Source organism: Solea senegalensis, linkage group LG15 (genome assembly GCF_019176455.1).
Source record: "Solea senegalensis isolate Sse05_10M linkage group LG15, IFAPA_SoseM_1, whole genome shotgun sequence".
Classification (NCBI taxonomy): Eukaryota; Metazoa; Chordata; class Actinopteri; order Pleuronectiformes; family Soleidae; genus Solea; species Solea senegalensis.
Genome location: NC_058035.1, coordinates 19,279,500 through 19,388,995, shown reverse-complemented (window position 1 = coordinate 19,388,995; position 109,496 = coordinate 19,279,500). Strand labels below are relative to the sequence as shown.

Genomic DNA, 109,496 nt, shown 5'->3' with positions numbered 1-109,496 from the left:
ATGAAATGTGGAGGACACATCAGCTGAATGACAAATGTTTTCTCCCCTGTCCTCACTGAGGTCAAGTGAAGGACCAGTTTAAGCCAAGCCAGATTTTCAGAGACACCTGTCAGAGGAGACAGCCAAGCTCCAGAGACTTTATGGTGGAGGCTTTCATCAGTTCACCTTCACCAGTCAGAGAGAGGGAGAGAGTGAAGAGAGAATAGAGTGATTCAGTCCCACTCATTGTTTCATATACCGCTGTATCAGTGGCAGGCCCTGGAAGTAAATATCCCCTTTACATGTCAGAAAACCCCTATATAATGTGTTTAATTCTTTTCAAGACTCAGTACCTCAGGACATTCTTGCTCTGAAGCAACGTTCAAAACACTGTTGTAAACAAAGTAAAGTGAAAAGTGAACATAATGACCACTGTCGTTCATCTCATGTAACTGTGGCATAATCTGGTGAGGATCATGACTTTCATGATTTAACCTGTCATGTTTGATTTATAGCAGGGAAAGCAACTTGCTCACCACAGGAACTCGCTTCTTACTTGCTCGTGCGTGATTTACACCGACTACTAATGGCTTTTGATGTTGTGGGGAAAATGGGTTTGTCTGTCATCGTCTCAGGCCAGTGTTTCAAGGCCCCAGTGAACACCAGGTGGAGCTGTCACATCTCGAGCTCTCTATTTGAATCAATTTGTCTTTGTCCACCTCTGTGCTATGCCTTCCTGCTCCCGCTCAGTGACACCTGCATTTGTATTCTGCATCTGTCTGTATCTCTTCATGGCCGCCGGATGAGTCGTGTGGTGACAGTGGCAGTCCTTGCCAAGTCAACCCCCTCAGTCACGACTCTGTAATAAATACAGAGTGAGTCACACAACCACAGATTGCACACATTGACAAACAAACTGAATGCAGCACTTTTTTTTTCAAAAACCTACAAAAATAACTTATTTTAGAACTGCATTTATGTTGTTAACGTATAGCAACATCTGAACAAAATACATGACATTATCTATGCAAACAACAATTCGGCTATGTTTAAAATCAGAAATATTACGACAGAGTCATAAATTAAAGAGTTATTTTCGTCCAGCTGTGTACATCAGAAGGACGCTCTTACCGAATTGGCCCCGTAGTTACGTCATCAAGTTTAGGTAGTCACGCAGGTTGCCTGTGCAGAATAGCGGCGTGGGAGCTTGTATGTTGTTGTTTTTTTTATTTGTCGAGTTGTTGCAGTTGCACGTGACCGCTCGGTTACATGGGCAACTTATACTACTATTTTCTGGGTCTGTGGTTTGTTAAATAAATACAACAACAGCTGTAAAACGATTTCTCGTGAATGTGTGTGTGTGTGTGTGTGTGTGTGTCGCCCCCATCGTCACGCCGCGCTCATCTGCAGCTACAACCGTCACAGTGGTCTCACACACACACACACACACACGCGTTCACGCAAGTGTATGGTTCATACACACTCACACCGCTATCCTGCTGGTGACAGACACAGCTGGTTAGCTAGCAAGCTAATGAACGTCGCCTGTTATTGACCAGCGTTGTGTTTGGATTTGTTTCTTTTCTCCCCCTCCGTACTGTGATGTTTAGACGTGATTATCGCTGAAATTACGGACTGTCTGCATCTCTCCTCGGCTGACCGGGAGCCGCCATGGAATGCCGTGTTCTGTCCATACAGAGCCATGTAGTCCGGGGATATGTGGGCAATAAGAGCGCCTCTTTCCCATTACAGGTAAATACAACCTCACATGCACCCATTATCGGACACCTGACCGCGAGACACCCGGACACGACCCAGCCTGACACGCTCGGTTCACCGTCACCCACGCTATCTGACCAACCGATTTAAATGCTGGGATTTCTAACGAGAATTTCGTCGTTTTAACTTAATACCATCTTTGCTTACGCTTCTTTTGGAAATAATGAATGTATTCCTTCTGCTGTGTTAAATGCTGAAGGCCAAATTATGATGTGTTCGTAAACGGGCTGTAAAAAGGACAAAAATAACCGTATTGTAACCTAAATGTCAAAGCAATAAATGCGAAGACAGGTGTCGTGAAACACCCTGTTCCCCCACATAGATAAATACCACTTATGCTGTTTTTCTTGTTTTACTTCTTAAGGGGATTAATTATCTGAAGGAAAAACACTGTAGTACGTTACCTGTCATTGAGGTTGTCCGATAATGGACCATATGCTCTTCAGTGCATGGTTTCAAATCCTTAATTTCCTCTGTTAACTAATTTCACAAGTGCTGGTTTGTTCATGAGAGGTAGAACATTTGTGTGTGTGATAATGGAGCTAATCAAATGACCCCTATTTGGTGAAATGGATAACTAGGTTTGTTACGCTCAGGTCAATGCAAGTCAGGGTTCAGGTTTGCCCCTGTTATCCTCTCAGTTAGTATTTACACTGGCCAACAGTATTTGCAAAAAAGTGAGCTAATTATTGTCTTAGAGGTCAGAGAAGTGAGTAACCACATCTCGGCTGTGGCTCCCTCAGGTTTCCATCATCTCACAGCAGCAAACAGCTGGAATGCTCATAGTTTGTGTATGGGAATATCTATTCATCTATTCTAGATGTCAAATCCAGCCTCATGCCTTTGATAAACTGTGAGTCCTTAGCATGGGGATAACCAGTCCAGCTATTTAATGCTTTAGGTTTATAATAAACTTTCACAGAATGGGAAGAAAAATCCCATAGGTTTTCCATCTTTATGTCAGAGTTGAGCTCTGAGTTAAGCATGTTGCCAGAATATGGTTTAAATTCAATACAAGATGTTGACACACTAACATTTTGTTGTGTGCTTTATATAAAGCTCATACATCACAACTTCCACCAGTTATCCATAAAGATGCATTGATTTATCAGATATACATTGGTTTAGGCTGTTTTGTTTTCCTTCCATTGTAATTGAATTTGAGGTTTTTGTGGAAGAGTGTGTTATAGTGTTAACCCTACAGGTCAAAAATGTAAATATATAACAACGTGGTTAGTATCTGTTTATTATCTATGAGTACAACTCTATAGCTGTGTTTCCACAATATATTTGCAAAGGAAGCTAATTTGTTGGCTAAGAAGATTATGACCTATGGTTAATGTTGGTCAGGCATATCTGCAATGGAGAGCTCTATGAGCCACACAAAGGAAAGCCTTCCTCCTCCTGAACTCCAAAACCTGTAGTGTATAGCCTTTAAATATATATAAAAATATATATATATATGTGTATATATATTTATATATATATGTACATATGTATATATATGTATATGTCTATATATATATATATATATATATACATATATATATATATATATATATATATATATATATATATATATATATATATATATATATATATATATATATATATATATATGTATGTATACATATTATATTCAAACCTTTGTCAAATGGGTTAGCTATGCTGATTAAATCCCATCAGTGCCATATGACTCTGTGTTTCTCAGTGTAATGTTGTTTGCAACTTGTATCACCGGTGCAACATTCCTGCACTGCACACAGGAAGTGAGTAGTTTGTTGTCAAGACAGATTGACACAAAAGCAACATTGTGCATTCTGCTTGTGTGCACCAAGAGCGACAGAGGACTGGTGTTCTGCTTTGTTCTTCTTGTATGAGGATGATGGTAAAGACTTAATGAATTGTCTGACAGTCTGCTCGGTCATCGATGCAGAATTCCCATTGATGGACCATCTGAGACTATTTGCACATTTCTAGACCTACTGTATCTTAATAGCACTGTCGGGATGGGAGAATGATGCTCCTTTGACCTCATCCATTCATCTCTGGGGCAATAGAGGACATTTTTAAACAGTGACAATAATCTTTGCCTGCTGCCTGTAAGCCAAAGATACAGTCACGGTTGCATATGTCAGTTGCAAAAAGTTTGATGGCTCAGTCTAAATATTTATCACCAAGCTGATGTGGTCATTAAGGCTGGGCGATGTGGCTTGTATGAATGTATTCTGGAAATTCTGAGGTTATATCCTGGTATATGAGATACATGGAGAAATATAAAGCTGCACACTCCTTCAGACTCATGAAAACTTTTCTTTTGTGATGTTTGTACTTCTGAAAAGAGAGTGACACCATGCTGTAAATACACTCAAAATATCTACTGTATTACATGCTTAAAATACAGTTATTATTACCTTTCATTTCTGATAATACCTGGTTTATGGCTTTGACTTTTCAATGTTTAGTGAAAGATATTTGCGTATCTTAGAAACAATGAAATAGCCTACAAATATGATCAGATTTAGCACAAATAATTAGGCTTAAAATTAATTAATGTGTTAATAAATGACATTTTTAAATGTAGTTTTATCCATTTGTTGTATTTTAATCAATATTACTATATATAGTTTGTGTATTTCACAGATGTATTCAATGTAATAAATATGATTATCAATGCAACAGCCTTTAAAATCAGGAAAAGTCATCACAGATACCTACATAAAAAAAAGTGGTATCAGGATATCCCCAATATTTATATCTCGTTTATGACAAAAGTAGCAGCTATATGTGGGTTTATCATACATTTGTGTACAGTTGACTCATTCTATATTGCCACTAGAGCAGGTTCACCTTTCGTTTTGTTTGAATTAAACCACCTATGTGAAAAACATGACAGAAAAAAATGCTTTTCCACTCCGCCTGTTAGCTGGTGCTTTTTTAGTACCTGCTCTGACGAGGTTCCAAGAGAGCTGAGCCGACATCAAAACGTGACGTCAACAGACTACCGACCACTGATTGGTCAGAGTGTCGTCACTGGTGTCATGAGCGTGACGTCAGACACAATTAGAAAGACTTAAACATGCGTTAATCTCCAACATTTAACAGAGGAGTCTGGTGTATATAGTGACAGTACTGCTGATCCCACCGTGTATGACTTAGATAGGAAGATAGAACAAACAGAAGTCGGAGAATTATATCATAGTTATAATGTTCAGCTCGAGCTGGAGCACGTAAAAAAGCTGCGTCTATTGCAGAGTCATTTGACGTGGGAGTGAATACTGATTTTTATTTAGTCCCACTACAGACAAAAAGGACATGTTGGTGGGTGTTCGTGGGTCGCTTTGATGGATCACATCTAAATTGTTATGTTAATGGTTGGCGAGTGTATGTTGCACATCACTACACTGGAAGGTGACCAAAGCAGGCATTGATTTGTATACTGTGTTAATGGTTAATGTCACAGCTAATTGTTTAACCGAGTGATCGGGACAGCCGGGAGCGTGATGAATGATGAACTTTTCCCTGTTCTGTTGTTTCTGTGTAATGAATACAGAGTATGAACCCCACCACCCCTGAAGAAGAGGGGAGGGGGGGCCAGGCATCAGTCGATTAACCTGGATTGTTAAGCACTTGCATCTTTTGAGTGGCTCTCAACATGCGTCTTGTTCTTCGGTCTATTAATAGAAAAACAAATGACTGTGGTGTTGAGTCATCACCTGTATTAACACTCTCTTTTAAGGTATGGTTTGAACAGAGTGCAGAGCTTTACACGCTGAAGAAGGGACTAAAAAGAGCAGGCGTATTGAAGACAAAGCATTGATTGGATATTATGTGAAAGGACACAGAGGTTATTGGCTTCTCTGTTGTCATTTCCCGTTATGGTCCCTAATGATGACAGCAGGATGATTGCTTTGGGGCTGTAATTGCCTAATGACGACGCTCGTGGTTTTTATATGATATTTTTTTCCACGAGCATCAGTGTGGCACCATGTATTGACAGTGAGGCTACAATACACGTCCCGTCGTCCTGAAAGACACAGTCACTTGTTGTAAGAAGTGCGTGGTCTATTTTTAGCCCGCAGCAGCCGCGATGTAGTTTGCGGTTATATCCTAATGGCTCCTGCGCTTTGATGCATTTCACTCAGGGTTCAGCCATTAACGTTTTTGCTGTTACGCCCGATTAAAGCCTGTTTATGCTAAAGGATAATGTTAATATAATAATGGTTACCAGTTCAGCACAATCAAGCTTTCTTGCTCTATAAATAAGTTCACAGACCATATTCATGTAGAAATGATGTGAGTATAAAAGTGTCATCTGGTATCCTGAACACTTGCATCATGTGTGGAGGAAATTAGAGAAACCAAACAAAGAACTTTTAAAATAAATATGTCTAGTCTGATGCAATTTGGCAGTGTTGTTAAGTATGTTTTGACACAAATAGGAGTTTTAAAACCTATTCATCTCCAGTTATTTTAATCAGAATTTGACAGTAGCAGAATTTCTCTCATCGTCTTTTACATATCCACACTAAGCCTTTGCTTTTTTAAACTTTTTTTTATGGAGAGCTTTATGATACATACATTTATGGAAGCTTTAATTTTAACTTGCATCAAAGGATATTATAGTCTTAAATCCAAAGAGACAGACCCCCTTCAGGCACCATGTTTTACGCTGAATATTATCAAATATTGTTTTCTGGACACCTAAGTTCTCATTACATATAAAACATCAGATCCAGTCACAGAGAATAACACTTATCTAGTATTTATTTTTCTGTTGAGTGTTGCAGTTTGTGAATGAGCTGCCACGGAGGCTTGTATACATGAAAAACAACCTTGTCAGGCTGTTAAATAAAGATCTATTTAACAGGAAGCCCAGGGGTCAGTGAAGAAGAGTTCTCTCAGTTGTCAGAGTAATAACCATGATTCATTTGGTGTTAGAAAGATAAGGGATAAAATGATGATCAGTGACATCGTCAGTGCGCGTGCAGGGTTCCCCTCTCTGTGCTGTCAGGACGGAGAATCTCATTCTTGTCACAAGGCAGTGGGATGAATAAGCAGGGCTCTGATTGGCTGCTACAGGGTTCCTCCTAGTGACGTCGCCTCAGATGGTGATAGGCTGCCTTAGAGCCAGACTGCATAGATTCTTTCAAACAGAGATTAAACTGAATTTTAAGTACCAGTGGTGCCTTCAGGTCTTTTATTTAATGGATACAGATTTCTTTCTGTGGCTACTCCTCACATGGTCCAAAGACATGCAGATTGGGATTAGGTTAATTGATTTTCGGTGTGGATGTGTGTGAATGGTTTTTGTGTCGGACCTGTGATGGGCCGGTGACCTTTCGAGCATGTTGTCTGCCTCTGTCTGATGGGTTTGGCTCCACCTTCCCCTTGACTTTCTAAGATGCACTGATGGATGGAACAGCCAATGTGAAGAAGTTATTATGTTCAGTCTTCCATGATCCCCCACTGCCTCCGTCATTTGGTCAAACGTTTGGTTTGTCCACCACCAGTATTCTCAAAACAAAGATTCAGCTGTTTGCCGTGTGGAATATTGTTTAGTTAATAATAGCACGCTAACAAATATTTACAGCTTTACATTAGCAGTACAACCACAGAGAAATTTCAAGTAAAAAGGTTGATACAGTGTCCAGCATTGTTGACTCACAGGGAGGAGGTCACCGGGTCTCAGATCCCCGTTCGACCTAGAGCCTTTCTGTGTGGAGTTTACATGTTCTCTCCTTTTTCTCCTGGTACTGCGGCTTCCTCCCGCAGTCCAAAAACATACATCTCTGTGTGTTTGCCCTGCGATGTCAGCTGGGTTTGTCTCCAGCTCCTCCCACGATCAGCCTGTGTCGTGACAAAAGTGATTAGCATTTAATGCTAATTAAAGCCAATACGTTGTACCCTTTTAAACTTGCAATTGAGTGTAAATACATTTACTATAACGATAACGATACAAATACTTCACTGAATATTTAGATTGACTGTAGAAAGACAGAGTTAGTGATAGGGCACACTTTCCAAGGATGTTTCACTTCGTCCTAGAGAACATGGCATTATATGAGAGGTAAATATGTATTTTTCCCTTGTATGAAAGGAGAAAACAGTCAAAACACAAAAGAACAGCAAATAGACAAAAACGATGCACATTCATGAAGTGGTCTTCTACAATACTGATGAAATGGGGTTGTGTCCTGTTTTCTTACACCACACACAGAGGCTGGCATGTTTCCTGTATGCCTCTTGCTGGTATTTCACCTTTTAGAGAACACATTATACCACATTTGACAAATCTTTTCAAGGTCAAAGGGAGATAGTCGCTGCCACTGTCAACTCTGAACGCAGCAGATTCTTGTTTCTCAAAGTTACAGTCAATTAAAGAAAACAAAGAACCCATTCACCCTGCCTCCTTCCCGCTTCAGTCCAATTAAATAAAGTAATTCAGATAACAATTGACTGCATGTGGATGAGTCATCATGTGATGTGTCTTTTCTCTCTGGAGTACATCACAAAATACGTTTTGTAACGGGTGCACATTTCAGTTATCCTTAAACTGAGTGGATGCTGTTTTTAGGTCCGCTCACGCAGAGTCCTAGATACATGTTTACAATTATGTCCCATGATGAGGCAGAAAAATGATTCACCAAATGTGTTTCTATTGGTGTGTGTCCTGGCCATGTCAGGATATTATAAAAGAGATGATTGCTGATTGGCATGAGAGGTTGGGTGTCCTGTGGGCCCAAGTGTCTACGTGAAGCACCTGTTCATATTTTTGTTCTGACTCATAGAGCTCAGATAATAACTAAAGCACGGAAAGATGCACAAAATGACCACATAGAGGAGCAAGGGGATGAAAGTCAGATCAGATGCTGGCAAGAGTTGGTGTTGATATTGAGACATGCAAAAGGTCATGGGAACAATACAATCTCTTTTTCTTCTTTCTTATATAATTGTGTTGTGTTTATGATTTGCGTATTCCTCATGGACCTGAGATATAAAAATGTCTACACCAGAAAAAAAGCAATAGTATGTAATGGTAAATTTCATACCGTTATTGGTATAGAGCAGTATTGTTAAAATGTGTTCCATATTGAAAAAACACTATTAAATTGAAGTATTTTCAACTAGATCCAAAACCTTAACAAAACACTTCAAAATAGACACAAATTTAGTGAAAAATATGTACGAAAAACTGCAAAATAAACATGAAATACAGTTTAAAAGACATCAAAACTGTGCAGTGTTAATAATAATCGCACTAATAATAATTCAAATGTTTAAATAAAAACATTTATTTTACCTTCAGATATTATATATTGCTAGTATAACTTCTACTCAATTTTTGAAGTTTTTTAAGTATTAGTTTGAATATTGATATTAAACCATCTTACATTAAAGCACTTCATATTAAATATTGTGAATCTCGGAATCTCAACATGAGGAACTTTACTGTAATTTACTGTTCTGTCAGATTTATGACAACTGCCTCCTCTCTGTCTCCTGTTTGCAGGTTTTAGGGTTTGAAGTGGACTCCATTAACTCTGTCCAGTTCTCCAACCACACAGGTAAGCTTGGTTTTAAAAGCATAGCTCTGTGCGTGTGTGTTTTTATTTAGAACGTGTGTGGGTGTGTATGAGTCACTGTGTTGTGTTGGTGAGCGTTAGAGAGACGGTTGTCATTGCAGCCGTGCTCGTGTTGAGGATGATGAGTTGACAGATGTGTGAGTCAGGTGTTTGGGAGGACACTAACTTCAGAGCCAGTGTCACCAGAGACACTTTCAAACGGTGACGCTGCCGGCCACTAACTCCATTCACAGTTTACACAAGCTTGGTGTCGCTGTGTGTCAGATGCTGCAGTGATGACAGGTCAGACTGGAAGTTAGCACCACCCCCTTCCTCTGGATTATCTTGCTTAAAGCGACTATTTTATCATTTTAAATGCGATAAATTTGCTATAGATTTAAATTTAACCACAGGAAATAAATGCCAATGTTAAGTTGTGTAAAATGAAGTCAACGCAGCCCGTGGCCAAGTGGAGAGGGAACTTCACTCAACTGGAGGGTTGCCGGTTTAAGTCCCGACCAGGTGAAAAGGGCTGAGGTACCCCTGAGTAAGATACCCAACCTCCATTGCTCTCCGGGGCGTTAATCAGTGTGGCAGCCCACTGCTCCTAATTCTAGGATGGGTCAAATGCAGAGAAATAATTTCCCTCAGGGGATTAATAAAGTATAAGATTTAGATTTAGATTTCATGCAGCCATGCAGTGATGACTTCGCCCACGTTGAGTCGGTACTTTTTTGTAGTGGATTTGCAACCTAAACCGTGCCGTGCCGCGCGGAGGCGACGTGAGCCAGGACCATAGTCGTAAAGGGCCACAACTCTGCACCGTCGTGCATTGACGGGTGGTCTCGTCTCATGTTATTGATTCAGACTGAGCTTGAGGAATGAATCAGCCGAGCGCTGTGAAAACAAACACATCGGCTCAGCTGTTGCTTGTTGCTTCTCCGTGAATAAAAGCTGATGTCCTCAGGTTCAGCCCATTAAAGTTCACTACTTTAATGTGTTGTTTAGACTTCCTTTTTTTCAAATGTTGTGGAACAGATGATTTCCTTGTGCGTCAGGATTTGCCAGTTCTCTGTGTAGAAACAGGTCTTCATTCTTCATTCTTTTGTCCCGCCTGCACAGGTTGTTTTTTTTTCCATTTTGTTCAGCTTGAGTATCCAAGTAATCATCATGTATTTCATATATAATTACCTCTACTCAGTCACATTCAGTTTAAAACCAGAAAAGGTCAAGCAAGCTGTTTACCATCTGAGTGAACATAATTGTTAGTGTTGGATAAGTTGTTGTGTGGGTGAGGGCCATCAGATGCAGAGACAAACGAAATGCTGTTGTTAAAATGTAGCTGATTGAAAGTGTTGGATTGTGTTAGATAAGAGTTTCCTGTGACCAAGTTCCTCTGCAGAAACACTCAACTGTGATTTCGTCTTTATTTACAGAAAAGTCTGGTTTCTGGTTCAACAGTTGAGTTCAACAATTGTTTTTCCTTATTTTATTCAAGAGAGATTTTTTGTTTTTAAGTGTATTACCTTTACCTTGCTGTCTTTGCTGCTTTGACACCATAGATGTGCACTAATACAGCTGAAACCATTACTCATCAACTATTTTGATAATCAATTCATCAGTTTGAAGCTTTTTTCAGTATTAAAACAAGATTTCTGATTGTTTTAGCTTCTTAAATGTGAATGTTTTCTTTATTTGTTTGCTCCATATGACAAAGAAATGATTAAAACTGAATCATTTTGGTTTGTGGACTAAACAAGACGTTCGAGAGCATCATCATTTCCAGGTTTGACAAACACTGATCAACGTTTTTTTTAACGTTTTCTGACATTTTATGGACCATACGATCACTCAATTAATCGAGAACATAATTGACAGATTAATCGATTATGAAAATAATCCTTAGGTGCAGCTCAAATAGTGAATTATCATATCTAATCCAATCTTATTTTATCTTAAATGTTGATGATCTTCTTAAAGTTTTTGAAATTAAACAAAACTGTAAAAAAAAAACAATCCAGGTCATGTTCTTAAACACTGTAAAATAGTACAACTCAACCCAAATTAGCCTAATAAAAGAAGCAGCAGACCAATTTGTCTCTGATTGCATTCATTAAACATGTAGGTGACGCTCTGAAGAGATTTCCCATCAATTCTTGTGGTTGTGCTTATCACAGGAATGACTTTTACCACAGTCAGGGACATCATGTTTCCTTTGGTTAAATCGATATTGTGATGTACTGCAACACGATTGTTTTGTAATGTACTGATTATTGTTGTCTTGTGACATTGTTATTGTGGGCCATGGATTGCTTATCACATCATGGTTGTACCATGATTCAAATATTTCAATACGGTATTGATATCAGTATCTAGACTTTGCTACCAAATCCTGAATGATACCACTTTTTATGAAATCCCTTATAGCAAATAATAACATGAGACATTACAGCAACATTCTTAAATATTAGCTAGCTAGACTTGCAGTCCAACATGGAGTAACTGTATGCTCTCATATTTATTCTGTGTGCATGAGTGACTCATCAAGATTTTCTCGACATATGCCTGACTGTAGCAATGACTTTCTTTGCAACAGTTTTATTTGAATTTATGTTGTAATGGGCATTTACAACATTTTACCAAGAAACCTAAAGGATGTTTTTGGAGAGACATTTTCTTTGTGTTGTATTATCTCTTAGTAAACTGTGAACACAGAGATGTCTGCCTGACTGTGGCCCGATGTCGTTAGATTGTGTCGTGGTAAAAGTTAAGCTATGTCCAACATTTAGTCACACGTCTGGTGTAAATCATGTTACTGTGAGTGACGTTAACCAAGAAATGCCTGCGACAGGCGCTACTTTAATCAGATCTTGTTGGAGTTGGAAATTAAAATGTTAAATCCCGCCTAGCAGAATGTGTAATTCGGTGTGACATGTCAGAGAAGACGGTTGCACGTGTGAGGGTGAATAGAGAGAGGGACACGGGGGAAAAAATGAATCATAATGGAGAGAAGGGCGGAAGGGGTGGAGAGAGAGAGAGAAAGAGATGGGACACAGCAGTAAACAGCAGCAGGCACTATGAATTGCGACAGCAGCGAATGATGACGTCAGAAGCAGCTCTTATCTGTAGGCCTGCTTCATTTTCTCCCTCACACATACACACATACACTACACATCTCTTTCTTAGCCCCTTTGGCTTTCTCCCTGCTTGTTGCTTAGCAACCAGAACCCCCCCACCACCACCACCACCACCATCACCATCAGCATCACGTGACCCGGCTGTGACTCACCTGGAGCTGCGACATCATCGGCCTGCAGCAAACATGTCATATGCAGACAGACGTGCACAAATGCAAACTGCTCTCACTGGCCTTTACGTCATATGCAGATCTGTGCATACAGCACACACTTATGTTATATACACACACACACACACACACACACACCCCTTCACACATGACATAGGTATGTTTGTCAGCAGAAGCTCCTCTGCCCAAAAACTATAGGGAGTGAGGACATTTTGGTTAAGGTTAGGATAAGGATCTCAGTAAGAGTGCTGTTTGAGAATGTGTGTGTGTGTGTGTTTTCTTGTATTTGTGACCCCTTTGGGACCTTTTCTGGCATACACACTGACCTTGTCAGGACAAGTAGTCCTCATGGAGTCCAAAACCTGGTCGTAATGAGGCAGGAACTAATTTCGAAAGGAACTGGTTTAAATTTAGGGCCAACATTTGAATAGTGGTTAGGTTAAGGTTAGTGTTAGGCATGAGCTGGTTATGGTTCAGGTTACGGATAACACCTTTGGTCAAGGCTGAATGCAGTGCAGTGTCCTAAGGAGATTATCTGTGCAAACTTGTGTGTGTGTGTTCTTATTTTGTTGCCTCTTATTGTTAAACAAAGCGAAACAGGTGAAACTGTTGTCAATATGTGCGTGATTGTCTGAATGCTGATTATGTGACTGCAGTCAGGCAAGATGCTGTATTTGTATGTTGGAATGAACTTGTTGAAGTTTTGCAGAAATGTGTTTTTGTACCAGTGACATTTACAAGTATCAGTTCAGACCAGTAATCCTTAATTTAGTAGAAATGTATATATTTATATAGTGATAAAAATATTGGCTTGTTGTTATTTTTAATAGTAGTATTGTTGTTTTATTATTAATGGTATTATTGATGAACTAGCTATAGATTGTAATGATAATGAAGAGTGTGAATCTGTGTGTGTGTGTGTGTGTGTCTCTCTGTGTGTGTGTGTGTGTGTGTGTGTGTGTGTGTGTGTGTAAATGTGCTAGACAACTACAAAACGCTTTGCACAACATGTGAGTCAGCAACTTGGCAAACACGATCCCTTCTCCTCTCTGCAGGTTATTCCCATTGGAAAGGCCAGGTGTTGACAGCAGACGAGCTCCATGTTCTTTATGAGGGAATCAAACTGAACAATGTTCACCACTATGATTACGTTTTAACAGGTAAATAATATGTTTGGATATTTTTAGTAAGATTAAATCTTTTCATTCATTTATTGTCAAAGTCATTTTTGGTCAGAAGTGAAAACATATTCAATGAATCTAGCTTTAATGTCCCCTCCAGTTTCTTTACATTAGTACTTCTCTAGCTGAATTCTCTTAATCAATCAAATCACCTTAGGATATAATGAAGTAATCAGAAATGATTATTTCTGTAACCTAAACAAATCTTTAAAGTTGCACCTTACTGGAATGTATTATAGGACTACAACATTTTAGGAAAACATGTAATTTGCAATTTTAGGATGATTATAGGACTTCTTTTAGGGTCACTGCTAACATAGAACCTGACAGTGATTAGCCTGCTCAATGTGAAAGAAAGATTAAGTGCATTACTTCCATTCCAACAACTAAAGGTCCCCAACATGTTCTTTATACCTAACACAAACATCTTTGTCTACCTGGATTCTTGAAATGAATAAATGAAAATATCAAGTTTAAAAAGTTAAAATCCAACTGCAGTTCTCTAAGCAAATTAAACTCAAATGTCTTTGACCACCAATTAGCAATATAAACATGTATGCACATGCTGATATACTGATGACACATTTTCAAAAATAGTGTGCAGGTCTAAAGTTTAAGCATTAGTAGTAAATACCACATTATCATCACAAAGTTACTGCAGCTTCTCTACCTTCTAGAGCTGTACCACTGATAGGACGACACAATCATTCTGTTTGTATATGTGTATGGTTTCATCTGTGTGTGTTGTGTGCAGGGTATACCAGAGACACATCCTTCTTAGAGATGGTGGTGGACATAGTTCAGGAGTTAAAGCGAGCCAATCCCAACCTGGTGTACGGTCAGTACTGTTGTGAATGTATGTTTTTTTTTTTTTTTAGTGTAGTCACAGTTTTGGAAGGACTTAAATGTACTGTATTTATACACTTGAGAAAGTAATTGCTGATTCTCATGGCCTGTAGCCAGCTTCAGGCACTTGTTCTTCCTAAAGGTTAATTAATGCAGTTTGGGTAATGTGCTGTTTCTGTTGCATCAGTGGAGATGTAATATGGGTTGTACTCAGAGTGCACACTTTGCAAAGTGTAAACGCTTTTCTGAAAAGTTTTTTAACACATTCAAGCTTGACTCTGACTTGCTGCATTAAACAGTAAAGTAGTTCCCAAAAATGTTTGCTTATCAAGACTACATGGTACTTTTGAACATCACATGACCTGGCCTCTGAGTTCACACAGTCATCTCTGGATGTTTTTGGAACGTCACCCTCGCAGATGTCCAGGCTTTAGCTGCTTAAATGAGAAAATAACTGCATTTGCTACCATTTATCCCATTTTTCATTTCCTCGTACACTTTGTATGTTAATAATCTAATAATCCCTTTTAAAAATAGCTTTCTCATCATGTGACTTACTACTGTCATAAGACCAATTTGAAATTGTATTACTGTAACAGACAAAGGGAATACATACCCTCTTTTTTTCTTTCATCTCAATATTTGCTATTAGTAAAGTAGTTGTAGTGGCAGTAGGTGATTATTAATACACCATGTATGTCGTGGCACCACCTCATAAAGTAGTTAGTAGTTGCCATTTTACACATCGTCATAGAACAGATGTCAAATAAAATAGTCAAATAAAAAATGTTCTAAAGCACATTCAAAAAAGCAGGGTTTACCAAAGTGCTTTACAAAATAAAAATGGTAAATGGTAAAAATCTCCAGATCTTTAAAAATTGATTTAAAATGTTTGATAGTTGGGGCAGATTTAATGTCGATGAGTCATTCCATAATATTTATTAGTTAAATAGTTTGTCATTACATCTCTGAACTGCCCTGTGGTGTTTACAGATTTATAGTGAGGCTGTAAACAGAAAGTGCAAAAGTGTTGTTGTTCTCTCTCAGATCATTTGATTTACATTATTCTGAAAGGTTATTAAGGAATTATGGATCAATACCACCAAACAGATCCCTGCCTTCTGTACCTTTTGATAAAGTTAGTGCCAAAAGTCAATTAAAATCTAAGCCAGGTTGATGCCTCCTGTCACCATGGTATTCATTTACTATGATGATTGTGTCCGTGTTTATTGTTTGACTTTGTTTGTATTTAATTTCAGTATGTGACCCCGTCCTCGGCGATCATGGATCTATGGTGAGGCTATTGTCAGTTTATGCTCCTTGTACTGTTTGTGCAGGTGTGTGTCTTTGTTAATGTCTTTTGTAATTTGATAGATTTTAATGTGTGGGGAAGGGTTTTAGTGTGGATATCTGTATATGTGCATGTTCCATGTGTTGTAGTGTGTTCGTGTTGTGGGGGTGTGATACGAGGATTTTCTCAGACTTGTGTTTACAGGGATTTAGATCATATTCTGTCGGTTTGCGCTCACGATTTAAAGCCGTGAAAACAAAAATCAAAGCAAATCTGTATTTAACTGGGTGTGCAGTTCTTCCTCAGGCTCTATTTCTGGCTTGCATTATGTATCGTGACTCTAACACTTGCATTTTGATCCACAGTACGTTCCGCAGAATCTTTATCCAGTCTATAAGAACAAGGTGGTTCCTGTTGCTGACATTATTACTCCAAACCAGTTTGAAGCTGAGTGAGTACAAGTCATTGACTTAATGATGTGTTAAATTGTTCATTCAGTCTATGTGACATTCACCTGTTTTAGCAGAAACTGTCTTTATGTAATGCCACACATTTTGTTATCGAATACCTCCATTTTGTGGTCCCAGAAACCTGGAAACTAATAAAACAAAAATGTGCGTTAGCTTATCTCCTCCACTATAACCTTGTCTACTTAAAACATGACACAATTGTAACTGTATCTAACCTGTCTCTCATAAAGAAACAGTTTGTTCCAAGTTGAGAAGCTTTATAATGCCTTTATATAAAGTCATGCCCAAAAGGGATGATGCCTTGTGTTCTATGGCTACATGTGTAGCATTATTTTTTTAAGTAACTACTATTTTCAGTACATGTCTGAGAGTTTCTGCAACAATTTAAATTACATTTTAATAATCTGTACAGAGAAACAAGCACATTATAAATCATGGATTTATAATCTATGAAAAACCGTAACATTGAACCTCAGTAAAAGAGAGATCTGTGTCTGCTCAATTCAAGTCCAGTTTGACTGTGGTGTTGCTCCACCTAGTGGTGTCTCACTCTGTCTTCAGTCTGCTCTGCAGATGTCCTTACACTCTTTCTGTGTTCCTGTGTTTCATCATTGAATTTGTTAGTGTCTCTGTTTCAGTGCCATTGACCTTGAGTCCATTTGTGTTTCAGATTACTGACGGGGAAAAACATTAGCACGGAGAAAGATGCTGTAGAGGTAATAAACTAAGTGTTAATCTCAGCCTTCATTTCATGTTTGCATAGCTTCTTTGTTTACAGGAGAAGAAATGTTGTCGTTATGTAGGTTATGGACCTTCTTCATGCTATGGGCCCAGACACAGTGGTCATCACCTCCTCTGATCTGCCCTCCAGACTGGGTGACCGCTTCCTGGTATCACTGGGCAGCCAGCGCCATGGTAGGTGATGTCTTAAAGACGACGCTAACTGTATGTGTTTGTCTGTGTGAGGTAGGTTTGATTCCGTTCTCACAAACATGTTGTGCCTCTGTTCCGCTCTTAAGTTCGTCCAGACGGCAGCAGGACAACACAGAGAGTTCGAATAGAAGTTCCCAAAGTGGACGCCGTCTTTGTAGGAACTGGAGACTTGTTTGCTGCTATGATGCTTGCGTGGACACACCACTACCCTAATGACCTAAAGGTACAAAGGCACAGCTACTCAAGCAGCTGGAAGACAAGCGCACACACATTCTAACACAGTCAAACACGTAACAGTTGCTCTGTTTTACTGTCTTACTCCCAGACGGCCTGTGAGAAGACGTTTTCAGTGATGCACCATGTTATTCAGAGGACCATATCTTATGCTCATGGTAAGAAAAGCCCAAAAGTCTGTTTTTATACTAGAGACAAAAAATATTTCAATTTTAACCACCTTTAAAAAAAACCTGAATTTTCAAATGTATGCATAGATTTATGCAATGGTTTCTGTTTTTAGTCATAGTGATTAAATGTTTGGAGTGACATGCAGATGCAGTATTATGAATGTGTGCATATATGAAATGTAAATCTGCAACATGTTGCTCTATCTTTGCATTTTTCATGATGTGCAATCTCCTCTTACAGCAGTTCAATATGTTTGTTGTAACCTTTTAAATGCCTGGTTAAGGAGCCCAGGACTTTTATTTCCTCTGCCAATGCTTGAAAATGTCAGACCTGCTGTAGTTTCAGCTGCTCTTTTGTTATGTTTTAGCCACACTTAGTAGTTGTACTGGAGTGGTCCCTTTTGTTCTCAAGTTGGTAACTAACAGTCTATGTTGGTAAATTGCAGAAAATGGCTTTAAAATGATCCTTATTTATTTATTCCTGTCTCCCCCTCTCTCTCCCTCCCTCCCTCAGAGTTAGCAGGTCCTGGTCGGAGGCCCAGTCCTCCACAGCTGGAGCTGAGGATGGTTCAGAGTAAAGCCGACATAGAAGACCCTGCTATAGTTGCGGAGGCTACAGTCATATCCTAACATTAGTGACCCATAAGACTCATACTAACCTTGTCCTCACCCATAAATCTCTCGACTCCTGTATCTCGGTAAAATCTCTCTCATTGCTGTGAACCTTAACGTAAACACCACATCATCCAGACTCTTCAAAAAGAAAACAAAAAAAAACATTAGTATTGTAACTACTTAAGCCCCTAAACTCCTCAGTGTCCTGATCCCTTAGACCAAACCCTTCACCTGCAACTCTTAGACCCTTGAACCCAAACCCTGTTTCAGAACCAGAGCCATGGATAGACAGAAGGTGTGTTCTGTGAGACTGTGGTGGCCACTTTTTGCCTCTTCTCTAACAGGGTATGTGAGTGGAATGCACGGCTTCTGTTTAATGGAAAACTGAGGGGCTGAAGTGTTGTTTCTCACTCTGACATTTATCTAATATGTAGTCAAACAATTAAAAAAATATCAATATTGTACGACCGTTAACAGTAAGATATAAGATGCTCAGATATTGTTACAATACAGTGTTTGTTAAATTCAGATTTAGACATAAGGTGCTGGCATATGTTATGGGAAAGATGGAGTGAGTCTTTGACTGTTAAGACCTATTCAGGTGATTACTTTTGTGAGGAGTGGAAAGTTGGGAGTGAGGAATTAATACGTTAACTGAGAGGAGGTGGTAAAAGTATTTTTTACCCTCATGGAATCACACTTGATGATATTTTAATACATGAATCAAAACACAATGGGAAAACTTAACAATACTATACACACACGTTATGTTATGGCTCTGTTTTTAAAGAATATTTTTAATGAGACACAACATATTTTTTAGTATTTATCCAAAATGGTAAATGGATTCCAGCTACTGACTGTTTCAGTGAGATAAAATTGCTCCCAAACTCTACCTCTAAATTATTAAAGCTGTAGTCCGTAATTTGTTTCTAAAACACTGTTTTAGTGTAGCCTGCTATTTCAACATTTTCCACACTGCTACTACACCAGATTGTTTGGGGTTTTTTCTCCAGTTTTATTTATTGACAGCTATCCGGACATGTAGACAATTAAAAAAAAAAACACAAAAGTGTTTTAGAAATAAACTACAGACTTGAGCTTTGCCTTTAAACTTTGCCTACTTTATTGCTCTATTACTGCCACTCCGCTCAGCTCACATACTCTGTATTATTTTTGACTGTGTTGCACGCTAGCGACGGTCCTCCACACCAGTTGCCAAGTAGCAGCATCGCACCGGTCGTACTGTCAACTTGTAAAGATCAATCACTGTTGATCTATGGCTCTGCCCCACCACTATTTCAACCCCCCCTCCCTGTCTTACAGCAGTGATGTAATGTGACCAAGTCTTAACCCCCAAACCCCCTTGACAATAATAACAAAGGAAAAAAAAACGCACAATGTATAGTTGATGTATAGATGTTGTACCATAACTGTATTGGACCATCTGTATGATATCTTCTATCTGATCTGTCTGTTGGACCATTGTGTTGATGCTACTGTACTATAGACCACACACACTACAATATCACCAAAACCAGAGACATAATCATGGGCTGGTTCTGGCTCTGTGGACAGCACCAGGGGCTCCAGGTGCTGTCACTTTTAGTAATAGGTAACTGTCTAATAATCATAGTTTATAGTTAGAACCTGTTTCATCTCAACTTAAAGAAAAATATGGACACCTGGAGCTGTCAGAGCTGCCCCCAGCTGAACATTCTTAGACCAGTCGAAAATCAGCTGCCTCAGCGCCAGAACTGATCCACAACATCATAGCTGGGTGGTTCCCAGCCCAGCTCTGGCCCAGAACCTTATATCTGAGAGTTGTGCCACTGAATTTAGTGGAGGCCTCGAGACTCTCCTCGACACAGCAGGAGACTTCCCCTTAACATCCAAATGTCTGTTGTGGAAAACGCAGTTTTGATTCACTTCACACTCCACTGATGACAGAAATGATGACAGCCACTCGAGTTTCAGGAAAAATGAAATACCTGATTAGAAAAGAGTTGAATATGTCATGTTTGTCTTCTCTTTAGCGTCTCTTTTTTTTACGTTATAATTTTTATTATAATTATAACGTTTATATGTATATCACTTTAGCTTAATACTCTTGCATCTGGGAGTATTGATCCAACCAATGTTTAATATTTTTACATAATGATTTTAAGATGCCATAGAAACTAGATTTTCTTGTTTCCTTCTGGCTGAGCAGTAGGTTTGATGTCCTACAGTAAACTAGCAAACTTTCCTCCATGAAACAGTTGCGTTGTCTTCCCCTGAGTTAATTTGACTCAGTACAATCTATCTGAAATGATCAGAGTCATCTTTAATAATAATTATTCCAAAATAGCTGTCACATTCTGTTTTTCACTGGAGTGTGGTGGGTGGTGATGAGAAAATGTCATGAGCCAGTTTCAACTCAATGATGTTGCAAGAACTCAGCATGTGCCTTAGCCCACTGAGCTACCAGGGCACCACAGCAGATGAGATTTTCACATTGTTTAGGTTTTTCTTTTCTAAATCCCTCTTTTCTTCCTGGTTTGAATGTTCAACAATCTTTCAACAACAGTAAACGGCAACAATGTGAGTGAACTCTGCTTGGCAACATCTCACACTTTTGGAAACCAAATAACTTGAGGCTTAAAAAACAAAACAAGTAAATCTAGATACTGTCAGTGTCCCAACTGAGCTGGATCTAAGGTTCTGGGCAGACCAGTGTATTTCTGTACTGCTGTTGTTTCTCTATGGACTGTACTGTGATACTGCCTTAGGAACTTGACATTATACAACATCATAATACTGCTCACTGAGGAAGAGGAGAGAGGAGGAGAGGGGGAAGGAAGGGAATGTGAGACTTTTTTTGACTGTACATTTGAAAGGGGCAAGGGATGAGACCATACATGCTGATTTAGGGTTGTAAGGCGTTACATTTTTTATTATTATTCGTTTTTTTATGCATTGACGCAAGCCATTCTCTTCAAATATCTTTCTATTTTCCAATTCAGAACTGACATGGATTCAGTTTGTAATTATACATAGAAGAACAGAGAAGCTGAAATCAGCAAGTTTCACTTGATAAATGACTTAAAACGATTTATCAGAATTGTTTTTGACGCTCTCTGATTTGAGGATGCGGCCTCATTCTTATTAACTGTTACATATAATGTTGGTTTTATTGCGTTTGCAGTGATATTTTACCACTGGGGCACTGATTGTCATATCAGTAACCAATCAGCTTTCAGCTCTGCTAAAATCAACATGTGCACTATCACTGTCCACTCCTCTTAACTGACCAGTTTTACTGTTAGGTCAAAATGTGTCTACCTGTTGTGTGTTGTTTGTGAGAGTGTGTATGTATACATTTATATATACATACGTGTGTGTGTGTACTTTTTGTGTGTATGTGGGTTAGAGTTAGAGATGAAAAATTGCTGAAAAACCTAACAAGGATGGAGGATGAGAGAGAAGGGGGGTTATTAGTATATAGAGGAAGTGATGTGTGTCAAAGAGGACAATCATTCTGTGATGGGACACATTGTTGCACAAATTCCTCCCTGACCAAAAAATAAATAAAAATAGAGGACTGTTATTGCCCTGGACATGTTGAAATGGGGACATTCCTTCACCCCTCGTGTCTCCTTGTGCTCTTCCTCCCCTTCCAGCCACCAAAATGCAGTATCTCTCCACGCCACTCCATTCGCCTCCTTGCGGTGTCAGTTGTGTCACTAGATTTAAGAACCTTAAATGTTGTGTGAGTAAATGAGTGTTATATTGTACCCCAGCTTCACCCCATATATGCCTTTGTTCTATACATAAGTACATACTTGTCTTTGGATAGAAAGCGACGCCATCTGAGTAATGGCTAAGGAGGGAATCAGGTAATGGATGATTAAATCCAGAAGAAGACAGTAATGTAACACATTACAGAAAGCCAACTGCCATTAAACACCACCACTAACTAGAAAATGGTGACACATTTGCTTGACCGTCACAATCAACAGCACAAGTAGCTCTGATTTAACGTTTTAGAGATTAAATTCCTGTCGTGAAACAGTAGTACAGTATTTAGGAGGACAGAGTCACATGGAGCTCTGTGCCTAACTGTTATTTATTCTCAGTGGTCTTGTAAATGGTTTGTACCGCCATCTACTCAAAAAATGATGTCGCTGCTAAATGTCCAACTTTTCTTCATCAGCCACTTTTGTGCTGAGCACAGAGCATTTCACAGACTGCTGAGAGTTTGTGGGCTCAGAGTAGTTGCCTGTAAACTGGTATTATTAGGTTATTCAACCTAGTAAGTTTAAAGAAAGAGCTGAAAGCTGCAGAGTTGGGATGTTTGTGTAGTATTAGCAGTTTTAGCAACCCTTTCCCAACAAGATCGCTTCAAGAAACTTGATTATAGATAAAGGACAGAGGTAAAAAAAATAATGAACATGGCTTTGTTTTGCTTTTTCGCCTCTTTGTACCTGTGGTAATAGAACCAACCCTCAACCCCTCTGTGGATTGATTACAAAATGTCTGCCAAATAGGAGAGAAGAAAAAAAAAACAGATTCCTAACCATCTTGTCTCAGACTGTGGTCCTCTCCTCCTGATTGATGGTTCCATCTCCACCATCTTGTTTTTCCTGTTCTTGGTGGCCAAAACAACACAAAACAAAAAAAAAACAAAGGAAATGTAATAATCATTGTTTGGTAACTGTTTTTAGTGCTATGTTTTTGGAGCGTTACAAGTATTTTCTAACATGTTACAATAAAAGATTGTAGTGTACAAATTCACGTTTATAAAATATATATAAATAGATATATATAGATATATGAGAAATGTATGTTCTAATGCAATAAAGAGAAAATAAGAATTGTGAAAAATTGACCGATCTCATCATTTCTATATTGATATATTCCTGGGTCACGGTTTTAAAATTTTAAATTTATGTGACACAAATTCAGCTCACTTTTTAAACACCAGTGTGGGTGCTTTAATTTGAAATGCACCTGCAAACTATGCTTTTACACATGAAGTGTTACTTGTTCTAACCTGGAATAGTTAGGAATTTAGAAATGCCAAGTCACAGGGTCCATTCCACAATCCACCTCATCAAATATGTTATTTGTAAGTCAAATTCCTTTTTTTCCTATTCCTACTAAGTATGTCAAACTTTTTAAGTGTCTAAGACCATTAGTATGTGGGTATTGTTTTCTTGCTTTTTTGAAGGATGCTATAATGCTACATTGTGGATTTCAACTGACATACAACAAGCCAAAAACGAGTTTTCAAGTGTTGATTTCACGTCAAAATGTTAATACACCTGTGATGTAATTGTAGTGCAACATTCAGCAGCTGTGGCTATATTATTTTACCATATTTACTTCCTGGTGGCAATGTAACTTTTATCAAACGTTTTTGTTGCCCCTGCTAAAGTGGTCGCGCTGGGCTTCCGTATAGCAGCTGCTGTTGTTGACATTTTTTTTGCTTCTATTCTTTGATTATCTTGACAGTTCCCCCCACAACAAACCGCGAGCATGTCTGGAACCCCACGAAACAAACCACTGACAATTCACGCAGTTTTAGAATTACATCAGCTGCACTGACATGAATGTTATATTCTAAAACGTCATAGGAAACTGTAGTAGCTAGGTTGTCTTCTCGAGCTACAGCGGTTAGCTCGTCAGCTAACAGGTTATACCAGCCGTTGTTAAAGTGACACGATGGAAGGCATTCTCTACAAATGGACGAATTATATGACGGGTGAGTTACCTCTTCGTTTGTTTAACACGTATTCCAACTCACTGTCTTTAACAGTGAGTCTTAAACAGACAATAAGTCAAACATTAAATGTTGGTAGGTTGTGAAACTCTCATGTTTTAACTATCAACGTCTCAGCTGATATCAGTATAAAACCCATGCTCCGTGACAAAGTTATGGCAGTATTTTATCAATACATTATTTTCCATTGAGTAAAATTATAGTCATCATCAGCTTCTGCAGCTAACACTTGATATTTCAAAATAAAAGTAGTAGCTGAAGTCCAGTGGTGGACTTTTACAGTTCAAGAAAACCTCCTCATTACAAATTTCTTTTTAGCAAAGTATACTATTTGAGCCCAAATACTTAACAGGCCTTCACAATATCTATGGTATAGATTCCTTAAAACTACAATATGTGAAAAACAAACAAGTGTGAAAGCATATCAGTTTGTTAAAAAGATAACTGCATCGTAAACACATGAAGTATGAGACACGCAGATGCAAAACTGATTAATTTGCCAGTTGTTGCCTTCTTATCACTTTGTCCTTGAGGAACATAAGACATTGAGAGTAAAAGTGGAAACTTGCTAAACATTGAAATATTAAAGCCCAAGTAATACAGAATTCCGCCAAATATATAAAATAAGCTCATGTTACAAAGACAATATAACATTGTGGCTGAATCAGTGGCAAATCCTTGTTCAAATATTTTCCAATTAATTCATGACTTTGTCAAACACTTATGCAATAAGGTTGTAGTATTTTTTGTTTACAGCTCTTTGTGTGTTTGTTTTATTTCATATTATTTTGAAGATGTACAGTTTAGTCATTGAGTTTGTTGTGTGTCTTCAGGCTGGCAGCCACGGTGGTTTGTCTTAGAGAATGGAGTCATCTCTTATTACGACTGCGAGGATGATGTCGGTAAAGGAAGCAAAGGATCCATCAAGATGTCAGTGTGTGACATTAAAGGTTAGACTGCTGCTCAAAATACCTGCTGCATGAGTTACCCCACCTTTTCACAACCTTGCTTGACAAGAGTAAACACATCCATCAAATGCTGCTAATATTTATGTATTTTATTTTACTTTTCAGTTCATCCAACAGATCCTACACGTCTGGAATTGATAATCCCCGGTGAGCAGCATTTCTATGTCAAAGCAGTGAATGCAGCAGAGAGACAAAGGTGGCTGGTGGCTTTAGGTTCATCCAAAGCTGGATCGCTGGACATTTACAAGCACAAAGGTACACACAGACACAGTCTCTGTCTTCCTGCTTTGCTTTTGTCATTTCTGAGGCTTTCTCTGTAAAAAAAAGCACCCTGAAACCACTCAAAAAGTTTCAAGTACATCCATGTTAGCTGCGCTGCAAAGCTTCACTTGAACTGAAACCAAATGTATTGTAATGCATTCTTGTAAGTGATTTATGGTAAACTATTCAAAAGCTTAAATGGTCCTCTACAGCTAGAGGAAAAAGGAGAATATCAACAAATTTCAATTCAAAACTAATGAATGTCATCAATATAATGTCATGGACTGATTGATAATTCGCATACTTTACAGTTAATCAAAAAATTCAAATATAACTGGCCAATATAATAAATATAGAGGCCATAAAAAGGCTTAAAAAAGATTGGTTTGGGTCAGAAAGTGTCATTAAATTGAGTGAGCTGTCATGAGACATATGTCTTAAAAGTAGCAATATAAATGAGAAAGAGGTAAATGTGTGTAGATTAATTTAACCTGTGAAGGCCAGTGCACTGTCAGTGACATCGACCCTGCCGGTCAACGGTCATTGACTCTTATGAGAAAAGTATAACACTTCTTTTATAGGGTCGTGACACGCTCATAAAACATCTTAATTTGAATATATTTAACACAGCACACAACGGAGATGTGAAACGTGACTAATTGGTTCTTATAGTATCTCACTAAAGGTTTATTTGACTTAATGTTCCAAAATTCAATTTCAAGGTCCAGATTGTCTGAAGACAAAGATGTCTGAGCTGCGTCTGTACTGTGACCTCCTCGTCCAGCAGGTCCAAACGATCCAATCACAGTACAGCACTGACTCCGAGGCCACGTCCCCCTCTGAGGTAACACAGCACGTCACGCACACATTTCTTTTGATTGTCTGTCACAGTTTTACTATTTATAGTTAGCATACACTGTGTTTTATAGCAGAATGATCATCTACTTTATTGCTGGAAGATTGAGTTTATTAATTGATTAGTTGATTGGCAGGAAATGAATTTAGTTTTCATTTATCATGTAAATGAACATAATTCAGATTACTATGGCCTATATTATAAAATGTTGTTTAAAAGTAATAAATAATGAATCTCAGATATTGTAATTGACAACCATTTTGATCAAGTGTTTGACTGAGTTGAAGAAAATAACAGTCACCAGATCAGTCAAAATGACGTACAGATAGTGTTTATTAAGAAGTTTGACTGGAAATGAAAGGTGTGCTTCAGCATCGGACTGTGTGTGACACAGTTATAACTACAGGTGATTGTTATGACTCTCTCTCCAGGCATCTCTCCTCAGTGCGACATGTGCAACTTTTATCAGGACATTAGAAGAGTGTATGACCCTGGCTAACCACAGTTTGATGCCTGAACTCCGACCTCCTGAAAAGGTTTGTACACTTCCTCCTGTTCAGTCCTTTATGTTTCCACAGACTTGCTGTCTAATTTCAATAATCAAACAAACCTTCATTTGTACCAACACGTGCAGTGTACACAAAGGAAAGCAACACCTCCAGGAAGCTATTTTAAGACAAGACAAGGCTCCTATAGAAGACAGCCATCATTTAGTGTTTAATGTACAATACACAAATCTTTTTCATATTTATGACAGCACTATCTTTGTAGTATTTTTTTGTGGAAATTAACAATCATTATTAGCCATTATAAAGATGTTGGGGTTGGAAATGCAGGTCATGATCATGATATCATCATGATATCTGTCTAAAGCAAGATGACAAAATGCTTCTAAATAAGGATTTAAAGTTGCATGTTGCAGCTGAATACCTCTTATCTCACCCTTCCTTTCCAAGTATGTTGGAGAACATAATGTAGCCTTCATTCAGTTAGCATCAAAACTCCAAAGGTGTGTAGTTTGTCCATTGTGGGCTATTTTTAAAACATGGTGCCCTCCATAGAGCCAGCTCATGATATAAACAAAAAATGCAAGTGTACACTTTTTTATCTTCAATTTCTGCCAAATGAAAGTTATTTTACACACTGAACCTTGCATTCATCTTGCCTTCATACCTGAGTGCCATCAAGAGGAGACATAATAGTAGGAAAGCTGGTAAAGGAGGGTGAACAAATCATAGACTTCCCTGTCATTTTAATAAAGTCAACAACAGATTTCTAAGCCAGTGTTTTTAATTGTAATAATTCTCACTGGACACTGGAGTTGTTTATCTTCCTCTCATTATTTCTACTGGGAGATTTAAAGTGTGCGAAAAATCATTTCCACAGAACGTAGCTGTATTTTTTTCGTCAGTGTTATCATGATAGTGTGTATGCTTCATCAATTTCCCGACGTCTGCGGGATGAAATGAGTTCTAAGCAATCTATCTTAATAATACCAAACAGAAATCAAATTAAACAGATTGTGCATCGCAAACCAATTAAAAGAAGTAAATGATATTTTCATAAATTTGCTGGTTGTGTAAATCACACTGTATTGTGCGTGCTCGTTGGCTCGCTGCTTAGAGGAAACAAAAGTTTATGAGTGGTGAAGCTGTAGGCGTCGCACCATGTGGACATTAATGACCATCTGCTCATAGATGAAGTTCACATTATCTTTTATTTCTCTTCCCTTTATTGCATCTGTGTCGTTAAAAACTCCCACATTCAGGAAGCAGCAGCAGTCTGTGAACGCTGTTATATCAACATGTGTCCTCTTCTTGTCTTCTCTGTGCTTCTGTCCAGATGAAGAGGTCAGTCAGTCACCCTGGGACGTATAGCTTCGACAGGTGAGAGACACTGATGAGCTTCTCCTACCACTGCATATTGAAGAGTAATAACTATATCACAGTTTTCATGTAAACATGAAGTCCAAAAGTGATGAACGTGATGAAAACACTATTAAAAACAATGACACCAACATTATCTTAAAGAGAGCTGACAAAGATGAATTTCTCCAAATGAAAAGCCAGATTACAAGATGACTTGTTTAAATACAGCACGACAAGCCTATTTTATTTGTAACAGTCTTAAAACATTATAAAGTAACAGAAGTTCTGTGCACACAGCAAAAAGGGGTTAAAAACAGATACAAGGAAAAGCACAATAAAATCACACATACAAAAATAAATACAAAACATAACGGTGGAAATATGGATTTTACACTTTGACTTTGTAAATTTCAGCTAAAATGATAAATGAGTCCCTGGATTATGAAAAACTGTGGCCTCCAGGGGGCAGCATTGCAACACTGTGAATAACAAAACTACCACTGGAAAAGTCTGTGTTGTGTCAAGACTCAAAGCAATGATTTCTAATATAGTAACTATATGTTTGGAGTTGTTTAAGAATAATAAAATAGAGTTTTAGGTTTAGTTTCGGTTTGACATTATCATTATCATCCTGACAGCACTTTTGGCGACAGCACATAATTATTGTTGGTTACATGTTAAGATTTCTGGTTACCCTGGTTACATCCACACAACATGAAAAATGAAACGGTGAACCAAAATGGATAACATGGATAACACTTATAACATTTTCATGGACTTTCATAACCAGGCAGTAAAAAGTGCTCAATTCTTGTGTGGGCTGACTTTCAAGGTCATCAGTATGTTCTCTGTGTTTTACTCCTCCACCTCCAAAGTCTCAAAATATGCTGACAGAGAAGGTCACCAGTTCTTCCCCTGACCATGGGAATTTTTTTTGTCTCAGACAATGTCCGATCACTTTGTCTTGCATTTTCACATTTTGCGAAGTCTTTTTCCAGTTTTTTTTTCTTTTCATGGTTGTTTTGAGTCTCAGTTTTGATAATTTTGTGTCTCTTTACTGAGCACTGAGACTTTTTCTCGCCTAAATAGTTCCTGCCCTGACCAACCTGGCCTCTGGAACTGTCCACCTTCTTCAGCTATTAAACCGTGTCTGAATCACATGAAAAACAAATGTATTGTGATTAGAAACCAGTGAGAACAAGACGTAAAAAAAAAAGTATTTTGTACATTACAATGTATCAAAGGAAACAAGGCAACACATTTGTTGTGGAAAATAATGTTGTTATCATAATTCTATTCTTTTTTTCCAGTACATTGGTGATAAGCGTTTTTGTTTTTTATTTTCATTTTGGACTTAATTCTTCACTCCTTCCTTCCAAGGATACTTAATTGTCAGAGTGATGTCGTTAAAACAATTTTGAAGGCTGTTTAATGAGGTGGGAAAGTTGACCATCATAGGTGTTTGTTCCTCTGCTCAGGTCAGGTGTGCTAAAGGAGTACGTGAGGTCAACCGGGCGCAGGAACCGGACGTGCTCCGACAGCTCTGTTTATGACACTGAACGTAAGAAACGCTCCCCGCTTTTGTTTGTACACACATTTGCATAATGAACGTATGTGTTTACATTCTCTCTATGTGCACTATGCCTGTACGATGCATGTTTGTGGAGTATTCCACCAACAGTTTTTCCCCTAAAGTGCCATCAGTGGTGCATCATCATGCCAGTGTCCAAGACTAATGGTCATTGATCATATTTTGTCTTTTGTGTACGTCTTCCGACTATTTAAGTGTGTTTATGTAAATTTCCCCATTGCGGGAGTAAGGAAGGATTATCTTATCTTCTTTTATTGTCACATTTTGTCGTTACTGTATACCCCAACTGAAAACGAAATAAAAAACAAACAAACAAAAATATGGCTGCAAGCAGCACTGAACACATCTCAGGGTGTGGAGTGACTTTGACTGCGCTAACTATCAATCATAGTACGTTTGGTTGTGATGGAACCTTCTATTGTGAAGTTATAAAAGTGTCATGTTTTTCGGCAAGTTGTCAGAATAAGCAGCATAAGCTTTGGCGCCCCCTAGAGCCAGAGCTGTGTGACATTAGTTGAAGCTTTTGATAGGTATTAATCCTTATCTTACCCAGAGTGACCTCACCAAATTACAAGTGGATAGCACTAAAGCTGTAGGAGTAACGCGTTCAAAAACCACATGTGTGAAATCCTCAAAATGGGCCCATTTACATGGCTGTTTGATCCAAAATGGCCACCTTCCTGTTGCGTTTAGGTGACAGGTCCAAGAGACTTTTTTTCTAGATCTTATCGTGATAAACATGTATGCCAATTTGTACATGTGTGTAGGGGAAGCCATTTGCCCGGGGCGGTTGATTTTAAATGGGATTTAAAACCTTTAAACGAAGACAACTCGCCTTTGTTTCAGGTGTGCAGTCCACTCTTCACAGTGACCCGACCTCCATTCCTGAGGAGAGAGGAGCAGGTTGCAGTCCAAAGAACACACCCACTGACACAGACACTGACTTGTCCATCTGAAAAAAACAGCTCACATCCAACAAACCAAACCCTGCGAGAACAAGATGTCATCTTCAAGTTAAGGATGAGCTGATTTCATGGGCAGTCCCTTTTTCCCTCACCTGAACTTTGTAACTGTGAGCAGAAGCCTAACAGCAATGATTGAGTGATATACAAATGCAGTAACATTTACTGCAGTTAAGCCCAGGGTCCATCTGTTTGACTTTGTTAGTGGAGATTATAAACAGATTACAAACATGTGAATAGCTAAGAATTGTAGTTTTCCTGACGCCCTTGCTGGCGTCATCTGAGATATGAACATGTGCCACAAAAGCGTCCTTTTCTGCCTTTATATTCAAAAACGTACCAGAGCGTTTCCTCTGTAACTTTGTCTTCGCTCTTCTTCTGGACGTCCATAGTTGTGCTGATGCAGTGAAAGCAAAGGAAACACGGGAACTTTTAACGCTCTTCCTGCCAGTGAGAGTGTAGCTGAGGACTGTGCAACTGCAGCGTTGCAGTTAACAGGTGCCAATGATCTACATTAAATGTGCCATTGTTCTTTTTCTCCCAGCAGACCGCCGTCATCATGGCATGGTCATGCTCAGCCAGAAAAGCGTCACATAGAGAGAGACGTTCTAGCGTCTTCTTTTTTGTGTCGTTTGAAGGTTTTTACATGCACTCCAAAGACGAGTCAAAGTGAATGAATTGCTGTGAATGTGTGCAAGTTGCTGCCTTTGAATGTTTCTTCAGTGTTAACTTGCCTTCTGCTGGTGAATTCCTTTCATCCATGAGTTATGAAGGACGGTGGCTGTGGAAGCTCAACACACTGCACTTTAAGAAATGAAAATGAGTGACACTTTACAATTGCCAATTTGTTAACACAACTTATCATATAAAGCACTGACATTAACTGCATGTCAGTTTTCAGTGTCGCCCGTCCTAATTCCCACTACACAACATTTAATACAAATAAGTGAGTCACAAACCTGTTACAGCTAACCTTACCTGTCTTCTATGAGTTTGGATTAGTCGTCAGACTCAGAAATTGGTCATGAATCGGCAGCATTTTTTTATATGTGATTGTTTTGTGGAAACTTAACACGGTTGTGTTGTATTGTGTTGCCTGTATTTTCCCGTCATGCAGTGCACTGAGCTCTCTGCATTAACACACACTGTCTGATTGATTGATTGAGTGATTGATTGATTGGCAGAAGCCGATACCTTCTGCCCTCATTATTTTCTTGTGTCAGTCTCTGCCTGAGAGCTGTGACTTCCCTCTGCCAAAGCAAACAACCCGTCTGTGCTACAACTGCCTCTCCTCTTATGTGATGAATCGCTGCTACACTGGGCAAATAAATGAGAATTATATTAATTACGATGTCTGCCTATTGTGCATTAAAGCTGCAGTACGCAGGATCCTGATTTACAGTAATCATACATTCATTTTTTTAATTTTAAATAATCCTGTCTAATGTACTTTTTTTATACTGTAGATCAATAAAAGAAAAAAAATAAGTGGCTTCATCCATTAGAGTGATATTGGTGGACATAAAATAATGACCAGTTTTAAGGGTGACTAAACCCCTGAACCACTTTATTCAGGTGTAAACCAGCATTTTTTGCTGATCCAGGAGCAAATTCTTACAGTGTATCTACTGCCTCTCTGGTGAAACACCAGCTACTGCAAATGTTGTCATTGGCTTTTTTTTTAGTCCACTCTTGTGTCACTGATACAAGCCTTCATCACCCTCTTGTCCAACCAGCATGAAGCTCGTTGTCCCAGACCCCTCCCCCTTTCATAAACGACAGCTCGTCTCACAGAGCCTTCAAGTTCATCGTGTTGTCGTGACAGGACAGCCTCAGAATTCCGTGGTGACCAGAAAACAGTTTAACAGTCTGTGAACAGGTCTAACAAGCCGAGTCTGCCCAAGGCGTAAGTGAACTAAGCGTCTGCTTAAGGCCCTCTGGTCAGTTGCTACCAAAAACACACTTTATTACTAATTATTTGTGCATAATGTTACATTTCTGACCATTTTTGACTGCAATTTCAGTGCATGATACATGAGTCATTTTGTATTTTACTGCTGTTTTTCCTGTTTGCTTTTGTAAAGTGTTCATGGATTGGAGCTGTGGTGTGATGGAGAGCGTATTCCAGCTCAGTCATTTAGTCATTAGGTGCTGTAGAGAATCATCAGCTGCACTGTACATGGACAACATCACAGACAGTTCACACAATGAACAAACACTAGGCATCAGTGGAGAGAGAAAAAAGAAAAAAGAAATCTCTGAGTCAAAGATGTGCAGGGGGGTGAAATGAAAAATGGGGGACAGAGACTTTATATAGCAGATATAGAACAATTGTATCTAGTTATAAGTTTAGACAGGACAGCTGTGAGTCAGTGATGATGACTTTATAGAACTACAATGTCATTTATACAAGCAGCAGCAGAGATTGTTGACAAAAGTGATACTGATATCGACTTTAATTATAGTATAATAATAATGAAAGTTTAGTCACGTCTCATCCAGGAGGCTTCTTCAGCTCTGACTGAAAAAATCCAGGTGTTTATATTTCTCCTGAAGGCAACCTGGAGTTTGTTTAATCAAGTTAAACAATGCTGGTGGTTCACTCCCTGCAGCAGTTTCACCTGAGAGACTCTATTGTTGTGTGAGTGTTGATCCTTTCAGGAAAAGAGCTCAGGACAGAGTTGAAGGTGACTGATAGTTGGTGTCTAAGTCTGCCTCCTCTGCTGAGTGATGGTTTCTCCAGGTCCTTTACTCTGGCCAGGACTTCTACATCTCTCGTCCTTTGTCCTCCAGATGTAGGTGGACAGCTGAGTCATGGCTCTTTCTGTGCTGTGTCATGTGTTTATACAGTGGTTGTTTGGTCTTTTTTTATTTATTTAAAAAATAAAGAACTAAAGAAAAAATTAGTGTTTGAGGTGATGGGAGGGGCCTGGAGCGTTTTCCTCAACTTTGTTTACACAGGGTGTGTGTGTGTGTGTGTGTGTGTGTGTGTGTGTGTGTGTCTCCGCCAGTTTTTAGACACACACACACACCCAAACTCCTGAAGTAACAGAATTATAGTTAATGTAACTTCCTTATAATACTGCCTTTACTGCCTACAGATTGTCATTGGCATATTAATGCTAAACTGAAGTGAATGAGATATTTTTTTTATACAAAATCACCAGGATCTTTGAGAAGATTAAAAAAAAACAACGCGATTCACTCATGTATGTAAACTGGACCAGAGTGCTGGACAATAGTCAAGATGTAATATTAGCGTTAAAGCCAAGATAAATATCCTCATGGATTACTTTGTTATTACTTTGTTATTACTTTCTGTAATAACACAAATACCATTTCCCATTTTAGGTGTGTTTTCACCACTGATTTCACAGCCTGAGTGTGACTCACTCTTGTGTGCTGCTCTCACACGGGCGTGACCTCACAGGTAACTGACAGGTAACTGACAGTTAGGTCACACAGAATCCTGGACCTGAAGACGACCAAGTGAAAGTATGGGTAAGCGTCTTACATTTTCATATTAGATTTTTTTCACATCCAGTTCCTTTAATGTTGCTTTTTTTAAAAAAATGTTTTGTGAATTTATTTAAAGAAATAATACAGGCGTCATTATGAAAAATGGCACGTTTCAAAGGCTAATATTATGCATTCAATGGAAATTGTTTTATAAGTTCATTTTATAAGTTTAGATACTCTAGTGGAATGTAAAGTGTTACCAAAAAAAACACCATATCACTTATTATCTGTGCATAATGTAACATTTCTGACAATGTTTTTATTTTCTATATCTGTGGATATAAATCTTTAGTAAAATAATTCTGGACAAAAATGTATTTGCTGACTCAAAAATAATAATCAACACATTATTCCCGTTGACAGCCCCTCAGAACTGAGTCATCAGAATCAGAATACTTTTATTATCCCTGAGGAAATTATAAATTAAATTTAAATATCACAAAAACCTTGTTTAAAACAAGAATGGGACAAATATACAACGTGTACAGGACAGGAATGATCAATATGATCATTAATAAATGTGAGTGCTTTATGTCATAAAGTTCAGATTTGCTTTTGTAAACTGTTCATAAAACAGAGAACAGTGGAACATTCATGTCACGCTCTGGATCAGACTCTGCAGACTTGACTGACCACCAGCAGCAGCCTGACGCTCCAAAACAACCAAAGGTACATTTATGTCCACAGTTCAAACATCAGCTTCTCTGCACGTCTGTTGAACAGGAAGCATTTATGTTAATATTATTATATCAGTGTTTATTATGTAAACACTGACTAACAGTGACGTCCACTTGCTTCAGTCCCCACTAAAGTGCACGTGTGTATTTGTAGAAACCAAATGAGGACATTTTACGAACGTGGGCTGATCCGAACTGAGATCGGGCTGATCCTGATGTTCCGTCACAGCTTTAAAAATGCTGTTTATGGGATAACTCTTAGAACACAGAAAAAGAAAAAAATAAATATGGAATTTTGTGATTTCTGCACAATTATTGCTGCTGGTTTTTTTCTATACTATATAAAATGAATCATACGAACCTTTGACTCAACAACACATAAGAAGACATGCATTTGTAAAGCCTGAAGACGTGTGTATAAACACACAGCCCCAGGATGTCCATATAAGGAGTTGTGTATTATTCCCACAGCAATTTACCAAGGGTGCACCTGGATTACGACTTGGTTTTAGGGTTAGAATAAGTTTTAGGTTAAACTCATGTTTAGGGTTAGGCATTTAGTTGTGATGCAGTCTTTTTGATTAAAAAAAAAAACTTTCTTAAGAATGGATTTAAAAGACAACAGTGACGCTGGGATTATACAGGAACAAAATATCGCAATTTTACTTTTAGTTTATGTCATTGTTCTGTTTTTGTTTAAGTAAAATTCTGTCATTTCAACTTAAATGGGCTGCCCTAAAATTCCAATTTAAGTATTTTATCTCCGTTGGGTAGTTGTTTGAACTTCAGTAAGTGTAAGGTTATTTTTATGTTGTAAATGAGTAGATGTGCAAGTACTAGAAAATAAAATTTACTTTAACTTCAATTCCCGTTTCACATTTTGCAGAAATAATGCTTAACCAACCCTGAGTTAAATAATTGTAAACGAAAAACTGGTTTAATTGAGGGTCTTAGAAATGTTGCTGGACCTTTAGGCGAGTCAAGCCTCTGAAATTTGAGAAGCTCCTTGATACAATAAAAGAATCAAGCTCTTCTTTGCCTGTATCCCTTGTTACTTTGTCACTAGCAGAACACCTGATGTTGCAGCAACAGACAAGCACATCAAACTAAATAATAATTCTAATAATTAAACAAAGTAATAATAAGGTGGATCATCTCAGCGAGAAAAAAATATTTATAAAGGATCTCTACTCTTCTTTCTTAGGCATGGCAAATATAATGTGCTAATAAAGAGGCTTTGTTTGCTGAAGCACGACTCAAGTGTTTCACAGTCAACCAAAGGAGATCAGCACAAGCAGAGGACATTTAATAATCTTTAATAATCTTATTTTTCACTCATCAAACACAGTCTCTGAGATGGTCATGAGATGGTCAAGTTCCTAACTGTGTTAATCATGTCCTTCTCTATCTTCTATATCCAGTCCACATCAGACTTTGACAGCCTCTCTCGTTGTGCCGCTTGCTACAACCCCAATATGAACTCCATGACTTGGCGAGGGGAAGACGGTGAGTCAAGCTCTTCAGCTGGAGACTCCGGTCCAGAATTAAGCTCTGACTCAGAGTCAGAGTCAGAGTCCAGCTCCAGCAGCAGCTGGTCTGCTGTTGAAGAAACACCTGAGGAGCCTGAAATGGAGACACGCTTATCTGCACATGATTCTGATGCAGATGATGCTGAGCCTGAATCTGCAGCTGGGGATGCTGACGGACGGGAGGGGACAGGAGAGATGCTGCACGGGCAGCGAGGAGAGAGAGGGACCAAAGGGAGGATTAAAAGAGCTCCACTCGTCAAGTCTTTGACCCTGCCTCCCTCTTTCACTCCTCACCTCAGACCTGTCTCCCTCCTGCCCCGCCCACGAACCATGGTCTCCACCCTGCACCTGCAGGTGCTGCCCAAGGTTCACAAAGATGACACCGTAATCAACATCTGCCAACAGCTGCCTAAGAGACACAAGGGAAAATCTGAGGAACGTTATGGAAGAGGTAAGGGAGGAGAAGACGGAGACGGAGGAGGAGGAGGAGCAGGAGGAGGGCAGCAGCCGGGGAACTACCATAAGCCACTACCATTTCAGGTGGAACACATGATGTTACCATGGCAACAGAGTTCACCACCGATGTTACAGCAGCAGCAGCAGCAGATGTCGTATCCATACCAACATTTCCACCCTGTATCAGCTCAGGGTAAAGAGTCATCACCTGCTTTACACACACAACCTATGTCGCACCTGCTGACACCGTACACACAACCGCAACTGTGGAGAACCAACGCACAACAGACACAACATCTGCACACACTCCCTCCACAGCCATGCTGGTACTGTCACTGTCTGCACGACAAAGCCCCCGCGTCTAACTTTTGGTGATTTTTGTTCTAGTTGTTGTTGTTGTTGTTGTTTTTCATCTTCTTCTTCTTTCAGATTCTTGCTTTTAGGGCCATCACAGAGGATCATCTGCCTCCATCTTGTCCTATGCTTTGTGTCCTCCTTTATTACACCGCCTGTCCTCGTGTCCCCCTTAACAACATCTGTGAACCTTCTCTGTGGTCTTCCTCTTTTCCTCCTCCATCTTCAACATCCTTTGTCAAATATAATCACTGTCCCTCATTTCTAAACTGGTCCATCTTGGTCACTCCCAACGGAAATCTCAGCATCTTCAGCTCCGCCTCCTGTCATTACTTGATTTTATTTCTGTGTTTTTAGCCTGTTTGCAGTCAGTCAGTCATCAGTCATCACCAGAGGGTCGCGGGGGTACACCGGGGTACACCCTGGACAGTTTGCCAGTCCATCGCAGGGCCACACACACATAGAGACAAACAACCATTCACTCTCACATTCACACCTATGGTCAATTTAGGGTGACCAATTCACCTAATCCCCATATTGCATGTTTTTGGACAGTGGGAGGAGAAAACCCACGCACACACGGGGAGAACATGCAAACTCCATGCAGAAAGGCCCTTGTTCCACCCGGGGCTCGAACCTGGGTCTTCTCGCTGCAAGGCAAGAGTGCTAATCACTACACCACCGTGTAGCACCATGTTTGCAGTCATTGTGCTTTAATAGCGCAATGTCTGTCTTTTAACCTGAAATTTCTCAAAAAAATTGACAATAAACTGAGTGATATCCAGTATGATAGTATTCATAGGTGTCCTAGACAGAACCTAGTCAGAATTGATGGAAAAATGTCTTTTATTGTAACTCAGATTTCAGATTTTAGTGAGAGAGTGCAAAAATAATGTGGAACTTTTACTAGAAATGTCTCTAAAACTGTTCTGTAAAAATATATGATATCCAGTATGCTAGTAGACATTGATGTCCTGAACACAACAGTCAGTCCTGGTCAGAATTTGTTGAAAAAACATGTTTTTATTGAAACTGGAATTTGAGAATTGTTTCAAATTGAAAAAGTTCTAATGTTGGACTTTTATTAGGACTTTCAATAAAACAGTGCAGTGAAAAAGTCTGATTTCCAATAGACTAATAGATGTCAATGTTCTGAACACAACGCTGTCAGTCTTGTTCTTAACCTACAGAGCACTCTCTTTAAACATTTGCAGTTGTGGGTCAGGATCCACAGATGGGTTGCTGGAGATTTCTTGGAGAATTTGTCATCCCTTTACTTAGGATTTATTAAATTACACAAAAAATGAAGTGATTACTCAAAAGTGTTATATCATAAGCAATTTTGGTAAAGGTGTTAAGATGTTGTCTACACTGATTTTACACTGAGCTCTCGTTACTCTGTGTGTTTTTAGTTGTACATTAGCTGTAAGCGGAGCACGAGAGGCCTTTTTGAAATTCAACACAGACTTAATTTTGGCAACAGGTAATTGGGAATCGAGACTCGACTGTAGGTCGTGGGTAAATGTGAAAGATTTGACACGTTCCATCCTCACAGGGCTGTAAGTCACATGGATCTCCCGTGTATCTGCAGCCACAATCTCTAACACAAGCAAAGTGTGCGTGTTTGTCAGCAACAGATAGATTTGTGTCAGAGGTTTGCACAGGTATTAGGACGTCTGTTCACTTTGATCACTTTGTCAAAGCCTCGCCATAATTCTAACCAGTACTGGTCTCCATGAGGACTACTGGTCCTGACAAGGTCAGTGTTTATGCCAGAAAATACAAATACAAGCACTCACAAGAGGCTCTTTGTATGTTGTGTGTATGTGTGCTTTGTTCCACCTACAGTAGCCACAAAATCTCTCCAGATGTCTCCACTGAGACAAAGTGTTTCCACTTCAGCTGCCAGCTCACTCACTGTGATGTGACGTCATCAGGGGGAGAAAATGAGCTTCATGTAGGCAAAGTGAGGACCCGCCCACTGTGTTCAAAACATGAAAGTTCATTTCTAATAAATAACACCGAGTTACTTCATAAAGTTTTGAGACTATAAACGCCTTTGGAAAACTGTGGTGTGAAGTAGGCTCAGTCTATCTTAGACTAAGGAACAAACTCCAAGTGAATTTACAGGTTTCAGACACCCCCTGGTGGCCGGCTGCAGTAGAGGTCATCAACTTTTCCTCCTCCATGTTAGTAGATGGGACATGAGTCACTTATTGCACTCACTGGTGTTTAAGTGATCATTTCTCACATAAAAATGATGTGAAATGTCATAATGGACGAGAAAAGATGGCAGCAAATTGCAATTCTATAACATTCTGATCGTATTTAACACACTTATAAAATAAAATAAAGCAGATCCGGGTTATGTGAAGCATAGGAGTTCATAGGACTCATTTTTATTCAGTCGTTTGAAGGTTGAATAAATAAAAAGGATCTGTTCTCTTGTCTTGCCTTGTTTACTTTAAACTTAAACTTTAAAACATAGTTTGGAAATAATGTATATCATAAGTAGAGGGAGGTTCAGGGGTGTTGCTGACTTTCTGAACACTGACTCCTCTGTGCATGTTCTGGGAAAATGTAGGTGTTTAATAAACCTACACAGATTCCATACACTGATGTTTACTGAAGCGTGCATGTTTTGACAAATAATAGCACATAAACACAGATGTGTTATTGTTGACAGTGGACAGCGAGCAACTCTAAATAGTAATAGGTAATAGTTGGAGGTGTCTTGGTGTTTCTCATGATTACGATTTGTAACATTTCTAAAACACTACACTGTAAAAAGGCCAAGTTTATTTAAAAAATAATGCTAGGCTCTGTTGCTTTGTTTCTGTAAACCTTTTTATTATTATTGTTATTTCAGGCTACAAAGTTGACAGAGGAGGAGTGTAATCTGCTGCACAAAGATCTCAACACCACTCTTGTTCAATTTAGCATATTCATATATTATATTTAGCACTGCTCACGCGGCACGGATCTGTGTAATTTGCCGTGGGAGTAATACACAACTCATTATATGGACATCCTGGGGGTGTGTGTGTTTATATTCACCTTTAAAAAATGTGTTTTTGTTGTGTCTTCTTATGTGTTGTTGAGTCAAAGTTACGATTCATTTTATTTCACATTTTTAGTAATGATCTAATGAGATGCCAGGGGAGGGAGAGGACACTCCCTGGGATACTGGGATACAAGAATTATTGGCTGGACTTTGTGCTCAGATTGAGTGTATCCACAGACACACAATTCCCTTCTCTCCTAGGTTGCAGAGTGGATTCATATAATTATAAATCATATTCAGACCTATGAACAAAGCAGACATATATACTGTATGCTGAAATGGAATAACTGAGTATCCCACATTAAGGACACTGATCGAATTTTGAGTTATACTGTATATAACTCAGTTGACCTCAGTCTTTAACCCTTAGAACACAGAGCATTTCGGCTGCTTTTTTCCAACTACTATATTTAAATGTACAGTATATACAGAGGCTATAAGAATGTGTAATATAGGGTTTTTCAGGACAACCTAAACAATCTGATTAAGAAAAAAACAACTATATAAACATACCGGAGCAAAAAGTACTCAAAATGAATGAAAATTTCAAATCGGATTGAATTTGTGAAATATGTCACAGTTCAAAGTTCACTTGGCTCATTTTTATGAACAAAAAGAAAAGAAAAAACAGTCTATTTTGTGACTTCTGCACAATTATTGCTACTTTATATCACTACTAAAAATGCAAAATATAATGAATCATAATTTTGACTCAACAACACAGGAGGAGATGCAAAAAAAGCAAATTTTTAAAGCCTGAATATGTGACCTATAAACACACACCCCCAGGATGTCCATATAAGGCGCTGTGTATTATTCCCATGGCAATTTACCATGGGTGCACCTGTGGCACAGATCTGTGCATTGATTTATTTGTTATTTTGCGTTTTCTGTTGCTATTTTAGTTTTGTTTGCACTGCAAATATGTTCTTATGTCATTAGGTATGACTTTATTTATTCATATTCATATTTCATAATGTAAATGGCTTGTACTACGGTTCAGGTTCTGTTGTTCTCACAGCACATAACCACAGACTTCCAAACTACAATGACAAAAGAAAGTTAGCAAACAAGTTTATTTGTATAGCAGAAATTAAATCACAAAGTGTTTTTCATTAAAAGTGATCACACAAATTAAAAAGAACTTTAATCAAGTCTGAATTAAGAGAAAAATAATAATACAAAAATAAAGAAGAAAAGTATAAAATAAAATAACATAAAATAAAACAAGATCAGCCAAATTCTAAAATAAATATGAATGTTAATGTGTAAACATGTTGTGACACCCCCCACTCTCAAAAAAACATGTAAAACCTGCTCAGGCTTGTATTGTAAGAGCTGCATTTGTTACATGAATAGCGTGACATCACACCAGCATATGACAATGTAGCCTGAAAATAAACTGAACAAAGAAGAATGTGACACTGTAAACAGTGTTGTTTGTTGACGTGTGTGCTGCTCTGGATACAGCTGCCATCTACACCATCTACACCATCTCCACCATCTCCACCATTTACACCATCTCTACACCATCTCTACACCATCTCCACCATCTCCACCATTTACACCATCTACACCATTTACACCATCTACACCATCTACACCATCTCCACCATTTACACCATCTACACCATCTACACCATCTCCACCATTTACACCATCTACACCATTTACACCACCCCAGTGTTGTTGAGTCCTGAAAACATACACGTCTGAAAATGCTGCCAGTTACGTTTTATTTTGAAATTTTTAGTCTTGAAAGACTTGACCACTGCATTATTGATCCTTATTCACCACAAGTCGACTAACACTTTTCAGTTTTCCTCAGTGGTGTACATGCTGTCCTTGTATCTACAGTATACGCACACCGCTGAAGGGTCAGCTTTTCTGTAGAAACACTTAAAAGTGCACATTGATATTCAAATTGTGTGCTCTTTTTTTGTTGGTAATTGTGCTGGTGGTCTGGCAACACATGCCTCTTTCAGTGTGTGTGTGTGTGTTTGTAGCACTTTACTAGCACTGCAGGCTAATGCGTCACAGCTATCAGCATAGAAAGATGGTTAAACGAAACAAAAGCAAGTGTTTTCAACAGCCTGTTCCTGCATCTGCAGCCACTTCAGAGGACAAAAACAAAGTGTTAGCCTGACGCTCACATTACTCCCACTGGTAAATGAAAGAAAAGGGCACACGACACCACTGCCAGTGTTGTAATGTAACAAAGTACAAATAGAATAGAATAGCATTTGATTTAAATAGGGACAATACAGTTAACATCGTTCCAATATAAATAATGCAACTGTTGTGCTGTACGAGGAGTTTATAGCTATTGCTAGTTTGCAACCCGTGTCCCTAGTTGTGCTTTTACATGAACAGTATAATAAAATATACATGATCAAACGCGTTAAAACTACTCTAAAGCACAGAATTACATAACACATGTATATGCATGTGTGTAAATGCATATACATATTCACTACAAGCTAAACTAGATTACACTCAATAACAATTGTCAATGACAAATATAAGACATAATCAGTACAATAAAATGTGATAAAACTTGCTAAAACTACACTTGATAGTACATTAAAACACAACTTGCAAGTATAAATAAACCTTCTATACATTCCTTTTAGTATCATATACTTTAAGACTTTTACTTAAGTAATATTATAAAAAAAAAAGGCTTTAACTTCTACTAAAGTCATTTTCTGGTAAGATACTTTTACCCTTTTAGGTACTTTACACAAGACTGGGCATCTCTTAGTCAGGCTGCTATAGACCTAGATTCCTGTGGTGCACTCACACTCACCCTCTCACACTCAGGGTATGAATATGACTTCATGACTTCATTACCATTAACCTTGTTCTTTCTCTCCCTAGTTTGTGTCTTTCCTTCCTGTCCCCTCTCTGTCCTCATCTTGCAGGCTGCAGGATCCAGATCCAGTTTCGAGGCTATTATTATAATCATTAGCAGTAGTATTTTAAAACTTAAGTACATTGTATATCAGAAAATGACTTTTGATACTTAATTCCAGTAAATGTCATATACTTTAAGACTTTGACTTCGGTAATATTAAAAAAACTGACTTCAGTCATTTTCTAAAGAATGCCTTTAAGATACTTTCACCTCATCATTTCTCTCATAATTTAAATCCTTTTAAAATAATTTTCTCCATAGTTGTTTTTCATTAGTGTTTTGTGAAACTAAAGCGATGCTGTATGTTTTCATGTGTTGTCAGTATGAGTGCAAGTTATTGCTGTTCTAAATGCAGTGACATAGTAATATGGATGTAGCCTCATGGTTCATGATAGTTCAGTGAAAAACATTTGTGTTATTTAGAACTCGTTAGTTGTTTAACAGGAAAAACACATTTCCAAAGCTCACGTCATGTTTACCCTGTAAAACCGCATTACTATGTGCAAATGTGTGTAATTAGTTAGTAAATTAGTCACAGTGAGAGCAATTAGTTTGGCTGCTGTGCATCTGAGAAGCTGCAGCGTGGAGTGTGAACAGTAGTTTGGTTTATATCGTGCAGAATTATGTCACAATAATCAAAGGACACTTCCCTCATATTACTTCACTTCACTTCATCAGAGTGTGTGTTTGAGAAATGCTGTGATGACTTAGCTACATTTCTTTTCTCTCTCTCTCAATCTCTCTCTCTCTTAGTCTGTCAATTAGTGATAATGGACCCCAACAGCCAAGAGGAGGCCACTCCCTCTCTCTCTCTTTACTCCCTCCCTCCCTCCTCCCACATACACACACATGCTCTCTCCCTCTTTCTGTCCGTCTTTCCTTCTATCACTCAGTCAGTAATAATGGAGCCCAGCAGTCCCAAGAAGATCCAGTTTGCTGTGCCTCCACTGCAGGGACATCTGGACCCTCAGGCTGCCGAACATGTGAGCATGTGTGTGTGAGTGTGTGAGTGTCACAGAGTCAGGGCGGCGAGTGCTGTGGCTTCATGAATGAGGCTTCTATCTGTGATCTTTCAGAGGAATTTTCAGTGTGGGTGCAGAGCAGCATGTGTGCATAAGTCAGATCCTATGAAAACTGCTGCTGTTGTGTGTTTTGCAGACTGGTTTGTTTGAAAATTCGCTGATATTTGTGAGTTTTTGCAGAAAAATAACGAGAATTAAAAAGTACGAGCCACTTTAAAATACCCGTTAATGCCATTTATATTCTTCGTCTCCTGAAATATTGATGTTAACCCTGTTTTAAAATGTCCATTATGTTTTATTCATGCACTGTTGCTTGTTTACTTTAAATGGGAGCACAGAGACACTGAAGATACAGAGAGCTGCAGCTAATTGCAAGTTAACACCCAGGCTCTTAGGGCATGCAGAGAGGTCATCTCTCACTGACTGAGAGTAAACGTACAATGATAGCATCATATACGGTGTGATCTCGAATGGCAGCGACTGGCAAAAGAAACATAGGCTGCTCTCAGTTGCAGTAGGGAGTGAAAACTGCTTCCTGTCAGTTTCTGCTGCTGCTCTTTGCCTCGCTGACGTCTTTAAGAAGTGTCTGGTCACTGGAAACCGGAAGTCGTTCATTTATAGGGGAGCTAGTAAATGATTAGAGCCCCTGTGTGCCTGTTTGGAGTCTCTGTGTTGGAAACTCTCCGCGTTCTCAGACGTCAAAGATACATTTTACGAGATAGTGTCTTGTAAATGCTGTCGCTCCTCCAAGGATGACGGTGAACATTCCTGCACTGTGGCAGCAATGTTCACACGATACTAGAGCCGAGGCTTCATCTTTAAGTTAAAGACAACATTGGTAACATTTCTGCATTGAAATATCTCATAAATGACAAGACTCAAAGTGACTTATTTTGTGAACCAAAGCGTTTGTAAATACACATAAATCTGTGTTTCTATTCAAGGCCTTTTAATGACATCATCTCACAAACTCCTATCAGTGCAAGGAAGGAAATATTCAGCACTAGTAGCCAGTGTGTTATCACTAATGGATCATAAATACTCACAGCCGTAATGCTTAAATGCACAGGCAAATCAAACACGACAACAATTCCCTTTGCTGCTTCTGACATCATCAAACCATCTCTTTCTCTATTGTTTTGATTGAGAGAGCTGGAGATTACGTACTGTGCATTAAAATCCTATTTTTACATTGATTTCTCACACTGTAAGACTATATTTCCACTGGCTCGCCTCGGCACGGCACGGTTAAGTTGCGTTTCCACTAGCATAGTATCTGGTACCAGGCGAGGTTCCAAGCGAGCTGAGGCGAAACTATGCGTGACGTCGTCAGACTGCCGGCCACTGATTGGTCAGAGTGCCGTCACAGGAAGAGAAGTCTGACACAAGACCGCTTCACAAGTCACTTGTCACTCATTTGTGTGTCGCGTGTACAATGAAGTCATGACAGTTTCATGCAGCCGTGCAGCAGTGATGACTCCGCCCATGTTGACTAAAGGTACTATTATGTAGTGGGAAAACACCGATCTACACCGTGCCTGGGACCATAGTTGAAAAGGGCCATAAAGATAATGTTCTTTTGTTTTAAAGTTGTAAAATTCATCTTAAAATTTCATTTTAAACGCCAACATATTATAGAACACGGAGTATCTTGAGTGTTAATTACACGTTATTCTCGATAATAATATGTAGCTCTATAATTGTACCCCATTACATAGGTACAATTATTATTATCATCTGGGAGGAGCTGGAGCCAATCACAGGGCCGACATACGGAGATAAACAACAGCAGTCACACTCACACACACTGTGTGGAAAATGATACTGTATTATATTCTTCAGAAGTTATTCTGGGATAATAAACTCAATTAGTAACACAAGTTTAACAACCAGAACAGACACAAGACTGAGTTTATCTGTGGTCAGTCAGGATCATCCTAGCTGCATTTATTGTGTGTTTCAGGCCCAATTACTGGGACAGTGAGGACTGTTGGAAAAGGTTCATGAACAAATATAAGAAAACAAACAAACAAATAGAAGATTTTTTTTTTTTTTGTCATATATTTTTGTGAAGCAAACTTTAAAACTATGGTCGTGTGTTTCTCTCAGATCCGGCGCAGACGACCAACTCCTGCCACTCTGCAGATCTACAGACAGCCTGGCACAGGTAAGACTGGAGGGCCAGAGAGAGAGAGACAGACGGACAGACAGACAGACCGACACAAAGAGAGAGAGAGCGAGAGAGGGGTTACAACTATAATGGAACCTTTATTAGATTTGCACTGCAGCGTTTTGTAAGGGGATCCTAGTGTTCAGACTGGGCTGATGAATGCCTAAAGTGTGTGTGTGTGTGTGTGTGTGTGTTCTCATAAATCCTGCTCATGCAGGGAAAGACTGATTGAATAATCGGCCTGATTCCACTCTGTGAGCTCAGCTCAGTGAGTCTGGTTCTGTGTGGACACCTGAGGTCTGTTTTTCTGAGTTCTGACAGAGTTCCTCAGCACATTGAGCTCAGAGCATTTAAAAGAAAAATAACATTCAAGTTCTGCTTGTTATTAATGTATTGATTGTTTTTATTCATTAATGAGGTTGAAAATCTGAGGACTATGGGTTACGTGTGAACTTTAGGTGAACACACTTAGTGCTGCGCTGATTCCTTCATCATATTTGGGCAACATTCCACAGTGAGTGACTGTGTGTGTGTGTGTGTGTGTGTGTGTGATGAGATCCAGCTTGCAGCTGCAAAAACAATGGCGTGACCAGTGTTTTTAGACTTGAAACAAAGACACAAGTGCAGATGTTGCGTTGATTTTTTTTTGTTTTTTTTGTGATGTTTGTTTTGTTTTTAACAGAATCTCACAGTTTCTACATGTTCTCATTCAGTGATGAATATCTTAGAATCATGTTCGGTCATTGTTTCGTCTCCTGACTGAGCCAAAAAAAAGACACTGAATGTGTATTCATCCGCAGATGAAAATAGTCCCTCGTAAACACATCGTTTTAAAATACACTGTGCTGATGTGTCAGAAGAAATGTTTAAAAGTGCAATTATAAACAGAATGTGGGTAGTAGAATCTGATTTGGGGGCCCCTCACACCAGCTCCAAGCCTGTGTCACTCTTGTTTGTTGTTTTTTTTAAACCTTAGAGGTGCAGTGAAATCCCTTTTAAATTCAAAGGGAAGCACAACGTGTGGTATATTGTACTAGGATAGGAAAATAACTAAGTACACCAGCAGACGCTGTATTTGCTGTGAGTAAGTAAACCAGGTTAATGGCTTTTGTTCTTAAACCTTTAAGAACAGATGTGCAAATGTGTGTGAAATGTGCAATTTTCACCAACACAATAAAGCCAAATAAGTTGAGCTGAACACTATTTAGATATCTTAATATATCAGTATTTCTATACTATGGTCAAATGTCTTTTTGTCCACACTCTATTGGGGGCCCACCTGGTGATCGAGGGGCCCTGGAGTGTATTAACTTAGATGAGCACATTAACACAGCTTTGTCTTGACTGTGTTAAAGATGTGCATTTCATTGCATTGAGACGCAAACAGGAGATCTCTCAGGAGAAGGTTATTTAGGGGTTTAGATGCATCACCTATGACAGTTTACAACAGGTTCACAACAGAGGTCATAGGTCAGGCCTGGACACTGCCTTGTTTGGGCTCCGGTCAGCCCAGAGAATGTGTATCTATCTATATATATATATATATATATATATACGAGGCACGTGGACAATGGGAGACGTGAGTAAAAACTAAAAAACAACAGCCCCAAGCAGCTGCTTATAGTTTGCCTTGGGCCGCCTGTGGCCCTGTAAATTAAATATGTTACTGTATAGCTGTTTCTGTTTATTTATGTTTTAATAGTTTGGATGTATGATTATATTTTATACAGCAACAGGATAAAAATACAGACTTAATCACTCTAACTCGTGACATATTCATATGCACCAATTAGATGCATCTCCTTTTGATTTTTAAAAACATATGCCCAGATCCTAATTTTGATAAAGTGGGCCACAAATATAAATCTGTGTGAGTGAATATAGCTCAAAAGTAACAGAAGAAAATACTCATGTTCTTTTCTTCTCTTTTTTAAAAGGCTTCTAAAGGTCAGAGAGTTTAGCTCCTGCAAACTCCCATGTAAAACAATTTAAAAAACAGCTTTTGTATGACATTTATCCACAAGCTGCTGGTTTGGGACGCGATGTCAGCGTGGCCTCAGGCCTCAGAGGAGAGAGAGGCTGCTGACGCTTTCAGACCCCAACACTTTAAAAAAAGGAAACATGTCAGAAATAGAAGAAAAAGAAAAATAGAAAGTGCTCACTGCTGCTGTCTCGTCTCTCCTGCAGATGTTGGAGATCAACACAACGCCAGCGCAGAGTCACAGGTTTGTTTTCTTTAAATGGCTGTAAGAACAAACACACACACACACACACACACACACACCTGCAGCTGGACACAGTCAAAGTACATCTGTGGATCAGTGGTGAACCAGACTCACCAATCGATATCAGGGGATCATACAAATAGATAAGAACTGCGTTAAAGCTGTCATGTGATTCTTTATCTAATTTGGTGAAATCCTCTGTGTATACAATAAATAAACTACATTTATTTATATACTTATCTATAACTCTATAAATAAAGTTGTCCAACTGACAAATATTTTGAAATCCAGCGGCCGTCCAGCTGCAGTGTGTGTGAAACGACCTAAGATTCAATTTGTTTCATTGTCATCTATGCTGCACAGAAGACAGACTAGTAGTCATGGCAACAGCTCAACACAAACTCAGTCAGTTCATTTGAACAATATGCAATCACTTAATGTCAATCATTCTGAAGAATTTTCACACATCCTAATTATTCTAGTAAATATAGAGTTGTACTTATAGTTTATTTTAATTTATATATATTATACACAATAAAAATAATTACAAAACAAATGAATCATTTTCCTCTATTTTCCCAGAGGGATGAGAGAGCTTGTTTGGTTGCAGGAGCTTAAACTTTACGACTTATAACACTTCAGGCCAGATTTTAGGATGTTTGTCAGACAGTTTGAAGATGTGAGGGAGGTCCAGCTGCTTTGTAAACAGCAGCTGTGCTCATTTGCTCATTTATTAATGTTATGAATAACTGAAAATAATCAAGTATGAGCTGAAACACAGTTTGCACACTCCTTATAGCACAGATGAAAACCAGTGTGTTTTTTATTTTAAAGCAGTTCTATACTTTTACCTAAATGTCACACACTGGCCGTTTAACCACAACACTTGTTTACTTATGTTTTAATTGTTAAGTTTATCAGACAGATGATCGATTTATATTGCGGATTTCTTGCAGCACGTCACATGTGGTTATAGACATTTAATCTTTATCTGAGTGGATGTTATTATATCAGAACATTTCTTCTCGTTGCTCAAATGTCCACTGAATGTTCTCCTGGTGCGATCGTGTTGAATCGTGTAATAGAATGTGTGTGTCTTTCCCTCGTGTTGTTGCAGGAGTCGGACGCCTCTCAGAGGAAGCAGAGCACCTACGTCGCACCCTCCATGAAAGGTAAACACGAGGCGTTCCCACGATTCCACACACTGTCTGATCATTTATGATGTAATTGTACATAAATGTGTCGAGAAGATAACCATTAGGAAGATTTATTTGGTGCGATTTACAGTTTCACTGTTCACATTTCTGCAAAAACGAAAGGAAAAGCAGGAATTAGAGCTCTGTCTTTCATTATAAAGTAGTCACGCAGGTGTTATTTTAAGCTGGAATACTGGATTATTAAACCCAGGTTGTTTCTCTTGCTAGATGAAAGCATGACCAGGCCAACAATCAGCATGTTGTTGGAAAACCTTATTTGATCATTTAAATATCAAAGATTTTTAAATAGATATTGAATGAGAGAAGCTTTGCGTCCATTCATCTTCTCTAAATACACTGCATGTTTGTTTGTTTGTGTGAGGCGTGCTGCAGCTGCATACACAGTGTCTCCTCTGCTTCATAGTCTCTGTATGTTTGCTCTCAGTATGGAGGTTCTGTTTGCTTTGCTTTACCACATGACGTTTGTCTCTCTCTGTCAGTCTGTCGCAATCTGTGGTTTCACCCACTTTTGTCCTCCTAGTCTCGGTTTTGCTCTGAATTCTTCTTCTCTGTTTTCTTACGTTCTCCGACCTCTTATTCTCGTGAATTCATGCAGCTGAAATGTTGTTTTCGTTGAGTCAATTTTCACATGTTGTCGCCAGCTTAGTTGTTAAATGTCAATAACAGAATCTTGCAAGGACTGAGATAAAATACCGCGGTGTAATTGTAGCTTAGGAAACACATTTCTGAATTAGAAGGAGTTATTTTTTGCACACAAACCAATTTTGTGATAGTGAATGTGATCTCAGCACAAGGAAACAAGCTTGCTCACAGAATTCAAGTTATATTATGAAGAATAATCCGGCAATATTCTGTATTTTCTGTGTTATTAACCCCTGAATATAATGACTGGATTTACATCTGGGAGAAAATGACTTCAGAGCTGAAATGTTGTGTTTTTCATCAGGAATGCATGTGTTGTTGTGGTTGTTGTGCGACCATGTTATTGTCTGTCTGAATAATGACATGACAAAGCAAGTTTGTTACCCCGAGTTAAAGACTGTGAACAGTGTCTTTCTTTGGGAAAAAGTGTCTCACAGACAAACAGCACCTGTCTGACGGCTTTTATCGCTGACAGACTTGCTGTTGTTGTTATTGTTTTTAGCTTCTCTTGTGCTGAATAATTGATCAAACTATCAAGAAGGAAAGCAGCGATGATGCAGTCTGAGGATGCAGCACTGCTGCTGCTGCTGCTGCTGCTGCTGCTGCTGCTGCTGCTGCTGATTAGAGTCCTCGCTGTAAAGCAGCGCCTGGAGAGATGCTTGTGTCTTTGCTCATTTCAAACGTGCAGTTGTTGTTGTTGTTGTAGTCGATGGCCCAGTTGTTGACACAGCAAACACACCTGGGGGTGTGTCACTTTTAACAACAGGGTTTGGTCAGGTGCGATGTTTTGGTAACGATTCCAAAGACAGAATTTTACTTTACTGTACAACATTTTAGTAATAGTAGAAATACCACGTTAACTTCTGCAATTGAGTAAAAGTAAAAGTACTTTCCGAGTCCATGCAACAGTCTACTACATCTAGATATTTTATAACTGAGCCTATACTGTATATTTTGTGTAATACACAAATAATAAATCATTTGACAGATGATGCGTCTGAAAACACTTTAATTTCACTGTTAATCACTTAAAAATAATACTTTCAAAAAACAGTGGACGCCTGCCAAAAGTAAAACAAATACATGAACAGTTTACTTAAGTGCAGTAATGAAGTAAATGTACTAAGTGACATGACATCATACCACTGGCGCACTAATATTTAACGACCATGTACAGTAGGTTAGGGGTCACAGGTCATGTGTTTATCATGTGTTTCACTCCTGCACAAAAGACTAGCAGTCGCTCTCCTATATACATGTATATATATATCTATATATATCTATATATAGATATATATATACATGTATGAACATATATATATATACATATATACAGTATATATATGTATATATATATACATATATACATATATACATATACACATATACTGAAATATTCTCCTCAAGTAAGTAGAATATTTCTACAGGTCTAAAAATGTACTCCAGTTAAAGTACGACAGTAAAATGTACTCAAAGTAAAAGTTACTTAGTTACTTTTCTTGTGTCATGCAAAAAGGACAAGAGGACACAAATCTCACATGAATTGTTTTTAATTGAATGCAAAACTTTACAAATTACAGTGCTAACAAAATGAAATATGTAACGACATCATTCTCTAGTAAAGTTTCCAGTGCATGCTTTTTAATGTGTAGTGAAGTGCAGTACTTCCAAAAAAACATACTTAAGTAAAAGTAAAATTACACATTTTAAAAAATTGCTTTACTTTACACAAAAAATCTACTCAATTACAGTAATGCCACCTCTGTATATAATGGACAAAGTCTTCCTCGCTGAAGCCAAACTGGAAGTAGCAATAACATTAAACAGCCACTAGGGGGTAAACATTTTCCTGATGAGTAAATGGTTTAAATGCTAGTTTCACTTCTTCTTCAATAGAATGTGATTTTCTTTGTGAAATTTGGTTCCATTTAGGATATTTAGAAAATAAACAATTAAGTACAGGACATATGAGTGGACACCAGTGTGATGGACAGCTAGTGTGGTCCAATAAGAGCAGGTGACACAACGTCAACATGGCGTCGGCCAAATCACGACTCCAGAGGCTTCGAAACAGAAGTTCAGATTCCGACGGGTGACGGCAGGACCGGCTGCTTCTTGAGTTAAACTAAGTGGATTTGCACGACACACGTCGATCACTAAAATTTGGAATGACGATTGTCCGTTTGAGAAGTACTAATGTGTGTTTGAATGTGTGTGTTATAGTACGTGTGTGTGTTTATGTTTGCAAGACAACGTGTACTTTAGGTCAAAAGACAGGAAAGAAAAACATGATGGTGCAAAGCTCTGAGTGCAGCACTAATTTGGTTCCGGGAAGTGTGTGCAGTAAAAGCTTTTCTTTTATTGATCTTGCGTATGAGTGCGCGTGTGTGTGTGTGCGTGTGTGTGCGCGTGTGTCTGTGCATCATAAATCCCTCCAAACGGGAACCAACGTATTGAATAATCGTCCAGGTTCCATTCTGAGAGCAGTTTACGTCCTGCAGGTTCAGGAAAAAACGTCTTTTATTTATTAATGATGAGGTTTCACAGACAGTTATTGTTCCTATTCAACCTTAAAAGTAAAAAAAACAACAATCTTATTTTATTTTCTACTTGATGAATTATATAATTTTATTCAAATAGAAGCAGATTTGGGCAGGATATGTGTTGTATTCAGTGTCTGATTGCTCTGGATATCTACAAATTAGAATGAAACACCAACAGAGGGAATGGAGGGATGTTTGTTGCATCTCTAACAGAAAAATACTTCCTTTGAGTCGTGTACTTACGGCTGTTTATCATGTTTCAAGATTCTTGTGAACTATCTTCAGATATTGCAGATTGTTTTCCTTTTTTATTGAGATTTAATTTCAAGTCATACACTTATTTTATTTTTCTTACTTTTGGCTCCACCGCCACCCACCCCTCCCCCCCCCCACTCTGTTGCGACATGCGTGTAGTTGAAGCGTCTCTCCACAAGAGGTGCTCTTCTCTTCCCCAGAGCTTCAGCTGGGGGTGGAGCAACATCTATTGGGCGGGGCTCTGTGTGACACAGACGGCCAGCTGAGCCCAATCACAGCGCAGCTCTATGCCACTGCTTCTCTGTGGGCCAATCACAACGGGCCAGAGGATGCCAACGGGAACGAGGCCAGTCTGCCGTTAGCCAATCAGGAGAGAGGAGTGGCAGAGAGCAACAGTTTAGGGGGTAAACTTTTTTTTTATTAGATAAAAAGAAAACAACGCAAACACACAGTGGACAGCAGTAAAGCAAAGTTTAAACTGGAGTCTGAAAAAGATAAATATAATGAGAAATAAAACATGAACTACAGCACAAACACAAATTTGATTTTGAATTCAAATATTTGATTTTATCCAGATTTGATTGTAATAATAATTTTGATGTATACATAAATGTATCAAAATTATAAAATGAATACATTTAGTGTTTTATTGACTTGCCTGAATCCAATGTTACATGTAACTGTAGCGCCTCCAACAGTAGCAGTTCATAATATAATCTGTATATAATAATAGTAACAGTATAATCTGTCCTTAAAGCTATAGTGCAGGTTTTTGGAAGTGTGCTGACACTTAAGCCCTGTTCAGACGTGGTATTAACTGCCGTCCTCAGTAATCTGATTACATGTGGATCGTGTGAAGTGAGACTGACTGTTGGCATTAACCTGAATGTGTCTCGTGGGAGACCATTAGGATCAGATCTCATTTACTGTGAGAACAAAATGATGTGTTTAATGCACAGATTACAATATAACAAGATATTAACACTTAACATCGGTCACTCACGCTCAATGAAAACACGGGCGTGACGGGGGAATGCAAAGTAGAACGATTCAGCCGCTTCAAATATAGAACAGAGAAGTGGTCGTGTTACATCACTGCACACAGGAGTAGCTGATGTGTCAGAACCTCATACAAGCACACTTCAAAACACTTCATGAACTATCCCTCAGGAGGAAAACTATCAAAAATACGAGGGCTCAAAAGTTTCACAGAGTCAGAGGTTGGAGGGAAACATTAATCTGAGAAGCAGGTTTTCGTGAGCACGTCAAAACTTAACTGCAGGTTTTAACAACCTTATTATTTGGTGCTCAGCTTATATTCTGCAGTATTTACATCATTCAACAAGACTTAGAAAATGATTCACACACATGCACACACTCACTGTGTGTAACTAATAATTCACTGCTGTGTTGTTTACATCACTAAGCGTCTATGTTCTGTAAACCTCCTGAGAAAATACTAACAGCACTAACTCATCTGTCTCTCCCTCCTCCTCCTTCTCTGCTTCTTCCTCCTCCACCTTTCATCATTCTCCACCTTCTTCTCCCCTCCTCCTCCTCCTCTTCTTACCTGTCTCTCCTCTTCCTCCTCAGATTTGTCACAAGACCTTAAAAAGGGAGCGTCCAGTCCTGACTCCGTGTCTCGATAACCACCTCTCGTTTTGTCCTCTTCTCTCTCTGCTGTTCATCTGATCTCATTAACACGCTGCGCTGCATCACACACCACGTGTGTGTGTGTGTGTGTGTGTGTGTGTGCTGGCTTCCCTCTGCTTCATTCACTCATAAAAACACTCATAAAAACACAGAGATTTTAGTTCAACGTCCTGCATCAGTGGGGATTTGCAGGTGATGGTGGTGGTGAGGCTGTGCTTGTGTAGAAATGGCTGTGAATAAAATGATGCTGGAACATTTACTGAACGTCTGAGTTCTTTATCCTCATGTACAAAGAGTCACAAGGTAATCAGATTACACAGTTATTAGTCACTTTTCTAGTCAGTTATTTTACATGTCAAAGAGCAGCATTGGCAAATGCTATAAAGTGTTTATCTGTGGCCTGTTCCCGCTTCCAATAGTTTAACTCTTCAGTTCTAAAGAACATGAGGACGAGAGGTTAAAATAAAAGGGAAAATCCAGTTGCCTGTAGCTTAACACTTAAAGTAACCATGACCTTTATAATGACCTTTAAAATGAAGACAAACTAAAAGTTCTACATGACCACCAGTTGTGTGTGTTAAATTTAAAATGTGAATAGTACTAAACATCTAGCTCTCTCCTCTCTGGTGACAAAGACACTGATTCCTTGTCTTCATGCAACAGCGAGTGAAATTACCGTAAAATCAACCACTTGCAATTTCTCAGCTTTCAGAAACTGTTGCGCAATTACGGTAATGCAAACTGCGCTTGCACAAATGTGTCGTCTGCGATACCATTGCTGTTAAAATTGTTGAAGAGATCGCCCTAACAATGAATTACTAAACTATGACATTTTAGTGACTTTTTGGAGGACATACAAAACTATGACATTTTTGTCAAATTTTGGACGACATACTAAACTATGACATTTTAGTCAAATTATGGACGACATACTAAACTATGACATTTTAGTGACTTTTTGGATGACATACTAAACTATGAGCATTTAGTGACTTTGGGCGACATACTAAACTATGACATTTTAAATTGACTCAAATTTTGGCTATGACATTTTTGTCAAATTTTGACATTTTGTCAAATTTTGTGTCACCACACTAAACTATGACATTTTAGTGTGGACATTTTGATTTTGACATACTAAACTATGACATTTTTGTCAAATTTTGACTATGACATTTTGTCAAATTTGGATACTAAACTATGACATTTTGTCAATTTTGACATACTAAACTATGAGATTTTAGTGACTTTTGGACATACTAAACTAAACATTTTAGTGACTTTTGGAGACATACTAAACTATGACATTTTAGTGACTTTTGACACATACTAAACTATGACATTTTCATGACTTTTTGGACGACATACTAAACTATGACATTTTAGTATACTTTTTCACATACTAAACTATGACATTTTTGTCACATTTTGGACCATACTAAACTATGACATTTTTGTCACATTTTGGACGACATACTAAACTATGACATTTTAGTGACTTTTGGACGACATACTAAACTATGACATTTTAGTGACTTTTGGACATACTAAACTATGACATTTTCATGACTTTTGGATTACATACTAAACTATGACATTTTCATGACTTTGGACATACTAAACTATGACATTTTAGTTACTTTTTGGATCTATACTAAACTATGACATTTTGTCAAATTTTGGATCTACATACTAAACTATGACATTTTTGTCAACTTTTGATCTATTATACTAACCTATGACATTTTAGTGACTTTTGGACTATTATACCAACCTATGACATTTTTGTCAAATTTTGGATCATACTAAACTGTGACTGACTTTTTGGACACTAAACTTTCATGACTTTTGACATACTAAACTATGGATCTACATACTAAACTATGACATTTTTGTCAAATTTTGACCATTACTAAACTAATATTTTGTTACACTATTTTTTGTCAACATTTTGGACATACTAAACTATGACATTTTTGTCAACTTTTGGATCTATTATTACCACTACATTTTAGTGACTTTGGACATACTAACCTATGACATTTTGTCAAATTTTGATCATACCAAACTGTGACATTTTAGTGACTTTGGAATATACTAAACTATGATATTTTCATGACTTTTTGGACGACATACTAAACTATGATATTTTTGTCAAATTTTGGATTATACTAAACTATGCCATTTTTGTCAAATTTGACGACATACTAAACTATGACATTTTTGTCAACTTTTGACGACATACAACTTATTTTAGTGACTTTTGAGGACATACTAAACTATGACATTTTGTCAATTTTGACTATACTAACCTATGACATTTTAGTGACTTTTGGATCGACATACTAACCTATGACATTTTTGTCAAATTTTTACCAAACTGTGACATTTTAGTGACTTTTTACATACCTGATATTTTCATGACTTTTGACGACATACTAAACTATGATATTTTTGATTATACTAAACTATATTGATTTACATACTAAACTATTTTTTTTTTGAAATTTTGGTGACAAATTTTATATTTGTCAAATTTGGTGACATTTTAAACACTGTGACATTTTTGGACTACATACTAAATATGACATTTTTATTGACTTTTTGGTAACTATGTATTTTTGTCAAATTTTGATATACTAAACTATGACATTTTAGTGACTTTGGACTACATACTGAACTATGACATTTTGTTAAATTTGGACTACATACTAAACTATGACATTTTTGTCACTTTTGGATACATAAACTATGACATTTTTGTCATTTTTTTATACAAACTATGACATTTTTGGACAACATACTAACTATTTAATGCATTTTGGACATACTAAACTATGACATTTTGTGACTTTTGACGACATACTAAACTATGACATTTTTTGACTTTTGACAACATACTAAACTATGACACTTTTGTCAAATTTTGTACCGCATACTAAACTATGACATTTTAGTGACTTTTGACTACTAACTATGACATTTTTGTCAAATTTGGACGGTTATGACATTTTGATTTGGATCTACATACTAAACTATGACATTTTTTCAAATTTGGACACATACTACATTTTGACTTTTGATGACATACTAAACTATGACATTTTAGTCAAATTTTTGATCTACATACTAAACTATGGACATTTCTGTCAAATTTTTGACCACTATACTAAACTATGACATTTTTGTCAAATTTTGGACTACATACTAAACTATGACATTTTTGTCAAATTTTTGATGACATACTAAACTATGACATTTTTGTTTGAATATACTAAACTATGACATTTTAGTGACTTTTTGACAAATATACTAAACTATGACATTTTTTTGTCAAATTTTGGAGACATACTAAACTATGACATTTTAGTGACTTTTGACATACTAAACTATGACATTTTAGTGACTTTGTGACATTTTAGTCAAATTATGGACTACATACTAAACTATGACAATTTTGTCAAATTTTGACTGACATACTAAACTATGACATTTTTGTCAAATTTTGGACGACATACTAACTATGACATTTTGACATTTTTTTGATACCAAACTATGACATTTTGGGCTGACATACTACTATGACATTTTAGTGACTTTTTGGACATACTAAACTGACTTTTGGACATTTTCATGACTTTTTGACGACATACTAAACTATGACATTTTAGTTACTTTTTGGACTATATATTAAACTATGCCATTTTTGTCAAATTTTTATGTAAACTATGACATTTTCATGACTTTTGGATCTACATACTAAACTATGACATTTTAGTTACTTTTGACTATGACATTTTAGTTACTTTTGATTACATATTAAACTATGACATTTTTGTCAAATTTTGGACGACATACTAAACTATGACACAATGACAATTTTTGGACAAATTTTGACTAAACTATGACATTTTGTACATACTATGACATTTTTGTCAATTTTTGGACATACAACTATGACATTTTAGTGACATTTTGAGGACATACTAAACTATGACATTTTAGTGATTTTTGGTGACTGGACTTAGTGACTTTTGACATACCAAACTATGACATTTTAGTGACTTTTGAGATATACTAAACTATGACATTTTTGTCAAATTTTGACTATTACTAAACTATGACATTTTTGTCAAATTTTGAACATCATACTAAACTATGACATTTTTGTCAAATTTTGAACGACATACTAAACTATGACATTTTAGTGACTTTTTGGACGACATACTGAACTATGACATTTTTGTCAAATTTTGACGACATACTAAACTATGACATTTTTGTCACATTTTGGATATACTAAACTATGACATTTTTGTCAAAGTTTGGACGACATACTAAACTATGACATTTTTGTCAAATTTTGGACGCCATACTAAACTATGAAATTTTTGTGACTTTTTGGACAACATACTAAACTATGACATTTTTGTCAAATTTTGGACGACATACTAAACTATGACATTTTAGTGACTTTTTGGAGGACATACTAAACTATGACATTTTTGTCATTTTGCTCTACCACTGATCTACCATTGCGGGTGAGGTGGGATGTTGGCTTTTGCAATTACAAAAAAACTTACTGAATGTTTTTTGCAGCCTATATTTAAAGAGTGGTCACATGGTGGAGCAGTGGCTAACATTGTTGCCACAAGTGGACGGGAAAGTGAAGTGTACAAGGGTGAGGACATGCAGCAAAGGACAACAAGTGGACTCAAGCCCGGGACCTTTGACCCATCATACAGATTAGATTAATTGGAAACTCTAAATTGCCTGTTGATGTGAATGTAAGAGCCAATGTCAGTCACCCTATGTCAGCTGGGATTGGCTTCAGCTCCATATGACCCTCATGTGGAGGACAAAGTGGTAGAAAATGAATGAATGAATGAAGAGGAAACAACCGACTGAAACTGGCTTGAAACACATGGATGTTGCTCCATACGTTTGCCTCCGTGGGTAATTTGTATATGTATAATTCTGTGTAAGTGTATGAACAAGCACTGAATATGAATGAGTTTAGTGATGAGTTTGTTCAGTCGTGTTAATTTCAGTGACGTGTGCTTGTGCAGGGAAGCTGGAAAGCTCTGTACCAGAGGAGGACGAGGAGGAGACGATCATCGCTCAGGGAGACTGATCCAGAGGAGAAGTTTACTCAGACTCCAGTCTGACATTTTACAAGAGCGACAGCTGTAGGACGGGACTTGAGAGGAGAGAGAGTTGACTCGGAGCATGTAGTTACACCAGCTTCCCTTATTCTTTACAAAGTGACGTGGAAACAGATGTGACTCACTCACCTCAACACAAGGCAAACACTTTTCTTTGTTTGCTTCCTAAACGCGATGGTAGTTTTTTTCTTTCCTTTAACTGATGCAGAACACGGATAAACACACGTCATCAGTCATTCTTAAAACAGCCAGATAGATTTGACATTGTAACAGTTTTTGTAATACAGTAACTTGCTGTCATTTCTTTTCCACTTTTAAATGTACACACCTTTTTATTTTTGATTTATTCAAATAAATAAAATCCACAGCAGATATAACCAATTATTTGTCCCTTTAAAACACCAGTCGACAAAATGATCAATCATTTTCCTAATAATGTGCCATTTTTTCCCCCCAGTTCTTCAATCAATAATTTAGTTGAAATGAAAAGACAACATGAGTGGAGACGACATCATATAACTTCAGTTTCAGTTCAGCTATTCAATTTGAAATCATGTGAGCAAATCCTCTGATTTCAAAATGAACTAAACAAGTTATTCAATATTTGAAGCTTTTTATTCCTATTTCTATATTGGAGCAAAAGAGGCGTGGCTACACATGTCTCACTGGTTATGTACATGATCAGTGTTTCAGGTACTAACACTTGATAATAAATACAAATATACTGTATGATATCAAAGGAAAAGCACAGGTCTTTAATGATCTTTATCATCATTATAAGCTTTAACAGAGACAACATTGTTTCTTTAATCACTGAGTGGAGTTTTCCAGTTCCTCTGTAACTAAGCAGAATAAACCTTCACAGTTAAACAGGAGTTTACAATCTGAGTTTAAACAAACAACAAAACTACAGAACGATGGAGGATGTGATGAGAGAGCATTTCTTACTTCTTTCTTTTTTCTCTCCTTTCTTCTTCTTCTTCTATTATTCTGTATGTGCATCATGCTTCCAGAGACTTATTCTATAACTAACAGCAATAAAATGTCACCGTTGATTTTGTACACAATAAACATTGGTATATTTGGCCTCTTCTTTTGTTTTCTTGGGGAGCCCCCTGCTGGCCTGAGTGTGACACAGCAGCACTGAATGTGACACCTGGTTCATTCTGGAAGCTGCAGATGAGGTTTTTATTATCATCAGGTCAAACAAATACCTACTTTTGTTTAAAATGCAGTTAAAAGGGTACACATTTTTTAAGAAAAAAAACAAAAAATCATGACGATGGTGTATCTCTACCTTTTTTAACTAAAAGACAGTTAAATAGCCTGATATTAAAATTTAGTTTGATATCTAATAATCACAAACATTATAGAAGTAATGTGCTCTGAACGGCTTGTTGGCTGAGCATATTTGACTTCTTGCTTTGATATGACACACACACCTATGTAAAAATAAAACACTAATCATGACATCATACGAACAGAAAACTCCAGGTGCTGCTGCAGATTGGACGAAATGGTGTTTTAATTTGATATTTGAAATCACACACATAACCATCACTGAATAAGTCACACGCTTTCATAGCTACACTTGAGTTTGCCTTTATTTATTAATTAATGTCTCTTCTCCCTTTAGTTATTGGAGTTATAATAATTTATATTTTCTTTCAGATGGTTTAGTCTTCTGGTTTGATGAGGTCACTTCCTTCCTCAAAGTGTTTCTTGCACATTTAAAATTAGAACGCATTGATCATGTCATAATTATTGGCTTCTAATCAGCTTGATAGATTCAGAAATGATTGCATTGGATGTAACACTTAAATGTGGCTACCTGATAGTTTCTATGTTGTATAAAAAGGTTGTTTACACATCAATGTGTGGGATCCTGTTTCTGACACTTGAAAGTAAAAAAAAAAATCTTCTAGTAAGTCATAAATATGAGATACTTTGCCATAATTATGACTTACTAAATCAAAATTTGACTTAACAGCTCATAATTATGAGATACTGAGTCAGTATCTTCAAACTATGGCTTAGTATCTTATAATTATGAGCTAGGTATGTATTATTTTATTTCCAAATTCTGGAAACAGGCTTCCATACCAATGAGTTTTAGCTGTAACCTTAATTATACAACTGCACTGTATTATTATGAAAATACATTTAATACATGGTGTGGCTGCTGTATTTTGTAGTTTACGTTGATACTTTAATTAACTGGGTAATTTAGTTTGAACTATATGCCCATGTGCTCTCTGGTATGTAAAGGCCACAGTAGTTACATGGTGGTCTCACCAGAGGATTTCACTAACTGTTATTAACTACACACTGGCACTTTTAAGTCAAAACCAACAGGACTTATTTGTTCATCATAGCAAACACGTTTCATAGTTCAGTTTAGAATCACGTGACTGAAACACCGTGATAAAATGGTTTAACTAGAGAACCACAGTCTCAGCTGAGGCAGGAAGCGGGAGCCTCAGCTCTGACACAGCCCTAAACTTTTTATTTTATTCATGTCGTTTAAGTTACACGGTGGAATTAGAGACACAAAAATAGGTTAGAAAGAAAAAGAGCAACCACCAGTCCACATCAAATGGCAGAAAAGTGTCTTGTAGATCTGTCTCACAAGCTTATAATGCAAACCACAGGACAGATGCACAGTAGAATCACAAACTCTGCAGCTCCTGTGTCATTTTCAGACCGTCCCAGGTGAGAGTGCAGTCCTGAGCGAGCCATGTTCAGTCTGAGCTGCTGTTAGTACATGAGCAGAGGAGCCGACACAGAGGAACACATTTGTTTTGTTTAGGTGTCTCAGGATGAAGCCTTCGCCGCATTCAAAAATAAAGACACCACATTTTTGTAAAAGTCGTCCATCTTTTCACAAAAGAAAAATGTAACCATCATCATCAGAGGACACCGTTTTGAAAACATCATCCAGGTGAATACTTGTTATTTTTGTCTTATTGCAGCACAGGTTTATTTTTTTTTTATTTTAGGACTTAGTGTTATCTGCAGTTTTCTGACAGTGGAGTGTAAATATTAACATCTCTGCAAACGGTTAGAAATCTGATGCAAGAATTCAGCAAATTGTCCCACAATCAAAAGATAAAATTGAGCATTTCATCCTTTTCATTCACTTCCAACTTTGTTAGAAAGTTTAATTATATTTTGTCCTTCTGCGCTTGTTTTTTTTCAAAATGTATTTTCACTTTACACCACTGAAGAAAAAGAGCGCCACCTGCTGGACCTGGCCTCCTGATCGACACTATATTTCCACTGCAGTCATTTAAAAGTCCTCACGTCACCTCTTGTGTTACTGAGCTGCTGCAGTGACAAACCAAACATTTCAAAATGGCATTTTTCCCCCATTAATGTTCCCAAACACTTCACCACTTCCCGGCCCTAATACGCAACTTTTTAGTGTCAACACATTTGGCAAATCGTCATCATCATTGTCGTCATCGTCGTAAAAAGAACAAAACAAGAACATTAAAAACAGACGAGTTCAGTTCACATCAAAGTATAGAATACAGATATCATATCTTTACCCACAAAGAAAGATTGTTACGACTAGCTAGAAAAAAAGAAAAGAAAATGTATTTCTGCCCGTGTGTGTGTGTTTACTATGAAATGCTGAAAAATTTGTGTTTGTAGTTTTACAGATGTTCACGATGTCAGTGTGTGCGTGTGTGTATAATGTATACATAAGTGTGTAAACTTACATTAACAAGCAACAGGTCTTTCATTATGAACACATGACCCCGCCCTCATTGATAAAAGCAAGAAAAAGAAAAAAAAAACAACCCCACATCACATCAGAATCATTTGCATTCCCAAAATAAGCATCCAAACCGTCACCACTAAAAATCTTAAACCTCTCATCAAAAACAAACAAACGAAACTAAAAAAAAAAAAGAATATTTTATTATCAACTATATATATAACTATATATTTATATTTTTGTTCTGTTATACCAAACGAACATATGGTATATTATGTGTTGCTATGGTTATGGTCCCTGGCAACATCATGAGAAAAGTACAATGAGTAAAATAAAGACACTGATCCCCAACTTCATCCAGCTAGTGTGAGTCTGCGTGTTAATGTTTTTTTTTTTAGGTTTATTTTGTCGTCTTTGTGTGTTTTTACATGTTCTTTTGGCATTTTTTTTTTTTTTCAAATGTACAGTATTTGTTCTGTATTTAGTGTGGACTTGTTTTTAAATGCTATACTGTTAGTGTGTCACTATTCTCTCGCGTCGACACCGTTGCTGCTGTCAGGATGGCGCGTTGAGGTCGCGTCGACATAGTTTAGCGTGTTCTAGTTTGTCTTTAGTGTATGATCTTAGTGTGTATTCGTTGTGGTACAAGGTGGCAGACGGCGCGGTGGAATCGAAGGCCTTCGCCGCGTGGTTACTGTGCGCCTACGCGTTAGCGCTGATGCTCTGTTTGTAGACGGCGTGGTAGGCGTTTCGCAGCAGGACGTAGGGGAAACAGGACTCCAGCAGGTCCATGGTCAGGAACGGGGACTCCTGCACGATCTGGGACACAAATAACACAAAACACACACAGTGTCAGATGAATAATAATCACTGTGTTTTTATTGTCTAAGGCTGAAGACAACCAGATGCATTTGGTAAATAAAATAAAAACACTGGAGGAGTTTGGGTTATAGCTTCTTCTGCTTGAGGACACGTGAATGCCCCATGGTGTGCCATATATGCAGCATTTAAAGGTACAGTAGGCAAGATTTTTTGTTACTTATTAAATCTGTTGTATTATGAAAAACTTTGACCAATCACGTGGAAGTTCTGAGAGAAGAAAGGGGGCTGTTCCACTCCACCTCGTCTAATTATAGGTCCTTATGGTGAATTTATTACTACTCCAGCACAGGCAACAACTGCCTACACTGCAAAAACACCTAAATAAGATCAAATTTGGACAATAAAACAGGTGTCAAGAGAGATTTGTCTCTGTGCTCATCTGATGAGGAGCTCTGGATGGAGAGCTGCGATTGCAAAACGTGAACATTTTATTGAAACCTGAAAATCAACAATCTACTATTCCAGCTAGAGTAGCCTGCTTTTCATCATCAAGGATCCAGAGGCTGTCCTGATGCACACATGTGGTTAAAAGCTATTACAGTATGTCCAAAATGCTTGAGTGTTTGGACTAAAGAGATGAATAAAGTTTTATTTCATTTTCTCACCATGTCCAGCAGCAGGTAGACAGATTCTCTGTTACGCGTCGTCATCTTATCCGTCTCCTGACCGATCTTTAGCAGACTGGATGAGGCGAGCTACGCACACACACACACGCACGCACACACGCACGTGTTAGAATAGTGCTAAAGTCTTTCGTGGAACAAATTAGTTTTCACTGTTCAAAGCACATTTGTGAATGATGAGAAAAATACATTTTTTTTATTTTTACCAGACTTGTTTTCTATCAGCTACTAATTATTAGATGTGTCTGATGCTCTTGTACTTTCTAAGAGTTTCTGAGAGAGAGAGATGCGTGAAGAAGTGTGTGAACAAAACCAGTGACGTTGTGACTACGATGACTTTTCATAAAAATCAAAGCACTAAAAATAGGTTATCTTCACAGTAAAGGGTACATGTGAGTGTTTAAAAATGTGTTTCTCTCAGCTTTCATTGAATCCCTTTTGTTAATTTTAGTTATGAGTGGCATATGAATTTTTTAAATTTTAACCCTAAAAACACTCAGCAGCGTATGTCAAAGAGATCAGGTGGGAAAAAAAATCTAATTCCCCAGACTGAGGCTGTTACTGACGTGGAGAAATGAAAACTGTGAAAATGTGATAGAATTCAATAATATTGATTTGTCTTACAGCCAGGAACTCCTTCAGACGGTCCTCTATGCTTCCCTTGTGGATGGTGAAGAGAGCAGCAGCGATCTGGTTGATGGCTTTGGCCAGGCAGTGGATGTTGTTACAGTGACCTGTAGGGGGCAGCAAACACTGTGTTACAAGTGCACACATTTTTTTTTTTACTGATACTGTCCTAAAGGGGCTGCATGTAAGAATGTCTTTTTAAGAAAAAGAAAGAAGTTGGAGTGGAGAATTTTGAGACCAGCTCCCTCTGGACAAATCTCAGCAGAAGACACTTCACAAGTATCCTGCTGCACGAGCCGAGCATCATCAGTGTCTCTGTCACAGCAGAGTGTTCATCAAGGACAAAGACGTGTGTGTTTGTGAGACGCATAACAAATGAGCGTATACATACATGCGAGTGTAATTATAAGTTTAGAATGGTTAGTTTGACTGTCGTGAGACGCCGCCGTCGGAAAACCAATATTCAGTCTGCATACCAACACTGAAGGAGCCCATTACAAGTCATTATCCTTCTCAACCGTTCCTTATTAACAACAGCGCCTTTCATTTCAAGGTTGTTAGGAGCCAATGTTTTCATAATTCACTGTTGAGTGACGAAACTCTTCGATACCTGTTTAACTGCGGCAGAAAAAAAGAAAACAAAAGATCAGGTTTATTTAACTGGATGAATCTTTTTAGTGAAATAAATAAGGTTAAACAGGTCACGGGAGTAAATTGTCCTTTGGTATTTTCATTATTGAAAAAGAATAAGTAATGAAGACTGTGATGTGATTTGTGTGCACACAAATGAATCGATGTGAGGCCACGGGGTCAGCCTCATTGACATGCAGAGCAGATGCAGTAGATTATGTTCTCGACAATGTGGAGTGTTTTCTCCCGCGCTGCTCTCAGACTCTCCACAGCGATCAGTCAATGGATTAGTCCAAGGACAGAATACTAAACAGCAACAACTACGGTAAGCATTAACTCATTTGAGTCTTTCTGTTAAAAAAACAAAACAAAACCTTTTTTTTTTGTTTCTTGCTTCTTAAATGTGAGAATAGTCTAATTTTTAATGCAGTTTTAGTCTTGACTGTTTCAGGCTTATATAACATGTTCACTTAAAAGGAATATGACTTTCAAGCGGCCACAGCCACAAGACAATTTAAGATTTGTAAGGTCACGGTCACTTTGACCTATGATGACCAACTGAGTCTTTGTAGCCAGTATGAAGAAATCCTCTAAAATTGATATTGTGCTCTCAAAAAACAGGACATACCATAATCTGAGCGAGCAGTGATTTAAAATAAAATGATTCATTTAATTAAAAATAGCCTACCTTCAATGGCGGGGCTGTACTGGGACATGACGTTGCTGGCCAGCGTTGGCAGTGAAACAGCCACAAACACCATCAGCAGGCAGGCAATCTTATACTCCTCCTCTGGACTGATGTTCTCTGCACAGGCACATGAAGGAGGTCATCAGGTGATGCCACATGTAGAAGATATATTCAGGTTTTACTGCCTTGTTTGTGTCTCACCACTTTTCTGCGAGGACAGAGCCACGACCAGAGCCGGGTCGATCTCACAGGGCAGACCTGCAGCGGATGACAGCTCGTAGACATTCATGGCCACCTGGAAACAAAAAAAACAACACAAGACAGGATATTCACACGAACGCCAGGAGAGGAGGGAACATCGTCTCAATGCTGACCACAGGTTTGTCTGCGAGTGTGTGTCACCTTCATGTCTGTCTCTCGGGGAATGTGGTCTTTGAAATCTTCCACCGAACTGACGAGGAAGGGAATGTGACAAGATAAAACCTGACAGAGAGAGAGAAAGAGATGCAGCATGAAAATATTAAAAAGTATAGATGTAAAAAAAGGTAATTTTCAAGGAAATATAAGGGGCCATTCCCAAGCAGCATCTTTTGCACAATTATTTATTATCAGTATTGGAGACACATGTCAGATGCAAGGCACAAACAAGAGAGTCGAAGAGGAGCTTGTTTTTCTGGGTTTGTCCAAAAATATCTCTACTTTTTGGAAGGAATGCGACGAGGTGAATGAGAGGACGCACACAGACACCGCAAATTTTCTCTTTTTTTCTCACACGTGTATCTAACAACAAAACGGGAAAAGTGGTGCTGGTTAATGAATTCAGAGAGACTGCAGCAACTTCAGTCATTACAGCAGCTCTTAGGCGAGAAGCACCTCGGTTAGAACTCTCTGGCTTCTTCCATGTGAATGGCCCCTCACTGCATCATTTTGTATTCCTTCAAAACACATTTTTCTACCCGATATCACATGTTTATTGCACATGATTTGAAAGGTGTTATGTGTGTGTGTGTGTCTTACATCTCTCAGAGCCTCCTGAGCAAGGGAGCGGAAGGACAAGATGACTCCAATGATGGTCATTCTCTTCAAAACACTGTCCACAGCTACAAAGAGGCAGGCAAACAAGTGTGATAAATAAATACCACACTAATCAATACAGTGATTTACACTAAGCTTGTTGCACAAACAGCTCACTGACAACAGCAGCAGCAGTGAGCAGAATCGCTAGGAAATACCACTACGTTGAGTTTTGTCTGCAGGTTGTTAAAATACAAATGTTTTGGGACCACAGCGCTCCGTGTGTAGACAGATGCACTCGTTTCAACACAACACATGACCAGGGGCAATGTCTCATTTCAAAAACACTCCGCTAATGTTGACACATATTCACTTGTGTTTTTCATACAAATTTTAAAGAGTCCTTAGGTTGTTTTTTCATCAGTAGTTCTAAGCTCACGAGAATGTGTGCGTGTTTTGAGTGTGAGAGAGAAATTACAGGTGAGTTTCTTGAAGAGCGCCGCCATGTGGTCAGGCTTGTCGAAGCTTGTCCTCATCTGGGTCAGCACCTCCATGTTCTCCACCACCAGTTTCTGAATGGAAGACAAATGCACAACAGTTAGTGTCCATGCAGTTATTGATTATTGATTTTTGACTTTCATTTCCTGTATTAAAAAAAAAGGACATAATATTGGGACAATTATTGATCATATATGCAAACAAACCTGCAGATGAGTTGGAAATTGTGTGTTTTTGGTTAAAAAATATGCAATAACTATGTTTCTGTGATGTAATATACATTAATTGAAACTTATCTGCTGTGATCATGTTTGGTTTTAACTTAAATCTATATAGAAAGGGGACTTCTATGTTTGTGCAGACCAGTTTGACCTGTCAGATTGAGGACATTTTGTCTGGTCCTTGCGACATCAAAGAGCCATTTGAAGGGTTGGACTTGGTTTCACAGCTGGTTGCATGTACCTTTAACTCCGCGACCTGTGACGAGATGTGCCACATCAGACTCTCGCTGAGGAACTTCATCCCATATGGTCCCAAAAGCTCCGACAGCGAACGCATCTCTGTGAAACCACACACACAGAAAAATGATTAAAAGATTCATTTTACAATCCTTAGAAAACAAATATAACACGTCAACATAAGGAAAAGAGAAGCACAGTATTAAGTTAATTTAGCTAGAATGTAGACAAAATCATGAGGCAAATTTTGGTGTCTGCATCTTTTAAATCAGGTTTTTGAATTTATAAATTTTGATTATTAACACATTCAATTTGAAAATCACAGCCAGTCTTCAGTATTACTGACCTAACTTTTTACTGAACGTATCAGTCAAAGAAAAACACCAAAGGCTTAAACTGTATTTAAAAAATGTGTATTATTTTAGAACAGCACTGTTCTGCTTTGAAAGGAAAAGAAAAACCACAAAGAATTCTTATGTTTACACATCGCATAACATCGCTTCATCCCCCCCTGTGAAAATACAAATTGTCTGAATGTGTGTCTGTACCAGAGATGTCCGAGTACTCCTCTGCATTGAAAGTCAATTCGTTCTCCGTGGGCAGGTTGACAAAGGCCTTCATGGCGGGAAAGTAGGCGATGTGTCCGTTGCTGACCTGACGGAGCAACGTCTCCAAGTACCTGAAAACACAAAAGACTTTGTGTGAGTGAGTGAGACATTTTTTTAATACATCCTTCACCGAGTGTCTGGCTTCACAGAAGAGTGTAAATAATGAATTACGGAAATGAGGCTGTAATTCAAGAAATGCGTTATTTACACTCTTTTGTGGAGAGTGTAAATAATTTCCAAATTATTTAATCCGGAAACCAATTGAGAAATTAGGCTGTGCAGACTCTTCCTGCGCACAGTAAATCTGTTAAACACCACAAGGCATACAGTCAACCACACTGTATATGTTCTAGGTACTGGGCAGGTTAAATTCTAAAAATAAGGGTTACCAAGTACTGAAGGATTTAAACATGCACTCCTGAATGCAACAACAAAGTAAAAGAAAAAACTAAATAATATCCACAGTCATGAACTTTAATGACAAAAGGGCCCCGCTGCTTTAGTGGCCAAAATAACTTAGCATGACATTTAGATGTTTGTGCTACAAAAGCATTTTCCAGCTGTGGAAAAAAAAACGCTGTAACAATGAAATGATTTCCATCCGGAGAGCAATAAATAAATAAGAGTATCCTCACACCAGGAAATCTGTTTCCGAAGTACAATGGAGATGAATGAATGATCGACATTAATGCATACAGTAAATCATTTTGTTTGGATATAACCCTAATTTAAACATTTTTAAAGATGTTTTTTCTTTCATTTACAACATGCTTGTGGTTACAATTTGTAGATTTACAGGTGAACCTACCAGTTGGTGTAGAGACTGGTGATGGTGGGTTCCCCGTGACTGTCCAGGTGCTGCGTCTGCTGCAGGAGGACGTTGTTGAAGACCCGGGTGATGTCAATGGTGACGTAGTTCTCTATGGACTGTAGCACAGTCATGTAGGCGCGGACGCTGGTCAGTAGCTCACTGGGCTTGGCGATCTCCTGGGTAGCCTGGTTGTACATGGTCATCCCCACGATGGACCTGGAGAAAAACGGAAAGATGCCAAGATGTCAGTTCAGCAACAGCACATTAGAAACCTAGCGAAAATATGAATCAGTAAAATCTGTAAAGTTTTTATTAATAATAAAAATGTAAACAGATTTAAACATTTATCAGTAGTGAGTATATTTTCTTCTTTCAAACCACTTGCATACTTACAGTATGTACTGTTCCTCGCACTGACTATTGATTCTTGTCATTCCTAGAAGGCAGATAAAGAAGCTAAATCTAAAGTAAAAATGACGTACTTTGTAAATCGGATCTCCAGGTGAGAGGTGAGGTACTCTCTCGGTGTGAACGTGTGCTCCCACACCACCAAGTTGGGAACGTAGTTGATGGAGAAGCAGAGTTCAGATAACGCTGTGTGGAGTTTGTCCAGACTGGAAGAAGAAAAAAAAAACCACCAGGTATTATGTAACTTTTTCTGATCGGTGAGAATATGGTGGGTCTTTGCAGAAAGCAAAAAGAACATATTATAGATACATGAGTAAAACCACTGAATTTTACTGCAGTAAGTGCCACAACAAAAGGAATGAACCTCAGACGCAAGAAAATAATTTCAAGTTTAATGCATTCCAAAGAAGAGAGAGGGAGAGAGAGGGAGAATGAGTCACAAACACATTGAGGTCTTTGGTTACTCACTTGGTGACTAGCAGCCTGTTCTTCCTCATGCTCTCCACCCCCGGCTTCTCTCGCTCAGGCTCACCCTTCTTCCCTGTTGCCTTCTTACTCTTCTTGTTCACAGCCTGGCTAATGGTTTTTGCACAGTGTTTGGGGAGCAGCTACAGGACAGGCCAGTAGAAGAAGAGAGAGAGAGAGATGGTTGGAGAGAAAGAAAGAAAGACAAAAGACAGAAACAAAGAGAAAACTTCACTCAAAGTAAGATGAAAAATCTAAGAAATGATATGGATTCATGAAGGATGTGATATTATTCACCAACTATAAGAGTCGATGTTGCTTTGATGTTGCTACATCAAATTGTGAAACAATTTGTTTGGACTTTTATTTATAAAGAAAACATAACAAAAACATGACGACTCTTACTGTGTAGAATCATTTCACAACAAAAGCTTGCTCGACTTGATTCATTTTAATGAATACTCAATGTTTAACTTGAATTGTTCTCAAAGACTATTCTGTCATTCTTATACTTTGACATTTTAGGATCACCACTCGCTCGCTTTCTAATTTTAATGAGAAGATCAGCATCACTCTCATTTTCTAATCAATACCACTCTCAGTCTAGTATTTGGCTGGGACCAGTTACTTGCTGGGAATCTCTGCTGGTTGCCAGGCAACTGATCAGAGCCAAAATGAATATAGTCCAGCACATAACGCAACATGAAACTGAATTGTCTTTTTTTTGCTCTTTGGCTTTTCATTGATCTCCTCTTCACATCTATGGCCCCTTTTATACCTGCCATTTTCTGTGATTTCCTTTGGATAAACGCATTGAGGACCGATTGTTAACTGAGCTGTCAAATCACTTTGGGGCACAAAGGATGTGACGCTGTAGTCTGCTGCTGCAAATCTTTGCAGAAGAAGAGGGGGAGTTTATGCAAGGGAGGGAGATCGTCATCGGATAGCGACCAGATCTTGATGTGGACTCCAGAGACGCATGTTCATACCAGATGTAAATGCATGTGGTGAAGCGCTATCCGATTGCTATCCAATTACAGAAAACACATCCTAATGTCAGGTGTAAAGGGGGCCAAATAGACTAACTGCATTTCCCAAAAATGACTGATCAAGTGTCTTCCTTAGCCTCTGTGTTCCTACCTGGTCGCTGAGTGTACATTGTTCAGTGCAGATGTCAGTGATCAGGTTTCTGGCCTGTTTGGCCATTTCATCCAGAAACATGTTACACAATGACAGGCTTCGGTCCCCTATATGGTGTCGCTGTGGAGGAAGACAAGAGAACCACTAATCAAGATAAATTATTACTGTTGTAACGCAGGTGTGCGCAGGAGCGTTTGTGTGTATTTACCTCCTCAGGACAGAGCTCGTGTGTGCAGGACATGAAGTGTGTGCAGAGCAGAGGGAAGCAGATGGAGTGTCGGCTCTGAGAGGGAAGTTCCAGACACTGCTGAAACATCTTTTCAAACGCACGGCTGTAGAAGCTACACACACACACACAACAAAGAACATGGGAGAACATATAAACAAGTATTACACACTACTACTTTAAATAAAACTATTTTTGTTATAATATTTTGAGTCTCATTACATCCAAATTATTTTGCTTTATTAAAAAACAAACAAACAGATTTTTGCTCAGCCCATTAAATCTATGCAAGCTTAAATGTTTAGCATTTTGAGAATAAGTTTGCTGTCTAATGTCATTGTTAGAGAGCCTTTTCCATATAAAAAGTGAAACTTGTGTTGCTCTGTAAATGGCTCATCCCCCACACCAAAGTCCATAGAGAAAAACAGGAAGTTAACACTACAGCACACATAGTTGTTATTTTAGTGATGGAGACAGCAGTGATGTGATATTTTGAGGCTTCTTTGTAGCATCACAAACTCATCAAACAAGGCAGCAGTAGCCCAGAAAAATCCCATGTGTCCACAATCCAAAAACACAGATTTTCTCCTTGGGCTCTGTTTTGGGAGACTGAGCTTCAAAAAAACTCCACTATCCCTTTCATGTGTGGGGCTCACCAGAAAATGGACAGGTCTGATGTCTCCACCAGCATGTCCACCAGAGAATCCACCATCTTTGTGTGGAAGATGATGGTGTTCATCATTTTACCGAGCTCCTTGTGGTCAGCTATACCAAGACTGGCTTTTGAGACACTTGTGTAAGCCTAAAGAGAGAACAACATCAGAGAAGGTGGGAAGAGGACAGAAAGGGAACGCATGGAGTTAGAGGGTGAAGTTAATGGAGGTCATATTGCACAAGCAGAGCCTCTCTGTCCTTTATAAATATGTAAAAACAATTTAAGCTCTAGATTAGTGTGAATACCTGCAGTCTGAACCAGTCGAGCCTCAAGCCTCTGAAGTCAAACACCTCTCCGTCCTCCACTGGAACACAGAAGCACACAAGAGTTAGCTCAGAATTATTCACATCATCATTAAAAACACCCAGATCACAAGTCCTACTCCTATAAAAAGGAGTTTAATTATTGCTGCTGCCTCTACTGTATGTAATAATACTGCAATACGTCTTATTGTCAATGATACTATTTCAAGATTTAATAGTTCAAAAAGCAACGATTTACCTTGTTTGACACTGAGAGAGGTCATAGTGTTGACAAATGAAGACATGATAATAGACTCGTCCTCTGGACACACGGACAGGTTCTGTTCCATAAAAGACACATTACATTAGAAAGACGTGCAATATGGAAATATGGATTTGAAGTAAAAGGCCGTCAAGGCCTAATTATTTTAAAAATAAAATAAACATTAGCATTTAAATGTCAATGTTAATGATAGTGGTGATGATGATGATGATGATGATGATGATGGTTAGTTAAAGTAAAATACTCAACATGACAAACTGTTGAACATCAAGACTAAGAATAAAAATCTCCATGATTGCTCTGTACAGTTTTTTTCTAACAAGCTCAGTGGCAAGGGTTGTTTTGATTCCCGCCTCCACTAGTCAACATGCCGATGTGTCCTTGGGCAAGACATTAACCCCATGTTGCTCCTAATGGCTGTACTGACAGCGTGTGAACGGGTATGAAAGATATGTGATAGAAAATGTGCTGTGCATAGATGCACTGTATGAAAATGTGAGTGAATGGGTGTGAATGGCAGTGGTCATCAAATCTAGAAAAGCGCTTTATAAATACAAACAATTTACCATGAAATACATAGATGTAAAGACAAAAGATAAAAAACATAAAATGTCCTTTTAATTACTTTATGATTATTTGAAAAAGAATACAGATGATAAAGACAGTCGTATCGCTTTATATTACGGTTTGAATTTGTTTTATCAGCTTCAGTACAGAATGACTTAGTTATTGTTGTACATTAAAATATACTACGCTTTCAGTGGAACTAAATAAATGTGACTGTGGGGGGAGGCAACAGGCTGTTTATTTTTCAACAGTTCAATCCAGTAAGTCCGTGTGAGTGCGCTGTTCATACCTGCACCAATTCGTTCAGCACCACAGCATCAAAACCAGACAGGTACTGTACGTAGTATCGCTGCATCACAGGACCGTACTTCCTGACATGAGCTCGGAGTTCTTCCATGTAGAAGATCAACTCTGCTATGTGTCTGCAAAAAAACCAACAAAATTAGACTGGAGCCGCACAAGCTACACAGAGAGTAGGCAAAGAATGTAGCGTGGTCTATTCAGGCCTGAACCTGGACTGTACATTAGCATTATTCATGAGTGCGTACTTGTCAATGAAATCATCTGTGCTTTTCTTTTGGATGTTGTCTGCATGTCGAAGCAGCCATATTATCTCGTCTCTGGCAAAAGACAACGCCATGAACACAAATAAAGCCTGGTGGGACAGAAAGAAAGAGACAATGTCAGAACAAAAATAATTGTGAAGAAGAGTAGCTGGCTATAAACTGTATCTTCCAAGGTCTGACTGCAATAATGTAAGATAAAGACATTTTTCACTGTTTATTGATCTCCTCATTTCAGTGCCAGGGATGCTGAAATGGAAAACCACTGCCACATTAACATTAGCAAATGGAACAACAATTTAACTTGGCCAAGTGCTCCTCCCGATTTTTCTCAAGATCCATTCTATTCCATTTCTTTTCTAGGTGCAACAATTAGAGAATTCATTTGCATACTTGCCGATGCCAAATTCAACATTTTTGGCAGTATCCCCACACTGGCATCAACACCAGAACATCTCCATCTAAAACAGCAACCAATCTCACCAATCTCAGAATTTAAAGTATATCTTATTAAGTATATCCGTAAATATGTTTTTGTATAACTGCTTTAATTAGTCTTATGTAATTAAGGAAAGAGCCTTGCTTTATGGAGGTCGTCATCTTGTGTTGAAATGTTTCCACCGCAGTCATAAAAAACTAAGCATTTTTGCTTTTTTAATCAGAAAATGAAGAAGAATCAGTTTATTATAACCGGCAGTCTCACCTTACTTGTTACTTATTCTTACACACTGCATTTTTAAGTTAATAAAATTATAAAGGAGTTAAGTGTCTTCAAATTGAATCTCAGGTTATTAAAGTTGTTATTTCACTTTTTACTGTGGTACTTTTTTATTACCTTAGGACCTAGCAGCCCAGGCTGATCGGCTAAAACAGTTGCCAACTCCTTCAGAGCAGATCTGAGGAACTTGCGTCTCTCTCTGTGCATGGAGCCTCTGCAGAGTCAGACAGACAGAGGAAGTCAGAGCCGAGCATCAAAAAACACAAGCAGCTTGGTAAATGTTATTTTGACACTTTCAGAACAATCCAGTATGGAGGACACAAAATAACTCAGCGGATGACAGTAAGAGAACGAGGAAGAGGATGAAAGGGGAAGATGAAATAAATAAGGAGGATAAAAGCAGGGATGGGAGGGGCAATGGATAAAAAAGGAAAGAAAACGACGTCGGTGTGACACTGAGAGAGACACAAGAGGATACGAGGAATAAAACATCGATTAAAAGGAAAGCAGAAAAATAAACCAATATAAAAATAGGGATATATGACGATCATGTACATACGCGTGAGAGAGGGCCTGTTCTTTACACTCTCTGATGTCGTTGATGCGTTTGTTGTACCTAGAAAAAAAAAACACAAAAGGAAAGAAGCATTTGTATTACACTGCGACTCAGCAATATTGTCTTTTAGTATCTGAGAATTCATTTTAGTCAATCAAATTTTATTTGTACAGCACATAATTGCAAATTACAATGTGTGTCACAGTAGAAGATTGTCTGCCCTTAACCCTTGCCAACGGTGAAGAAGAACGACCTCCACTAAAATAAATGTGGTATTATTTGACATCTATCAAATATTGTATTCAAATTCCTTGTTTTGTCTGACTGATTTAGGAGATACATCTAATACAGATCTACAAAAACTGTTCCGTAGTTTGTGCTGCTCCGTGTTTACAGATGCAGAGACTCTTACCCTCTGATGTTTACAAACAGATCCTCTGCAGCCTTGTGGATGTGGAAGACTTCGTCCCTGAACAGACAGAGACAGGTGGAGCTTTGCAGAGCCAACTTCCACAGAGACAAGGCTGCGGCGTCGCTGTTCAACACTGCGTGACACAGGATGAAACCAACTGGAGACAGAGAAGAAAAGTGTATTTAAAAATGGAGCGCGGGCAGAAGCAGTTTGAACAACTAGAAACCAGAGTGTTGCAGAAGTTTCTACAGTACTCACAAACAATCCACTTCTCCATTGCATCCAGTGACAGATATTCACACGGCATCTAAAAGACAAGAGATCCAGGAAGCGAGTGAGGCTACATCCACACCAACATTTTTTAGTTTTAAAACGCTACTTTTGGTTTGTTCACATCTCATGTCCATAATGGACTTTAATTCCCAAGGCCCTAAAACCAACACTTTTAGAAAATGCAGTTGTTCATGTTTTAGTTTTAAAAGTCTTGGGCTGTGTTTTAGCCTAAATGAGCAGAAACATTTGGAAATTATGACATAAATTTCCACATTTGCTTTGATTATGCATTAACATTCATGGCATATCCTTCCCTAGTTCATCACACTCCAAATCACAAGCGTGTCTGATGAGTTCCACTTGTTGTTGTTCTCCCCACATGCCAAACTATGCACTGCTAAGCTTTCAAATGCTGTGGGATCTACTTTCTGGTTACTTCAGCACAGGTATGACCAGTGCATGTTCATTTACGCGCTTATGTGATGCAGATCATTTATGCCGTTTCTAAAATGCACATGATCTGAGAAATTGAAGGATTATATCAGTGGGACACAATGTTGCTGTCAATTGTTTGAATTATTATCGTATTAAACAACAGAATCTCAGAAAACTCCTGCTAAGATTATGGATGCAGATTTAAGACTAATTAATAAATAATTTCAAACATTTGGAGTGCAGTGGTCATACTCACAGTGTCAGACTGAGCAGGATTGAGCATGGTAGAGGGGGCAGAGATGAGAGAGAGCAGCTGGGCATTCCTCCACTGGTCAGCAGACAGGTTCCTCCTGGGGTAGACCATCTGAAGACTGATCAATGCGTCTGACAGGGACTGCAGGAGAGGAGAGATGAAAGTCTGAACTGTGTAAAAGTATGAAATGTTTATCCTTATTTGTACATAAAGATCTGCAGTATTAGAATCTTAGTGAGATAGTTTTGACTGTATTGTTCTTTTAATTTAATTGATATTTCACCTCTCAGAAGAAACTGTCTCACAGTGTGAACTGAACTACACATCTCTCCCACCTTTCCATGCGGAACAAACTCCTCCATCATCTTCTTCAAAGGGTTTTCATAGTCCACGATCATCTGGCCCAACCTAGGATACTCCCGGTCACTGCAACACACACAGAATGAAGAGACCATGTGACTTCCGCTGATAATCATAACAGTGATTATGCTGCTGCATTGTACCATTTGACAGTTAATAGGGCAATACAATACAAAATAATACCCGAAACTAGTAAACGAGACCATGAATGCCTACAGTATTTAGTGGTGTTATGAATCAAATCGCAGATATGGTTGTTATGTCATATAATTGCATACAAACTGACTTCTTTTTGCAAACAGTGAAGTCACCCTGTGATGTAGATCAGGTTGCAGGCAGTTCAGGATGAGCCTCTCACTTTATGGGCCCAACGATTATTTTTATCTTTTCATATACAGACAATGACCTGTGTTTTGATCCATGGGCTAGTGATTGTGTGTGTTTTGGTCACCTGGCTCCATGCGTCATCTCGTGGGCGTAGTTATACAGTCCTATGATGGCTTTTCTCTCCTCGATGCGAGACAGTATTATCATCAGAGTTGTGTAAGTCACCACCAGGTCTAGGTAGTTCTTTGTCAGGTCAAAATTCACCGTCTAGTAGGGAAAAAAGCAGACGTGTTTTCAGAAATGATCGAATTTTGTTTACCATTATACTCTCTCTCTCTCTCTCTTCAGCAGAGAGAAATTAGGTTTAACAGGCATCTTGTTATTGATTAGAGTCACAAACCCCAGAAAACTTTCAGAGAGCACAAACCTCCACCAGGCCCGCTCAGTTGCCCACTGTGTAAATACAGATCAAGAACTGTACTGTAGATCTATATGCCTGGACATCTAATTGCCTACATCTAATTGTAGGCAATTAGATGTTTGCCTACAGCAACACTAACATTTTATAGTTATTACTGAAAATGTTAATCCCTCCAATCTCTCAAGGGTCATGACTCAAGCCAGATCTAAAAAAAAATCTAATAATTTCTTCTGTGGAACTTAACCTACATCCCCAGAACAATATATCAAAATCTCTCCTTAACTTTCAGAATTTTGTTGCTCAGACAGATTTTTATTGGTTTGCATTAGATTTTACGGATTGAGTAATGATTAATAATGTGGACATTCAAGTGTATTCATCAATGTCTTGTTTAGATTTTGCACTTACAATATCAAAGAAGACCTGGCAGGCATCGATGGTGTTCAACAGCTCACACACATGGTCCTGTTGATACAGATATATATTTATATATATATAAATATATACACATTCTTCATTAGCATCACCAGCATGTATTCATTCACATTATACAGTACTGTGAGCTGGTTTGTGCATGTTCTCCTACCTTGAATTCCATGACATCTACGAACGTGAAGTAGTAGAGAGCCAAGTTTTTCAGAATCTCTGACTTCTCCTTCTGCAGCTGAGCCAGCTGTTGCTGTTAAAACCACACGACACAGTAACACAAAGTCAGAAGCGTACACAAGTGTGATACACACAAAATCATTTACTCTTATTTGAAATATACCACTCCGAGTTTCTATGTCCTGTGAGAAACTGTCCAGAAATGTTTCATATGCTTGTTATCGCATCAACATACAGTAAATATAACACTTTGTATGACTCCTCTATTATATATACACAATCTGTCCAATCATTTCTCACTCTAGATCTGAGATTTTGGAGCTGAGCGTTTCTAAATTGTTATATTTACTGTATGTAGACAATGTGACAATCATGTCAAACATTTCATGTCAAGTTGTTATTTTCGTCAAACATTCCTATCATCTATCCATTTTCTGTCACTTTTTCCTCCACACGAGGGTCGTGGGTGCGCTGTGCCAATCTCAGCTGACATAGGGCGATAGGTGGGGTGCACCCTTGACAGGTCGCCAGTCCATCACAGGGTCACATACAGAGATGAACAACCATCCACACTCACACCTGTGGTCAATTTAGAGTGCCCAATTTGCCTAATCCCCAAATGCAGATGCATGTTTTTGGACTGTGGGAGCAAACCGGAAAACCCGGAGAAAACCACACACACAGGGAGAAGATAGCAAACTACAGGCAGAAAGGCCCTTGTTCCGACTGGGTCACGAAACCGGGTCTTCCTGCTGCAAAGGCAAGAGTGCTAACCACTACACTAGAGCTGAATCAATTACTTGATTAATGAATTACTAAATGACTCGTCAACTATGTTGATAATGGATTAATCGGTTTGAAGCCTTTTTCATTATTAAAACAAGATTTCTGATTGTTTTAGCTTCATAAATGTGTTTATTTTCTTAATTTCTTTGCTCCATATAACAAAGAAATCATTACAACTGAATCATTTTGGTTTGTGGACAAAACAAGACGTTTGAGAACATCATCATTTCCAGGTTTGACGAACATTGATCAACTTTTTTTTTTAATGTTTACTAACATTACTTGATTATTCGAGCAAAAAATCGAGAGATTAATAGATTACACAATAATCGTTAGTTGCAGCTCTACACTACACCAACCGCATGGCCTATATTTTTCATTTGCTTATATATTTTATTTTTTATATGAAGTAAAACCACATTTGGGAACTAAAGTCAGCTGTATTTAAAGTTCAGCATCTCAGAAAAAAAAGTTTGACCAAAGCCAGAACAGTCCCGGATGTGTTCTCTGAAGTTTGTTAATATGAGAAATTCAATCAAAGCATCAAACGTTAGAATGTCTGTCTGTGCTTATTGATAGATGAAAATATGTACAGCTGGGGGCTAAGTATTTATTTTTTGCAAAGCATGAAAATGAATACAGCTTTAAAAGACTGTCACATTGAATCTGGCTTCAAAGTCTGGTGAATCAAAAGGCAATGTGAAAGTATTTTTCCATTTACATGTTAGCACTGACAGAAGCACATTGCATGTAAATCTAACCCATCCGAAGAGTCAGAAGTGTGGCCTGAACCGGAATTTGGAAATAGGAAAAAGTGCAGGAGAAGTGTAGAGGGAAGAGTACGACACTGCTGCTGCACCAAGGAGATAAACCCTCTGTTGAACAAAGTCAAGTAAAATCTTTATATTATGATTTTAAACCTCAAAACATTTTTTTAAATCTAATCTACATTCCCACGTTTTACTGATAGACACAATAAATTGTTGTATCCCCTTAGTGCAGGCAGTCCGTTAAATATTTAAAGAGCCAGGCAGTCATTTAACCAGCCATTCAGCAGGCTGATAGGCCCAGAAACTAACCAGCCACACAGTCACTCAGAGGATGAAGGAAGGAAAAGCAAAGAAGCCATTAGCAAAGAGAAGACAACAGAGCAAAGTAAAACACACCGCAAGAAGCTTTAAGAACAGATACAAAATACATATTGCTGCGAAAACTAAGGTACATGAACTAAAATATAAAAATGTTACAGGAACTTAGATACAAAAACTTACCAAAAAGCACAAATCCGGAATAAGCCATGTTTAGCATGCAAAAAACAAACAAACAAACAAACAAACAAACACAGAAACAAAGCAGAAAACAACGTAAGACAATTTATGCACAGTTATACAGAATAAAGCAGTTAGCAACACACATATACATACACACATACAAACAGCTGTTTGCTAATTAATGACAGCTTCACATCAATACATAGGCCAGAAGCTATGAGCTAAGCTAAAGGTGCGTTTCCATCGCATAGTTCCAGGATCTAAATGTCATAAAAGCAGTAAAAAACTCTCACAAGCAAATAATATCACTGCACGCACGCAGATATTAACGTATGCCTGTGCAATATGGGTTCTGTAGCTGTCTGAACTGCTCACAGTTGTTTAATATGCTTGCGAGGACCTATATATATTTACTGCTCTCACGACTTTTGACATAAAAGTGACGCCGTACCCACACACAAACGCACGGTGCACTGCGAGTCCAGAGTGTGTGCTGCAGCTGTGTCACAGTCAGAAAGATATATATAAAGTTGTTGTTGAGTTCTCCCAGTGGAGGTTTAAAAAAACTATGTGGATGTTTTGATGAGTCACTGATGCAATGAGAGAGAAAAGACAGCAAGAGAGTGCAAACAGCTGGTGAGTGACATGGTGGAGCTAAAATAGTGAGTTAACAGCAGCGCTAACAGAGATCTAGTTCCTGCGGTGGAAACACACCTTAATAGATCAGAATTAAAAAAAAGAAGTATAATAACAATAATATAAATGATGAGCAATCATTCAGATTAGTTCACTTGAAAAAGATGGACATACACACACGCACGCACGCACGCACTCACTCACTCACACACAAATAAACAAACAAACCTGTCAAAAGAAAACATTTCATGAGTTTTGATTGGTTAATTATGACAATTGGCAAAAAAACACTGTAGTGTTCAATCAATCAATCAGTTAAATTGAAGAAAATTAAACGCTGGCTCATTTGAAGTAAATTATTTAGTTCAAAATTTAATGATTTCATCTTCTCAAATGTAATTATTTAAAAATTATTTTATTTCACTGTTGCCAATAAAGAGATATCAACTATACCACTCCCACTCTCTAAACTAAGAAACTCACCACATACTGTACATAAACACATATCATTTTCTTTAATATTAATATAACAAAGGTTCAATATACAGTATGTTCAAAATTTGTGCAAACACAATGAAGAATTACATAATTTTTAATACCTGAAATGTCTCTGTTAAATGTGTTTCTTTTCTGACCATAAACATTTTTACAAATTTCATTCAGGAGCTTAATTCTAAAAATGTTTAACAGTGCGATATGTATTATAAAATATAATCGATATTGGCCATTCTTTCGGTTTTGACGAATGTTTTGTAGTGATCATTTTTATCATCCTTAGCCTTACGTGCAGGTTTACTTACATTATTATTCCGTGTCTCCACAGCAGGGAACTTCCTGACGATGAATTTAACAGCACTCTCCAAGTTCTTATCGACCAGATAGGAGGGCTTGGCCTTGGGGTCGCCACATGCCTGCAAAGGAGAGGAGATGAAGATGTGAGGGGCATCACAATTACAAATATGGTGAAATACACTGTTGCAGCTGAAACCCCCTAAACTCTTTCTTCTTTATCTCAGCATTTCTGACTCAATTATCTTTCCTCAGAGTCTATCATGTTAGATGTCTGGTCATCACCAGGGAAACATTTAGTGCCGACAGTAAAAAAAAAACGGGTTTATCTCAGGCAAAGATGTGGGGGGAGATGGATAAAATAATGACTCCACTGACATTTAGTGACGTTTCCAGACCAAAGGCATTTTCGGGACACACAGAAAGCTTGATGCAGTGACCTGCAGTGTGAATGTCTGATTTGATGTTTAGATGTGAACGTCAACTAGGAGATTTTAGACTTCATGCAGAGTCAACAGGGAGGATTTCCACTTTGTTGATTTATGTGGTTTTCCTGTAGATAAACAAGATTCAACTGAACTGAAGAAACTGAACTTATCAGTGGTTCTCAGCTGCTGAGCTGCGGAGAAACATTACACAGCTGAGCCTTGATCCTGAAATGTTTATTTTAGATTCATGCTTATTGTAGAGCCATTAGCATTATGGTGGTTACTTTAAAATGTATATAGATTTGTAAGCACCAAAAACAAAACTGTACAGTTTCAACTACAGCTGCAACTATAAAATAATTAAAGCTACAGTGTGTCAGCTTTGGTGGCATTTACAGTAGCTCTAGAAACTTTATAGTAGGCTTTTTAATCATGTTTTTTTTGTATATAACCATTTTGTTACTTAGACGATGAGCTCTTTATAAAAGGCTGCAATTTAATCATTCCAAATTTCAATTTTCAATTTTAAATGCAATACGCTAATGTTTCAAACTGAGCTCTGAATCTTGGATTAGAATATAGTAGTTCATATTTTGGTGGTATTCTGTGTGGTAATCCTCTGTGTTATTTTAAATTTTTAGTGTTAAAATTCACAGCTCAAATCATTTTCGCAATTATAAAAAAAAGAAAAAAGAAAATTAAATATTTTACCAAAAGGTTTCAGCCTTTCCCCTATACTGTGGAGGTGAAGGCCACTAGAGTTTTTTTTACTGAAGTTGCAATAATTTAATGATTTGTAATTGACTATAAAATAATTAACCGAATATTTTTAGATAAAAAAAATCATATTTTGTATTTGTTTTTTTTACTGCACTGCTGCGTCCCAAAAATAATAACCAGTGGATGTTGAATTGTCTGCAACACAGAAAGGCTGAGATGCAGCGAGAGAGTCCTAGGTGACGAGAGGGTTTCAGTTTCAAACTCTGTCTGAGCCATCACTAGTTAATGCTGCCACATGACCGGCAGAGTGATGGACGGGTAGAGTGAGGAAGACAGTGAAAGAAACAAAAAAACAAAGAGAGAACAAAGACAAATACACAGAGGAGGAAGTCAAAGTAGGGGTCACACAGACAGGTCAACTAAGTAATGACTCAGGAGAAATGATGGTGAGGGAAAAGGCAGTGACAAAAGGGTCAGAGAGAATTTTCTTTCTCTGAATGTGTCGTGTAATCTGCAGCAACATGAGTGGCAACATTTTAATTATTTCACTGCATCTGCAGAGCTGATTTTTTTCCTCCTCATTTATATTCTCATCGACATCTCAACAGGTGTCGCAGTATCTGCCTAACAACACTGACCCTGGCAGGAAGCAACAGTGCTCATGCATTATGGGAAGTGTAGGAGTGAATGGTGGGGAAGATGTGGTCCATGCATGGGTCATCAATGCATAAAGTTTCTTTGTTATAAACACAGTGGGACATTCCTCGAGGGGGTCAATGACTGTTCTGACAATTCAGTTGTTCCTGGTTGAGGTTTTCAGTTCAGAAATTGGAAGCAAACATTTGGAGAAGTACATAAGTAACATTACTAAAATAAATACTACAACACTAAACTGTGCCATGAATACAATGTTTGTACACACAATTACATATCACAGCTACCAAACCAGCGGACCTGAAACAATACCACATAAACCCAGATTTCAGTTTGCATGGCATTGAAATATTTCATCAGCCAGTGCAAAATGAAACCGCAAACAGCAGCACATGCTAGTTCACACAAACAACAACACTTGGAAAACCTGAAACACAAGGATCAACATAACCATGATTTGATACAACTTTCTATACCACTATTGTGTTGCCTTCACACCAAACGTAATGCAAATTTTCGGATTGCTAGTTTGGCCTCATTTAGGATTACGTGTTGGCATTACAGGTGTCATGATTCTCCAAATTCTCAATTCGATTCGATTTAAGTCTCAATCTTTTCTTTTCTCTTTTAATGCAGATAGGTCTGCCATTTTTAGACTCTAGAATGATTGGTTTTATGTTATGATAACTCATTATAACAATATGAATGTAACAATTACCAGTCAATTGGAAACTAACTGTAAAAAGAAGAGAAGTCATAGAGAGTCATGTTGCTCTGTGTTGCTCTGAAGGTCCAGCAATCTGTTGTTAAGGCCACTAAATCTGCACTGACTTACAATAACATTATCATACATGAAGTAACTTTGTAGTAAGATGTGACCTACTTGGAATTTTAAAACACTAGTTAATAGAGTGGTTACAGTACACTAAATAAATGCTTAAATCAAGGGTTTTCCACCACTGCATAAGGTTGTATGGCTGATGCTACAAATATATTATACTATAGTCGTAGTTATAGCTTTGGCGCGAGTTGAATTTGGAAGTTACCTGTGTTAACAGTTATTTAGATATAGTAGATGCGTCTACATTCTTATGATGCATGTGGAGATGTCCTGTGATATGCTACATGCATATAACATAGCTTACACACTGTGGTTTTCCGTTGTTGACATAACTCATGGAAAACGCTAAATATTTTCACACCGGAGTTCAGTCAGTGTGTCACACAAATCAACAGTTGCTGTGGTTACGATTAGTTGGCATCAGCTTTGGGTTAGCGAGAGGAGGTAGCATGTAATCCTGCCACACTGGGGGCATGGTTAAAACCCCGATTCCATCTTTGCTTTCAAAGGTCGAGAGTGTGACATTGTTTCGATCAATATTCTATTAACAATCGAGATAACTGCAGGATTAAGAGGAAAAAAACGCTGATCACAAGGTTGTTAAATGGTACAAGTGTCCAAATTTGCTTACTCAGCAAAATCTACTCAACTATATGTCAAGCTAATCACTCCTAGTCTGTAGCTGCAGTCGTTTCAGGCACCAGACACCAGACACAGACATGCTGAGTTCATGAAAAACAGCAACAGCTGAAAGTTCTCAAAACACGAAACACAGGGACACTCAGAGGGGTTCCACACAGAAAAGAACACAACACTAACATTCAAAAACCATCAATGACACAGACTGTACCTTGAGGCCTTGTGCACACTTCTCTCACATCTGAGCAGATTTCTAACATCAAGAGCTGTCAGAGCTCATCATCAGTGACACTGTTGACTCAACAGCTACTTGTTCAGGTCTGAGTAAGACGTCAGCTAAATACAAACCACATTAACAAGGACTCAAGATACAACTGTGAAATCCATGCAACAGCTAACCCAGTCTTCCTCTGATGACAACACAGCAGGAGCCTCACCTAGTACAAAACAGTACTACTTTCTAAAATGGCCATTAGTACGCAATTACACTTTGACTGACTCCAGGAAACTGTAGATCATAAACCTGTGTTGGTCACTTTAGAGTGAACAGCTCAAATAAATCTACAATTTTTTTAACATGTTTTAGCCCAACCTCAAACTAAAAAAAAGTGCACAGGTTATCAAATGGCCTTCCGTAGACATTCTTTCATAGATAGACCCTTTGTCATGTAGGAAACAAATTCACAATTAACATCAACCTTTCTTTTTGAATTTTCTGTTTAAGGATGTGCTGGTGCTGAACGCAGCCAACTTATATTTCAGGAAGTCACTTAAAAAACAACAAAAACTAAGGAAAGCAACAGTTACCCAGTTTCTGTATCACACATAATAGTGACATGACTGACAAAGAGAGAGAGGCAATTAACAACACGCTGACAAACATTTGATGTAAACACCTACAGGCAGTAACGTACACTTACAGTTAAACGTGAATTTTTAAATGGGCTAAAACAGGTAAAACCTCCCAGAGGATCATTGCATTTTTAAACTAACCAGGACTAGATACCTCTCTTAATATAAAGCCACACCAAAACAGTACCTCATCAGTTGCATAGGCCTAAGTAAATTTACATCCTCAATAGGGCTGCAACAAAACAACAATCAATTACTAAATGAATACATTTAAATAATCGATTTATTGTTTGAGTGTTGAGTGTTTTTAATAATTCAAGCACATTCTCTAATTTTCCTGCATCTTTTTCCTGGTTGCTTTGCTCCATATGACAAAGATTTAATTAATACTAAAAGTAATGTTGGTTTGTGGACAAAAAAGACATTTGAAAGCACAATTTTTAAGTTTGGGAAACACCAATTAACATTTTCAGACACACAACACATTAATCAATAATGAAAAGAATGGTTAGCTGCAGCCCTAATCCTCAAATATTAAAAGAAATATATATATATATTTTACTTTACTGAGATGTTGAGGGCAGAATTGGTTGCCTGGTTTCCTGGCACAGAAGGACAAAATAAACTTCTGTAATTTAAATGGCATGACATTATCAATTAGTGGTGGTGGTGGCTGGTGCAATAAGCTGGCTGGCTGGCTGGGTTTGGGTGGGGGTGATGGAAGGATGGATGGAGGGGGGAGCACAGTGAATGACATGTGAGGGCATGGGAATAAGCTGAGAATCAGTAGTGGTCAGGGAGGAGTAAGGGAGCTGTTGCCTGGATACCAGAACAGACCTTAGTCTCGCATCCACCATCGTTTCTCCACTCCAGGTAGCAATTAACAGCTGAGGTCCCACACACTGACCAACATACGGCAGGGGACTCTGGAAACAAATAGCACTGTGCAGGGGAAACCTACATCTGAAAACTAATTATGGATGCTAATTACGAGGTAGAATATTCAAAAGACCCCGTGGCATCTTTTCAGCCATCCCTCCGAGTCCCAGTAATCCACTCATAAAACAAACTCGTCTGTTGTAGCTCTCAGTGCTCTCTCATTTTTACAGGAAGGGATTTACTGCGGCAAAAATGAAATAAAAGAATATAAAGAATGGATGGTCTCACATCAGTAGAAAGAGAACCACTAGAGAACTACTAAAAAAAGTTAAGAGCTGGCTGAATGCCCAAGTGCCTGCTGGCAGTGCAATACTCCCAATCTTCAATCCTTATCCTTTTGTATTTGTCAGTATTATATCTAGGATAACTATGAGCTGTCTAGGATCATGATCATGGAGAGGTAAATCTCATGTCAAATTAGTTATTTATGAATTTGTGTAAAATACAGAAACTTGAAGTAGGAAGAATGTTTGTGGGGTTTGATTCACAGGGACTGCTGCCACTCTATTAATGCACTTATCATTTCATGTTCATAGGATGTGGAAAAATGTTTAAAGTCTAGTTTGAACTGGCCGGAAATGTATCTGCGTGAAATTAAAGAAGCTTTCTGTTCACAACTAGATCCCAGAAAAAACATGAGAATAACTTTCACTTAACTTTGAGTGGGAAAAAGAAACTGATGTGAATTCAGCTAAGCATGAACAGATTCTAACGTGAAAAGGAGTGGGGGCACAAAGGAGAAGACCAACAGATCAGTACAGGTAGCCAGGAGAAGGGAAGGGGAAAGGATGGGGAGGAAGAGGAGGGAGCTGAGGAAGGGTGAGGGGGGACGGATTTCATCAGTGGAAGGTGATAAACTTTGCAAACCTTCCAAACTTGTCCTTGCTGCATAGGAGAAGGGGGAAGCATTGGAACGGAGAGAAGAAGAGAAAAAAATCAAAACAAAGACCCCACCCAGACAAACTAACTGGTTCAGTGGTTGCAGACAAATACACACACACACCCTCACACACACACACACATGCATGCACACAAACGGTTTCTGTGCAGTCATCATCTGCCAGTCTAGCATATCACATAAAAAACACACACACTGTACTGACAACAGTCACCATCTCGAAAATAATACCAAGTATAGTAAGCCTACCTACGCACCGAGACGCACTGAAAAGAACATGTTCATTTTAAGACTGCAAGGATGAGCTGAAATAATAAGGTTGTCACTGTCAGCAGCTCCACAGTCTCTGAGACGGAATAGTGTGAAGAAAAAGTTTGATCCCTTCTGTCTTCACTCCACACTTCTGCTTGATGGATGTTGCCAAGTAACTAACAACGCAGCACTCCGTTCCTCACTGGAGCACTGGGTGCTTCACTTAGGTTTAAATTGGTTATTAAATGGTTATATTGACATGAAACTAAACTTATTTGTGGACACAGATCTCACTGCCCGAGTCTGTCGTGTACTGTACCTCTGATGGCATTTCTGAAATAATTAAGTCCAAAAGGATCGTCGAAAACTGGGTTATTCTGGTGGTGAAGCAGCAGCAAGCAGGATTTAACATGTAGCTTAATGCAGGTCAAGAAAGAGGCCCTTCTGCTGGAGTTCAGAACACATGATGCTTAAAAGATGGAGTAGGCAACACATTTATGGTCAAAAATAACCTTTCAATGTACTGTATATCAAGCAATCTACCTTCTCTAAACTGTTTCTCGAAATGCTGCTAAAAAAAAATCAATAATGGGAAAAAAATAACAAACAAAAAAATGCAACCGTCTATTACCTTAACCTCTTAACTATTAGCCTTGTGCCCACTCACACTGCCTAGCCATGGAACATTCTCAGAGTTCAATATACTTTAATGAGAGGAATTAGAATATAACACAGGACTAGCAGAGTGGTAAATACTGTTTAAATGATTTCTGTCAAATTCAGCTGGGGTAGTCCCCAGCAGGGCAGCATAGTGCTACAGTCACCAATAATTTTGATGTTCTAAATATTTTTCTATAGATGCATAAAGCTGGAATAGAGGGTGCAAAAAAAACCTTCAAGACAAAAGATGAATTGATAATTAACTTATGGATAGTTGCCATCTGAATCATGATCAAACTGAAAGGCAAGTGGAGGAAAAAGGTTTTTCTGCAGGTCCAACTAAAAGTATCAGTAAGTAATTAAAACAGCAGTGGGCTTAATTTTACTCTCACACTCTCAAAACACTTTATCAGGAACATCACACTAATACTGGGCCATTATTTTATTTGCTCTCAAGTAGCCTTTGTCTGTTTGTAGTGTGACTACACAAGATGATGGAAATATTACTCACTTATTTTTTATTGCTTACTCATTTTGCTCCAGCTGCACATTTACGCTGCCAGTCTCCTGTCACATCTCAAAAGTGTTTGCTCGAGTCAGATTTGTTGATTCAGGGACTACAGTGAAGTTCAATGCACATGGTCAGCAGCACTACACAGCTAGGGCACCTGCACTGCAAACAGCATGTTAGGTTCATAAATTCATGCTGTTGATGAAATCCATATTTCTTAGACCAGACCACGTTTTCCAGTTTTCAACTATCCAGTGTTGTGACTTCTTGTCCACTGCAGCCTCAGGGCGTTGTTGGCTGACAGGAGATGAAACCTGACGTGGTCTTCTGCTGTAGTAGATCTGTCCACCTCAATGTCAGATGTGTTTTTCCATTCTGAGAAGTGTCTCTGCTCACCACAGTTGATAGGCATGGGCATTTCAGTTACTCTGGCCTTCCAGTCAATGTAGCTATTCTCTAATATCATTGATGTGGTGTTTCTCTTGCAGAACTTTTCCTCACTGCCTCAGTGAATGTCATTAGTATTATGTTTTTCCACATTTTTGATGTGAACACTGACTGACACTTCTGATCTGTACCTGCACGGTTTTATGCATTTTACTACTTGCAAACAATTGCTGTTTGGATAAGTACATATAAGAAGTGGCAGTTGTACAGGTGTTCCTGATAAAGTGCTTAGTGAGAGTGTAAAAAAAGTGTTTTTGGATTTCCTTCCTGCAACCTCTTTACCTCCACTGACTAGATAAAGCACTCACACTAAAATACCCTATAAGAAACATCCATCCATCCACCCAGGTCGCCAGGGGCTGTGCCAATATCCCTGTTTTAATTTAGATTGTGTCAGGGAGGCATTTGTTTAACTTCCCTGCTTTCACGAAACAAGCTTAAATCAAGAAAATTCACATTACATTTCATTTCAGCAATTTTCTAAAAAAGAAAAAAACTAACTTTTTTATCATTTTTTTATCAAGGGTGATTGTGGAGCTATTATAATAAACTGAATCTAAATTACTTCAGAAACTTGCTGGAATTTAGAAACAATCTGGTACAGCTGCTACTGTGTTTGCACCTTACAGGTTACAGTGCTAACGGTCTATCCTGCTTTTTATAACTGCACTTATAATTAATAAAAAAAATAAAAATAAAACAAATACTACTTTAGGAGACTACGCTGTTAACCAGAGTATAAGCAAAGTAAAAGAAAGTATGTAAGCAGCACTGTATCCAAGACAAAAATATGATGTTAGAAGGTCCACTGGCTGAACGTTAAGCACAGCAAACAAACATTTTTAATGTCATTCAGCGTAGATTAATAAAGGTGACTGATCAGGAAAGTGAAAGGAACAGATTTAAAGGTTTCCTGCGACTAATCAGTGGGATGTGATGAGTGATTACACTTAAAATGAAAAGAAAAGCTGTGATCTTACCATGATCATATTAGCGTTATTGACAATGAATTGCTCTCCCAAAGGCATAAACCAAAAAACAAGTCTGTCATCTGTGTCTCCATGAATCTAGGTTGCACCACTGTTTAAGGAATTATTTCTCTCAGAAATAAAGTGATTCATTTACTCTCAATTACCACTGATGGTGCCAACATCAGTCCAGAATCATTATCACAGATTATTGTCCTGATTCTTTGATTTCTAACTTTGGGATGCAAGTAGATACTGAAAAGTTTGCTAATATTCACAAGGTAAATGGAAGCTTTAAAACATGTGAATAAGACTTCAGGGTAGATTGCGTTCAGAAGCGTTATGTGAGGCAGCTCAGGACAGATATATAGATGATGGGACAGACAGAAATGAAAAAGGAAGGAAGGAGGGAGGAAAGGAAGGGCGTGTTAGGAATAATTGCAGCAAAATCTCTGATTTTATCCTACCTCTCCAACTCTCTTAAAACATCTACAATTTAAAGTCAGATTTGTTAAGATAAAATGTTATTTTATCAAAAGTTCTTTTTCAATTTCTTCTTCATTGGGAATCATATTATTCAAAGAAAACAGTACCAACAACAACATCTGGTGCTTTAGAAATAACTACACATGACTACACAACTGCCAGAAAATAGGAAACAGTATGGGCCTTCAGACATCTTAATGTCTACTCTGAACTCTTTATAACTTTGGTAGGACATAACTAGCCTCTTTCACACTCTCCCACTTTTGTTTATTCATCACACACACCCAAGCACAAAGGCTCGTTCCACACAAACAGATCAACTACTCTTTTCCTCCCACACACAAACCATTAAGCATATACACATTTCAGAATCAGTAACATCAATAAGTGTGTTACAATTTACATAACTGTGTGTGCTGTGGAAGTGTATAGAAAAGTGTGTCTTAAATGATTCTAGATATCTGTGGAGAAATCAATCAATGTCTAACAGACGCTCAAGGTGTTATCAGCTAAAATTATGAATCAATTACTCAGTTGAGTGAGCAAGATATTATAAGGGAACATATATTGACATTGGGCCTTTAGTGTATCTTTTTTTAACATGGTACATTGAATTTTTAGGATGTTCTGTTCAGATTCTTTAAAACTGAATTCTTATAACCAGCGGTGGAAGAAGGATACAGAATATTACTCAGGCGACAACAATGAATCAAACAGTTAAATGTAATGAATGTATAACAAGGTAAAGTACTAATTCTACAGTAAGATTATTAATAGTAATGGAGCAATGTTTAAGCAGCACATTTTAACATGATTAGACTATGTAGTAACATAAATCTGGTGATTCCTAAACTCGAGACTGAGGCACCACACAGGGTAATATGGTAAATCTAAATTAAATATTGTGCTTATAATACACATATCTTTAACTGTATGTCAGATATTGGGCATCTATTATCTACATGAAATCTGGTAGGAAGTTGAAAGATGATACTGTCAATGGTAAATATCATAAACATACCAAGTGGCCCAACCTGAGACTATCAGTATTTTAATATGTACATGTTTCTGACAGTAGGTTTAAAATATGTAAAGAAACTAAATGAAAAGTCAAGTAAAGCAAAGTATCTCAGAATTGCACCTAAGTCAATACTCAGTTTCCCTCTACCACTGAATGACGAATATTTGTATATTGAACCAGTACCTTAAGTTACTGGTACAGTGATTAATGACAGATCTTTGACACAAAATTGCTTTCGCTTTATTTTCATACGAATAAGCGATGGTGTACGTGCTGCCAAATGTGAGCTTTGTTGAATAAAGAAACGCTGCTAAACATATGCGAGAGGCTTAAGAAGCAGACAACAGCTACATCTGTGGTTCGCTGTTTTGATCTTTCCGTGTGGAAGAGACGACGCCCGACTCTTAGCTTAGCTTATATTAGCCTGCAGCCGCCGCCATTACCAGCCGACGGCAGCTAGCAGCTACTTACGCTTCAGCAGGCCTGACGGTTTCTGGAGATTAATTAAAAAAATTCCGTTCTAGTAGTGGCTTTTGTTTATTAATAATTTACATTTCTGCTATAAAGACGAGAATTAGTTTGTGTTTTATCTAATGAAAAACCAGTTTACACCGTAAAACCAATTAGCAACTTTACCGCAAGCTAACAGGCGGCTAGGTGCTAACAGTGCCCATATCCTGCTTCCAGAGAAAGTATTTGGGATAACGTAAGTGTCCATGTGTGCCCATATGTATTTGTTTGTAAAATATAATTAACAACGGATGATATATAAGACACCAATGTTTATATAACCAGACGTTAAAGGACAGTCGATGCTAGCTAATCAAGCATTCATACTGTATCACTGACATTATTATTGACACTGGTGTGGATGCAGGTGCAGATGCGTTTTTCTAATGTGTGTTTAACGATAATATAATGTGAGTGTGTGTGTGTGTCTGTGTGCGAACCTTTTTGATATTGTAAACACGGGTCAACATCCCGATGCCTCGGTCGTTTAGGATGGTTAGTTTTTCTGCCAGTTTCTGCTGGCTAGGCTGCATCACTCCCCGAGACATCTTCTCGCTGTTCAGTTAAATCTCCAATTAAGTCCGGGAATTAAAAAAGAGAAATCACAGATCTCCACACGCTCTTATAGAAGGAGGTGAAAAAGAAGCAGTGCTTGATGCAGTTGTTAGATTTCGCCCATGTTCAGGTGGTCGGGGACAGCGGCTTCCTGTACTCCACCCCACCGTCTCCCTGCCTGTTTTTTCGGTGCCAGAGATGAGGAGTTGTCCTGGTTTTCTCAACTAGGGCTGGATCATGCTGCGTTCACGTGACTCTCGTTAATCGTACAATCTTTTCTGTACATCAATTAGAGCAGTACACCATTGAAGTAAACAGATACCATTTAAACCAAAACATTTACCAACCTATTAATAATCATTTATTGATCAAACTTTATTGATCAAACTCTGACAGTATGCAGTGTGTTGTGTTGTGGATAACAAAGTGAAAAATCATATTTTACCAGACATCGTTTTAGACTTGGCACTGTATGGCTTTGTTTCCCAGAATATTTTTCCAAATAATTTGGCAATTCAACACGTTTTGTCTGAAGGCCACCAGTGGGCCTTATGCATATAAGGTACATTAGAGTGCAAACAGTATAGACAGCTCAGTGAAGGCACACAAAGATAACACAATATCAGCAACTGTTATGTACGAGTCAGTAAACAGCAAAACAAAGGAAAACTAAAGAGAGAAATGTGTATGTATGTATAAAAAAAGGATTAGGGAAAAACATACATTTAAACATGTTTATTAATGGATATTCCAACAGTAATAGTCTAATACAGTTAACACCTGGATTAATATCTATCCCTGTTAGGAACCCCTTCGGTTAGTTTATACGCAAGTGTCAAACTGTATACGCATAAACAGATAATCTTATCGTAAACTGGGATTATTTACTGTTTTACCGTGAGTCCGCGAACGCATCATGTTTTTGACGCAGCTTCCGTCTCGACTGACGCTCGCTCAAAGCCTTTATTGCTGCGGCACAGATTCTGCCCCGTGTCATAAACGCTACCGGTGGTATTATTACAAATGTAAGATTAATGAAACTAATATCTAAAGGTTGTCTGTATTTTACCTGATTTCAAACCGTTTAGACCAGGTGGGTGGGTTCAGGGAAATGACTAGACTTCGTGAGTCAGCCATTACTATCGGTGGTGGCAAAACGTATTACAGTACTCACACATTGTGTTAAAGTAAAGATGGAAACCACAGTGTAGAAATATGTGTTACAGGTTTGTATTAACATTGTTTTAAAAACCCAGGATTTAATATTTGATTCAAGAAGAAACGCGGAATTAAAAATACAGAAAAGAGAAGCACTCGTCACCATTCAAGTGTATGGTATTGATTAATTATCTCTATTTGTCAATATATAATATATATGTATATGTATATATATATATATATATATATATATATATATATATATATATATATATATATATATATATATACATATATACACATATATACATATATAATATAATATAGTTTAATACTGTTGCTCTGCGATAGATGACATAAATTTAGTGTTGTAAAAATGACAGCATTGACTTGTGAAATGTAGTGGAAAAGAATAATAAAGTGGCCCAAAAGTATAATCATTTAAAAATTATATTAGGTAAATCTGGCCATTAAATGGCTTACTTTACAATTAAAGATTTCACATTTTGTTGTTGGCAATGAATGGGCCATAAATTGAAGTTTGCCAGCTTATCATACTCACTTTTTTCAGTTGTCATATAAAACTGTATGACAGTATTGCACAAATTAAACTATTGAATCATTCTTAAAAATGGGTCTTCCACTGAAAAATATAAAAATGAATTTGGTGTATTTTTTTGGTAAATGTTTATTTTATAGGCTTCTTAAGTGCTGAACATTTTGTCGTTTTTATTTTGCTTTACCTAACGCTGACTTGTGTGGGCTTCAGTTTATTTCAGCTGTAAGCCCTGGTGTGATGCATTCGCTGACTCAGGAGATCCAAGGGTTCTCAAAAAATTGCCTGAAGAAACAATGCACTCATGTTACCACGGTGACAGGCAGGAAGCTGGTGGAGAGGCGGCATGATGGTGCAGAGCAAGTGGAAGAGCTGGAGGAGGGAAATGGATGTGGATTTGTAGAAGATAAAAGTTTGGACCTTCAAGTTGGTGTCATTAGACCCTATCTACTACTGGGTAATATCCTTACAACTTCTACTACTACTACTACACAGTAAATTTTGCATGCAGTGTTAAATCAAGTGTATTCTTATCAGAATTGGTGTTAAATTAACTCTTTCCCATATTTAACACTTTCCCAAAATTTACTGTGTACTTGCACTGCTTTCTGAGTGCTATTTTTACCACCACTAATTCATTCACCACAACAACTGCAATACATTTTCAGACCAAAGTTATCACTACAGCTGATGCTACTTCCATAACTACTACATCAAAAATAATTACTATTTCTGCCATTAGTACACAGTAAAACAGATATTTTAACATGCCCTTGTACTACTTGCTACCACTACACTACCATTATCACTTACCTACTGTTACTTTTATTTTAATATTACATTTTAATATTAGTACTATGAGAAAAGTGCTGTGCCAATCTCAGCTACATTGGGGTACACCCTGGACAGTTCGCCAGTCCATTGCAGGGCCACACACACAGATAGAGACAAACAACCATTCACTCTCACACTCACTCCTATGGTCAATTTAGAGTGTCCAATTTACCTAATCCCCACATTGCATGTTTTTGGACTGTGGGAGGAAGCCGGAGAACCCGGAGAGAACCCACGCACACACAAACTCCATGCAGCAAGGCATGGAAAGTTCCAACCGGGGCTCGAACCCAGGTCTTCTTGCTGCAAGGCGAGAGTGCTAACCACTACTCCACCATGTGACCCATACAAAAATGGTAATTTAGTAATTTAGTACTTATCTGAAATAAAACACTCAAAACAACATGGGGTTCACACTTTTGATGTTCTACAGTCTTTGTCAGATAAATGAACTCAGGTCTCACCACATGATCTAAAAATGGAGCTTGGGTCACATGACAATAAATGATCATCACATACAGTTTACTGTATATACTCTCCCTGTTGGTTAGTACACTTTCATCCCACAACATTTACCATTACTGTTACTACTACAACATGTTACGCTGTACTAGTAAATGGTAAATGGAATATACAGTATATTGTGCTTTATAATCATTGTGTTATTCACCAGCCGTACCTTATCATGCATCTCGGAGGAGCTAGAGATTGAACCACTGACTTTCCATTTAGTTGACAACACTACTATGTCATAAGTGCCAGTTCTTTAAGTTGAACCAAGTCATGTCTGTCATATTCACAACATTGTCAGTGAAAAGTTCCTGAAGTCTCAGAGTTCACATTGTTGACATTTTAAATATGGCAGAGCCCAAGGTAAAATGGAACATTGTCATTTTTGTTGTATCAAGTGCAGAGATGTTTTATTTAATATTAGGAACGTTCACAACGGACAATTTTTGCGTTTGTGTTCAGTATAAAGTGTGCATTGCATTTGTGTTTGCGTTCAAGCACATCGTTTTCAATGTCATCAACACGGGTTCACAGACACTGAGTGTGAGCCAGCATGCACCCTGAAACTGAGGAAGCGAAATGGAACTCAGCCAACATTATATTGATTTATTTGATTACACCTCTGCTTCTCCTGCTGTGACCTGTCAAACTGTCTGCCATGAATAAAAGCCTATAGACCAGCACTGGTTTATTTGAAGTAACATTCAGTCTCATTGCTCGTGTTACACAGACAGATATTATGACATGTTTGTAGCAGCACACTGTCAGTTTTTGTGGGTAAGTCTCAGCGGACCTTGCAAGGTTTTAAGTGTCCAACAGTATTAGTTTCATGCCATCTCAGTTGTTTCAGTATTCCAGTCCACAAAGGCACGAGGTCGTGGTTTGGGCCCTAGTAATAAATATATAAATAACCCCCTAATAATGAATAAATCAATGTCATTAATTTTGAATTTGTCTCAGGGAGCATGGTGATCTGTCCTGCAGCTGGAGGATGCAGGATGACACCCTTACATGTCAGCATGTATGCGTCCTGCTGACACGTCCTTGGGCCTGACATTGAATCGCCTCCCAATGCTGCGGCGCTGTTCACGTCTGCAGCTAACACTGCGCTTTGACCTAACTGCTGTAGAGAATCAAAGGCAGAATTTCTCAGCCGGGATCAATGAGGTATTACATCTGTTGGATTACATCGGAGTGACTTTTTTCCTACAGGGCTTCAGTCCTGCTTTAATAGCATGAAACGGCTGCTCATCTCCCCAAATACAAGCTAATTACTCTACATATCACCTCTCTGATCATCTAACAATGAAATACTCGATTTTTCTTCCTTTTGTTGAACCATTTTGAGGCTATCAGTCACTTTGGCAGGCAGCCTTTTGTCTGATGCCCTTGTTATAGTTGTCTTATCACGTTCCGATCCCCCATGAGAGAAGATGTGAGCTCATACTTAGGGCGTTCAGAAACTCACACTGTAATTTCAATATTTAATGGAGTTGCAGTTTAATATTCTGCTATTCTATGGTAAATAATTATGATTATGAACGCAAACATGTAGAGCAAAATTGTAGACTTAGCGAGCAACAATTCTAGCTGTAAATGATAACATGTCTCCTTAAATATTAAATGTCTCCATAATATTATGTCTTATTTATAACTTATTTTTAAGGAAAAGCTGGACATTTCAGCTTGTTCAGTTTCATACTGTATATACCATATGATAGTGAGACTCTCAGCTAGACATCCTCTATCCCAAACTGCTGAACGTGAAATTTCAGCTATTTCTGTTCTATACACAGTGGAGCCTGTGTATAGGTTTTTTTTTGCTGTATGTGTTGCATTTACTGTGTAATCAAACATTCAGTTACAACGCACACGAAAAATCTTGAATTAGCCGACTTACTGCAAAGTTAGTCGCTCAAAGGCATTAAGAGCAACCTGAAATTCAACCGTCAAGCAGATACACAGGATATTACATTTTGATATAGAGTACAGTAATGTTTTGTAAACATTTGATGCTATTTTAAAAGAAATACACCAACACTGATATGCATATGTGCCTGAGCTGGTTTGCCTCTAAAGATCCTCCACCCTTTGGATTCAGATTTATGTCCCAACCCCATGAATTTGGCATTATATGAAAATGACTTGGCTAATGCTAAGAGTGCATATTTGCTAAGATAATAAGCTTCTGCTGCTGCACAGAATCCACTCTGGAAATATGATTGAAGCCCCACAATCCTGTTCTGTCTCCTGCCTATTTATTTCGTACACATAATTATCCGTCCCTTGCTATTTAAGACCACCATGAGGAGTTGTTTGACAAATTGAAAGAGACTGTTGTTCATTCTGTTTTAAGTGTCTCCTTCAGTGATTATCTGCTTGTCTCTGCTGAGACGGTCATTTGGGTCGGCTTGCTCTACGGTCTCTCTCATTTTATTTCCTCCATTAATCTTTGAGCTGCTTCCTCTGCTGTATTAGTCATTCAAACTCTTGCCGGCATGAAGGCTGTTGTCATGAAAAGTGCCCTTGCTTGCTGTTTTCAAGAGAAAATGGAAAAAATTCATTCTCTGCAGCTGTATAAATGATTGGATGTTTATTTCAGCAGGTTTTTTTAAATACATGTCTAGTGCTACTTTACAAATCATTTCATTCCTTCTCTGTAGAAAGTCATTCTGGGCGTAGTTTCTGCTGACTGATATCTTCCCTTCTTTGTGCTTTAGCTGAGTTTTCTGTCAGTATATTTTAGTCATATGGATGGAGATACAGTGTCTTGTGACTTTTGTGTTCTTCTGCTGAAGTTTTAAAGTTGCGGTGCGTCATTTTAAGTGTTTTTTTGTTGTTGTTGATGATGTTGTTATTATTCTGCCTCTGTTTGTTCGTTGTGCACAGAAACTATATGTTACGTTTATTGCTGCGTCAAGGGAAAAGGGGCGCTGTCAAGCATCCTGACTGTGGGAGCATTTGTGTGTATACAGCAGCAGTGCAGGGGCGGGCGGGGACAGGAAGTGTTTATCCCATTACATTCCTAAACAACCAGGTTTTCTGAGTCGGAGAAGTCACTTCTGAAACTTTTAGTGGATGCTTCTTTATGTTTTCAGTCGTACGCCATCATGTTTGCAGCCGTCTTAATTAGTTGCTGTTACCTGAAACAAATCACTTCCTGTGTGAAGTGATTTGTTGAGTACGGGATCCAAACACAGCTTTACTGAGTCATTTGGAGCTGATGGACTTCAGAATTGTCACAGTATCACAGTATAGGATTACATTGCTATGTTTTTAAATATTACTTGTTTTTACAATGAAGTGATTCATTACACAGTTTAACAATTGTCAAAACATATTTATGAAACGTGAGACGTGTGTTCTCCGTGTGTGTGCTTGAGTTTTCTTCATCCTCCAGTTCAACTAAATGCAGATTGAGTTTAGGTTAATGGGAGAATGGGCTTAGGATTTGAATGTAAGTGTGAGTGAATGTTGGACTGCCTCTTACCTCCTGTGAGATGGGATTGGCGCCAGCTTCCTTCACAAATGGCAGACGGATGATTGACTTTTCCTGATTCCAAGGATGACACTTACAGATCACTTACACTGTTGTCTGTGGTGGTGTCTGAAATCAAATGATATTCATCTTAAAATAACATAGAAATAGTTCTAGTTAAATGAGTGTGTGGTGCATATGAATGAAGTTGTTCTTGTTCTTGTTCTTTTCAGGCTCTCAGGATGCAGCCCATGACACCGACACCCTGCAGAGATATAAGGTCAGTAAAGAGGGATCAATAGAGGCTGGCATGCCCTTGCCGGGTTGTGATCATATGTGTGGTGAGATTAGAGGTGTGCTTTACTTGCATGTGTGCATGAGCCAGCCAGTAGCCAGAGGAGCTTCGTGACTCATGCAGTGACAGTGTAGCTCAGTAGAGGGAGTAAATGATTACAGTAAGTCTCAGCGCTGCTCCTCCACATCAGAGAGATGTGACGACTCCTCCCTGCAGTGGCTGCTCCCAAGCACGAGCATAAATTGCTGCCTGTGCAGTCTCAAGATGATGAATTGGAGAGATTACAAATTCCTTCACTTTCTGTTTCTGGGATGAAACCTTGACTGCCTAATAACCAAACCAACCATAAATCCCCAGGCAGCTATTAAAACCCAGGAGACTTGATAGCAGGCCCAGAGGACGCTTTATGAAAACCTGCTGTTACTAGTGAAACATTTAATAAACATTTAATGGCATCAGGATAAAAAGGGCAGTGCACTAAATGTGTACTTTGTGTGGAAATCTGATCTTTAATCTCGACTGTTGATGCACAATGAAGACATTTACATGCACATCAGCCGTAAAAAAAACTGATTATCTGCATCCATGCTACCCCGTATCTTACTCTTTCACATGTATAACATCATATCCACATTTCTGTATTGGCTGACGTTGCTCAGTGGCTGAGGATAATCACAGTTGGTCTGTCTGAACTCTACTGCGTAGTTAATCCCGCTTGTTTCACCAGCTTCTTCATCTTTACCGGATGAGAAGTGCAAAGAAAAATGTGTCATCTGCATTGTGTAAACATTCAGTTGAGTTTCAGAAGGTGATAAAATGACCGTTTCACACTATTTTGCTTTTTTCCCTCAACCATACTTTGTCAAAATATGGAAATAGTAGATGTTAAAGTTTATGTTGTATAGTTTTATGACATGTCCATTTATTCTCTTTCAGATTGACTTTGTCACATCTGAAAACTAAGTTAAGTTACTAGATAAATAAACATGTAACCAGGAATTCTGATATTGTATTGATATTCAAGCACTGTGTGTTATATAAGTATATAACAGAACACTAATCTCTACAGATATAACGCCAGCCTCACCCTTTAACGAGAGTAAAAATAATGTTTTAGCAGATGTTTGATGCCGTGTGAAAAGCCAGTGAACATCACTACATTGTTGAGATAAAGAGGAGGAGAGATTTTAGCCCTCTGAGGCTAAAGCTAAATTTAAGCGAGAGTAGACAGATACTGCAAAATGAATTGGAGCCATCTGTCTTGTTTCCCGTTTCCCCCTCGCTTCTTTTCTCCCTCTCGCTCACACGTTCCTCTTCATCTTTCCCCCCTCTCTCATCTGTCAAACCCTTTTTTTCCCCTCTTCCTCCTCGCTCCGTCTTCGACCCCACTCCCCCAGCCACGTTCAGATTGTGTCATGTCATCGATATGGCTGACAGACAGAATGTGCCTCACGCTCGTGCCGAGGCAAAAACAGCCTTTAAAATGAGTCAATATTCAGGGGGTCATTTGCTCTCTTTTGTCTTTGCATCTCTCAGGTGACTCATGTGCTAAATGTGGCCTACGGAGTTAATAACCTGTTCCCAGATCAGCTGGTGTACAAGACACTCCAGATCCTGGACCTTCCAGACACTGACATCACGTCCTATGTTGGGGAATGCAGCTCCTTCATAGACCAGGTTCAAGAGCAGGTAAACACGGGCAGGCAGCCACTCACACACATTTCTAAAAATATAAATGTTACTGATTCCAGTGCATCTACAAAAGTGAAGGTGGTCAGAAATGGTAGCATGCAGTGACTTTGCTTCCTTCACACACAGGATACATGTTCCTTTGTCCACACTGTAAATCAATTCAAGTGTAGCCTGACACAATGTGATTCCATTGACCAGAAACACCTGAAGGGCATTTAACCATCATATGCTGCTGCGGCTGCTGCCTGAATATCCAAAGGCTTTTTCAAAAGCGTTTCCACTTGGCTCCACTTTGACCTTTGAATTCTAGTCGGTTAGAATGGCAGGTGGAGTTCACCATGGCTCTATTCATGGGACCTCCTCCTTTTCAATTTTTGAGTATGAAAAACACCAAACACTGTGACTGTTATAATGTGGATGATACACTATATATATATATATATGTATATCTATATATATCTATATATATCTATATATCTATATATATATATATCTATATATATATATATACAGTATATATATATAGATATATATATATATATACACATACATATGTATATATATATATATATAGATATATATATATATATATCTATATATATACATACTACTTTACTACAGAGCTGAAATCCCATACAAGGTTTTTCAAATTCAGACAATTTAATAATCTCTTGCATTTATTTACATTATAGTATCGTTAAAACAACAAGTTTTAGTGGCCGGAGGCGTTTGCACAGTACTGTATGTTCAATCACTAATGCAGTTACTCAGTTTGTGTCCTCACTAAGACAAGAAAGTGGATCACTTCAGTCCAGTTCTCAGATGTTTACACTGGCTTTCTGTCCATCATGTGATTGATTTCACACGCTTGCTGTTTGATTGTAAAACACTGAGTCGTTTCAGGCCAATATACAGTAAATTTTTGAACTGCTAGTGAAAACATGGGGGGCAGCGTTAAGTTTCTGTGCAACACATATCTTGAAAAAAAACTCCCATAAGTTCTTTTAAATCAAAGTTGAAGACTTCTCTATTTACCCTTTTCACTGTAACTTTTATTTTCTATTTTACACCCTATTTTCTTTTGCATTGTCTTATATCAATTTTAGATTTTGTGTTCATGTTTTTCATAATTTATGTTTTAATGATTGCTGAGAGGTTTCCTGCAGTCTCGCAGCTGTCCTGGCTGAGACGTACGTCAGCACATCAACTACAAATTGTAAATTTTCGAAGGCAGTTTTTGCACAGACAAATAAACAAGATGCAGCTTGTGATTAAATGAGATTTAGTTATACTTGTAGGAGGAATTTGTTCACCTTTGGGGAGTTAGGCAGGCTGTTGCCAACCTTAATGCTGAACTAAGCTAAGCAGCTGCTGGCTGTAGCTTCATATTTACCGTGCAGACATGAGAGTACTCAATCTTGTCAAGTGACTCTCGGCAAGAAAGCAAATAAGACAGTCATAATCTAAAAACATCCCTTTAAGTCAAAACTATCAGTATTATCATCAAAGTGTCGGTCTTGGTGTATAATTGGATTAATATCATCAGAGGGTTTCACAGTGGTAGGTGGGCCTCCACGGGGGGCTCAGAGCAGTTTCAGGGGAGGCTCAGTAAAAAACTTACGTTAGTTCTAAGATAATCAAAAGGGTTTCTGCGGGAACAGATTAATTGTGTGATTTGGTTAAAGAGATTTAACCAGAGTCAGATCATTAGGTGCCAGAGGACAAACCTTCGTCTTTCTTTTTTTTTTTTAAACCAAGTCTGGAAAAATGTAGCAACAGCAGTCTACACTTTGACAAAATTCCTGTTTTAATCATGGATTAAATGGGATTAAATTGGCTTTTTGACGATTGGGAATGTGTTTAATCTGCATTCACTTCTGACTCTGCTATGCGCACAGGTGTTATTGGCTTCAGTCCCGATCTGCATTAGTGGGGATGCAAAACCTGTGTGAAAATGCTAAACTCTACATTTCCTGCTTCCTTTGTGGCAACGAGCCAAAAAACAGCATCATTTACAGTGCAGCGCTAACACGGCCATTCATCATCTGGCTGTTAGCATGGATGCTTTTTTAGTAAACCTTACTTTTTGAGAGACAGTTCTCAATGTTTTTATTTCATCCTATTTTCAACTCATTTTAAAAATACTCAGTATGTGCGGGGTTTGAATGAAGTAAGAACTAAAGTAAAAAAAATAACAACTGTAACATCCTCCAATTTGTTTTGTTACCTCGTTCACCTTTCACATATGGGTGTCAAAAAACCACTGTCAATGGGAATAGTGTTAATGGGCTTTTTTTTGCGGCTTCCCATGGGTTAAATTATCCCGAATATACCCGCTAATGTTCTAGTCCTATGAATGATTAAACTGTGTAACAATGTACAAATAAACAGTAAACATATTCATCAGACAAAAGTAAAAAGTAGACTATTTCTTTGTAAGATGCAGCAAATAGAAGAATAAAGTACCCTTTTTTTACAGTACTTCAACAGATGTAGACACATCAGCACAAGATTCACGGCTGTAGTCAAACACCGTCGAGTTTCATTGTTTTAGCAGGTAAATCTATTTCAACTTTTCTGGATCTACTTTTCCCCGAGAGGCTCCTGCAGCCTAAAAATGCCTCTCTCTCTTTTTTTTTTTTATGTGATGTGTTCACACAGCTCGTCTGCTACCTTACTGTGACACGTTTACACACATCTAACAGTCGTTTATCTGTAACCCAGCACAAGGATGAGACGGGTGGTCAGAATACCTATTAAAAGAGCATGCTGGGGTCATTTGATGTTGAAAGTCAAAATGTGTTTTCCTGGTACAAACTTGCTTTTCTTTCTCTCTCGCTCACTCTTTCTGTGTGTGTGTGTGTGTGTGTGTGTGTGAGGAGATTGACCGTAAGCGGAACATAATGCGATGTGAGCACTGATAAGGAAACATCCGACTGGAGCGCAATCAAATAACAGCAAAACAAGAAACTCTGACAAAACCAAATTAAGTCTCCATGTTTGCTGTGATGGATTATCTGGCTCAGGCAATTTTCACTCTGTAGACGTTTTCTTTTTTCCATACAAACACACACACATGCTGTATATTTAGAGCGAGGGAAACAAGGCCTGATAGTAGACTGCGGACACCAGCGGAAAAAAATATTACAAAAGAGCAGAGAAACCTTTGTGATTGATAGAAACCTATTACAGATATAATTCTCTGTATGTTCTCTGTGCGCTTCATTTCATTGTATTTTGCCCCGAGGAGCTGTCTGATTGGATTATATTGTTGAAGGCCAGGCACAATAACATTGATAACATGTCAATTACAGCAACCAAAGTGCTGCATGTGTGTTCAGCCAATTTAAATCCGCTGTCCCTCAATGGGTATTGATCGACGTGTTAAAATCAAAATGTGCCATACAGTGTCTGTTCTGCTCCATTTCAGCCCGAGGAGAGACTTTGCTGTGGCGGGAGGCTCCACGTTTAATATAAGAGACAAACGTGTCAATACCCTGCGCTTCAGAGCCCAGCCGTGGGCCTGCACACACTGTCTAAAGATGTGGCTGGAATTTTAAAAGTTTATTTTCAGCCAGGCACTCTAGGCAGTAAAATAATTACATCAGCATTAATATTAATCGTATCACACATTTGAGCTCACACAGATGCAGACAGATTTATTCTTGCATCTGGCTAATGCTGTTCTCAACGATGCCGGGGAATCAGAAATTGCAGATTTTCACAAGTTAGGAAATAACTGTGGTTTTACACTCATTTACCAGGAAATGTTAATCGTCTTTAAAAAAATAAACAACCGTGTGGAATATTTATTTCTCAGATATCAGGTCACATAATTGCATATTATAAACAGAGCTTCCATTATCAGGGACAGGGACACTGTACATAACGTAATCAAGGTGTTGATGCTTGCTGTTACATCACTGACCACATTTTCATTGACAGAAATAATAACAGCATTTCTGAGTATTCTTGTCATCTCAATCAGATTACACATTCACAGCAGTGAGGGTACACATAAAGGTACCAGGAATATGATTTTTTTTTTAAACATGCCTTATTCAAATGAGGTTAATGGTCAGATAATTTGTGTCCACTCAATGTTGTTGACTTTTGAGCACAGATAAACGGACAAAACAAAACTCCTCCTGCTCTATTTTGTTTGAGCAGACAACAGACAACACAGAATCCAAATAGATTCTTGTAATAGTTTGAGTGAACGCGCTCTTTTTTTAATCGCGAGTAAATACGTGCAAAGCGTCTTGTTTGCCTGTTTGCTTGAACTGAACCGCAGCTGAACATGCTTCAGTTCAGACAAATGCCACGTTGTTGCTGCTCTGATTCTTCTATTTGAACACTTGAACATGTGGAGGTTGTAATTTCGGGGACAGGATTCCTGTCTTTTATGCCAGAAGCCTTTACGGCATAACAATTTAAACCTAATCACATGCATTGAACTTTGTTATTCCGGTTAGTAGATTCTGGGGATTTTTCTTTATATTGACAATATCTCCCACTGCATTAGAGTGAGTAAGGAAGATGTTCAGATCAGCAAACTGTTGGCAGAATGGCTGAAAATGACCCAGTGGTAGTTAACTTTTATAGGAGCTGTAAACAGTTTGTATCAGGTTTCTCTGGCGATGAACTGCTACTGATACTCCATCCAACAAAAGCAGCTAATTTAGGTGGTTTATGGGCTGTGAATATGTGCAGGTTAGCAACAATGGCTGATCACCTTGGTGTAACTCCCCATGCCTGTCTGACACTCCTGCTCTCTCTCCTTAGGGCGGTGTGGTGCTGGTCCACTGTAACGCTGGTGTGTCGCGCTGTGCATCCGTAGTGATTGGCTACCTGATGCTGAGGGAGGGGCTGCTCTTTGAAGATGCGTACAGCCAGGTTAAGCTGGCGAGGCCTTCAGTTCGCCCAAACCCCGGCTTCTACCAGCAACTACAGAACTACAAACCATGAGAGAGGAGGAAAAAACAGCCTCACAGGACTGTAACAACAAATCTGACAGAACCACTACACACTATTTTGATATTTTAAAGGTGACATCGAATGCTTGTATCACACATATATGTTAGTTATGGAGGTCTACTTACATATATGAACTTGTTTTCATGAATAAAAACCTCCTAGTCGCTGCAGACGAGCCGATCAAAATATCTCCTCACTGACGCTCTCGTCAGCCGCGCTGTTTCAGACCAAAACCACACCCCCAGAACGTGGACTGTGTTGTGATTGGCCAGCCAACGAGAGCTTTCCCACTGTCCTTTGATTGGCCAGGTACCTGGAAGTGACGTAATAGATAGGCCAGCTCTCAGATACACAGCTCCCCCTCTGGCACGGTGGATGCTCTGCATCTCAGCAGCTACAACGAGAGTAGTTCTTCTTCTTCTGCGGTTGAATGTACGCAACCGGATGTGCCCGGACTAGTGCCCGCACCAGGAGGCGCTACGGTGGTGAGAGGAGTGGTGAGGATTTCTGATGACGACATCAAATTAAGGAAGTGCCGATCCGCTTCGCAGAGCCCAGGAAAACAATACAACACTATTTTCTCAGCAGTTGCTGAAGTGTTTGTTCTGAAACTTTAGGGTTTCATGAACGAGGTAATGACGCAGATACACACACACAAACGCAGCGTTAATTGGAGCTTCCGGTCTATGTGGCCTTTAAATTAAATTGTTTAATTTGCAGCTCATGCTTTGTATTTTTCCTGTATGCAAAAAATGCTCCGTGTGTATTGTGCTCTAAAGAATGTATACTGTAGGCACAAAAGTATTTGGTGAGGCCACCTTGGCCTCTCACGTCAGTTAATCCAAGTCTAACCTTTGTGTCAAATTAGAGAGGATGTTCCTTGGGGTTTTCTTAAAATAAAGTGTTTGTGAGGTCACAGTGACCTTTACAATTCACAATTCAACCACCATATTGTAATCCGGTCATCTCTGAGTCCCAATGAATGTGTGTGTGTGAGATATTCTTAATTATATCATGTTCATAAACACATAAGGCCACTTTGACCTTTGACCTCTACAATACATTCAGTTCATCCACTTGGACAGTGAGCGTTTGACCTATACCCGAAAAAACTCCCTTGAGGAGTCTTTGAGAGGATGAAAGGATTGATTAATGGAAGGATGAATACACTGATGGATGGATTGGTTCAAACATGTGTATTCAGGCAGTAACGTCAAGCGGATGACAAAATGAACACCACTGTGTCCCTCGTGGACCTCAGAAACTACGACCTGGCCCTTAGCCGTACCTTCCTTCCTCTCTCGGCAAAACAACATCCATTTTAATGGCCTCGCAGCTGCATTGTCTATCCATTGGTGGAAGTTTGCGGGTATAATCTCACTCTTTTGAAACAATTAGTTTGTAATTAGCTTGTCAGATAGTGAGGGAAAAACCCAGCTGGCTCACATTGTAATCAGCAGATACCACAGGGAGGAGTTCCTCACACTTAATCCTCACAGCACAGAAGGTGTCGTAGCTGCATCTTCACTGTGTCGTTTAAATCAGCTGAAAA

At 38.4% G+C, this 109,496-nt stretch overlaps 6 protein-coding genes across 12 annotated transcripts; 5 read left to right on the top strand and 1 right to left on the bottom strand.

Annotated features, from left to right (window-relative positions):
• Positions 1–1,350: 1,350 nt before the first annotated feature.
• Positions 1,351–23,240, top strand: LOC122781760 (pyridoxal kinase-like). Its single transcript, XM_044045758.1, has 11 exons — positions 1,351–1,731; positions 9,272–9,326; positions 13,686–13,790; positions 14,566–14,649; positions 15,917–15,951; positions 16,314–16,399; positions 17,089–17,134; positions 17,222–17,333; positions 17,438–17,574; positions 17,677–17,743; positions 18,270–23,240. Exons 1-11 carry the CDS (start codon positions 1,651–1,653, stop codon positions 18,383–18,385), a joined length of 924 nt encoding a protein of 307 aa, XP_043901693.1. The 5' UTR covers positions 1,351–1,650; the 3' UTR covers positions 18,386–23,240.
• Positions 23,241–23,796: 556 nt separating this feature from the next.
• On the top strand, positions 23,797–31,985 carry plekha3 (pleckstrin homology domain containing, family A (phosphoinositide binding specific) member 3). Its single transcript, XM_044045025.1, has 8 exons — positions 23,797–24,116; positions 24,968–25,084; positions 25,208–25,357; positions 26,086–26,207; positions 26,651–26,755; positions 28,062–28,105; positions 29,566–29,648; positions 30,525–31,985. Exons 1-8 carry the CDS (start codon positions 24,077–24,079, stop codon positions 30,632–30,634), a joined length of 771 nt encoding a protein of 256 aa, XP_043900960.1. The 5' UTR covers positions 23,797–24,076; the 3' UTR covers positions 30,635–31,985.
• A 1,949-nt stretch (positions 31,986–33,934) lies between these two features.
• LOC122782179 lies at positions 33,935–37,516 on the top strand. The gene is made up of 3 exons (XM_044046423.1): positions 33,935–34,141; positions 34,737–34,828; positions 36,258–37,516. The coding sequence occupies exons 1-3, from the start codon at positions 34,138–34,140 to the stop codon at positions 37,194–37,196; spliced, it is 1,035 nt and encodes a 344-aa protein (XP_043902358.1). The 5' UTR covers positions 33,935–34,137; the 3' UTR covers positions 37,197–37,516.
• Positions 37,517–43,991: 6,475 nt separating this feature from the next.
• On the top strand, positions 43,992–61,134 carry ppp1r1c (protein phosphatase 1, regulatory (inhibitor) subunit 1C). 2 transcript variants are annotated; one of them, XM_044045209.1, is made up of 6 exons: positions 43,992–44,139; positions 46,288–46,345; positions 48,536–48,573; positions 49,691–49,745; positions 53,431–53,634; positions 54,824–55,142. In XM_044045209.1, the coding sequence occupies exons 1-6, from the start codon at positions 44,059–44,061 to the stop codon at positions 54,877–54,879; spliced, it is 492 nt and encodes a 163-aa protein (XP_043901144.1). In that variant the 5' UTR covers positions 43,992–44,058; the 3' UTR covers positions 54,880–55,142. The 2 variants fall into 2 exon arrangements, with proteins under 2 accessions (XP_043901144.1, XP_043901145.1); XM_044045210.1 differs by lacking the exons at positions 53,431–53,634; positions 54,824–55,142 and adding an exon at positions 59,953–61,134.
• Positions 61,135–64,229: 3,095 nt separating this feature from the next.
• On the bottom strand, positions 64,230–94,662 carry nckap1 (NCK-associated protein 1). 5 transcript variants are annotated; one of them, XM_044045202.1, is made up of 32 exons: positions 94,330–94,662; positions 89,004–89,021; positions 83,075–83,185; positions 79,562–79,654; positions 79,384–79,440; positions 78,679–78,821; positions 78,203–78,293; positions 77,871–78,008; positions 77,165–77,213; positions 76,907–77,063; positions 76,498–76,554; positions 76,056–76,152; positions 75,206–75,312; positions 74,947–75,079; positions 74,067–74,148; positions 73,811–73,869; positions 73,507–73,652; positions 72,833–72,965; positions 72,625–72,744; positions 71,488–71,627; positions 71,094–71,225; positions 70,609–70,827; positions 69,741–69,871; positions 69,197–69,294; positions 68,715–68,808; positions 68,240–68,322; positions 67,625–67,705; positions 67,424–67,517; positions 67,223–67,339; positions 65,902–66,011; positions 65,260–65,349; positions 64,230–64,591 (listed from the first exon to the last, which is right to left on the bottom strand). In XM_044045202.1, exons 1-32 carry the CDS (start codon positions 94,435–94,437, stop codon positions 64,475–64,477), a joined length of 3,405 nt encoding a protein of 1,134 aa, XP_043901137.1. In that variant the 5' UTR covers positions 94,438–94,662; the 3' UTR covers positions 64,230–64,474. The 5 variants fall into 5 exon arrangements, with proteins under 5 accessions (XP_043901137.1, XP_043901138.1, XP_043901139.1 ...); XM_044045203.1 differs by having other exon boundaries at positions 79,562–79,648; XM_044045204.1 differs by lacking the exon at positions 89,004–89,021.
• LOC122781509 (dual specificity protein phosphatase 19-like) lies at positions 93,789–108,189 on the top strand. 2 transcript variants are annotated; one of them, XM_044045208.1, is made up of 5 exons: positions 93,789–94,085; positions 96,372–96,615; positions 101,214–101,260; positions 102,812–102,964; positions 107,753–108,189. In XM_044045208.1, exons 2-5 carry the CDS (start codon positions 96,399–96,401, stop codon positions 107,933–107,935), a joined length of 600 nt encoding a protein of 199 aa, XP_043901143.1. In that variant the 5' UTR covers positions 93,789–94,085; positions 96,372–96,398; the 3' UTR covers positions 107,936–108,189. The 2 variants fall into 2 exon arrangements, with proteins under 2 accessions (XP_043901143.1, XP_043901142.1); XM_044045207.1 differs by lacking the exon at positions 93,789–94,085 and adding an exon at positions 95,364–95,469.
• Positions 108,190–109,496: the final 1,307 nt, after the last annotated feature.

Bases quoted from the DNA above. Each gene is read 5' to 3' on its own strand.
- LOC122781760 (XM_044045758.1), top strand. From the start codon at position 1,651: ATGGAATGCCGTGTTCTGTCCATACAGAGCCATGTAGTCCGGGGATAT. The intron at 17,135-17,221 runs GTAATAAACTAA...GTCGTTATGTAG, and splicing joins CGGAGAAAGATGCTGTAGAG to GTTATGGACCTTCTTCATGC. The intron at 17,744-18,269 runs GTAAGAAAAGCC...TCCCTCCCTCAG, and splicing joins GACCATATCTTATGCTCATG to AGTTAGCAGGTCCTGGTCGG.
- plekha3 (XM_044045025.1), top strand. From the start codon at position 24,077: ATGGAAGGCATTCTCTACAAATGGACGAATTATATGACGG. The intron at 25,085-25,207 runs GTTAGACTGCTG...TTTACTTTTCAG, and splicing joins GTCAGTGTGTGACATTAAAG to TTCATCCAACAGATCCTACA. The intron at 26,208-26,650 runs GTAACACAGCAC...CTCTCTCTCCAG, and splicing joins AGGCCACGTCCCCCTCTGAG to GCATCTCTCCTCAGTGCGAC.
- LOC122782179 (XM_044046423.1), top strand. The intron at 34,829-36,257 runs GTACATTTATGT...TTCTATATCCAG, and splicing joins ACGCTCCAAAACAACCAAAG to TCCACATCAGACTTTGACAG.
- ppp1r1c (XM_044045209.1), top strand. From the start codon at position 44,059: ATGGAGCCCAGCAGTCCCAAGAAGATCCAGTTTGCTGTGCCTCCACTG. The intron at 46,346-48,535 runs GTAAGACTGGAG...TCTCTCCTGCAG, and splicing joins CTACAGACAGCCTGGCACAG to ATGTTGGAGATCAACACAAC. The intron at 53,635-54,823 runs GTAAACTTTTTT...CTTCCTCCTCAG, and splicing joins AGAGAGCAACAGTTTAGGGG to ATTTGTCACAAGACCTTAAA.
- nckap1 (XM_044045202.1), bottom strand. From the start codon at position 94,437: ATGTCTCGGGGAGTGATGCAGCCTAGCCAGCAGAAACTGGCAGAAAAA. The intron at 76,153-76,497 runs GTATGTACATGA...CTGACTCTGCAG, and splicing joins GAACAGGCCCTCTCTCACGC to AGGCTCCATGCACAGAGAGA. The intron at 73,653-73,810 runs GTATTCACACTA...TTCTCTCTTTAG, and splicing joins TCGACTGGTTCAGACTGCAG to GCTTACACAAGTGTCTCAAA.
- LOC122781509 (XM_044045208.1), top strand. From the start codon at position 96,399: ATGCATTCGCTGACTCAGGAGATCCAAGGGTTCTCAAAAAATTGCCTG. The intron at 96,616-101,213 runs GTAATATCCTTA...TGTTCTTTTCAG, and splicing joins TAGACCCTATCTACTACTGG to GCTCTCAGGATGCAGCCCAT. The intron at 102,965-107,752 runs GTAAACACGGGC...CTCTCTCCTTAG, and splicing joins TAGACCAGGTTCAAGAGCAG to GGCGGTGTGGTGCTGGTCCA.